Genomic DNA, 144,179 nt, shown 5'->3' with positions numbered 1-144,179 from the left:
AAGGGACAGATCACTAGCAAAACTCTCTCCAATACCACCAATCACAAAATGGCCATATTGGAAAGCGTTGGGCTAGTAAGATCTGCCAAAAAAAACGTCACAGATCGCTGTCATTGGCCAGTCTGTGTTGTCTGGCCAATGGCGACGATCGACGTCACAGGACCAATCAAATTGGTCCTATGATGTCATCAGAGGGGTGTCAGCTGGCGATGCCGACACCTCCCACCGAGGTGTCACCCTGTCTCGCAACGTCCAAAATGCAAGTGGCGCTTGCATCCGATATATCCGAGATATCAGATGCGGAGCGTGAACAGGTTAATTTTTTTTGTGTGTACATGTTTTAACTTTAGATGTCCCCGATGAGGTCATAAAAGACCCCTGGGGGACATTGCACTTTTTTTTTTTTATTATTATTATTATTATTTTTGTTTTCTATTACAAGTTTTCCCCTGTAACTGAGGCATCTATAAGAGCCTCAGTTACAGGGGAAATAACCACCTGTCACTGGGGACAGGTGATCAGAGCTGTACTGGGTCTAATTTGACCCAGCAGCTCTGATTAACCCCTTTAGACCCGGCGGTCACGTGCAGAGAAGGGAGAAGGCAGGAGCAGAGAAGGCAGGAGCAGAGAAGGGAGCGTTAACGAACCGCATCTCCCTTCACCCTAGAGCAGTGGTGGCGAACCTATGGCACTGGTGCCAGAAGCGGCACTCGGAGCCCTTTTTGTGGGCACCCGGGTCATCGCCCCAGTACATCAGCCGAGACTCAAAGAATCTTCCTGCAGTTCCAAGCAACTTAAAAGTTGCTGCTTTTAGTCATATTTTGATACCGACTTCAATACTTTGGAGCTGTAGGAAGAGGAAGAATTAGACAGGGTCGAATTATTTTTGGAGGACCTCCTGCTAGCCCCAGTATTCTCTGTTTACAGAGGGAAACTGTAAAGTAGGCCAATATTATTGAAAGTTGTTGACCCGGGAGCAATAAGTTACTGCTTTAATTTTTGGTTGGCACCTCGCGATAAATAAGCAGGTTTTTGGGTTGCAGTTTGGGCACTCGGCCTCTAAAAGGTTCGCCATCACTGCCCTAGAGTCTCCGGGTTTCTCTGACACCCGGAGACCGGGTCCTGCTCCCACAATTAGCGCGGGAGCAGCAGAAAACTACAGCGACGTCTAAAGTCAGCGGGCGGTCTGAGAGGAGTTAAGGCAGGCCTGCAATGTGTTTTGTAGCCAAATATTGACTTTGCAATTAATTGCTGTTAAGCTGATCACTTTTTATAACATTCTGGAGTATATGCAAATTGCCATTATACAACCTAATGCTGTAGACTTTGTAAAAATTTACATTTTCATCATTCTCAAAACTTTTGGCCGTGACTTTAGAGCCTCTGGTTCAGAAATGGCTTTTGCCTCGTCAGCCAGACATTCCTGTGCATAGAATCGCTACAGATAGAGAGTGATTTTACCCTAACTGTCCATGACCAATCTACCTTCCAGGAACTTATGATTACATTCATGAATACTAACTTAAAGGGGTTTTCCGTCGCCATGGTAGCGTCGGGTCTCACGAAGACCCGAAGCTACTTCGGCTTAACCCATGCATTACAATGTGCTATCAGCACATTGTAATGTATGAGGAGTAAAATCCCCATATACTGCCATACTGTAGTATGGCAGTATATGATAAGATCGTACGGACACCCTAGGGTTAAAGTACCCTAGGGAGTCTGAAAAATAGTAAAAATTAAAAAAAAAAGTTTAAAAAATTTTTTAAAATAAAAAAACCCTAAAAATTCAAATCACCCCCCCTTCCCTAGAACTGATATTAATACAAATAAACAGTAAAAATCATAAACACATTATCGCCGAAAATGCCCGATCTATCAAAATATGATAACGGTTTTTCACTGCGTTTAACCCCATAACCGAAAATCGCGCCCATACGAAAATGGCACTTTTTTGCCTTTAAAAAAAAAATAAAAAATTCTATAAAAAGTGATCAAAAGGTTGCACAGTCCTAAAAATGCTAACATTGTAAACGTCATCAAAATCCGCAAAAATCTTCACCACCCACAGCTCCATACACCAAAGTATAAAAAAGTTATTAGCCCAAGAAGATGGCAAAATCCCCCAAAAAATTTTTGTACAGGAGGTTTTAATTTTTTAAATGTATGAAAACATTATAAAACCTATATAAATTTGTTATCCCCGTAATCGTACCGACCCAAAGAATAAAGTAGACATGTCATTTGGGGCGTACAGTGAAATCCGTAAAATCCAAGCCCACAAGAATACGGCACAAATGCGTTTGAATTTTTTTTCCCGCTTTCCAGTACACGGCATGGAATATGAAATACCACCATTTTGAAGTGTAATTTGTTACGCAGAAAACAAGCTGTCACACAGCCCTGTACATGAAAAAATAAAAAAGGTACAGATTTTTGAATGTGGGGAGTGAAAAATGAAAACGCAAAAACAAAAAAGGGCTGCGGCGGGAAGGGGTTAAGGTCCTTGAAGGTAGAATGGTCATGGACAGCCACATGACCCTTCATCTACTGCCATTTTATGTACAGGAATGACTGATTTATTAGGTAAAAGACAGGACCAGGGGGCTTTACTTTACAAGAAAGCGGTGCCAAACTTTTAATAGATGTATTTTTTCGCACTCATCTTTACCAATTTGAGAACTCTACAACCTTATTTATACAAATAGCAAAAAAAGTGTTGATTAACTAATGCATAAATATTGATTCCAATTGTTCAAGGTAAATAAATCATGCTCCAGGAGACGCAGCAAAACAAATCTTAGGTTTCATATACCTTAACCCATTGCCAGCCTTTTTGTCTTTTTCTTCCTCCATTAAAAAATATATAACATTTTTATTTTTCCATGTACAGAGCTGTATAAGGTCAGTATTTTATATGGTGAGAAAAGGGCAGTGATCCAGCTTGCTGTTCAAAAGCGTTCATTCTATATAACTGCACACAGCAAGAAATACAAAAAGTTTACACGTTTCAAGTACCATTCCTGCCATTATTCACAACTGATTTTCTCACTGTGGTTTAATTACAGATGCTACAGAATTAGCTAATTTCAAGTAAAATTTTAGGTACTGCAGAATTTGTCAATGTAAAGTCAGATTTCAGGTGGTGCAAAATTTGACAATTTCAAGTCAAATTTCAAGCACTACCTAATGGGGCAGATTCATCAAGCTGTCTAAAAGTCAGAATATTCTTAGTTGCCCATGGAAAACAATCACAGCTGCCCTTTAAAATATTAATGAGCAGTGGTAAAATGAAAGCTGAGCTGTAATGGGTTGCCATGGGCAACTAAGAATATTCTGACTTTTAGACAGCTTGATAAATCTGCCCCAATATGTAAATTTCCAGGTTAAATTCCAGGGGTACAGAATCTGCCAATTCAAAGCTTACATTCCAGTAATGCAGAATTTGTCAAATTCAATTTATTTTAAATTCCGTTGATGCAGAATTTGTGAATTCCAAGTTAAATTTCAGGTGCTGGAACAGCCAAGTCGGATCCCTGCCTGGTTCATCTTAAGGAACGCAAGGATGTTGGCTGTAGATAGCCGATTCCTCTTGCCATTGATGATCCCACTCTTTTTTGAAGGTGGGTGAGGACACTTTCAACAGAGGTTGAAGGTGAAGAATATAATCCCATGGAAGTTGAAGTACTGTCTGCCATATAATTGACCAATGCCTCAACTTCATGTGGTCTATTAGAGCTTACAGTATACGTTGCACACCCTGGCGCTTTCGTACACCAGAGGGAACTGGGAAATCCTGGGGGAACGTCTTCAATACGATCTCGAGACAAATCCAGGCAATATGGAAAAAAACAGAGGACAAGCGCTCCAGACTCAAGGAGTAACTAACATATAGTTAGGTAAAAAGCTAATATATGTATTCTGCTCACCTTGTTTTAAGATGGTATAGGCTTTGAGTATAAATGGTATGCTGCTAGCCGTCGGCTCCGTCCTCAGAGCAGATAGGCAGATCCCGCTGCTATTGCTCAGGGAGAAGTAGTGTATAAGCAGGTAATTCTTAAAACAATATATTTTTTATTTCTATAGTGCTGTATACAAATAAAAAATACATTGTTTTAAGAATTACCTGAAGCGGATGCAGCGCCTTCATTTTCCAGTCTCCAATCATCTCCCAGCATTCGAAACAGAACAGGATCACTCTCTGCAGCACCAGAACGGTTACGCCCCTGTCCCTTAATTTCTGCTTTCTTCCTCATTTTAACCACTTAGCGCTCCGTGCCGTACTAGTTCGACGCTGGCTCCTGCAATTAGCGCTCAGTGCAGTACTAGTACGGCGTAAGGGCACCTGGGCTCTTCTGTGCCACCACGTCACGTGACATGGTAACATCGCAGTGGGACGCACACGATGGAGGCAGGAGAACCTCCTACTGACATCACCCAACCAATCGGATCGGTCCCGCCCACCGATCACTGCAATTGGCCAGTCAATCCTGATTGGAGTGTTTATAGGCTGAAAACTTGTTTTTAGCTCCCTCCTCTTCCTTCAGCAGCTCTATTTTGGTTTGGTAGAACGTGTTGAAGGCATTCAGCAAGTGGGGATGATTTCCTCTTTAACTTTTCATCATCCTCTTGCTCATCATCCGGTGACCCCCGAGAAGGAGCTGTAGAGTTCCTGTGCCTGGGACTTCTGCGATTGAATTGCCTGGGACTTCTGCTATTGAAGTGCCTGGGACTTCTACTGATCCCACATGGGTAGCCCCTGATAATTAAACCCCTCAGGTCCCGACTTTGTGGGCCAACCTGGAATTAAATTTGACACGGCAGGGCACAGAGCTGTTGACTTTTTACATTTTTTTATGAGGAGCTGTTGAATTTAATTGTAGTCCAGACCAATCTCTACGCTGCACAGCATATTGCCCAAAACCCCTTTTCATTTTATGCACAACCCTACAGGTGGACCCCTGTCAATGGAGCAGAGGTGGAGAAGTATTGAGGCATAATACTTCTTATGGGGATTGTAACGAAGCCTGCAATCAGGGACTACCGGAGCACAGACATTCTCTACCACACCCTTTTAAAGCCATCCATAAGTTTATGCACTACACCGACAACACACAGTGCCCACCCAGAGATGACCCCAGTTATGATCATTTAAGGTCAGTCCCATATTAGATCATTTTAGTGCCAAGTTTGCCCAGGCATATATCCCCACCACACATGTGAGCATAGATGAGTCCCTGATACTTAAATTAGATGAGTCCCAGGAGACTTCAATTCCGCCAGTACCTGCCCAATAAGAGGGCAAGGTATGGCATGAAGATGTATAAGCTGTTTGAAAGTACATCAGGGTATACCTACAAGTTCAGGCTATATGAAAGGAAGTGCCCCACTCCCCTCCTGGGTGTTACAAGGAAGATTGTGTGGGATTTGGTGCATCCACTGCTGGACCAGGGCTACCACCTCTACCTGGTCAATTTCTACACAAGCACTACCCTGTTCAAGTACGGCATGCGGCACTGTCACAGAAGTCGCTGCTTGGGCAAAAACTTAAAAGGCACAATAGCAGGGCACTATGCAGCAACTGTATTGTGTGTTAAGGACAAGGACAAGAGAGAAGTCCCTGTATTAACCACAATACATGGGCACACCACCACCCCTGTCCCAGTATAAGGTACCAGTACAGAAACCGCCAAGCCACACTGTATTTTAGATTATAACAAGTACATGGGAGGGTAGGATTTGTTGGACCAGGTTCTTTAGCCATACAATGCCATGCAAAGTCGAGCGTGTGGCACAAGAAGCTGGTCATGCACATCATGCAGATAGCACTATATAATGCTTATGTGCTACATCGATGAGCAGGCCAGAGGGGAACTTTCCTGGAATTTCAAGAGGTAGTAATAAAGTACTTTCCTTTTGGAGACCAGGAAGGGGGAAGCACTTGTGGAAGTGAGGCCACATAACGCATGTATCAGGGCAGCACTTTCCAGGAGAAGTTCCCCAAACTGCCAAGAAGGGAAGGACACGGAAGAGGTGCAGGGTGTGGTCCCAAAAAGGCATTCAGTAGGACACTATTTATCATTGTGAGACATGCCCAGAAAAAAACAGGATTTTTAGATTACCATGTTGTTACCCTGATGTACTATGCACAGCTTATACATCATGCTCCACCTTCCCTTCTAAGCCCTGCCATGTGCCCAACCTGTATATTACTGCCCCATAAGAGGTATTGCTGTACCTGGGAAAACACTGTGACAGGAGCTGGGCACAAGATGACATAATGGATATTTTTTTACCATGTACTATCCATTATGCATTTTCTGTGGGCCCACCTGTGGGGGTTAAAATTTGTAGTTTACAAAATAGGGTCAGTTCTTAGGGGTTTCTACTGTACTGGCCCCTATTGGCATCTACAAATGCTTCATGATGCCAAAAAGAAAAAAAAATAGTACAATGCCTGTGATCCAAATGCAAGTTATTCCCTTTTGAGCCCTGTTGTGTCTCCAACCTACATGTTATTGCCGCTTATGGGGTATTGCCCTAAACAGGGTAACCCGTAGAATGATTTTTGATGTGTTTTCCCCAGTGGCATGAGTTGGGGAAAATGCTTTTGTCACTACAATGGCATATTTCATAAATTGCAATACAATTTTTACTCTGAACTACTCACTTTGTATTACATTTGAGCCTGTATCTTAGGAGTTAAATGCTCATACAACCCTACATACATTCTTTGAGGGGTGCCTTTTCCAAAATGGGGACACTAATTGATGGTTTCTATTGTACTGGTACCTCAGGGGCATCCCCAACACCAATCTAGTGAAAACGGAGCACCAAAACCTAAACTTTGCTCCTTTCCTCCTGAGCCCTTGCGTCTCTCCATCCTGCAGATTATTGCCGCCTATGAGATTTGCCCTAACCGGGGTAACCCACAGAAGTTGCTACTAAAACTTGAAACCTTTTCACATCCTTAGACAAAAAAAAGGAAACGTAAAATTATGGAAATAAAAAGAAGACCAATGGCAAAAGGTTGCTACAAAAGAAAATGTGGTTTGTCTTTTTGTCAGAAATTATTGAATTTTTGCCCCCCCAAAAAAGAAACTGATCACCAAAATGACATTACTAACATAAACTACAATGTCTCACGAGAAAACAGTTTCAAAATCACAATCACTGGTCAAATTTTAAAAAAGTAATAACACAGACATAATAACAATAGCAAACTACAAACTAGCGCCTTTCAGTTTCTGATGCACTGGCAAACTATACGGAAAGCATTTAGACTCTTTAAATTTATCACTTTTTTGCAGCCAATTAATAAGATCAAAAAAGTTCTGCATCCCATTTTGACCGAAAAAAACCCCAAGAAATGTAGATGATGCTAATTTATTAAACAAGAAAAACTGAAATATCACATGCTCATAGGTATTCAAACCATTTGCTCAGTATTGAGTAGATGCACCTTTTGAGCTAGTACAGCCATGAGTCTTCTAGGGAATGATGCACCAAGTTTTCACACCTGGATTTGGGGATTCCCTGCCATTCTTCCTTGTAGCTCCTCACCAGTTCCCTCAGGTTGGACAACCATTTTCAAGTCTCTCCAGAGATGGTCTATTGGGTTTAGGTCAGGGCTCTGGGTCAAGAATGGTCACCATGCTTTGTTATTTTAGCTGTGTGTTTAGGGTCATTGTCTTGTTGGAAGGTCCAGGTTGAGGTCCTGAGCACTCTGAAAGGTTTTCATCAGGGATATGTCTGTCACATTCATCTTCCCTTCAATTTCAACCAGTCGTCCTGTCCCTGCACCTGAAAAATACCCCCATAGCATGATGCTGCCACCATATTTTATTGTTGTATTTGGCAGGTGATGAGCAGTGCCTGGTTCTCTACTCACATATCGCTTAGAATTAACACCAAAAAGTTCAATCTTCATCTCATCAAACCAGAGAATCTTATTTCTCATTGTCTAGGAGTCCTTTCTGTGTTTTTTTTTTTGCAAACTGTATGCAGACTTTCATATCTCTTGCACTGAGAAGAGGCTTCTGTCGGCACACTCTGCCATAAAGCCCTTTCTTGTGGAGGGCCGCAGTGATAGTTTGTGAATCTTTCCCCCACTCCCTACTGCATCTTGTGATCTCAGCCACAGTGATCTTGGGGTTCTTCTTTGCCTCTCTCACCAATGCTCTTCTCCCAAGATTGTTTAGCTTGGCTAGATGGCAAGGTTAACCCCTTCCCGACATTTGACGTAATAGTACTGCATGGCGGGAGGTGACTTCCCACAAAATGCAGTACTATTACGTCAAGCTTCTGGCGCCGGCTCCTGAACGGAGCCGGCGCCAGAAGCTGCGGGTGTCGGCTATATATTATAGCTGACACCCGCCTCTAACACCCGCGATCGGAGATTTCTCCGATCGCGGGTGTTAACCCCTAACACGCCGCGGTCGCGCTGACCGCAGCGCGTTAGAGGCATTTAAATTCAATTACATGTCAATCGGACCCCCCCCGCGGCGCTTACCGGGGGGGTCCGCAGCTCCGATCGCAGCCCCGGGACTGCCGGTGCCCGGGGCTGCGCGATCTTCATCCGGAAGCCGGGTCCCTGCCTTCTGGCAGGACCCGGCTGTAAGACACTGAGCATGCGCAGCATGCTCAGTGTCTTACATTACACAGTGCAATACATCTGTATTGCACTGTGTAAGCTGTAAAAGAGCTTGAACAAGTGATCAGAAGATCACTTGTTCAAGCTAAGATGTTAGTAACTGTAAAAAAAATAAATAAAGCTTTTTTTTAAATAAAAAGAAATAATAAAAGAAAGTGAAAGTCCCCCCAAACACCACATTTCCCTTTACACAAGTAATAAACTATAAAAACACTAAATCACAAAAAAAACCCACTTATTTGGTATCGCTGCATCCGTAACAATCTGTACAATAAATCCTAATCATAATTGGACCCGCTCGGTGAACGTGGTAAAAAAAAAAACCCAAAAACTTGCCAAAAATTAAAACTTTTTATCAAATTGCTTTACAAAAAATGTTCTAAAAAGTGATCCGAAAAAGTTACAATCACAAAAATTATACCAATGAAAAGAACATCTTGTCACGTAAAAAATAAGCTTATAACCAGCTCCGTCAACCAAAAAATACTATAGTTATGCCGGTATAAAAATGGCAATACTAAAACAAATGCAATTTTTTCTATTCTAGTTTTCCTTCAATAAAATTGGACAAATATAAAATAAACTATATAAATGAGGTATCACCGTAATCGTAGTGATCCGTAGAATAAAGATAATATATTATTGTTATGCTACAGTGAACACCCCCCCAAAAAAATGCTAAAAATCCAAAACAAGAATTGATGATTTTATTTTCCTCCACACGTAAAAAGTTAATAAAATTGCTTCAATAAGCTAAATACCCACTAAAATGATGTTTTTTACAGTGCATCTCATCTCGCAAAAAATAAGCCCTTATTTGTCTAAATTGCTTAAAGGGGTTATCCGGGTTTAATTTTTTTTTTATGGCCGGGCTGGGGAGGGATAGTTAAACATAATAAACATGGACTTACCTCCTCCGGCGCCGCCGATGTCCCGCGCCGCGGTCACTTCGTTCACTTCGGTCCGCGTTGTGGACGGCTCCTCCCATCCGTCCCTATCTCTCAGCGTTGTAAGCGTTGTGGGCCGGCCGGAAGCTCCCTGTGCGCACTGTTAGTGAAGCTGGCGCACGGAGAAGACGGGCCGCGGCGCGGGACATCGGCAGCACCGGGTGAGGTAAGTACATGTTTATTATGTTTAAATAGCCCTCCCCAGCCCGGCCATAAAAAAAAAATTAAACCCGGATAACCCCTTTAAAAAATAAAGATTTGTATAGCCTATTCCCAACGTGCGTTGTTATAGAACGGTGCGGCGGGTAGTGACTTGCCAACACGGTTCAGACACAGCGATCGGGGCAAGATGGCGGCTGTTCCTGACGGCCATCCATCCTGCCCCATGGAACAGAAGGGTTACGTCCCACCCACATGATCGCTGCTATTGGCTCATCAATTCAGACCAGCCAATAGCAGCGAATTTACTTATGACGTCAGTAATACCGATCACCATGTCTGTAGACACGGTGATCGGGGCAGGGTGGCGGCTGTTCCTGACAGCCACCAATTGTGCTTTGCGGTCCAGAGGGGTTTTGTTTCCCCCCTCTGTCCATGTTTGCCGCTATTGGCTGGTCGATTTGGTCCAGCCAAAAGCAGCAATATTCGTCACAATGGGCATCGCTAGGGTGAATAAGAGCAACACTTGGCGATAATTTCCCTTCGAAAAACGAAGATTTGGTACAAAAGCGCTGGCCGTACACATTGTAGAGATGATGCTGTACAACTCTTACGAGCTGTTCCAATGTGCAGGTCCTGCCGTATCATTTCTCCGTTTTCAAGAGGAAGATATTAGGAAACTAATATTGGGACAAGAAGGACGGGGCCCCAGTATCTCTGGTTTAGATGTTCCTGTGTTTTGCCAGGACAGAATTTTCCCGGTGAATTCTGCTGCTTCTAATGGTAGGACTCACTAAAGAGTCTGTTCCAAAAGAGGAGTTAGGATGGACACTACATACTACTAATAGACCTGCGACACCTCCAGAGTGACAAAAGTTTAGTTGGTCCCCTGGTATATTCTACCTCCTTATACGCAACACATTCACAATTCACGCCCAACCTGTTGTGAATTAATTTTCGGTAAAATTAATAATTGTAACAACTGGTAGGTCACGTTGCTCCCTATACCCCTCCATTATTTCATAAGGGGCGCCACATAACGGGCACTGAACTCTCCAGAAATAATTGCAATTTCCATCTTGGACTGCATTGCACATCATATTTGGAAACCACCTATATGTTCAAAATGCTCATTTCACCACGTGTATTACCCTACACCACATATTACACCTTGCTAAATTCCCCAAGGGGTGTACATTCAACAATTAGGGTCACTTTTTGGGTTTTCCTCTGTTTTGGTACCACTACGGCTCTCCAAATGTATCCTGACACATGTGAAGGATTTTTGTCAAATTTGGCCTCTAAAAGACAAACATCCCTCTTTTCCTCTACTGTGCGCCCATAAAGCATTTTATATGCACATGTGGGGTACTTCTACACTCGGGAGAAATAGTTTTACACCTTTTTTGGGGTTATTTAATATATTATCCCTTGTGGCTTACAAAAATTAGGGGTAAAGTGACATTTATAGGAAAATTTTCACCTTTTTAATGTTTAGGGCCTAATTGGATCATTTACCTGTACGGGCAAATACATATATAACACATTGCAAAATTCTCTAAGGGGTGTACATTCAAAAATTAGGGACACTTTTTCGGATTCTTATCCGTTTTATACCACTAGGGTTCTCCAAATGCATGTCAAACATTTGTCAAATTTGGCTTCTAAAAGGCAAACATCCCCCTTTCCTTTTACTGTGCGCCCATACAACATTTTATATACACATGTGGGGTACTTCTACACTCGAGAGAAATAGGTTTACACATTTTGGGGGGTTATTATATTTTTTTATCCCTTGTGGCTTACAAAAATTAGGGGTAAAATGACCTTTATAGGAAAATTTTTACCTTTTTCCTATTTAAGTCCTAATGAAATTAAACACCTTTACGGACAAATACACATATTACACCTTGCTAAATTCTCTAAGGGGTGTGCCTTCCAAAATGGTGACACTTGTTGGGGTTCCGCTCTGTTTTGGTACCACTACAGCTCTCTAAATGCATCCTGACACATGTAAAGGATGTATGTCAAATTTGGCTTCTAAAAGGCCAACGCCCCTCTTTCCCTTCTGAGCTTCACTGCGTACCCATACAACATTTTATTTGCATGTGTGGGGCAATTTTATACTCGGGAGAAATGCTAGTACACATTTTTGGGGGTTGTTTCATCTTTAATGCCTTATGGGATACAAAAATTAGCCGTAAAAGTGACTTTTTTGGGAAAATGTTCATCTTTTTCCTTTTAGGGACCTAATTGAAACAAACACCTGTAGGGGAAAATACACATATTACACCTTGCTAAATTCTCCAAAGGGTGCACTTTCCAAAATGGTGACACTTGTTGGGGTTCCCCTCTGTTTTGGTACCACTAGGGCTTTCCAAATGCCTCCTGACACATGTAAAGGATGATTGTCAAATCTGGCTTCTAAAAGGCCAAAGCCCCTCTTTCCCTTCTGAGCTTCACTGTGTACCCATACAACACTTTATATGCAAAAGTGGTGCAGTTCTGTGATTAGGAGAAATAGTTTTACACATTTATGGGGGTTGTTTCATCTTTTATCCCTTGTGGCTTACAAAAATTTGAGGTAAAAGTGACTTTTTTGAGAAAATTTTCACCTTTTTTCCCTTTTGGGGCCTAATTGAATCAAACATCTGTTGGGGGAAATACACAAATTACACCTTGCTAAACTCTCCAAGGGGTGTACTTTCCAAAATGGTGTCTCTTGTTGGGGCTTTCCTCTGTTTTGGTACCATTATGGCTCTCCAAATGCATCCTGTCACATGAAAACTTTTTCAGCCATATTTGCCCTCCAAAAACGAAACAACGCTCTTTCCATTCCAAGTGCCCCCCTGTGTCCGTACAGCAGGGTACAGTGACAAAATGGGTATTGGCATGCTCAGGAGGAATTGCCCTAAACATTGTAAAATGCATTTTCCTTTTTAACCCATTGTGAAGGTGCAAATTTTAGTGTTCAATGAATCTATAGTAAGATAAAATTACATTTCTGTAATTTCACTTTCATTTATCTTCCACCCTCATGAAACGCTCATAGGGTTAACAAAATTCCCAAAGGTTGTTTTGAATATTTTGAGGGGTGTAGTTTCTAAAATGGTGTCATTTGTGGGGGTTTCTTGTCATGTGGGCCTTATAAAGTCACTTCTAACTAAATTGACCCTCCAAAAGTAGGTTTTGATGATTTTCGTGAAAATCTGAAAAATTGCACCTAAAGTTATAAGCCTCCTAACATCCTAAAAAAAAGAAAAGATTTTTGAAAAATGATGCCAAGTTAAAGCAGACATATGGAAAATGTTAGTTATCAAGTTATTTTAGTGATATGACCAACTTTCCAAAAAGTAGAAAATTTTGAATTTGGAAAACATTGTTTTTTTCAAAATTTTTGCCAAATTTCCATTTATTTCATTAATAAATACTAAACATATTGATTAAATTTCTCAACCAACATGAAGTACAATGTGTCACGAAAAAACAATCTCAAAATCAACTGGATATGTTAAAGTGTTCCAAAGTTATAACCACTTAAATAGACACATGTCAGATTTTAAAAAATGGGCCGTGTCAGGAAGGTGAAAAGTGGCTTCAGCGTTAAGGGGTTAAGGAAGAGTTGTGGTCATCCCAAACTTCTTTCATTTAATGATTACATAGGCCACTGTGAACCTTGTTTGCTGCTGAAATTCTTTTGTAACCTTGGCCAGATCTCACAATTCTGTCTCTGAGCTCCTTGGGCAGTTCCTTAGACATCATGATTCTCATGTGCTCTGACGTGCTGTGCGCTGTAAAGTCTTATATAGACAGGTATGTGCCTTTATGAATCAAGTTAAATCAGTTTAATTAAACAGCTGAAATCCAATTAAGGAGTAGAACCATCTCAAGTAGGATCAGAAGGAAAAGGACAACATCTGAGTCAATATGAGCAACACAGCAAAGGTTCTAAATACTTATGACCATGTGATATTTCAGTTTTCCTTTTTTAATAAATTTACATTTTACTTTTTTTCTGACAAGATGGGGTGGAGAGTGTACATTAATGAGCATAAAACAAAGAGTGAAAAATTTTAAGGGATCTGAATACTTTCTGTACCCACTGAACAACAACAGAGCCATTCAGATTTTTATGGACTGGCAAACTACACAGCAACAGTGCCTTTTAGATTTGAATGGAAAAATGCCATTAAACTTTCTACACAACTTTCAACAGTACAGTGGATTTGATCTGGTTCTAATAATATCCGGTTATCATTTCCGGATATCAGAAATCCATTCTCTAACATCTACACTATACAATTGACAATGAAAATTCAGTTTCAGTGTTATGTATACAATATTTGGAATGTACACATAGTCAAATTTGCAAATTAAGAAAACGGCAGAGTTCTTTAGTGTGACCAGTATTAAAACAATGAAGATTTATTCCATCCCTTAAAAAAAGAAAAACCTGTTGTGCACAGGTATAAAGAATTGACGCATCTCCGATGGAATTCCATCTTTAATGGTAACTTGACAATCTAAATTAATCAATTCAATTTCAATTTGAATACGTTTATACGTTATAGGACATGAAACTAGGAAGGGTTTCTAAATATTTGACCATGGTCAAAACAACAATGCTATCCCTCCAAGAATTCTATGGACATCTGAAATTGGTGCCTAAAAATGTCACCTTGTCTGGGGTCTCGACGAAGATCACCATAGAATACATTTCTCCTTACAAATTTTTCTATCACAATGCTACAAGGCTCTTCTCTAAGCACTAACTGATCTTTCAACTTCTGATCCCTTTGAGCAGCTTCTATATATCATGCAAAACTCTTAACAAAACAGAGGAACTAACTTTCTTGTCTTCGGCAAGTCAACCTTCATCAATTATTCTATTCCTTTTATTGCACTCTTTCTTTCTATCTGCTCAACTATTTATTTCTGGTCCAGGTTTCTTACCAGCTAAAAGTGTCTACTACCTGTTACAGTTCCTGTAAGTGTACCTTACTCTCTGGCCACAGTTAAAAATAAGTTGAGAGCTCTCTTTAAATAAGTGGACATAGGGGATCTATCTATGACACTCATAAACAGTCCAATATAATAGCAGAGATCCAAATATAGCAATATGAATAAGAATCCTAACATAAAAGTAGGATGTTCAAAACGGTGTCCTTTTTAACACATAAAGAAACAATAACAAAAATAGAAAGCAGATACTTATATTGACTAAAGTTCATAGACTGGCATGTGTACATAGTTTCCTTTATATACCCTGTTTATCCCTTGTCTGGAACCAGAGGGTAGTGGACCCACTGGACGATGACGTAAGCCGACACCTGGGACCGGAGTCTAAGCGGTACCCGTTTTTCATCAGAGCCCACCGCAAAGCAGGTTGGACTTGTTGTGGCATGGTAACACCAGGTCATTCCACAGGCGTTATTTTGTCTGCGATGGCGGCCAAGCCGTAGTACAGAATCAGTAGGCAAATTTGTGGTCGGGGACAGGCAGGAGGTAGAGGCATGGAACAAAGCTTTCTCTTAGGCATAGAAGCATAAAGATCCAGCAAGGGTCACAGTATGAGGTTGAGCATGAGGTGGCCAGCACCAATTAGTGTGCTGGCCCCTTAAATTGCAGACGGCCAGCATGTGGGCGCCCAAGGAGACGGGGACGCGTGCGCTGAAGCGACAAGGCTGTTGCTGAAGTGTGGCTAGGTGAGGCTGCTGGTGTGAGGGGGCACACTGAGGCACACGGGTGTACTGCAACCCGGAACAGCACCCAGAGGAGCACCCATGACTGTGCCCCCCCTTCGGGCCTCCCCCTCTCCTTGGTCTGAAGAAACCTCTGCAGAAGGGCACTGTACAGGATGTTGTACTCAGGCTCCCAAGATCTCTCCTCCGGCCCGAACCCCTTCCAGTCAACGAGAAAGTACAGTCTTCCTCTAACCAACTTGATGTCCGGGACCTCTTTGACTTCATAGACATTGGTGTAATCGGCCACAGGAGCATGCGGAGCTATTTGCCGGCAGAAACTATTTAGGATGACCAGTTTCAGGAGGTAGACATGGAAGGAGTTCGGGATGCGCATGGTGGAAGGAAGACGAAGTTTGTATGCCACGGGATTGACGCACCTTAGTACCTCAAATGGGCCCAGAAAACGAGGACCGAGTTTGTAGCCGGGGATCTTCAGACGGACATATCTGGAGGGCAGCCAGACTTTATATCCAGGAGAGAAGACTGGAGGAGGCATACGTTTTCGGACGGTCTGCGTTTTGGTGTGGACGGATGCCCGAAGTAGAGAATGATGAGTTTGCTCCCAGATGGACTTAAGATCTTGTACTAGTTCTTCTACAACAGGAACATTAGAAGGAGTCTAGAGAATTATAAGAAAATTCTGCCTAAGTTAAAAGGAAAAACCATAGATAGCAGCCTAGAGTCTGGTTGACTCTCTCCACCTGCCCGTTAGACTGAGGATGCTATGCAGAGGAGAAGTCAAGCTTAACCTGCAGTTGATTGCAGAGGGAAAGCCAGAACCTGGAAACAAACTGGACCGGTCTGAGACAATATGCAGGGAAGGACCATGTAGCCGGAAGATATGGATAAAGAATAGGCTGGCAAGATGAGATGAGGAGATGACGGCAGACCTAGCTGAGGCACAAAGTTGAACATCTTGAAGAACCGATCTGTTACCACCTAAATGACTGTATTACTGGAAGAAGGGAGATCCGTAACAAAGTCCATGGATATGCGAGTCCTCGGGCAACTGGATATCGGCAACGGCAGGAGCAGACCTGCTGGCTTGAAACATGACAACTTGTTATGGGAACAAGAAGTGCAGGAACTCACAAAATCTGGAACATCCTTGACCAGACCTGGCCATCAGTAGTAACGAGATGTGAGAGCGGCAGACCTCTGCACCCCAGGATGCCCAGCCACAATGTCCCAAAGTTTGTATCCTCTTCCGAAGAGCAGGTTGGACTTAAGTCTTGCCAGGAGGAAGGTGCCGCAGATCCGCAGGAGCAGTAACAACCTGTCATTCTGAAGGAACAATATGACAAGGAGCCGGTTCTTCCCCAATCACATCAGAGACACAAGAAAGAGCATTTGTATCATAAAATTGAAATGGCAGAAGAAGAGGAACCAACAAGCCTGTCGAGCATTGAGAAGCTGGCCTGTCTGGAGGTATAGGAGATTCTTGTGTAGTTACAGACCGGATGATGAGCTCCTTCCAGCAGATAATGCCACTCTTTTAATGCAAGTATTACAGCCAGAAGCTCCCGATCAGCAATGGAGTAGTTCCTCTCTGCTGCAGAAAAAGTCTTTGACAAGAAACTACAGGTGAGCATTGGGCCATTGGGCCCTTTCTGGGCAAGGATGGCTCCAGCTCCTACAGAGGAAGCGTCAACCTCACGCTGGAACGATTTCTCTGTATCAGGCCGCGTGAGTACAGTCATTGCCAAAAGTTTTGATTATGATACAAATGTTAATTTTTACAAAGTCTACTGCATCAGGTTGTATAATGGCAATTTGCATATACTCCAGAATGTTATAAAGAGTGATCAGCTTAACAGCAATTAATTGCAAAGTCAATATTTGCCTAGAAAATGAACTTTTTCCCTCAAAACACATTGCAGGCCTGCCTTAAAAAGAGCAGCTAACATAGTTTCAGTGATTGCTCCAGTAACACAGGTGTGAGTGTTGATGAGGACAGGGCAGGAGATCAATCTGTCATGATTAAGTAAGAATCACACCACTGGACATTTTAAAAGGAGGCTGGTGCTTGGCATCATTGTTTCTCTTCTGTTAACCATGGTTATCTCTAAAAACATGTGCAGTCATCATTGCACAGGTTCCATTGTTGCCAAAAAGGATCCAGGGCGCCCAAGAAGAAGCAGCAAGCGCCAGTACCATCTCTTAAAAGTGTTTCAGTTTTGGGATCGGGCTACCAGCAGTGCAGAGTTTGCTCAGGAATGGCAGCAGGCAGGTGTGAGGCGTAGACTCTAAGAGCAAGGCCTGGTCTCAAGGAGGGCAGCAAAGAAGTCAATTCTCTCCAGAAAAAAAGTAATTTTCTCTGATGAATCCCCTTTCTGATTGTTTGGAACATCTGAGAAGGCAAGGTGAGCGATACCACCAGTCTTGTCTCATGCCAACTGTAAAGCATCCTGCAACCATTCATGTGTGGGGTTGCTTCTCAGCCAAGGGAATCGGCTCTCTCACAGTCTTGCCTAAAAACACATCCATGAATAAAGAATGGTACCAGAATGTCCTCCACGAGCAAACAGTCCAAGAGTAGTTTGGTGATCAACAATGCCTTTTCCAGCATGATGGAGCGCCTTGCCATAAATCAAAAGGTGATAACTAAATGGCTCAGGGAACAAAACATAGAGATTTTGGGTCCATGGCCTGGAAACTCCCCAGATCTTAATCCCTTTGAGAACTTGTGGTCAATCATCAAGATACGGGTTGACAAACAAAAACCAACAAATAATGACAACATGCAAGCATTGATTGTGCAAGAATGGACTGCTATCAGTCAGGATTTGGTCCAGAAGTTGATTGAGAGCATGCCAGCGAGAATTGCAGAGGTCCTGAAGAAGAAGGGTCTAACTGCCAATAAAAGCTTTTGTTACTCATAATATGATTGCACTTGTATTTCTGTATGTGATAAAAAACATCTGACAAACATACATAAAAACCAGAGGGCAACAGATGATGTGAAAATATAATATTTGTGTCATTATTTTGTCCATGACTGTACAGGATCTGAGGCAAAGACAGACTGCAATTTAGAAAATGCTTCGTCAGCCACCAGAGGCGGGAGCTTAGGGTCGTCATTTTTCTTTGTTAACCTCACAATAGGCAACACGAGGGAGGAGAAATGTGGCATGAACTGCCGGTAGTAGTTAGCAAAGCCCAGAAATCTCTGTATAGTTCGTAGTCCTACTGGACAAGGCCAGTGGAGAACAGCAGACAACTTGGTGGGATCCATCTGTAGACCCTTGTCAGAAATTATATACCCGGGGACGGAAGACTCCTCTGGTGGGACTGGCACTTTTTGAGTTTTGTATATAGGCCATTGGCCCTTAGACACCTGAGAACTCGTACGTGGGCCTGATGGGACTTCAGGTCAGTAGAGAACACCAGGATATCGTCCAAACGTCCACAATGTCATTGACAAATTCTTGAAAGACAGCAGGCGCACTGCAGAGTCCAAAGGGCATGACCAGGTACTCGTAGTGCTCATCTCGAGTGTTGTAGGCAGTCTTCCATTCATCCTCTTCACGGATGAGATTAGAGGCCCCCCCGAAGGTCCAACTTAGTGAAGACTTTAGCTCCACAGAGGCGGTCAAAGAGTTCTGTAATCAAGTCTAGTGGGTACCGGTTCTTCACGGTAACTTAATTAAGCCCACTATAGTCTATGCAGAGGCGGAGTGAACCGTCTTTCTTGGCCACAAAAAAACAATCCAGCACTGGCAGGAGATAAATAACCATTTCTGCAGATTGTCCTTGATTTAGGCTGACATAGCCGTGGTCTCGGGTACAGACAATGAGTATACATGACCTTGTGGCGGATACGTGCCCGGCAGCAGCTCTATAGGACAGTCGTAAGGACGGTGTGGAGTCTTAGCTTGTTTCTCCGAGAAGACGTCGGCAAAGTCTGTATAAACAGCGGGAAGATGCAGCAGAGGCTTGGAGGATATTGAAGCAGACATGGTGGACACTGGCTGAAGAACCAAGAGGCAGCGAGACTGGTACTCTAGACCCCAGCGGAAACCCAACAGAACGGCAGAGGTAGATCAGGGACGCACATAAAATGACAGTATCTCCTTGTGCATAGCCCCAACTTGCAGAGGCAGAAGCTTGGTGCAGTAATATACTGGATCGCTGAGGACCTGCCCACTGACGGAGGAGATAGCCAGGAGCTTCTCTAGGCGGACCACAGGAAGATGATACTGGCAGACCAGGGCAGCATCCACGAAATTTCCTGCAGAACCACAATCCAAGAAGGCTGTGGCTTGAAACTGAGTACCTGTCCTGGAGCTGAGTAAAACAGTTAAGTTCAGTTGTGGAGAAGCTTTGCTCTCACCTAGGGACGCTCCTCCTAAGAACCCTAGGTGCGTGCGTTTCTCGGACGTTTGAAGACGGACTGGAAAAGACTGAAAAAAAAAGTGTTCCAGGCTGGCACAACAGAGGCAAAGGTTCTCCTGTCTTAGTTGGGAGCGCTCTTGGGGTGTCAAACAAGCTTTATCCACCTGCATGGGTTTCTCAGCAGCAAACACGGAGGGTGGCAGATGTGGCCTCTGATAGACAAGACCCAGGCAGGGCAGACGTCGGATCTTGACCTGCACTTGTTCAAGACGCTGCTCCTCAATGCGCTCAGTAAACCAGATGTCAATCTGAGTGAACAGAGAGATGAGACCACTCAGAGTAGACAGGAGGTCATATGCAGACAGTGCTACTTTAATTTGTCCAGAAAGTCGCTTTTTAAAGGTTGCGGCCAAGGTGGCTTCTTTCCAGACTAGATCAGAAGCCCTGGTACGGAACTGAACCGCATAGTCACCGACAGATGAGTCCCATTGATGCAAGTTCAGCAGGGCAGTCTCAGCAGAAGACACCCAGGTTGGTTCCTCAAAGACGGACCGGATCTTTCCTGTCCCAGAGGGGAGTAGCACATGCCAGGGCCTTCCTGGAGGAGGCTGACAATGAAAGCCACTTTAGACTGTTCTGTGATGAACTGCCTAAGCACGAGTTCAATGTGTATGAGAACTTAGTGATAAAGCCCCTGTACAACTTGGGATCACAACTTGGGATCATATTTAGATGGCATGGAGAGTCTCATCTTAGGTTCTGCAGAAGGCAGACAACCCGGAGTAGCAGAAGGAACCACCGGAGCTTGACGCTGCTGTTAAGTAGCCATCAATTGCTGCAACATGGCAGTGACTTGTCCGAGTTGCTGACCTTCCACGGCAATCTGCTGGGACTGCTTGGCCACAATGGTTGTAAGATCAGCCAGGCCAGATAGCAGAACCATGGCAGGATCCATGGCCAGATCTTACTGTCAGGAATCCACGGATATTGGACCCACTGGACAACCGCAGATGATGACATAAGCCGACACCTGGGACCGGAGTCTTAGTGGTACCCGGTTTTCACCAGAATCCGCCACAAAGCACTCGTTGCAGTGTGGTACGACCAGGTCATTACAACTTTATCCCCGGTGGCGGCCAAGGAATAGTACAGAATCGTAAGGCAAACCTGTGGTCGGGGACAGGCAGGAGGTTGAGACAGGCAGCACAGGATCAGAGTCGGGGACGTAGCAGTAGGTCAGGACAGGCAGCAAGGAATCAGCGCTTATGTAAAAATAATTTTCTTTGTTGAAGCTTAGGTCTGCACATTTCTTTGCCACTGATTATGCCTTAGTGTGCAACGGCATGGAGAGAAGAAGACAGAAGAGGAGCCACGGGAACTTCGGGGAACTGCTGCAAGCATCAGGGACCACCGGAAGTCGAGTATGGAAGTTTATTTGTTTATGGACTCGGCAATCTGGGGGCTGGCAGGTTATATACTAAAGGGGGCTGGCTGGCTATATACTTCAGGGGGTTGCCTGGTTCTATACTATTGGAGGCTGCCTGGCTGTATACAGGGAGGCGGTGCCCAATGCATTTGCAACCCTCGGCTTATACTCAAGTCAATAGGTTTTCCCAGTTTTGGGTGGAAAATTAGGGGCCTTGGGTTGGGTTATGCTCGAGTATATATGGTATAAATAATCTGCTCATTCTGCTATCTCTAACCTCCTTTCACTCACTTTCTCCTTTGGCCTCTCACAGTGCTCCTCCACAGCCACTCACAAAGAAGGCCATAAGTTTGACTTAAATTTAATCCACCTATGTTCCCTATCAAACCTGTATAACACTACTCTGCTCCTATCTTCCCACAACTTATTCACCATTCTGGCTTCAACCACTTCTGCAGTCCAAAAGCTTATACACCCATGTAAGAATCTCAGGCATCTGCAAACTCTCTAAGACTCTCATACCGAACTCTAGAGCCCTGGACTCCGCAGCCCTAACAATTTCAACAATTAGACAACCCTGACACACCAACCTCACAAATGTCTAAAGAAAAGTCCCAGGTGTGCTGAATGGTGTTGAAAGAAATCCCTCTCTAAGGAAGACCTCCTGTCATACAAGCAGACAATCTTCACCTATAAATTTGCAACAAGATTTCTTAATAAAAAGGGTAGGCCACTTCATGCGTGTGAAAAAGAGCCGGGTATAAGTGATGATTGAATTTGGAGGAAATTAATTTGAATGAGATAAATATGAGTAAAATGGTAAAACAAATATTTCAAATAACAGTGGGTACACAATATTAATATAGCTACAGAGTACAAATAGTAAAGATAGATGTCAGGGTCGATATAAACCGATACCTGGGAGAGGAGTCTAAGTGGCACCCAGAATACAGCAGAGCCCGCTGCAAAGCGGGTTTGACTTGCTGCGGTGGGATACTACCAGGTGGCTCCTCAAGCGCGACTTTGCCTGTGGTGTTTGCCAAAGCAAGGTACAGAATCGGCAGGCAGAATTGAAATTGCGGTCCGGCAGAAAGTAGCAATGGCAATGAGGCACAAAGATCCAGCAGGGGTAACATGAAGAGGCCGGCAATTTATTAGGCAATTAGTGGGACACTGGCCCTTTAAATCTCAGAGCTGGCACACGCACCCAAGGAGCATGTGCCGGACCACGGGAGCCGTTACTGGAGGGTTAAGTTAGCCACCACGAAAAACCAGGGGTAATAGGGGTACATTATTTATTAGCTTTTTTTAAATCATCTAAAACATGAAATGTAGAAAGGCGCACATTAGAATAGTGGAATTCCGGTGGTTTATTAATTCATGAATAATAATAAAAAAATAATATGAAGATATAAAAGTAAAACATTAATTAAGTTAATTACTGAACCCATATAAAAATGAGAATTGTAATGGTAAAATAACAGTAATACATGAATTTGTAAGACCATCTGTGATTTCACAACCCTCTGGGTCAAAATAACACCTCCACCGTGTCGTTAAGGCCATACGTGGGTTGTGGATAACCTGTAAATCCAAAGGGACTCCTGCTGTCTCAGTCTTTGGAATCTATTTGGTATTGTTGCTTGGATCTGTTCAATAGGTGTATTGGAGATTTTACTGAAATCTTTCTTATGATACAGCAGAAAATGGAATTATACACTCTTGTTATATTTGATCTGTGGTTGTTTATACGGCAGTGGGGTTCCTGGGTAGTTCGTCCAATGTATTGTAGTTTGCAGGGACATTGTAAGAGATAAATTACCATATATACTCGAGTATAAGCCGACCCGAGTATAAGCCGAGACCCCTAATTTTACTACCAAAAACTGGAAAAACCTATTGACTCGAGTATAAGCCGAGGGTGTAGTATACAGCCAGCCTGCCCCCTGTAGTATACAGCCAGCCTGCCCCCTGTAGTATACAGCCAGCCTGCCCCAAGTAGTATACATCCAGCCCCATGTAGTATACAGCCAGCCCCCATGTAGTATACAGCCAGCCCCCATGTAGTATACAGCCTGCCCCCATGTAGTATACAGCCTGCCCCCATGTAGTATACAGCCTGCCCCCATGTAGTATACAGCCTGCCCCCATGTAGTATACAGCCTGCCCCCATGTAGTATACAGCCTGCCCCCATGTAGTATACAGCCTGCCCCCATGTAGTATACAGCCTGCCCCCATGTAGTATACAGCCTGCCCCCATGTAGTATACAGCCTGCCCCCATGTAGTATACAGCCTGCCCCCATGTAGTATACAGCCTGCCCCCAAGTAGTATACAGCCTGCCCCCATGTAGTATACAGCCTGCATCCATGTAGTATACAGCTAGCCCCCAGTATGCCAAGCGAATAAAAAAAACAAACTTAATACTCACCCTCCGACGATACTCACCTTTGATGCTCGGCATGGCTCCCGGTCCTCGACGGTGGCTCCCGGTCCTGGCAGTGGCTTCCGAAACTCGGCAGCAGCTCCTCTTTCTTTCTTCACTGGCGGCTCCCGGTCTCTTTGCTTACTCCGCTAGCCGGCAGTTGCGTCCATGCGATCTGCCGGCGGGCGCACACTATGATGCGGCAGTGTCGCCGCCGATGATGTCATCAGCGGCGACATCGTTGCATCATAGTGTGCGCCCGTCAGCAGATCGCATGGACGCGACTGCCGGATAGCGAAGTAAGCAAAGAGACCGGGAGCCGCCAGTGAAGAAAGAAGAGAGGAGCGGAGCCGCTGCCGAGAATCGGGAGCTGCCGCCGAGGATCCGGACACCGGAGGGTGAGTATTATTTTTTTTTTTAGTTGACTCGTGTTTAAGCCGAGGTGAGGTTTTTCAGCACATTTTTTGTGCTGAATATTTCGGCTTATACACGAGTATATACGGTATATAAATTATATAAAGTCAGATGTACAGTTAAAAAAAGTTTTAATATCAAAGGATTCATGTGTTATGCTAGATTCAACAGAAGGAAGAAATTTGAATCTAGCAAAACACATCACGGTACCTGGATCTATGAGTAAGTGCCCCTGGTTTGTCATGCTTGATATTTATGGTAGATTTCCTTTAAAATATTAACAATGGCTAACAAAGCTGTGCATAACCTGTCTCCTCCATATTTCTCCTAAATAATCAGCCAATACCGTCCCACAAGTAATCTCCGTTCCTCAAAAGTCCTTCTTCTTCTTCACTCTATTACCATCCACTCTTCTCACAACCAACTCCAGGACTTCTCCTGTGCTATGTGATAAACTTATAGAGCAAAGGGGGTATTTGCTGTATAGGTCTTTCCACGTATATCAGTGCATCATATAGAAAAACCTCATCTTATGGAAAGCTGTAAAACCCCAGGTGATCAAGCCACACATGAAGACCTTGTGGCACCACATTCTTCATAAAGTTCCCTCCAAAACTTCAAAAGGGTATTTGGTCAATAACTCTAGATACTGGTTATGGAATTTTTGGTCAAACCAGCCAGATACCAGCTACATTTCTAGGATTGGGGAAGTTGGGTGAATGTGCATGTGGGTTTTAGTCGATTCTGCTGGCCTTGGAAGAAGAGATATGCAGAAAGTTCAATGGGGGCAAATTAAGTGGGTCATGTTCAGTCTCCAAAGAAACTGGAGGTCCAGAGGAGTCTGATGCCATTCGAACTGTAGTCCTGACCTCCCAATGAGAAGTTAGAATTCATCCGAGGTTCTGGAAACTGCTTAGGGCCAAGGTGACGTGTCTACACCACCCTTAAAAGGAAATGAGTTCCCTGGAGGCGCTGGCCTCCCCCCCCCCATTGGTGCAGCAAACAGTGATACTTTCATTTGACTGCTTATACTTGTACTCCACTTGTAACGTTTACTCAGTCAATTGTACATATATTCACCTGTGTGACTGTATTTCTAGTGTGCCCTTTAGGAAATTAAATGTATAAATTTAACTTGGATTGTTCTCAAGCCACGAATGCCCAAGAATTGTTGGTTAATTATATGCCACCTGAGTTAAATTGTAGTCCTATTTGTTGGGCAGCACGGTGGCTTAGTGGTTAGCATTACAGCCTTGCAGCTCTGGGGACCTGGGTTTATGTCCCAGGGTCAACATCTACAAAGAATTTGTATGGGTTTCCTCCGGGTCCTCCCACAATCCAAAACATACCAGTAGGTTGACTAGATTGTGAGCCCCATGGGGACAGGGACCGATTTGGCAAGCTCTGTGTAACCTGTGTGATCTGTGCTGAGTAGGACACGCCCCCATTGATGCCAGGTTATATAAGATAAAAGGATTTTATGTGGATATAAGCAAAACAATTTAGTTAAAACAATGGTGTCAGTTAATATGGCACTATAGGAACCTGTCACTGGCTGTATATGTGAAAATGAGGTGACGGGTTCCCATTAAGAGGTCTGTAACGTGTCTTAAAGTAATACTTTTTTGGTAACAAAGACTAGCCGTCGTTTTGACAAGTTCATACTACTGGCGATCTGCCACTGGGGAGGGATTGGATTTTCATCCCACCTCATGAAAAAAGTGGCCCTGGGTGTAACAAGACACGAATGGGCCACAAGGCATCACACTTTTGATTGGGGCCCCATATGCCTAAACCATCTACCGTCCCATCACACACATTACATTTACACGCATATACACAGAACCGTACATTAAAGAAAGGTACAGTAGCCTCCGCTGATTCATGAAATGTCCAGCAGTTGCTTCTGCTACATGAAGTGTTCATCAGCCTCCCATCATTAATGAGATGTCATGTTCAGCAGCCTCCCCTCAATCGTGAACTGTCCAGCAGCCTCTCATCACTAACGAAATGTGCAGCACTCTCACTAGTTAAATGTCGAACAACTGGAAAAAGCAGGCCACCCTGCCATAAGTAGGCTAAAGTAAAAGGGGTAATAGGCAAATGTCACAAATTTGACGAAAATCAGGCGAGACACTTGTGAGACGTTTCTATGTCGGAAAACTTACGTGACTACAAATAATCCTCCCCGGGTTTATACTGCAAAGTTTCAAATTGCTGCCACCTGGGAGAAGGTTCATGATATTTTGAAGGTCTCATAGGCTTGATTGCCAATAGCATTAACTCCTTAACCCCTTAAGGACGCAGGGTTTTCCAACTTCAAAAATCCATAACTTTTTCATTTTTACGTGTACAGAACTGTGTGAGGGCTTATTTTGTGCGTAACAAATTTTACTTTCCCGTGATGTTATTTATTTTAACATGCCGTGTACTGCGAAGCTGAAAAAAAATTCCAAATGTGGAAAAATTGAAAAAAAAACGCACGTGTCACCGCACGTCACGTTCTTGTGGGCTCAGTTTTTACGACTTTCACTCTTCGCTCCAAATAACACGCCTACTTTATTCTTTGGTTCGGTGCGATCGCGGTGATACCAAATTTATATAGGTTTTATTGTGTTTTAATACATTTTCAAAAATTAAACGAATGTGTACAAAAAGAAAAAAAAAATTTTGCCATCTTCTGACGCTAATAACTTTTTCATACTTTGGCGCACGGAGATGTGTGAGGGGTCATTTTTTGCGAAATGAGGCAACGTTTTCATTGCTACCCTTTTGAGGTCTGTGCGACATTTTGATCATTTTTTATTTCATTTTTTATGTTATGTAAAAAGGTGTAAAAGTCGCATTTCGGACATTTGGGCACCATTTCCCGCCTCGGAGGTCACCGCCGCCCGTAACAGTTTTTATATTTTGATAGATCGGGCATTTTGGGACGCGGCAATACCTAATATGTTTGTGAATTTTACTGTTTATTATGTTTTATATCCGTTCTAGGGAAAGGGGGTGATTTGAACTTTTAATATTTTATTATTTTTTAAACTTTTTTTTTTCACTATTTTTTAGACCATCTAGGGTACATTAACCCTAGATGGTCAGATCGCTCCTACCATATACTGCAATACTACAGTATTGCAATATATGGCATTTTTGCAGGTCATACATTACAATGAGCCACTGGCTCATTGTAACGAACCTGCATAAGCCATGTAGCCTCGTGTCAAAAGAAGACCCGAGGCTACCATGGTAACCGATCGCCGCCCCCCGGTGACGTTCAGGGGCGCGGCGATCGGAAAAAAGATGGCGGCGCGCGCTGCCGTCTTTTAAACGCCGCCGGCAAAACCGACCGCGGTTATTTGCGGTGGGGGTTTTGTGCAAAATGCAAAAACCCCCACCTCTGTATGAAGAGGACTCAGCCCGTGAGCCCTCTTCATACATCCCTTATACCTCTGCGCCGTAGAGCTACGGCGCAGAGCGTTAAGGGGTTAATGCTCACTGACGTATATATTTATCAGGGAGCTGGTAATGACGCATAAAGAGGGCTCACGGGGTGGTACATTGTAATGTATCCTATACAAAAACACTATATACTGCAATACAGTAGCATTGCAGCACAGGCAGTCCCCGGGTTACATACAAGATAGGTGCCATAGGTTTGTTCTTAAGTCGAATCTGTATATTTTATCATTGTAGATCCAGACAAAAACTCTTTTTCGACTCAGTGACAATTGAAGTTTCAACATTTTTTTCTGTAATTGGACCAAGGATTTAATAAATTTTACAGCTGACCATTGCAGCCTGGGAAGTAAAGCATCACCAGAGGTCACAGAGGGCAGTAGGGGACAGCCTGTATATGGTCGGAACAATCAGACCGTCTAGCTTTAAAGTACCCCAGAGGATCTAAAAAAATATTTAAAGAAAAATTCTAATCCCCCCCTTTCTCTAGAACTGATATAAACCTAAATAAAAAAGTAAAAATCACAAACATGTTAGGTATTGCTGCGTCCCAAAATGCAGATCTATCAAAATATTTAAAAAATGGTTATTGCCGCCGGTGAACCCCATAACAGAAAATGGCACCCAAAATGTCTGGAACGCAACTTTTACACCACTTTACATTGCATAAAAATTTTATTAAAACAAGATCAAAAGGTTGCACAGTCCTCAAAATAATAGCAGTAAAAATGTCAGCTCATCTCGAAAAAAAATTATGTCTTACACAGCGCCATTCACCTAAGATGGCAAAACTAAATTTTTTACAAAGTGTTTTAATTTTTGAAAATGAATTAAGAAAACTAAATCTATATAAATTTGGTATTACCTCGATCGTACCGAAAAAATTATTTTATTTGGATCACACAGTGAAAGTCATAAAGACTAAGCCCATAAGAAAGTGACGCAAATCAGTTTTTTCGCACGGCATGGAATAATAGTCACTGAAAAGAAAAATTTGTTATGCAGAAAATAAGCCCTCACGCAGCTCTGTACACAAATAAATTAAAATGGTATAGCTTTTTGAAGATGGGGAGAAAAAAACGAAAAAACGCTGCAAGGTGAAGGTGTTAATCTCACATAATTTTGACCGTTGATGTTATTTCCAACCTCTTTCCGTTTTGAACTAGGAAGTGCTGTGCTCTATCAATCTGTAATCAATCCTTCTGCTGCCTGCGTGTGGCGCGCATTCTAGTTTTGTTTATAGCGATCATGCCGCCTGGCAGATGACATCCGCTGTTATCTCACTGTTATCCAATCATATGAAACGTCCCTCTAGGTCTGCTGCCAGGTCCTCCCAGCAAGCGTCTGATGATCTCAAGCTCACTACGTCATCAAAGGTCCTTCCGCTCACTAAAGCCTCGAAGCGTTCTACAGCAACCAACAGACAGGTAAGGACCCTGAATACATAAAGACGGTTTCAAGGGCCGGAGTATGTGTCTGTATTATATACTGTGCCGTCTAGAAGTCGTTCATACTGGGGAGAAGAGCAGACCTCAGGCGGATGTGCTGACCCGGGATCGGAGCACCCCCCGCATTTACGGTCGTATCTAGAATGGAAATTCTCCTTGTAGGCATGATGTCACAGGAAGGGGCGGGGCATCTCGGAAAAGGGTTGTAGCTTTCTGCGGTGTCACATGACAGTGCAGGTCCAGGAAGCTAACTTCAGGTGGGGGAGAGGGGGAGAACAGGACTAATATCTGATTACATCTGTGTATACGGAGGTGAGGGTGTACTGGACAGGACTGGTGGAACTAATAAAATGGTAAAAAAAAAAAAGTTGTTAAGTTAACAAAAATGCCCATAATCCCCATCAGTACATAAAATGTAAGATAAAGGCAAAATCATTACACAATCCCCATATCACCGTGTCTGTATCAACGCATAGAATAAAAATAAATAATTATTGAATCTGCATGATGAACACCGTAAAAAAAAAAATTCTTAAAAACCTGTCACAAATTGGGATTTTTACCTATTTCACCCCACAAAAAATGCACTAAAAAGTGATCAAAAAACATATCTACTCCAGAATGATACTGGTGCAAAGTACTACATGTCCCAAAAACAAGCCATCAACCAGCTCCGTAGTAAAAAAAAAATTATAAAAGTGTTATGCCACTTGGAAGACGGCCATTCAAAAACGCTAGATTTTTTTTCCCCATATTAGGTCCTATTTTAAGAAATTTAGTAAAACGTGAGAAAAAATTTCTCTTACAATAGCCTTTCAACTTGCCGAGATATTCTGATGGCGGTCCACAATGGCGCCAGGCCCCAGGTGGGGGGAAGATTATTATTCTTCTTCACCCCTAGAAACAGATCTTAGCAAGTGGATTCTAAACTCCATTCTGAGAGATATAACTTTGGACTTTGTTTCTCCTCCTCCACCAAGATTCAAAATAACGAAGATTCCACAAGGAGTTGATCAATTTCCCTTACTTGCAGAGATTTCAACACTCATCAGCAAGAAGGTTTTATGCCATGTTCTCGTAAACAAGGAAGGCCAAGGGTTTTACTTGACTTTTTGGGGGTAAAGAATTGGGTCTCTAAGAACTATCGTAAATTTACAATCCCTGATCAAACCTCTCCTTGTAAAAAAGGGTGTACCTGTCAGGTCAGACAACACTACCTCCATTGCGTACGTAAACAATCAGGAGGGCTGGAGATCATGCTAATCGCTTCCCACATTTTTCATCTACCAGAAAAACACTTCTGCTCCTTAACAACAGTTCACATAAAAGGTGCAAAAAACATAGAAGCGGACTTCTATGTCAACAAACCCTACATCAGGGAGAGTGGTCTCTCCACAAATTCATATTCCTCATGATATCCAAACTCATCCTCTAGCATAGATGCCTCAATCCTGCGGTCATCACCTGGTATGCTTTCCCGGACTTGATCCTCATTCCAAGAAATTTAAGAGAAGAAAAATAGGACAAGGCGAAGGTCATTCTCATTGCTCCCTTGTGGCCACACCGTGCCTGGTTTTCAACTCTCGAAGACCTATCCATAGTATATCCCAGGGTACCTCCGGAAGTAAAAAACTTAATATCCCTATTTATTATCCAGCATGGCTAAAAGGTTAAATTATTGATCCAAAGGGCCTTTTTTCTAGGGTTATTTCCACAGAGTAGTAGATTTTTATAAGTGATGGGTTTTCTGTCTACATATTTTGAAGTCCTTTTTATCCTTTGTAGGTGTAAATTCTGTAGACGTGTATCATCCAATTACTAATGTCATTTAGTCCCAGAAAAGGCCTGGAAAAAAGGGGGTTAAAACCAGCCTCTTTAAGAATTCAAATTTCAGCACTGGCAGCCTTCTTTGACCAAGACATAGCCAGTCACCCCTGGATCACTAGGTTTATAAAAGCAGCAGGAAGACTTTGTCCCTCAATAAGATTCAGATTTCCACCCTGGGATCTATCTCTTGTATTAAAGAATACAAAAGTGAGAAAAAGGAAAGAGCCAGATGGGTGCGCTTGTAACCAAAATGAAATCCTCATAGGTAACGGAATTCACAGTATTTATTATTTATAACGATAAAAATCCAATGGTAACGCGTTTCGGGGAAACCCCTTCATCAGACCAAAACTAATAAAATAAATACATGAAATAAAATAAACAATTATGGATATAAACACATATAAATGAATAAAGACACATATAAATAAATTAATAAATATGAAATTACAATTACAGAGAGAGTGAATACAAATATAAATGGTGCATAATTTATGGGGCAGTGTATAACCACGTAGTAGATAGTCAGTAATACAAAGAGTATGTAATTGGATCCTGAGAGACAGTGAATTGAGGGTAAATATTAGAGCGTTTGAGTAAAATACAAATAAGAGAACCGGAATACAGTCAAAGCTGAGAAGGAGGTGGTGGTGGTATACATGATTAAAATCTAATAGGGAATGTTGGGTAGTAAACAAAGGATAAATACATATGTATAGGAAAATTAAAATAATTAAAAGGCTATAATAAGTTAAATTGTAGGTAAACATGGGTAATTGTGAGTAGTTGTCTAAAATATGTAATATAAAAGTTAAAAAATTAATGGGTAGATGAAGATAATAGTGAGAGATGGAGTGATTAGAAAAAATATATATACAACTCCAAAATTGTAGCTCAAATATTAGAGTAAGATGCACCAAAGGAGGATAAATCCATAGACACTTACATGGAAGCGCTGCGCTGCTCAGGCGGTCAGCTGCTGATGCGGGCGCGTGGGGAATCAGGCAATTAAATACACGAGAATGCCTGCGTGTATGGCAGCGAGAGCTGGCGCATGCGCACTGTGGCAGGGACTGTCAGCGCGCGTCGTGAGAGGAGATAAATGAGATTGCGCCGAATGAGGGATGCGCTGGCTGGCAGCCGATGGTTGTATGTTAGAAGTAGAAAGGAGAAGGAAAAGAAAAGTAGCCAATATAGGTAAAGGACATATGATGGACACAGTTTAGGGGGGAATAAGAAGTAAAGGTGCATGGATAAAAATCAAATATATCACACAACCACAAATAAATAAATTAGGTAGATGACAGTAGATAGTTAAAATTACATATAGGTATATGGATACATGATTGTGCACAGATTATTGCGTTGCAGTACCTCATAATGATCATATATAAAATAAATATGAATATAAATAAATATACCCTCACCGGCCACTTTATTAGGTACACCTGTCCAACTGCTCGTTAACACTTAATTTCTAATCAGCCAATCACATGGCGGCAACTCAGTGCATTTAGGCATGTAGACATGGTCAAGACAATCTCCTGCAGTTCAAACCGAGCATCAGTATGGGGAAGAAAGGTGATTTGAGTGCCTTTGAACGTGGCATGGTTGTTGGTGCCAGAAGGGCTGGTCTGAGCATTTCAGAAACTGCTGATCTACTGGGATTTTCACGCACAACCATCTCTAGGGTTTACAGAGAATGGTCCGAAAAAGAAAAAACATCCAGTGAGCGGCAGTTCTGTGGGCGGAAATGCCTTGTTGATGCCAGAGGTCAGAGGAGAATGGGCAGACTGGTTCGAACTGATAGAAAGGCAACAGTGACTCAAATCGCCACCTGTTACAACCAAGGTTGTAACAGGTGAAACTGCCTAAAACTCTTGGAAAAAATGATAAGTCTGGATTGGTTTTTTTGGAGGTACATAGCCGGCTTGGTGCCAAGATGTTTTTTAGTGTTAGTGATCGTCTGAAAGAGATGGTGGGGTTGGATGAAATACTGTTTTTAAGTTATGGATCATGGAACAATAGATTCTAGTTCTTCTTGAGGATGTGCTTGATTTTACTACCATCATTAGAGTAGGTGGTAATGAAATTAGCTTCGTTGAAATATTCACCCGTCTTCCTTATGCTTGGTTTTAGACAATCCTCTTGACTTAGAGTACCTGCCTTGGCGCAAGCAGATGAAATAAGGGGAGGTGGGTAGTCTTTGTCTTTGTCTCGTAGAACTTTACTCTGCATATTGTAGTCGTCGTTGGTGGTGCAGTTGCGCCTTATTCTCTTGAACTGGCAAAAGGGTATGTTGGTTTTCCATTGTTTGAAATGGTTACTTGTGAAGTCTAAGTAACTGTTGCTATCAACAGATTTAAAGTAAGTTTAAGTATGGATTTTCTGGTCAACATGAAAGACAGTAACATCAAGGAATTTGGCAAAATTAGGTACGATATTGGATGTAAATTCCAGACCCCACTCATTGGTGTTTAGATCGTTAATGAAGTCTAAAGCCTCCTTCTCAGTCCCTTTCCAGATTATAAAAATATAAACGCATTTATCGTAAAATGAATGTGTAAAAATGTTCAGTTCTGCGAAGAGGCCCACATAGAAATTCGCGTAACTGGGGGCAAATGTACTCCCCATCGGTGTACCTCTTTTTTGAATAAAAATCTGGTCACAAAAGGAGAAGTAATTGTGATTAAGAATAAATGAAATGGCCCTCAGGATGAAGTTGCTCTGCTTACTAGACATATTGGAGTCTCGGGCGAGGAATTGAGAGGTGGCATGTATACCAAGGTCATGGGGAATAACAGTGTATAGGGAGGAAATGTCCATGGTGATAAAGAGATAGGAGTCTATCCAGGGGACTGGAAGGATGTGTCTAATCAAATCCGAAGTATCCAGAGTAAAGGACACTAAATTCTTGAAGTATTTTTGTAAAAACAAATATACGTAGTGGGACAGGTTAGCCGTGAGGGAGTTAATCCCAGAGATGATTGGGCGTCCGGGTGGATTACTGGCATTTTTATGAACCTTAGGCAAATAATAGAAAGTTGTCGCTGCTGGTTCTTCTATTTTGAGATACTGAAGCTCCTTTTTGGAAAGGACCCCTAGTTTGAAGCCCTCATCCAGAAGTGTGTATAGTTTTGACTTGAACTGGTGTGTGGGGTTCTTTTCTAGCTTTGAATAGAAGGCAGTGTCGGACAGGAGAGAAGAGACTCTTTGATGTAGTCAGATTTGTTTAGGAGAACGATCCCACCCCCCTTATCAGCAGGTTTGAAAATGATCTCATTGTTGGAGGATAGATCCTTAAGAGCCTTCCTTTCTTTGATTGTTAGATTATTTCTGAAATTATTTTGATTCTGAGTGCTAGACTTAAGGTCCTTAAAGTCAGAGGAAATTATCATATAAAATGTTTCTATGTAGTTACCTTTATGGTGTGTGGGGTAGAAGGTGGATCTAGGTTTCAAATCTGTATGAATAATAGATGTGTGGTTGGGTATGGGTGGTTCGGTAGTGGTAGTGTGATCCTCAGTAGTGTCTTGGTTGGGATTTACCATATTGAAGTGTCTTTTTAAAGTTAATTTCCGAATAAATCTATTTAAATCCACGAAAAGTTCAAAATCATCTGAGGTGGACGAGGGACAAAAAGAGAGGCCCTTCTCTAGAGTTTTAATCTCAATTTGTTCAGTACATAATAGGAGAGATTGAAGATTTTTACTAGGTTCACAGAACTGGCTTTCTCAATGTCAAAACTGATAAGTTTTGCATTTATTTTCCCCAAAAAATTGATGAACTGATTTTTAAAAATTTGCCATTTTTAAAATTCGAAATCACCTTGTTTTCAGGCAGTTTTACCACCTGAATAAGTTGCTGAATAACATTTCCCATATGCCTACTTTACATTTTCATAATTTCTAAAATGTCTGGAAAATTTATTTTGATGTCACGTGGCTTACAAATCGAATATCAGTTTTCTGTATTTTCAAGGAGATTGCAGAATTGACTTTTTATTGTTTTTAATGAAATTTGAAATATATAGTATTAAAAAACCCCTATACATATATCAACCCATATATCAAACTATCAGAAACAGCCTTTTGGAAGATTGTTAACCCCTTCAGATCTTCATAGTAAATTAAATTAAAATGGAGGTGAAATTTAAAATGGTCTAATTTTGTCTAAAATGGTCTAAAATTTACACATTTCCAAAAGATAAAAAGAGAAAACTCAACCTAAAATTTCTCCTGAGTACGAAGACACCCCACATGTGAATGGTACATAATGTAGGGGTGCCCTGCAGCTGCCAGTTTTGTCCAACAGTCATTAGCGCCCTTTTGTAGGCTTTAAAATTTTAGTGGGGTCATATGTGGGCAATTTTTTTTGCGGGATGAGATGTTTTTTCCAGTGATGCCATTTTGGGGTTGGTATCCCCTATTATTGAAAACATTTTTTGGGCATAGAGTAGTAGAAAAGCATCATCTATATGATTGATTTTTTACTGTATTTGTTTCTGTATTCACCAAATAGCCTAATAAACATCTCATCTTTATTCTATGGGTCAATACGATTACGGGCATACCATACTTAGATATTTTTTCTTAGGTTTTATTTTGGAAAATGTAGTAAAACGTAATATGGGGAGTAATCTATAATTTTTGCATCGCCGTATTCCAAGTGGCATAACACCTTTTATTTTTTATTACTACGGAGCTGGTTGATGGCTTGTCTTTTTATGGGACATGTAGCACTTTGCACCAGTATCATTCTGGAGTAAATATCTGATTCCTTGCTGATTGCTGATACATTACAGGGTATTATTAGCTCAGTCAGTGTATGCACATGCATAGGCTAACACTGGACCTGAGGACAGCCCTGGAGCCCGGATCCGACCTCAGGGCTGCCATTACAGCGAACTGCGCCCCCCAGGAGACGGCAGAGGGGGGGGGGGATCGTGGAGGAGAGAGCCCTAGAAGGCAGTTTAAATGTCCCGGTCACGCTGACTGCGGCAGTTAACTAGTTAAACACCCTTGATCGGAGCTTACTCTAACCACGGGTGTTAAACTGAGGTGCCGGCTGTTAAATCACCTGGTGTCAGTTGTAATTATGATGGCTCCAATTAAGAGCTGAGCCTGCGTCAGATATGTTGGACGCTGGGCATTAAAGGCACCCAATTTACAGACAGACCTCTCTGCCCATTGTGACCTCTTGTGAAGCTCTCTGGATGCTTTTAGTCCCAGGCTGCAATGATCAACTGTAGGGTCTCTGTAATGAAGCTTTATGGAAAACCCTGTTTATAATAAGCACAAAATTTTGAAATTCTAGTTGTCAAAGGGACAAAAACAAATATTCTCTGAAGCTACAATTATAAATTATACCTGTTCCAACTTAATTACACATTCAACTTAAGTACAAACCTAAAGAACCTATATTTTACTTAACCGGGAGAATGCCTGTAAGATATGGTAGGTAGCTGGATTTCCTTGGATGGTAGGTAGATGGATTAAGTATCAAGTTAGTTCCATATGTAGCAACTCCTTGCCTCCAGTGGGAATGTTCCCGAAGGTGGATGAAGAGGCGATGTGATATACTAAGGAGTACAATGACAAATTAATAAGGATGTGGGGAGAATAGAGCAGTCTTTCTTTGTATCCATTAATGCATTAATGCGTCATTAATGCGCTGTTGAAAGATGAATTGCTTATTGCAATTGTACTTATGACAAAATTAATCTATGTTTTGATTGTTTGCTGTCAGGCTCCAGGGGTAGTGTACCCACTGGACCACCACAGACGATGACTTAACCCGACACCTGGGACCGGATTCTAAGTGGGACCCAGTTTTAACCAGAGCCCTCCACAAAGCAGGTTGGAGTTGTGGCGGCGTGGTACCACCAGGTCATTCCACAGGTGTGACTTTATCTGTGTCGGCAGCCAAGGCGAGGTACACAGACGTTGAGCAGAATCATAGTCGGGGACAGGCAGTAGGTCAGGACGGGTAGCACGGGATCAGAGTCGAGGACGTAGCGAAAGGTCAAGGCAGCAGAGGAGCGTAGTCATGAACGGAACCGGGGTCACAATGGGAAATCACAATAACAGCGCAGGGCATAGGAACAAGCTTTGTCTAGGGCACAAGGCACAAAGATTCGGTAGGATGTGCAGGGAGAAGCTGGTTTATATGGAATTCTGGGAAATGGGCAGCGCCAATTAACGATACACTGGCCCTTTAAATCTCCCAAAGCCTGCGCTCGTTCACCCGAGGAGACTGAGATGCACGCACAGCTGGAGGAACAGGGACAGGTAAGAGGCGCGGGTGCCGCTCTGGCAGGCAGATAGGGGCTTGGGTGGGCCTGCGACCCGCGATATGGGTCACGGGAGCACCCGAGACACCTGCTCTGATCAACAAAGACAAATTTTCTTTTATATATTTACCAGCATGTTCAATTTTGTTGTCTTGCTAGGTGATGGGCTACAACACTTTAGCAAATTATCAAAAATAGTGAGGTGGATGGGGGGTGGTAAGGGCTGTACAAAAAAATAAACGTGTACTTGCCTCCTTTTGTTGCTCTCATTGTTCTGAGCTGTGGTCCCTAAGCATTAGGTTGTGCATGCCAGGCGACCACTTTGCTATTTTTGCTTCATCTTGGACAACCTGTTTAATTAGAATTTCAGGAAATGGGTTTTATAATTTAAATATCAATTTAAAGTATGACTTCATAATATTCTGTACATATTTTATTTTTTATTATTTCCTCTCTTTAAAACTTGCCTTCATTTTAGTGCCTGGAAAGTTGGCAATGTCTAATGACATGTTTCAAAGTGAGCAAAAAGTCCCATATCGCCGCCTTGAAGCTGCTGCGCAGAAGTTTGCAAAGGTGGTTATTCCAACAGATTTGGAAAGATTGAAGAATCACCAAATTAATATTGAAAAGGTTGGTATTATTGATTGTTTTAAGTGCCTTAAAGCGTACATCTGGTAATTTATTTTATTGTTTTAGATATCAATAGCTCTTGTCATATTGGAAAACTTTGCTTATTAAATTTCATTACCAATAGGTAGATGTTCCTTTGTTATCCACCTGACTGCAACCGTGAGAGCACCAGACTGTGTTTTTATTTCTTCACTCTCTGCATGTAGTTTTTGAATAAAAGACTGATGAACAGTATTTAGCTCCACATCATTAATACATGACAACCAGGTAAAGAAAAAATAAACAGTTGTCACATACACTGGATATTCTTGAAACAGCAGCATCAATATGATAACCCTAATTGAGTCCAGGTCTTTTCAAATTTCTCAGTAGTACGACGAAGCATGGCAGTGATTTGTTCCATCGATCTGAGATCTCTGGGGCGCATGTATAGTTCGAATAATGGTGGAAGAACAGTGCGCCTCCAATGCAGAGATATCAAGCACTTCACCACGATTGCTATATGTAGGAACAGCCTGGCAATCGGAACCTGGAGAGAACTTGGATAAAGATTAAAAATGTATATTTTGGAGTCCAAAGGGGCTCGTACGTTAAGGACCCCCTCAAAGAGGGGACCTACCCTCCAGCAAAAAATGCAGCGAGGCTGGACAGCTCCAAAAAATATGGAAGAAGAGTGAAGAAATCAGGCGATACCTTTTGGAGGCTAACTGAGTATATTTTATAGTGGAGCTTTCTAGAATACCAGTTCTCTTTGTCATACATGATGTTGTGCATGAAACAGAAAATTCACAGCATTTTATACACACTAGGCAGTGATCATCAAAGGATATTAAAAAAAAAAATTAAAACAGATTGATAAATACAGGGACATCTCATTTACGACAGTACCGCAATAAAAACAGTAAAAAACTGTGAGGCGAGACAAGAGAGCCCTGGCTCTTATCTGCTTGTGGCGTCCAGGTCAGAGATAGGAGGTCATGAAGTTGGCATGAATGTTAAGACCACTTTGTAAGGTGTTGAATCTCCTCATTAATGTATACACCCATTCTTTCCTTTCCCTCTGTGTCTTAAAATATAAATCTGCACATAAAGGCATGTGGTTGGATACTGTTGACACATAATAAGGTTTACCACATTAGAAGACCTGCAGGAAAACATCCCTTTGATCTTACGTACAGGCCAGACTATATGCTACAACCGTATCTGTTCTGACAAGACAGATCTTGAAAAACACCTCCTGGAGCTCAGATCTGAATTTTTTTAGTTGGGCTACAGACCAAAAGTCACTGATAACCAAATAAGAAAAGCAGCAGCCATCAACAGATACCATTTACTCACATATAAGGAGACCCAACAGGAGGCCAGAGGAACTCCAAACAATTTAGCATAAGATACAAGACTAAAAGAAATATTCCCAGTCCCTCCTCCCCTGTCCTTCTGGCAACCACCAAACCTGAAACAACTAGTTGTCCAGAGTGCCCTGAGATCTCCATCAGAAAATGGTACCTCACCCTGCCCAAAAAGCAGGTGTAAAATTGTCTCATGCCAACTGCACAGCATCCTGCAACCATTCATGTGTGAGGTTGCTTCTCAAGCAATGGAATCGGCTCTCTCACAGTCTTGCCTAAAAACACAATGAATGAAACATGAAACATGAATAAAGAATGGTACCAGAATGTCCTCTTCTCCCAACCATCCAAGAGCAGTTTGGTGATCAACAATGCCTTTTCCAGCATGATGTAAATCAAAATCTTTATTATAATTGCAATCAACAGTATATTACAGCAAATACGTAAATATTTGCTGTAATATACTGTCGATTGGAATTATAATAAAGATTTTGATTTATTTATCGATTGAGGCATATTTGTGCTTTTCTATGGAAGCTTGATAGGAGTTATTTTGATGTTTTTGGGGCCTTCCTACTCTTGAGCGGAGCTATTTGATTAGATAGTGATTTATTCCTGCAGTTAAAGATTTTTCGGTTGTCATGCCAGGGAGAACTGCAGAGGTCTTGAAGAAGAAGGGTCAACACTGCAAATATTGACTTGCTACATTAACTCATTCTGTCAATAAAATTTTTAATTTTTTAAATTTTGAGGTCGGAATTCAAGAGAGATATAGGATAATCAAGGGGATCCTTTCCCGGTATCAGGATCACCGTTATAAAAGAGCATTAGATGACAATTCAGGAAGATTACAGCCTCTGAGGTATTGTTCTAGGGTTACCATTTTGGTCTGCGAATTCAGAGAACATTTGGCAGGGAGGTTATAAAGATTATGATAATATATTTCAAATATTTGTGTTATCCTCTCTGGGTAATAGTGGGTGGTCTCTGCATTGTCCCTGAGGCTATGAGGATTGTGGCTGTTCGGTCTTGAAGTTGTCTTGCTAACAGGGTGTGTATTCTATTGCCGTATTCATAGAAACGTTGGAATTCCATAATAGGTCTTTAATCCATGATAACGAGTGGTGGGAACACCCTCCAGGAGCTGATGGTTCTGTAACCAAAGTTGTTAAATGTACAAACTTACCCTTTCAGGACGCATCACAGTTAACCAACCCTATGGAACGCAAGTACGATGCCCTTCTTAAAAAAGCTTGGGATTCCTCAATGACAAATCTTAAATCAAATGTGATAGCCACTTCAGTAGCCCGTAGCAGTACACTATTGGTTAGGGGAACTGGAAACTCACCTTAAAGAAAAGACCCCTAGGTAAACTAACCTTCAGTCCCTTCCTCTTTTAAAATTACCCTCAGTCTTTTTGGTGGATGCTTCCGCTGAAAGCATAAGATTTTTAGCCAAAGAGAGCGTGGTTTTAAATTCTTTGCACAGAGCTCCCTGGTTGAAACATTAGGGAGTGGATTTTAAATAACAAAAAATAAACTTTGTGGCCTTCCCATCCAGGGTAAGTTACTCTTTGGTCCAGACCTATATTCCATCTTAGAGAAAGCTTCAGATAGGAAAAAGGAATTTCCAGAAAGAAGGCCCACAAAAAAGCAGCCTTTTTTTTTTACCTCTTTTAAGATAGTAAGGACTTTCCCAAATCCAGGGATAGGGTAGGCCACTTGAATTCTCCAAGGGGAAAAGGCTTCCTCATTACCCAAAACATAAAAGTGATGCTAGGTGGGGGGCAGACTCATAAAGGAGATCACCCAAAATCCTTGGGTATTTCAGTTACTAAAACAGGCTACAAAAATCCCCCTAACTCAAGTTCCTTATTTCCTCCCAACCCACACAAAAAAATCTCCTATGGACCAACATCCAGGATCTATTGATGCTGGATGTGATTGTTCCAGTCCCGCAAGAAAAATGAGTGGAATGCCCTTTATTCCTTTTAAAAAAACAAACGGGTCGTTTCGGTTGATCATAAATTTAAAAAACTTAAATAACTGGATTTTATACCACAGGTTCACAGTGGAATCTGTAAAATTGGCCTTTTCTCTGATAGTAAGGGGGTTCTTCATGCCTTCAGTGCTCGTCAACGAGAGGAGGACTTTAGGGAACTGGTACACCCACTGGAGGCTTACTTTGCCCCACAGGTAGATATCGAAAGAATATTATATAGGGTTTATAATATTCTACAAAAAAGGGAAATACACCCCCCTGCCAAGGACTGTTTTGAAAGGTGGAAAAAAGATGTGGCAAATTTAACGGTGGAAAAGTGGGTAGATTCATTACATATGATAAAAAAACTACCAAAAATATGTCTTATATCGTAACTCAGATATATATAGTACATAGAGCCCATATAACACCGAAACGTTTAAACTTCTTTCGGAAAAAGGAGGAAAAATGCCCTAGATGTAACCTAATAGACGCTGACGCTATCTTTCTAGGTAGTAGAAAGATTAGGATCAGTATTTAAATCTAATATTCTAGGCACGAAACTGGGTATAGTGGGAGTGCTAAAAAATGTGTTGTATATATCAAGAGGCCTTTTAGTAGCCAGGAAAGTAATCCTATATCACTGAAAAGATAAGGAGTCACCTAATGTGAGGGAATGGGAGGCAAGGTTTGATCTTTTATGCCATGCTGATAGACAGGAGGCCTCGGATAGAGAAAATATAAGAGAGAAAGTCTGGGAAGTGTGGTTAAATAGATCACGCTAGTGGGAAGATAAGATAGAGGTTCTTAGGAACATAGTATAGTGGGGTGCTGTAATAATAAAAGTTACTTAGGATAGCCGTCTACCGCCGGAGGGAGGATGGGAGGGTCAGGGGATAAAAACCAAAAAAAATAAAAATGATCTATCTTTCTATTGACTAGATGGCTAATAGATGAAAATATTAGGAATTGTATAAAAGTTTGTTTATGTTTTTTTTATTTCCTACTTCATGCACACTACAAACAGGAACAAAATACTTTTATATCCGTTATTTTAAATATTTTATGTCTTTTATGGTTGTATACATTTTTTCATTCTGAATTTATTTATTGTAGCATTAATCTGTTATTAATATAGTTATTAATAAAGGAGCCACACGCTGATTGTAAAAATTACAGACAACGTCAACGACCCGCTTCAACTATTTTTATCTGCTTGTTTTTATTTGCTTGTTAACAAGGGGCATAAAGCTGACGGAATTAAAAAAAAAAAACTTAATTCTGCCAAACAATTATGTAAATAGGCTGCATGCTCAAACCACACTACATGCTTTATGTAAATTTTGAAGAGCCCGGATCGGGCTCGGAACGTGTTTTACTGAGCAAACCAATAAAGAAGTTTGATTGATACGAAGTTGCTACTTTGAATGATTCACGCCAAGAACATCCTGGGAACCCCCATTCACATTTACAGCTAGTGACAGGTTCCTGTCACAGGTTCCTGTAGAGCAATATTAAGTGACACCCTTCCTTTAGCTAAAAATAGTTACACTTACAACCACATAAATCGCCTTTTATCTTATATTACCTGGCATCAGATGGGGCATGTCATGCTCGGCTGGCCCCTCCAATCTACTCCTTCTCATGCCTTATGATTCCTTACTATTTAGCATTTAAGGGTGACATAATCTCTTTAGCCTCTTGAAGTCACAGCAGCCTCTATGGACTTCTACTCCTCCTCATCCTCCATGTCACATGTTTTTAATGTAATGCAAGGCACCGTGTAAAAAAATCGACACAATATTTCCTATAAGTACATAGAGCTATATACAGGGTGAACAGGTAATGAGAAAGTGCTCCAGGATAGCACAGTAAAGGCAAAGGTTTTCTTCATTGTCTGGAGCGTTCTTGGGGTGTGGGAAGAGCTTTGCCCAACAGCATGGCCTCCTCTACGACAAGCAAGAAGGGCGGCTGTGGTGGTCTTTGGAAGAAAGGAGCCAAGTGAAGCAGAAGACTTTGCAAAAGAGGGGATACCACCAGTTCGCTCCATAGGCACGACTCGCTTGCGGTGGTTGCCAAGGAGGGGTACAGAGATGACAGACCGAGTCGGAGTTGGCAGGAGGTCAGGACCGGCACAGTATCTGAGTTAGCCCCCGAAGGTCATGGTAGGCGGCAGAGAATCAAGGTCAGGAAACGAAGCAGGGGTCACAACGGATAAATCACAAGAGTATCAATAAAAATGCTTTCTCTATGGCAACTGGGCACAAAGATCCGGCAGGAGTCATAGGAAGAGATGGGCTACATGGACAGATGGAAGCCTGCAGCCGGTGTGAGGAGGTACACAGGGATACCCGTAACACCTCCCCATTTTCAAAAGTGCATCCCTCAAAGTACTAGAAACTGCTTTTAGGAAGATTTTTAACCCTTTGAGTTAAAAAAATTAAAACAAAATCAAGTTGAAATTTAGAATGGTCTAATTTTTTCAGTAATGCATTAATTTATCCCTAAAAATTACACATTTCTAAAAGAAAAAAAGAGAAAACCCATCATAATATTTGTTATGCAGTTTCTTCCGAGTACAGAGATATGCCACATGTGGACGTTACATGTTCTTGGCCGCACAACGAGGTGCAGAAGGGAAGGAGTGCCATGCAACTGCCTGTTTTGTCCTGTAGTGGATTTTAGTTTCCTCATTGGCAGCCTTTTGTAGCCTATAAAATGTTAGTTTTTCGGTGGGGTCATGGGACAGCATTTTTTTTCGCATGATGCATTTTCCATTACCATTTAGGGGTTGTTATACCCTATTTTTTGAAAATGTATTAACTTATTTTTCGGCACAGAGAAGTAGAAAAGCATCAATTCTGTAATGGATTTTTAAATTTTTTTGTTTTTCACCGTATAGCCTAAGCATGTTATCTTTTATTCCATGGCCATAGCCTGACGAGCCTTTATGGTGAAACATTGCATGTCCGGATTTTATGTTCAATGCCTTGCACAATTTATAACCCTATCAAAGCACCTACGGGAGTTAGATAGGTCTCTTCTAGGGACTCCTATTTAGGGAAATGTTCCAGTCTGGTAGGCAGCTGGTCAGGGCTGCGGTCCCGATTTGAGGCCTTAGTGTTTTTCCCAGTACGGGATAGGGTGTACCAAGTACAGCTAGTCCCGGTCCCCCTTTAGGTTTTGGTTGTCATTGATCAACACCTATTCCCTTTATGTTTGTATGTCTATAATATCTCTTTGTTATGTGAAACTACTGTTCATCCATGACTATAGCGTGTTAAACCAGATTCCACATTGGCTCACAAAGCATCTAAGATGGTTAGAAGCATTTTACATTTATCATGTATATAGTAGTCATGGAGTACTTTTACAGTGAAATGGATGGTTAGATGATCAGGGCTGGCTGTGAAGGTGCAAGGTCAGGGCCGCGTCCGGGGTCACAACAGGAGATCAGAATGCAAGGAACGCATATAGGAATCTCAAAGGCTAGGAGCTCTAAGATCCAGCGGGAAATGCTGGGAACAGCCAGCTTTTAAGGAATCCTGGAAGTGGGCAGCACAAATCAGTGGCGCGCTGGCCCTTTAAATCTGCGAGTACCAGCGCACACAACCTAGGGAGCGTGGACGCGCACACTGGCCAGCTGGGATGGGAGCAGGAAAGCAGAGAGGTGACTGCGCTCGGGACAGGGTGCCGCCACGGATAGGGCATGGGAGTGCCTGCGATCCGATACGTGATTCGCAGGAGCACCCGTGACAGTAGCCCCCCTCCTTTCGCCTCCTTTTTTTCTTGGTCCGGAGAAACCTCTGGAGGATGCTACAGTCCAGAATATTTTCAGTAGGGAGACAAGGAGTTTGGGATGTGAAACATTGGAGGAAGGCGGAGCTTATACTCCACAGGATTTATGCACTTAATCATTTCAAAAGGACAGATAAAACAGGGACCTAGCTTGTAGGTATCTTCAGCAGGACGTATCTGGAAGATAACCACAACTTGCCACCCGGAGAGAAGACAGGAGGAGTCCTACGTTTCTTATCAGCCTGGGTCTTGGTGCGGCTAATGGCCCAGAGGAGAGACTGACGGGTCTGTTCCCAAATAGATTTGAGGTCCCCTCTACCGCAGGGACATCCAAGGGATTGGACAGAGGATGAGGAGGGCAAGGAATTCATCCGTAGACAACAAAGAAAGGAGCTGCCCCAGCAGACCGAGATTCCAGGGAGTTATAGGAGAACTCATGGTAGCAGGTAGGACCAGTCATCTTGACAGACAGAGACAAAGTGACGGAGATAACAGCCCAAAGTCTGATTCACCCTTCTACTTTACCATTTGACTGACGGTGGTAAGCAGAAGAAAAGTCCAGATTTATTTGCAGCTGGGAACAAACTGACAAGACGTGGAGCAGACAGTAGACCTGGAAGGGAAACAAAATCGGACATCTTGGAAAACCGGTCAGTCACCACCCAGATGATGGTATTGCCAGAAGAAGATGGAAGATCTGTGACAAAGTACACCTCAGACCACGGGCGACTGGGTATCGGCAACGGAAGCAACAGGCCAGCTGGTTTGAGGTGTGAAAGCTTATTACAGGCAAAGGAAGTGCAGGACCCCATGAAATCCCAAACATCTTTGACCAGGTCAGGCCACCAGTAGTAGCAGGAGATAAGGGGCATGGTTCGTTGCAGTCCAGGGTGCCGAGCCAGATGCAGTCCCCAAGACAAAATCCTCTTCTGGAGTGCAGGTTTGACATATGTCTTGCTGGGGGGGAAGCTGCCGAAGATCCACTGAGGTGGCAACAACCAGTTGTTCAGGAGAGATAATATACTGAGGGACCAGCTCCTCTCCATTGACTTCGGAGGCACAAGCTTTGATATTCTTTTCTGCAGGAGGGAAATGGATCAGCAGGTTGAACCGTGAAAAGAAGAGCGGGTTCTCTTTAATATACTCCAACATAGCAGCAGTCTCTCCTGAAAGAGTATACACATGACCCCTGGGAGGAGAAGAGCCAGGCAAAAGATCCATAGGGGAGTCATAGAGGCGGTGGCAAAGTCTCTTCTTGTTTCTTGGAAAAAAACATTGGCAAAGTTCTGGTAACACACAGGTAGACCCTCCAAGGACTTGGGAGTCACGGAGGAAGTCAAAACAGGTAGAGGCGCCACCTTGCAGTGAGACTGACACTCTGGTCCCCAATGAAGGATCTCTCCCGTCTTCCAGTTAGGGACGGGAGCATGGAGTTGCAGCCACGGGAGACCCAGGAGGATAGAGGTGGTGAAGCGTGGCAGCACAGTCTTTCCTTGTGAAGAGCTCCTACTTGCAGAGAGATGGGCTCAATGCGGCACCAGACCGGATCAGAGGGAATTTGTCCACTGACTGAGGCGGTTACAAGAGGCTGCTTTAGAGGAACCACCGGAATGTGATGCTGGGAGACAAAAGCAGAATCCACAAAGTTCCCCACAGAACCAGAGTCCAAGAAAGCTGAAACCTGAAATGGAGTGCGGGTGCTGAAGCTGAGGAGCTCAAGAATAGTCAAATGTGGAGAAGCTTTGTTTACACCTAAAGACTCTTCTCCAAAGAACCCTAGGTGCTGGTGTTTCCCGGAGTGGACAAGCAACAGTGAAGTGCTTTGGATCGGCTCAATACATGCAAAGATTCTCCTGACACTATCTGGAACGTTCCTGTAGAGAGAGTCGTGCTCTGTCCACCTGCATAGGTTCCTCTGCAGAGCGTGCGTCTGGAGGCTGGAGCGGCTTTTGGAAGGCAGGTGCCAGTCAAGGTAGACGTCAAGCCGTGGTCGAGGATAATCGTGACATAACTCTTCAGCGCGCTCCATGAACCGCACGTCAATCTGAGAGGCCAGTGTGATGAGACCACTGAGAGAATGCACGAGTGGCCAATGCATCCTTAAATTGAGATGAAAGTCCCTTTTTGAAGGTTGCAGATAGGACTGCATTGTTCCAGGTGAGTTCAGAGGTCAGGGTGCAGAACTGAACTGCATACTCTCCCACAGACGAGTCCCCTTGGCGCAGGTTAAGCAGCGGAGTGTCAGCTGAGGAGGCTCGTGCGGGTTCTCCAAACACAGGTGGAATTCCGCCAGAAATGCAATGTAAGTTGCCATGAGCTGATTGCCTCTGTCCCATAGAGGGGTAACCCAGGCCAGGGCTTCGACATAAACCTAAATGCAGCCAAAGCGTAAATGTAACACAAAGCCCATCTACACATACATGCCACTTAAGCTTAGATGCGACACAAATGTGATGCAGATGCAATGTATGCCTAAACGCAACGAAAACTCTTTGTAAGTATAAACGCAACGCAAACGCCTTTTAAGCGTGAATGCCACGCAAATGCTGCGTTAGCATAAAAACGTTGCAAAAGTCATGTAAGCGTAAACTCCATGTTAGTGGAAAAGCATCACAAACGCCACATAAGTGTTACCGTGACACAAATGCAGCATAAACGTTAACACACCACAAACGTCATGTAAGCGGAATGTGTGTGAACATTGCCTTTAGATGAACATCACAAAAATCACAGCTCACTATTGTTCATAGTAACTTCTCCGACATTGCCTGCCACTGATTTGACAGTATGAGAGAAGATTAGCATAACACACATCTCCAGCCCCAGCTCCTAACTAAGCATAGATTATAATGGTCAGATACTGGGAATTATATCTCCACAACCGCAGGGCCAGAAAGAAAATTCAAAGTGCCTCTGAATCTGTGTAGCAGCCCCTACAGGATGGTATGCTAATCTCCACATGTGTGAGGTAGTGAAAGGTTCTCTTTAAAAAGAATTGGGATAGTCGGCAGCCTTCTCTGGTACCTTTTTTTTAAGTTGAAGGGGATCAACATTTCTCCTGATATTGTAACTAGGGTTTCTGCTTCTTAGTACAGATTTCTTACAAAATTGGTGAACTAAAACCCATTCTAGAAAGAACCCTGAAGAGCCATTCCAATTCTAGCCTTTTCGGTATCAATTGACAGACTGCATCCTTCATGAGGATGGATTGGTCAGTGCCCAGTCTAGCACTGTTTAGTAATCTTCAGATTACCGTATATACTTGTGTATACACAAGTCACAAGTCACTTAAAAACTACTTAAAAAATACTTAACTTATATACTCACCCTCCGGTGGCCCCGATCTGCAGCGCTGCTCCCCCAATGTCCGTGCGGGTCCTCTTTTGGCTTCCACGCCCATCTTCTGCCTTCTGTACATCGCGCTGGGCGCCACCATTGCTCTCTCCCAGGTGCCGCTGAGCAATGGCAGCGCCAAGTGCGATGAGCGGAAGCCAGAAGACGAGCCGCGCGGACATCGGGGGAGCAGCGCTGCAGATCAGGGCCACCGGAGGGCGAGTATATAAGTTTATTATTTTTTTTTAATGCTGGGCTGGGCTGTATACTACTGGGGGCAGGCTGGGCAGTGCTGTATACTACTGGGGGCAGGCTGGGCAGTGCTGTATACTACTGGGGGCAGGCTGGGCAGTGCTGTATACTACTGGGGGCAGGCTGGGCAGTTCTGTATACTACTGGGGGCAGGCTGGGCAGTGCTGTATACTACTGGGGGCAGGCTGGGCAGTGCTGTATACTACTGGGGGCAGGCTGGGCAGTGCTGTATACTACTGGGGGCAGGCTGGGCAGTGCTGTATACTACTGGGGGCAGTGCTGTATACTACTGGGGGCAGGCTGGGATGGCTGTATACTATAGGGGGCTGGCTGGCTATATACTGGGGGGGCCTGTGACCAATCCATTTCCCACTCTCGGCTTATACTCGAGTCAATAGGTTTTCCCAGTTTTTTTGGTGGTAAAATTAGGGGTCTCGGCTTATACTCGGATTGGCTTATACTCGAGTATATACGGTATTAGTCTATCCATTTCTATCCATATCCAGGCAAAATTATTATAGTTGGAGCGATTTCCGCAAGCTGATGAGCCAAGATTTTAGTCAGGTATTTAATAACCCGGTTTATCATGAATAATGGTCTGTAAGAAGAGGGCAAAAGGGGTCTCTGCCAATTTTTAATAATGTTTTTAACAATGCTGTCTTTCCTGAGGCAGTATATTGCCATTGAAGAGCATCTTATTAAATAAACCTTTTTAACTGTATTTAACAAGTTTCTAAAAATGTGTTAACCATTCATACTCATAGTAATTAGTTTTTCTATTTCAGAATCTGTGATTGGGGAGTTTGTTGTAAGAATTTGTACTTGGCTTATTTTTGGAATTGATATTTCATCTAAAAACTTGTCTCCTTTTACAATAAGTTTTTAACAAATTATACAATTTCTTGTAGTATTTGGAAAATACTGCAAGAATTGATTTGGGGTCTTTAAAGGTGTTACTGCCGTTTTCTTTTTTGGCACTGATACCATAGGGTTTTTTTTTTTTTTGGTTTGGTAAGTGCAGAATATGGGGAACATTTACTTACCTGTCGCGATGTCCGACAAGGATGAAGTCCGGCGCAATTCACCAAGATTGTGCACCCGAGATCGTGCTTGTGTCGCTTCCCCGCTGAGGTCCGCCAGAGTTCACCTTCTTCTTCCTAGTGTATGTAAGTGCATGTCTTGCGACACAAGTTGACATGTTAAATCCTGCGCATTGTCCAAATCCGTCTGATCGTCTGAAGGCCCACTTCCCCACCTGATTTGTGTCGCGTGAAAGCCGGCACCGAAATCCGATTGGGGCTACACAATCCCAAGTGCGATCCCCGAAACCGTCAGACAACCTGATGGAAACTGGCCGCAGGACCTTAGTAAATCAGCCCTAATATCTTGCCTCCTTTTATTACCATATATGTGCCAGTTTATCACACTGTTCTTTCTTGTAAAGTTTAACGTAGTAATTATCTCACATTTTTTAGCTTCTATCATACTCTTTGTTTTCTTTTGTTGGGTTATTTATGTAATTTTTATGTTTGTTTTACTGCAGTGTACCTTTCAAGTGTTTTTCGTTTTGGGATATATAGTTTATGCTATAAACTCATAATACATTTCCCTGCCTCACAAAAAAGACTGGGTCCTTTACGTGAGTTTCGTGCACTGGGTCCTTTTCATATTTGGACCACCAAATATGAAGTCCCACAAAATTCTCATCATTAGTCAGAAAATTGTGGAAATACCACAGGCTGTGTTTCTGATGGGTTTTGCTTAGCTATATTGTCAGTTGGACTGGAGCATGGTCTGATAGTACCATATTGCAGTTTCCCACCTTTCTGACTGAGGCAAACAGTACCCTGGTTATGAAGTGGTAGTCCAATCTTGACATACATCCATGGGTGTGGAAGAAGAAAGTATATTCTTGTTTGACAGGGTTCATGTACCTCCAGATGTTTATTATGTTATTTATATCCATAAAATTGTCTATAAGGATTTGAGAGGGTTGATCGGTCTACCTCATTGTCTACTGCCAAATTAAAGTCCCCAGAGAGTATGATTTTTCTCTTATTGTCGGCTGTTATTACGAGGATGAATATATCCTGAAAAGTTTTTTGGTTCTTATTAGGTGCATAGATGCAGATTGTTCTCAGTTCTGTTGTGTCTAGGTCTAAGTCTATGCTGCACCATCTGTCTGTCACGGGTGGTCCCACGACCCATATCGTGGGTCGCAGGCTCACCCGTGCTCCTCTGCCCCCACCAGCGCACCGCCAGCGCACCTCACCTGTCCCGGCTCCTGGATCGCTCTCCTCGGCTGTGAGCGTGCGTCCGCTTCTCCAGATTTGGCGCTGCCCAAATTGCCTAATTCTACATAAGCCTGCTTCTTCCTGCAAGCCCTGCCGGATCTTTGAGCCTGAGAGAAAGCTTCCTGGTGATTATTCTTGCATTCCTGTGTATTCCTGCGTTCCTGTGTGTTACCCAAGTTCCTCCGTGTTGCTGTGTTATCCGAGTTCCTCCATGTTGCTGTGTCCCATGTGCCTGTGTTCCCGTTCCCAGCTGCCTGGACCTCCCGTTGCTGACCCCGGATTTGGACTTGACCTTGCATCTCTGCTGTCTGCCCTGACCCTGAGCCTGGACTTGACCACGAGAGGTCGAGGTACCTCGACCTCGGCTGCCGACGCACCTGTGGAACGACCTGGTGGTAACCTGCCGCAGCAAGTCCAACCCGCTTTGCGGCGGGCTCTGGTGAAAACCAGGTGCCACTTAGACTTCGGTCCCAGGTGTCGGCTAGTTCCATCTCCTGCGGTGGTCCAGAGGATCCACTTATCCTGACACTGTCCTTATTATCATTTATAAAGTTTGTCACCTTTAAGGGTAGATTTTTAATGATCAAAATTGCTACCCTGTTTTCAATATAGAGGGTGAGCCAAAAGCAAGGCTAAATGTGTTTTTTAAATTTTCTGAGTGGCAAAGAATTTTTTCTCTTTCAGCTGGGGTGCCAATTCCCATTACGTTCCACTACACAAATTTAATAGCTTCAGCTATGTGTAGCATGTTTTAGAATGCAAAATTTTATTGTGTACATTGCAGTCCCGGTCCCCTATTCTTTTCAACTTTCTTCCCATCCTGAAGCTCGTCCGTCCCTAATCTCAGTTTCCCTGCATCTTTCCTTAAAATACATTGTTAGTATCAACATATTGATACCGTATTCATATATATTTGTGTGGTTGACCGGGGCAAGGAGGATTGCTGTTGAGAGAGCAGGGTTTTTTTTGTCTCCTCTACCTATGCCCCATCTCACCCTGTCACTCCCCCCATCGCCTTAGCCTCCATCATTTATTGCTAAAGTTTCTTTCTACATATAGCTGCGCCTCTTCAGTATCAAAAAAGAAATCGGTGGGCCGTTGATAGGCATAGTCTTCCTTTTGCTTGATGTCTCTAAAGAATAGTCCTGGAAGAGTAGGAGTTTTGCGCCGTCTATAGTCAGGGGTTTTTTTTTGCTCATATATGTCCTCATGATAGCAACTTTGTCTTGATAGTCTGGCTTTCCTGTCCTTGGCGAAGTGGTCCGATACGGTGGGCTCTCTTTACGCATAATGGTGACTTAAAAATAATAATAATTCCTTTATTTATAAAGCAAACATAGATTACACAGCTCTGTACAGAGCTTGCCAAATCAGACTACAGCTCATGTGATTCTGGGATTTTGATGCAGAATTCTGTACTGATTCTGGTACACCACCTATTTGTATATTTTTTCGTCTTGACTTGTTTTCCAGGTCCTAATTTTTTGCCATTAAGTTTTTGTTGCTGTTTCATATCTCTGCCTGGCCTACATGTAGGTGCTATATCTCTTCTTCCTGGGACAAAACACATCATTCCAGTTAGTCCAAACTGGTTTGTTTTTCATTTAGTTCAAGCAGATGGTGCCTCATTGATTTCCTCAAGTTGCTTAGTTTCTGAGCTAATTCTCTAGCAACTGCCTTAGCTACATGTGTCCAAACTTGCTACGACTAAGAATCTTCACAATTCGAAACGTGACAGACTTTTTTTCATGGATCCCTGATGTTTTTACTATTTTTTTCAGTAAAGGTGTTTTTAACTTTATAAAAGATTTCTCCATGGAATTTTCTTTGCTGGGTCGATTTTTCATTTGTTTGGCTTCATACAGACTCGGACTCAGCTTTCTCTGGTTCATGCAAAGAATGTCTTCAGCTTTGACTACTTTTGGGTGAGCTGATTTTCCTTTTTTTCCCTCTTTTTCATGTATCTCCCCAACACACACCCTTAAGTTAAATTCTAAGAAAAATTTTTGTTGAAGACATTTTATATTTATATTTGTTTTTAAATTTTTTCCCAAATTACATATCTTTTTATTATAATGACTACTCCAAAAATACCAGAAACAGGTAATACCGGACAAACTTTTCCTATCTTTCTCAATGCCGGACATATGAACAGAGCCCAACACATTTTTTCTACTTCTAATTTTACTACACATACAAACACTCCCTTAAAAGGACTAATGCGAGAACTAGAAAAAGCTATGTCAAGTCAAATACGTATATGTTGGGATTATACCACCCTGACTAGATAGTGATCAAAATGATACCCTATGGCCTACGTTTTTATAAAGCACCCACTATAGTCTATGATAACAATTTTAATAGTAAATAGTAATTAAATTTCTTATCATCTAACAACATGGACCTTTACAATACCATCTTAGATGTGAACAAATTCATAAGGACTTTTAAAAAGACACTTTTTTGTACAAAACAATACCGAATCGAATATGGTTTCTAGTCCATTGACAACTACCATGTATAGTGAGCGGGGTCAGTTTACTTTTCTGTGGATACCACTTTTTCGGAAAACAAGTAACTACCCAACAATTACTGGACTTACAACATATCTCTAAAACCCCAGATGTTCCTTTTTTGAACACCTCTCACTTAGTGAAAACAAAAAATCTTTTTTTTCGATCTAGTCGACTCCAGAGTTGATCATGTATCATTTCCAGAAACAAGTAAAGAATTAACTTACGGATTTGTATCGTAATCTCACCAGACAAGAATCTCTGGCACTGACAGAATTAAAACAAAATCCATACATCCTTATTAAAGCATCTGATAAAGAAGGTTCCATTTGATATTAGACAGAGACTTATATCACAAACAAGTTATCCTGTTATTAAATGACACAATCACTAACTGTAAATTATCCTTTGATCCCACCCCTCAAATTACATTATGCATGTCTAATTTACTAAACGATGGAGTTCTTTTAGGCATTTTTTCCAAAGAAATAGCAGATTTTCTATTACCGTTACCACACCCATAAATCTGATAAGAATGTCTAGCTCCCCCCCCTTAAGAACCATTGTAGCAGGAGTGAACTCCTTACTAGACCATTTGTCCAGTTGGTTAAAAAACATCCTACAGCCCTTTGTTGTTCGGACCCTGGGATATGTGAAGGACAGTTTCGAGGTGATGCAAAAAAAAATGCATGCAAAATGTGAAATGGCAAGATGACTTCATGTGGCTTACCTGTGACGCAGTGCTGTCAAAGCATTGGAACACCATCTAACAAAATACAGCAATTTTGCATGAACTTTAGTTGATTATGTTTAGGAGGTCCTCCATAGTGCCAAGGCTGCTCTATGGGCTCAAAATTTTCCCTTCTCTGGCCAAGCTATATGTAGCATGGTATGAAGAAACCAATATTTTTCATTTAAACAATCCCTTTCAACATAATATACACTCATACTATAGATACATAGACGATTGTCTACTGATTTGGTGTGGGTCCACTGCAGATATAGCCCTGTTCACACAATACCGTAATACTTATAATCATACTCTACAATTCATACTTTCCATTTTTGGATCTGAAGTTAATAGGAGTCTCCACCAGTAAATGTATTCAGCCAAATGTATGTCATCCTCCCCATGTTAAAAAATTTACCTAAAGGGGAATTTATTAGACCCAAAAGGATTTGCTCTACTAAAGAATCGTTTACAATCCGATTTCTACACGATTGCAGCATAGAGGTTAGAAACGACATAATATTAGATGGGTAAGAGATAATTCGATACATCATTATTGAACATCTTTACTTCATAAAAAAAATGTCACACCCCCTCTACAGAAAACAAATCCACACCAATATTTGTTACCGCCTATATCCTACAATATGAAAAGAGAAAGAAAATCATTATGAAGCATCTGCTCTTTCTGTATCAAGAACCTATTTTAGCACGGGTTTTGAGTCAAGGATGTAGTTTCTAGAAATTCCCAATCTCTGGGTAAAATATTGGCCTCGAATCAATTTGTTAGGGAATCTGTGGGGACCAATTGGTTAACCATAGGAGGCCGTTTTAAATGTGGAGGCACATGTTGCAATATATGCCAATGCATTTTGAAAACCCTGGCGTACACCTCTTTCAATACTAATGTCACATATAAAATCAATAACTTTATAAACTGTGACACTGATCACGTTATTTATTTAATATCATGCACTCTATGCAATGTCCAATATATTGGCAGTACCATTTGCAAATGAAAACACAGAATAGCAGAGCACATTACAGGTGCGACATCAAACTCTTTGCCCACATTACAGAAAAATCTTTCGGGAGTCTCCAAACACTTCAGAGAATGTCATCAAGGTATACTTCATAGCATGTAAGTTATCCCCATTGAGAAAGTAAAACGCCCCAAAATGGGAGGAGACTGGCTTCACAAGGTTAGGAACAGGGAGGCATATTGGATACTTAGCCTTAAATACATGTTATGCATCGGGTATAAATTACTTTATGTATATATGCTACTAGTTTCTCCTAAACCTTGCAGCGCTACCTTAATACTTTACCTTACCCATGTGACACATAGAGGCGTGTCACCGATTTGGATACCTGTGTTTTCAGTCTTTGAGTTCTATTTAAACATGTGTCTAATTTACCTATGGGCTACGACTAAGAATCTTCACTATTCAGAACACGTCAGACTTTTTTCATGGATTCCTGATGTTTTTACTTTTTTTTCAATAAAGGAAGATTTCTCCCTAGAATTTTCTTTGCAGGATCGATTTTCTCATTAATTTAGCTTTACACTGCCCTGAATCAGCTTTCTCTGGTTCATGCAAAGAATGTCTTCAGCTGTGACTACTTTTGGGTGAGCTGACTTTCCTTTTTTTCTCTTTTTCATGGGACTGCCTTAGCTAGCACCTTAAAATCCTTGGTTGACCTGTTCAAGTTGGATTCCTCATTATCCCAATCGTCAAAGCAAGAATGTCCATGTGGGTCCATGTGGACCCTTGAATCACTATGTTTTGTTTCTTTTGGAGTTTCTCTTGTGTCTTTGCCATTCTTGTGACTTGATCTACAATCGCTTTAGTTTTTTTGATTAGGCATTTTCTTTTCTTCCTTTTCACATTACTGCATCAGTTTCATGAAAAAAACTGTACTTTCCTAGATGTCTAGTTTTGCATCTAGTTTTGTGCTGGCCTTTGTTAGTACGTTCCGTTTTCCTAGGGTTAGTTATTTAGTCTGGGTACCGCCTTTTAATATTCAGTCAGCGTAGTTCTTAAGTTCAGTTACTGTGGTTTAGATGTTTAGTCCAAATACATTACTTTCAGATTCGGTTAGTAGATCCTTGCTAATGGTAGTTGCTAATAGTAATAAATTGGTACAGAGGGTTTTTGTACAATCAATAAGGAGATTCACATACATTACATTAAGACAAAAACAGGTGCAAATACAAAATACAAAACTACAGTTACCAAGTAGGAGGACCACCCTGCCCATGAGGGCATCAGAATCTATATTGGGGAAGAGGGGGGATGCGAGGTTAGGGAGCAGTGCAGTTAGTGTGCGTTGTAAGCAAACCTGAACAGGTGGGTTTTCAGGTTACATTTGAAGGTTTAGAAAGTGGGGGACAGTCTGACACATTTTGGTAGAGCGTTCCAGAGTATGGGAGATGCACGGGAAAAGTCCTGGATGCGGTTGTGAGAAGGGCGGATGATAATAGAGTGAAGCTGTAGGTCGTGTGGGGGGTTATTGCCTTTCGAATTCAGAGATATATGGAGGGGAAAAGTTGTGGATGGCTTTGTAGGTCATGATTAGTATTAAATTGAATTCTCTGTGCAATGGGTAACCCGTGGAGAAACTGGCAGAGAGGCAAGGCTGAGGAGAATCGAGGAAATAGATGGATTAGCTGGGCAGCAGAGTTTAGGATGGATTGGAGAGGCGTTAGAGAGCTAGCCGGGAGACCGCAGAGAAGAATGTTGCAGAAGTCCAAGCGAGAGATGACAAGGGCATGGACTAGTAATTTGTTAGACTCTGGATTGAGGAAGGGTCGAATGCGAGATATGTTCTTGAGGCTTAAACGATTAGGCAGAGTCAAAGACAGCTCCAAGGCAGCGGACTTTAGGGACTGAGGAGAGTGTGGAGCCATGAATTGTGACTGTGAGTTCTGTTTTGTCCATGTTAAGTTTTAGAAAACGGGAAGAGAAAAAGTAGGATATGGCTGTTAGACGCTCTGGAATTCTGGCTAGAAGAGAGAAGATCTGTGTGTCATCTGCATAGGAATGCTATAGGACTTAATTAGGTGTCCAGGCCAGAGGTGTAGAGGGTGAAGAGCAGGGGTCCCAGAACAGATCGCTGAGGGATGCCAACAGAGAGGGGGCGAGGGGAAGAAGCCTGATGTAATACAGAGGTAAATACCATTTTCAGACAGTAGATGACAGCAAAGGATAACTATCAGAGAAATTGTAGAGTTAGAGATCTTACTTTCGTAATGACCCATCTTGCGGGACATTACATATACACCTATATTTTATCCACTCTCCCTCCTTCCCCCACAAATCAGCTTGAAGTAGTGCATAAAAACCGCACATATATTGTGCAGTTTCACACATGGTTTTCCACGTGTCATTTTGACTCATGTACATATACCATTATGGTAAATAAAAACAGTCGTAGTTGGACGGAATAAAGCAGCAGCTATAAATAATTTAAAATGCAGAATGCTGTGAAGAAATTGTGTTTCCTCACTTAAAAAACCTTTTATAAAAGATAGCAAATAACAAAAACAAATTATTTATTCAGCAAAAAAAAAAAACACGCCTTCACCTTACATCAATGTAAACAGAGTGTGGAAACAGTTAAAGGAAATCTAGCATCAAAATCAAGCTTGACAAACCTGGACCACTTACTCTTACTAGATCTAGGCTCCTTGACTGTGATATACTTATGTTTGTTATAGAGGCAGTCCCCGGGTTACATACAAGATAGGGTCTGTAGGTTTGTTCTTAAGTTAAATTTGTATGTAAGTCAGAACTGTATATTTTATCATTGTACTCCCAGCCAGAACTTTTTTGGCCTCTGTGACAATTGGATTTTAAAAATGTTGGATTGTCATAAGAACCAGGATTAACAATAAATCTTCATTACAGAAACCTTTGATAACTGTTATAGCTGATTATTGTAGCCTAGGACTAAAGTACAATAAATTACCAATATCCAGAGGTCCCTAGGTAACTAGGGGTCGTATGTAAGTCGAGTGTTCTTAAGCAGGGGACCGCCTGTACATGTTCCCCTTTCTTTTTACAAACAACTTTTAAAACTATGCTAATGAGCCAGGAGGTGTATGTGGACCAGACTCCCTTTGTCTTGTAGCTTCACAGGGTATTACAGTATGCAGGAGCACTTCACCCTACCACTGTGTGAGAATACAGCAGGGGGGGGGAGAAAAAGTGTAACAGTCTGTGAAGCTGATTTTAGAAGGAAGAATATAAGAAGATTACATAATCACAATCACAGTGCCTGGATCTATGACTAAGTGTCCCCTGTTTCCCATGCTTGATTTTGATGTTAGACCTTCTTTATTACATTTTATACTGATTATTTGCAGTGTTATCAATTTGTTATGATGCTTTGGTAAGTTTTCCTTTTTTTTCTTTCCTTATTTTAGTATCGAAGGTGTAGGTCATGGGAACTGTTGCACAAGGAGCATATCAATGCTGGACGCACAGTGCAGGTAAGTAATTCACAGCTATATTAATATTTGTCTACCTTTACATATATTTATTTAAAAGCAATATATTAGGGGGCGTTGTTGAACTGAGTGTATGAGTGGATGCGCATGGCATTGCCTCCTGTTCTACATCCTGCATTATATCGACCGGAACGGCAATTAATATTTTACATGATAAGTTGGCGGCCTGATGGGTGCCGCGATTTCTCACGGTGGACAACAAGCGGATGCGGCTGTTAACTTCAAATTGTTTGGAGCAATTTAAGTGAGATCCGAAGGAGTTATTGCATCGAGTTGTCACCGTTGATGAAACCTGGATTCATCATTACACACCAGATACTAAGCAACAATCAGAACAATGCATTTCTCCCAGTAAATCTGCTCCAAAGAAGCTGAAGACGATCACTGGATAATACAACAGTGAGTTATTGGACCGCTTCGACAAAGGAGATGCAGCCATATTTGCCGAAAATGAAGGTGCTGTTTCACCACAACCAGCACAAACCAGCACATTCTTCCGGAGTTGTCGCCACCATGTATTGCGTTATGAATTGCTGCCGCACCCCCCGTATTCACCAGATCTGGCTCCCTGCAGCTTTTTATTGTTCCCTAACAAATTTTTAGCTGAAACGAGGAAATTTGACAAATCCTATTTTTGGAAGGGTTAAAAAAAGGGCCGGAACTTTGGGAGAAGTGTATCTTTCTAAAAGGGGACTATGTTGAAAAATTTAAAAAAAACGCCCTTGTATATGTCGATTTTCCACCTCAGTCGTTAAAATGTGCAAATCCCACATTGTAATGAATGGGTTTAAACGAGACGGCAACCTGTGTTGGCAACCGATCACTGCTCCCCGATGACGTCACGGAAAGCAGCGCCCATGCTAGCTTTGCTGGTGGTGATCGGCGGGATAACACCAGCATATTGCAGCAAAAACTTACCGGCTATGGAGAGGGCTCAGCCCATGAATACCTAACTAGATCTATGTCTGACCACTCTCCTTTAATCACTACACTTATAATCTACAATTACCCTAGGGAACAGAATAGAGTATGGAGACTTAACCGATTTTGTTTAGCGACACCTGCAGTGGCAACTGGGGTGGAACAGGCAGTGGCACGCTTTAACGAGGAAAACAGGGACACTGCTGCCACTTCCAGTGTATGGGAGGTGACAAAGGGGTGTATAAGAAGTTTCGGGGCAGTGTAAGACCGCCTTACTCTCTTCTCTCAGACACCCCAAATTATTTGAGCATGCGTGCACATTTTGATAAGAAAAGACAGAAGACTGAAGTTCTGTTTTATCCTAAGTTCATGCTCCTAACTTGCCGTACAGAAAAGAGAAATGAACTGTGTCTTTATTTCCTGATACATAGCTTCTTATACCCATACAAAAAAGGTGTGGTTACATACATTAAAATCATTATAATTGGTTATAGCTAAGCATATATGTCTGGCCCCCAACCCCTGCTGATTGGTCCTCAAAACTAGGCCTTGGTTGCTATGCCAGGGGAATTTCCAGTCACCGTTGTCTACAGTAAATCGACCGCTAGTCTGGATGCTGATGCTATTCTTAACAAACATCTGCTTTTTGATCATAAGACTTGAGTTTCGCTGACAGCTGCATGTCTGGTTAAAACTGATGTAAGGGAAAAGCTCTGTATTTCATAACGAACAGTGTACAAAAATGTAGGGCAAAGGGCACATGTATACAATCATAAAGCATATAATTATTATGGACACATAATCATTACTTTGACCCTCACAGAAGAAAAGCGTACAATCTTATAAGCACCACTAAAAGCAAGTGCATAGAAATAGACCAGACGTTGCATTTGGAAATGAGGCAAGTAAAGAAGGCATTTATTAGTAATCCTACTCCACTGACCCAGGACCGTATGCACAAACCCCAAAATAACTTGAACTTACACTTGTTAGAGGTGGCGGATAAGAAGAGAGCAATTTCTAAAAGACATTACTTTGAGGGGGGGAGGGAAGTCGGACACTTGCTGTCAGTAATTACTAATGCCCAGCAGGGGACTTCACATATTTCAGTGCTAAAAGATAGAAGTGGGCAACCGAGGCACGAAACAGGAGGCATACTGAATGTTGCAATAGCTGGACAGATTTGGGAATTTCTTGGGAATCTGCTTACAGGAGACCCATCTACAGCACACTTGCTGAACAGGGCTTGGATTCGGACATCTTAACACTGGTTTCATAGTACACACTCCCTGGCGTTAGGGTTCATAAAGATGCATCATTCCAATGTACCCGGACTTGGAAAATATGTTTGTCTTGCAGGATCTATTTCCTATATCCCATTTTGCTCACCATATAATGCAACTGTTGTTAAAAGGATACTTTCGTTCCTTATTGAGGAGCCACAGTCTCCTTGTTTGCAAATTGGAGACTTTAATTACTGGTTACAGCCATATCTAGTCAAATTCTATACAGGCACTATCGCTAGCAACAGTCCCTCTTCTGGCCTTGCCTTGCTTTTTTGCTTCACACACGTGACTCTCTCTAGAATTGTCTTAGCCATTGGCAATAACAGGGTGATACCAATGGTCACGAGATTGGACCATCTCACCAGGTCCCTAACTAATCACACTCCTGTACAGGTGACGCTAAATTTTGGGAATCAGTCCAAGGCAGGGGTCCTTGGAAATTAAACCCATACTAATAATCAATTTTTAATAATACTCCTGTCATGGCCTCTGTCATCGAGGAGTTGTCCGCTACTATGGGGGCAGTGTGGGAAGTAGCTGAAGGGCATACAATGGACTCATATTGTAGGGAGGTCAATAGGGTGAATCATAGAAGCGCTGCATTAAAACGCAGGTTGGATGAGACAGAGGGCAGTTTATCAACTTCCCATCAGAAGCCACTAAAGCTGATTGGTTGCAGCATGCCACTAATAAATGGTTCTTTCTAAAGTAAGTTTACTTTATTGAGGGGAAAATGCTGGCCATATGCTAGCTACTATTGTCAATGCACAGAAATATTAGTCGCCTGCAAACCACGCAAAATGCTGCAGATAGGCAGTCTAGAGCAGGGGTCAGGAATCTTTTTGGCTGAGAGAGCCATGAACGCCACATATTTTAAAATGTTATTCCGTAAGAGCCGTACCATATGCACATGCCCCCCAGTAGATAGGTAGTCCCAGTGTCACGGGTGCCCCTGTGATCTAGGTCTCCGATTGGAGGCACACCCGTGCCCCTCTCTGTGGTGGTGCCCCTTTCTGAGCTCAACTAACCACTTTCTTGCTCCCGTCCCAGGTGGCCAGTGCGCCGGCACTTGCGGATTTAAAGGGCTAGTACGCCACTGATTTGCGCTGCCCACTTCCCCGGTTCCTATAAAGACCGGCGGCTCCCAGCATTCCTCGACCTTGGAAGTCGAGCCTGTGGAATGACCTGGTTATACCACGCTGTAACAAGACCATCCTGCTTTGCGGCCGACTCTGGTGAAGACCGGGTGCCACTAAGATTCCGGTACCCCCAGTATATAGGTAGCCACAGCACATGCTTCCCAGGAGATAGATTGTCATAGCACATGCCTCCCAGTATATAGGTTGCCCCAGCACATACTCCCAGTAGATAGGTAGCCACAGCACATGCCCCCAAGTAGATAGGTAGCCACAGCATACACCCCAGTATATAGGTAGCCACAGCACATACTCCCATTAGATAGGTAGCCCCAGCACATACTCCCAGTAGATAGGTAGTCTGGGTTGTACAAAGGACGTTGGCAGCAGTAACATTGCTGCCTGTGTCCAGTGATCAGTCTAAGAGACACACAGCACTATTTATTAAAGATCTGTATTAAAGAGCCATATCTGGCTCTCGAGCCATAGGTTCCCTACCCCTGGTCTAGAGGAATATACCTATTGATATCAATATGATTTCTACGAACAGCCAGGAGATGGCAGAATATTTAGATATGATTCAGTTGCCAATTCTTACAGCTAGTCAGAGAGAAGTATTGGAGGCTTCATCACTCTATAGTAATTGGAGGAGGCGCTTGACATGTTCGAGAATAACAAAGCCCCGGGATGTGAAGGCCTGCCGGCAGAGTTGTTCATAGAATAAAAGAGTGTTCTTCTGCCATGTCTACTAAAAGTATTTCAGTCTGCCTTTGAACTGGGATCTCTGTCTTACATCATGAGAAAGGCAGCCATTGCGGTACTGCTGAAGCCAGGAAAGGATGGAAGATTGGTTGAATCCTGCAGGCCAATATCTCTTTTACCGGTGGATGTAAAACTCTTAGCAAACACCATAGCTAGGAGATTGATGTATGTTGTCACTCATTTAGTCTGTGAGGACCAATCTGGCTTTATGCCTGCCAGATCCACTGCTATAAATATTTTAATGTTCCTAGGGGACATTCAACTACTTAGGGGTTCAGATGTCAGCTGATGTGAAGTCATATCTATCTCTCAATATACTTCCCCTGCTTACCAAATTCTCTACGAAGATCAATGTGTAGTGTAAATTTTCAATCTCGGTAATTGGAAAGATGAACCTTACCATAATGATTCTAATGCCCCGGCTGTTGCACATTATTCACAATTCTCCAATTTGGTTCTCAATAAAATACTTTTATAAATTTCAAGCTGTATTTGGGAGCTACTGTGGAAAAAAGGGTTACCCCTAGGGCATTAAGTATGAAATGCTTCATTTGAGACGATTCTGGCAGCAAACCTACAGATTTCCACTTCCACTATATCTAATCCATAGAGTGTATAGGACCCCTTTTACGTAAGATGCTGACAGTCCTAGATGTCACTTGGGACCGGATGACCATATCATATGTTCTGGAAATGTGGGTCATGTAGGTATGTATTGGATATTCTCCGTTCTATTTTTGAAATATCTGTACCTGCCCTCCCGATACACTGTGTTCTGGGGTATGTACAAGAGTTTCCAGGTGATGAACATGCTAAAATCAGAACCCACTACTCTGAGAATTCCTGGACAAAATGGCTATGCTAATTAAAATGGAAATGGGAGTATACTTAAAACGTAAGGCTTTGTCTACATATGACAAGATGTGGGGAGAGTGGCCCAGAGTGATATCAAGGCTGTAAATAACTTTTACTAGTGTGGGAAACAGAACTCTGTATAGGTGGGATGTGAAAGGTCATTCTCGAAGGTATAATGTTCCCTGTGCCTGATTTGGTATTTTGTAATGTACATCTTTATTTGGAACCGGAGGGGAGGAGGGGGAGGGAGTGGGTTTAATGTTCTGTTTGTCGTGGGAAACAAAAAAGTCTGTAAAAATATTTTATAAAATGGCCACTCCCATGGGACTAGAGACACAGCTCTGCATACAGAAAGGTAAACTTTTAGGCTACATTTACACAATTGTATGGGGGACGTATATACAGCCGACGTATGTATAGCCGATATACGTCCCCCATACAATTCTATGGGCTCACGGCCCTGTACGGGAGCGGTACGGTGCAGCACAAGTGCGGCACCCTACTGCTCCGTAGCCCGGGAAAAGATAGGACAAGTCCTATCTTTTCCCGTGATACGGCGCCGTGCGCTGTATCTTCCTATGGAGAGGGGCGGGGGTGAGCAGCGCTCATCCCCTGCTACTCTCCGCAGCGCCGATGTATGCCCGCCGTACTACGGTACGGTTGGCATACATCGTGTGAATGTAGCCTTATCTAACTTATCTTTTTTTCAGAAAAAGCCAGTTTTAATAAAACTCTTTGGCAATGTGCATACCATTCTCTGTGGGGACATGGGGAAACCAGAAAAAGGGCTCCTGGCAACAGGTTCTCTTTAAGGCACTTGTTGCAACATTCCCAAGAAGTGCTTCCACTCAATACTGAGCAAAGGGTCTAAATAAATGAAACATGTGATATTTCTGTTTTTCTTGTTTAATAAATTGACCAAAATATTTACATCTACATATCAACCCCAAGATAGGGTGCAAAATGTACATTAATAAAAATAAAAAGTATGAACAATATATGCAGGAGCAGAACTATTTTCCCAAGTGCAATTCTATCAGCAAAGGAAAGCCGAATCTTTTCCCATCCATGTATTCTATTTCTTACCAAACTTATGAGACGTTTCAAATTTAACCTATCGTATTCCATAATATCTGCTGAGACAGTTACACCTAAATACTCAAATGTGCTTTTACATAACGGGATTTCGCTTTCCATTAAATCTTTATCATCGTATCCACCAATTGGCAAGATTTTTTTCCAGTTCATTTTGAGTCCTGCAAAATGACCAAATTCACCAATTAACTCCATCACCATTGGAACAGAGGTTGGTGAATCCGCCAAACAGAGAAGAATATTGTCTGCGTGCATACTTAATTTATCCCTATTACCTCCTTTCCCCTCTCCTTATATCCTCCCTAGATCTAATCATAATAGCCAGAGGTTCAACAAAAATTGGAGAGGGGGCACTCCTGTCTTGTCCCCCTAGAGAGTCTAAAGCTCTCTGAGCCATCCCCATTTACCACAACCCTTGCTCTAGGTTCATTACACAGACACTTGATCCAATTAATAAAATGCTACCCAAAGCCAAATTCTTCTAGTACTTCCCATAAGAACCTGCACCCGACCCTATCAAATGCCTATTAGTAACTAATTTAAGTAGTAAGATTATGGGGGTCATTTACTAAGGGCCCGATTCACTTTTTCTCGACGTGTTACCCGAATATTTCCGATTCGTGCCAATTTTCCCTGAATTGCCCCGGGATTTTGGCGCACGCGATCGGTTTGTGGCACATCGGCGCTGGCATGCACGCAACGGAAATCGGGGGGCGTGGCTGAACGATAACCCGACGGATTGGGAAAAACCGCCGCATTTTTTAAAAAAATTTGGTCGCACGGGCCATACTCACATGCACCACGATGAAGATGATGAACTCCGGTGGACTTCGGCGCAGCAGCGCCACCTGGTGGACATCGGGCGCAGGACCTTCATGAATCGCCGGAAGACCCGAACGCTCGTCAGAGAAGCCGCCGCTGGAACGCGAATGGACCGGGTAAGTAAATGTGCTCCTATGTGTTTTTGGCAAAAATTTGGAAACATGTTTGGTTTTTCAAATTCCCCTTTTTTCATTTAAAAAACATAGAAACCAAAATTTCCCACTAACTTGAGGTACAAATTGTCACGAATAAAAATGGAATTACACAACAGACATGTGCCATATAGTATAAAACAACACCTTTATTTATAACTAAAATTAAAAAGGTTTAAACACAAAATGTAACCCAAACAGATGGAAAGATATAAGCATATCGGTATAAGTGATAACAAATAAATAAAAAGCAGGAGTCTCCAGAATAGATACTCACATGTAGCAGTCTAAAACCAGGAAAATGACTACTCATTCCTTATATACAAAACAGTTGCTATACATAATACAAGCGTGTCAACCCGTGACACAGTATGTATAACCTGCCAAAGAGAAATTGCCATAGATCATAGCACGGTGGCTCAGTAGTTAGAACTACAGCCTTGCAGCGCTGGGGTCCTGGGTTCAAGTCCCATCCAGGTCAACATCTGCAGATAGTTTGTATGTTCTCTCCGTGTTTGCATGGGTTTCCTCCGGGTCCTCCGGTTTCCTGCCAGGTTAATTAGATTGTGAGCCCCATGGGGACAGGGACTGACCCTGCAAGCTCTGTGCAGCGCTGCGTAATCTGTGTGTTCTTAATAAATAAAGGAATTATTATTATAAGTTGTCACGAATAAGCAATCTCAAAACCAAACGGGTATGTTAGAGAGTGATAATGTTCTTCCCGGGTAAAGTGACACAGTTTTGAAAAAAAGGGCTTGGCCATGAAGGTGCAAATGCACTTGGTCACTAAGGTTTAAAGAAAAGAAAGCGAAAAAACAAAGCATTGGAAAATTTAGGTAAGCAACATAGCGGTTGTAAGGGTAGGTCTAAGTTGAGAACATTGTAGATAAGATAATGGACCTCCACAAAATAGCTATATTTGAGGGCAAGTCCAAAATATATGGAAACAAAAAAGAGAGAATTATTTAAAGTAAACCTCTCATTTATAACTGGTTTTATGCTGATTTCGGACTCTACTCCATGCCAAGCCAACCTGTCACCAGGGACCTAATTTTCACTAAAGACATGTTGCAAAAGTCCATTACAGCTGCATTGCTTATATGCATTGCTGCATTTTGTAAGCATTTGTATTGCAATATAATTCTGTGTTATAACTTACCTTACACCCTGACAGAATCATCTGTGTAGTTCCAGGTGTTGCTTTGGTTTGGATGCCTTTCAAAACCAGGTGACTTGTCTGTGCTACAAACTCCTCAGCTCTTAGCCCCCACCTTTGTGCTCCTGTACAACTCCACCCTTGTGACTAATTTGCATAATTTAGATTTTCTAAGGAAAGTGGCTATGGATAACAAATGTAAGAAGAATACCACAGTCATGGTGTCTGGATTTATGAAGGAGTGTCCCTGGTTTATAATGCTTGATTTTGATGGTACATTACCTTTCATTTTTGAGCAGTATGAATCTTTCAGAATGAGGGATACAGGAGCATGATCTCACCACGAGATAGGTACTATATCTGTGTGGTGCACCAATTGCAGTGCCCAAATATTACCAAACATGTAAATGATTCTGGGGTGCTTATGGGGGTCTGAATAGAATAAATAAAAGCAGTCAATGGGGTTGTATTTGCAATATGTCGTATACTACAGAATATGGGGATTTTCCTCCTCATTACAATGTGCTGATAGCGTATTGTAATGAAAGGGTTAAACGAGACCCGAGGCTGTCATGGTGACGGCCCATGCGCCGCCATCTCTTTGAAGCCGCTGGCAGCTTTGTCGGCGGCAATGTGTGGGTTACCACCCACGATCGGTACTAGGGTGTTACCGGTAAGTCTTTGCTGCGATATGCAGAAAAGACCTATCGGCTATGGAGAGGGCTCAGCCCGTGAGCCCTCTCCATGCACCCGCAGTTGACCCGCAGTCGTGAAAGGGTTAAAAGGAGGGTTTTGCTCATTAATAAATTTAGAGCTGTTACAAAATTTTCTTCTGTGCAAGTTGTATTTGTATTTTACATTTTTGCGCACCACAATGGTTTTAAACAAGGTTCAGTCAAATTGTAGTGTCTGCATTCATTAAACAGCCCTGGCACCTAATTACCGTATTACATGTATTCCGTGCTTGCCGTCAGCTCTTTCAATGTTTACTATTGGACTTAAGTTCTATTTGTTTACAAAGAAAACAGATTAATTATTGTGATACGAAATTTTCTTCTATGTACACTTTTCTTTTAAATGAGACGCTTGTAAATGCATTAGAAAGCTTTGAGTCAATATTTATTTGAAGCATTCAGCTGAAGGTTTAAGGCAAATATGTGCACTACCTCTAATCAGTGATTGTATAATTAGTCATTATCATTTCTTTTTATTTACGCAACCTAATTTCCCATATTTGTTATCTACTAAGCATGTTAAAATATAATTAAAATGTTTTAGATATTAAACTGCAGGAAATTTGTATGTGCTCAATCCTTTTTTGTAAGAATTTGTTATGAGTAAATTACTGTGTTTTCCAGACCTGTGAAGGACCTTCACATGAACGTGCTCTGCCCATGGAAAGGGTCCCTGCACTGGTCAAATCCCACAGATTGAGCACAGTGTATAGTGAAGGGAGTCTTTGTCTGCTGCCCTACTTCTGCAGTTTGGCCAGGTGGCAGATATTCCTTGCACAGGATTGAAGACCAACTTAAAGAGAATGTATCACCAATTTTCTTTTTGCATCGGTACAGTTGCATAGCAAAATATATCAGTACAATAGAGAAATGAAAACTTTAAAACCTCAATTAACCCCTTAACGCCGAAGCCACTTTTCACCTTCCTGACACGGCCCATTTTTTCAAATCTGCCCTCTGACACTATAAATGGTTATAACTTTGGAACGCTTTAACATATCCAAGTGATTTTGAAATTGTTTTCTCGTGACACATTGTACTTCATGTTAGTTAAAAAATGTTGGTGGTATGTTTTGCATTTATTTATGAGAAAATCAGATATTTGGTGAAAATTTGGAAAAATTAGCTTTTTTCGAAATTCTAAAATTTCTACTTTTTCCACACGAGTCATAACACCAAAAAACTTAATAACTAACATTCACCAAATGTCTACTTTATGTGGACATGGTTTTTTATGCATACTCTTATTTTTGTAGGATGCCATGGGGCTTTGAACATCAGGTGCAATTTTTCACATTTTCATAAAAAAAGCAAAATCCTGCTATTGAGAGACCTCTTCAGGTTTCAAGTCACTTTGAGAGGCCTAAATAAAGTAAAACCCCATAAATTACTCCATAATAGAAACTACACCCCTCAACGTACGTAAAACAACTTTTATGAAGTTTGTTAACCCTTTAATTGGTTTACAGGGGTTAAAACAAAATCGGATGCAATTTCGAAATTACATTTTTTTTTGGCTAAATGAATGTGTTTTTCATAAAATGTACAAATTCTCAGTGGATAAAATACCAAAACGCTCCACAACATTTGATACCCAATCTCTCCCAATCTCTCCATATGTGGTGGTAACCTGCTGTATGGGCACACGCCAGGGCATCGAAGGGAAGCTGCGCCATTCAGAGCAGATTATGCATTGTCACTTTACAATGGCTATACAATCTTTATTTTTTTGGCAATTTGGACATATAAGGGCTTATTTTTTGAGACATGAGATGTCATTTAAGTAGGTCTGTAGCTTTTCGATGAGATTTTATTAACTCTTTAATGTATGGAGGAAAAGAAAATTGTCAATTTGGGGTTAGTTTTTTTTTGTATATTTTGGGGGTCGTACACCATACACTAAAAATACTATAATATTTTCATTCTATAGATCACTACGATTACGGTGATACCTCATTTATATAGTTTTTCATATTTTTTTTCACAATTTTACTGGAGAAAAACTATTATAGAGGAAATCTCATTTGTTTCTGCATCGCCATCTTTTCGGAGACGTAACCTTAATATTTTTTGGTTGACAGAGCTAGTTTAGGGCTTATTTTTTATGTGTTGAGTTGTCCTTTCAATTGGTACCATTTTGGGGCACATAACTTTTTTTGATCACTTTTTAGAACATTTTTGTGAAGGGATTTTATGAAAATTTATATTTTTGGCAAGTTTTTCGGGTTTTGTTTTTATGGCGTTCACCATACGGGTCCAATAATGTTTCTGACTTATTGTACAGATTGTTACGGACGCGGCGATACCAAATATGTGGGGAGTTTTGGTGATTTTCAGGTATTTTTACTTTATTAGATGTGTATAGGGAATGTTTGTGTTAATTAGTTTTATGAAAAAGTGTGTTTATTTTGTGTTTTTAACTTTTTTTTTTCTTTACTTTTACAGGTTAGCTTGAACAAGTGATCCACTGATCGCTTGTTCAAGCTATTCTTCACCTAATACAGTGTAATACAGATGTATTACACTGTATTATGTGACACACTGAGCATGCTGCGCAGTCTCGGGGCTTCGATCGGAGCAGTCAAATGCCCCTAGCACATCGCGGTCAGCGCGACCGCGGCGTGTTAGGGGTTAACACCCGCGATCGGAGAAATCTCAGATCGCGGGTGTTAGAGGAGGGTGTCGCCTATAATAAATGCGGGAACGCACCTCCCGCCATGCAGTAATAGTACGTCAAATGTCGGGAAGGGGTTAAAGACCACAAATGTTCATAGGTTCAGGTGTGCCAGGGGCCATGCACAGTAGTGGAAGCTTAATTTGGTCCCAAGGTGTAATAGGATGCTAAAAACAATGGGAGAAACAAGTGCCAATAGTCCAAAAATTTGTTAAAAACAGAAAAAAGCTTTAAGTCATGTTAAACATCTGTGATCACATACAAAAAGATTTGTGACGCGTTCAGACTTGCAGGACGCCAGGTGAAAACAGTTTTGGCTATAAACACGTGGTAATAAGTTAAATGATCACAAGGCCGAGATAGCAAAGATGCCCAAATTAGCCTATTAATACACATATAATGAATAACTTTTAAAATGTCATCCTTTAGGGTATTGTGTTTCCAAAGCTATAATCCAAAAAGCTTCCCTTAAATGTAGTTAAAAGTGAACAGGTCACCACAGTGCTATTTTTTATCAGGGAACATGAATGAAGTACTGTATATGCCAAATATGTTTTAAAAAATGTCTGTTATATGTTGTTTGAAATAAATTGTGAAACTTTTACGTGACTCACAACCCCTGATGATGTCTAAGCTCACTGCAAACAACCTCTCCCTCCGTGCAAGCAAAGGATGTGGGAGGGAGGACGATTCATGGAGGGAGAGATGGTCTGCAGTGAGCTGACACGTCATCCAGGGGAGGGCCAGGAGCCTGGAGTGATGGAGCAGAGCAGTGAATATCTTATACAGGAGACAGAAGTTGACAAAATTTCTCACTGGCAGAGAGACAGGTAAAGTTTCACATACTTTATTTCAAACTTCTTATAACACAGACATTTTTAAAAAAACATATTTGGCATATACTAGGGACGTTGAGCCTTTTAGAGACCAAGTGACCAAACTGCAAACCAAAGTCCATGTAATTATCGCATCGTGCCTAAAATTACTGACAATACCACTCTATAAGGGACATATAACCATTATGACCATTACCAGTACACAAAGAAGTAATTACACTGATAATAAACAGACCACTATAGGAAGAGCAACATCACCAATAATATCACTAGGCAGGAGCAAATACAGTGAGAAATATTACCACTAAACTGTGAGGAATACTACCGTCATACATTGGGAAATACTACTGTCATACAGCGAGGAGTACTACCACCATACATTGAGGAACACTTCTACCATACATTGCGTGCCATAGGTTCACCACCACTGGCATAAACAGTGCTTTGTCTATAGCAACCTGTCCCAAGATAAAAACTTTGGTGACAGGATCCCTTTAACCACTTCACATATAAAGTGTTACAGTTCTAAACTTTTTGCTATCTCACAATTTTTTTTACCCTTGTTATATTTTTTTTTATTTGCAGATAATGGTGGAATTATGAGTTCCTGTTTTTCCCCATCTTTAGCAAATGTATACATGGCTGCTTGGGAGGAATGTTTTCTTAACGTAGATGATCCATTTGCCTCATGTGATAAAGCAGGTATATCAACGACTTTCTCCAGGTGTGGTGTGGACTCCGGGAGACAGTCATTGATTTTATTGCATACCTTGACAGCAATAATTTTAATTTATTTTTTTTACATATGATCACCAGTACTATGTCAATGTTCTTCTATTGTATTTTTGAGAAAGGTAGAATCCCTACTAAACTATAAAGGAAATCTACATCTGGCAACACATTGTTAAGGGCGGATATGTTCTACTCCAAATGCATTTTGCAATGAATGTGCTACTATTTCTGATTGCCTCTCTGATAGAGAATACAAGTCTTCTCTTGCTGATAGCAAGAGACACTCCATTACTTATGGAGAGACCAGTTAGAAAGTTAGAAAACCTACTTTCAGCACAAAATATAGTGTTCATTTTGATCAGATTACGGCAATAATCAGAAAATACCCATTTTAACATGCAATACCACTTTGAATAAAAGTCTATCCAATGAAAGACTGTGTTTCAAACAAGGTAAACAATTTGGGTTTTTATATTGATGCTTAAAAATTTTCTGACAATATTACCCACTTGGCTAACTTTCAATGGGAGCTACTGTTTTGGGAAAACAGGTGTAATATCTATAACACATTTGCAAGGCTACTGTAAATAGCCAGGTGTCCAATTCGGGGCTTGTACCAACCTCTAAATATATAACATTCACAGACTTCCCTTGTTCCATCCTAGAACTTTTCCTCCTCGTAGAAGATGAGTCTGGCAGGACTGATCTTTTATGAAGCCGTTCTGATTTGCATTGAGATACTGGGGAAAAGCATTTCTAAGGAATCCTTAATATATTTTACCCACAACCATTGTAGATGGGGAACTTAGAATATAAACTGCATGTTCAGAAGTCTCACAAGATGGAGGAGCTGAATTGCTTAAAGTGTAACTCCAAAGTAACCTGGCCAAAAAAAGTTTTAACACTATAGGCAGTCCCCGGGTTACATATAAGATAGGGTCTGTAAGTCAGAACTGTATATTTTATCATTGTAATCCCAGCCAGAACTTTTTTGGTCTCTGTGACAATTGGATTTCAAAAATGTTGGGTTGTCATAATAATCAGGTTTAACACTAAAGCTTCATTGCAGACACCTTTGATAACTGTTACAGCTGATCATTGTAGCCTAGAACTAAAGCACAATAAATGACCAATATCCAGAGGTCCGTTTGTAACTAGGGGTCGTATGTAAGTCGAGTGTCCTTAAGTAGGGGACCGCCTGTATTGTTATCCATGGGTTCCTTCCTTCTAAAATCAATTTTTAAATTATGCTTTTGAGCCTGAAAGGCTGCTGGGGTGGTTCCCAGAGCCCCTCTATGCTGCAGATTCACAGGCTGTTGGACTGCTCCTGCTCGGCACACCCTCTCCATTAGCCTGATGTAATCTTACTGCTGCACACGAAGTTTCAGCACACAGTGTAAGGGATACTCTTTGAACACTGCAACAGCCTGTGAATCTGCAGCAATGATGAACTCTGGGAACCACCCTAGCAGCCTTTAAATGCTCATTATCAGCTGCGTAACTAGGAGTGGCAGGGCCCCATAGCAGGCTTTGGGCTTCGGCATGGGGCCCCCCTTCCCACTTGAAAATTATACATATATAATACATATACATGTATACCCAGACATGCAAGTTACAATCACACATTTGTACATATAGTACAAATGAGCACATATGCTCATATAGAGCTTATACACACACATACAGTGACCTTTACAAACACACAGCATATATACACACATATAGTATATGCAGACTCCATATACCGTATACATATACAAAATATACACATCACAGATGCAGCATATATACATCACATATATGTTATATACAGGCAGTCCCCAGGTTACGTACAAAATAGGTGCCATAGGTTTGTTCTTAAGTTGAATTTGTATGTAAGTTGGAACTGTATATTTTATTATATAGATCATGACAAAAAAAATGTTTGCCCCACTGAGAACTGAAATTTCAAAATTATTTGCTGTAATGGGACCAAGGATTATCAATAAAGCTTCATTTCAGACACCTTACAGCGGATCATTGCAGTCTGGGACTAAAGTAAAGCATCAAAAGAGCTTCACCAGAGGTCACAGTGGGCAGAGGGGTCCGTCTGTAACTAGAGGTCATCTGTAAGTCGGGTGTCCTTAAGTAGGGGACCGCCTGTACATACTTTGATGTACAAAGTGCAGCATAATATGGATATAATGATGCATATCCTCCACTCTTTAGTGTGTCTGGTCGGATGCTGAGGCCCCCTGACATTGAGGCCCCCAGGGTGGTTGCTATGGCTGCTACCACTGTAGTTACGCCCCTGCTCATTATAATAATTGTAAAAGGTGAATTTAGAAGGGAGGGGGCCAAGGATATCCAATATAAAATATTACCACAGTCACGGTGTCTGAATTTAAGAATAAGTGTACCTGGTTTATCCATGTGTGATTTTGATGGTAGCTACACTTGTACAGAGCAAGACATTGTAGATGGGGAACTATGAAGAATTATGATAAATGGGAGAGGAAGGAGGCTGGGGTAAGATCAGCAAATAAGAATGGTAGGGAAATGCATATAAAGAGCCTTGCAAACAAAATGGAGCACTTGGAACTCTTAAAGGGGTTGTCCACTTTCACCAATAATTGATATAGTTTATGTAATGAAAAGTTATACAATTTTCCAATATACTTTCCCCCTCACACCCAGAGTGATATACCAGAAGGAAAGCCTCAGAACTGGCTGGGATGAGGCATTTTACATGCCATCTTCATCAGATAAAAGGTGTAGAAGGCATAGTAAATGACACTCCCCCCAATGTATATCTTCAGTTATAGCAGAGCCTGCACTCTAATGCCTAACTGAGGCCAATGAGCACTAACATTACTGATGATAGTGCTCATTGGTGAAGTAAGTAATGGTGTGTACATCTGACAAGTACTCACCGCTTCCCAGTCCTTTCCTGCTGCTAAAGTTCTGATGATTGTTGTGTGTGCCCATCACAGCTGTCAAGTTCACACTGCTCCCATATGCTTTTATGCTTCTGTCTTCTGACACAGAAAATAGAAAAAGCTGCACAGAGAGAAGCTTGGAGAGGTGCCCAGTTATTATTTTATTTTCTGTCTGCTTTGAGGTCTCCCATACTAGTATTTTGGTCTTGGGCTTCCAATATAACTAGGCTGCTCTTAAGTCTTAAGTATAAGCAGTCTTCTCCCCCCGGCCGAAAATGGGTTGCGAACCTGGCCCGGTTTGTGGCCTTTTTATTTTTTTGTAACTGCAATAAAATACCATACAAGAGTATTTGAACAGTTCGTACAATGTGACATCTATAGAACAAATGACACATGCGTTATCTCAAAACATAGAGCTTATCCTAGATCAGTGATGGCGAACCTTTTAGAGACCGAGTGCCCAAACTACAACCAAGACCACTTATTTATCGCAAAGTGCCAACACAGAAATTTAATTTGTGATTTATACTCCCTTTTTTGTCACAGCTTTCATTGATACCAGCACCTGAGGACACCAATAAAGCAGAAAATAGTCCCAGGTAGCACTGTCACTTTAAAATAGCTCTGTGCACAGCAAGTCCTGGGCTGTCTGGGACTGCAGGAAGATACCTGGAGTCATCTCTGGTGATGTCCTGAGTGCCCACAGAAAGGGCTTCGAGTGCCACCTCTGGCACCAGTGCCATAGGTTAGCCATCACTGTCCTAGATCATAATTATATCTCTCTAATGTGACAAAAATAATAGAGAGACAAACCTACTTGCAATGGATTAATAAAAAGTGCTCAATATTTGCAAATTCAATAGTGCAGGTTGTATCTCCTAAGTGCACCATAAAACTTCCCTTAGCATTTAACACTGGTATTCAATAATGTCAACACACACTTAGGGAATAAAATGCAAGGAAAGGGCAGGCAAGGGAGGAGGAAAATGGGTATCTACCAGAAACCATCAAATGCAGCGGAGGCCACCCCAGTCGGAGCCATCCAATCAGGGCCTCTTAGAATAAGGAATCCAAGGATAAAAGGTGGCATTGAATAGGGTCATTTTATTCAAAACTGCTGACAAGTTGTCATTAACCATTATCCAAGACAATTTAGCTGTAAAGGAATTAAAACCAGAAACCATCAAATGCAGCGGAGACCACCCCAGTCGGAGCCATCCAATCAGGGCCTCTTAGAATAAGGAATCCAAGGATCACAGGTGGCATTGAATAGGGTCATTTTATTCAAAACTGCTGACAAGTTGTCATTAACCATTATCCAAGACAATTTAGCTGTAAAGGAATTAAAACTAATATGCAAAGATATCCAGTGACAAGCTATCATAACTTTAGTAACCAGAAAAAATTTACATAATAAGCCTTGTAAAATGTTTGGGGGCCTGGAAAGATAAAATATGTAACAAAGTTTGTTCTGTTGTGCACATTTTATGTAGTCAGGGAAAAAATAAATTGATGAACCCTTAGAACAGTCCCACCAGATATGCATAGCTGATCCTTCCATAGGACACCCTCTAAAACAATTAGAGGATGTTTGTGGTTACATCTTAAGTATAAGTTGGGGTACCAGATACCAGCGTAGAAGAGTCTTAAATCCCACAATTAACATTAAAAGAGACCTTAGCAAAATGAGCAAAAACCCCTTACATATCCTATCCAAGAGCTCCAAAGAGTGTGATAGGGCCAGAAATAATATTGCCACGCGTTCATTAGCAAGCTTCCACAAAATCAAATGTAGAGACAATGCTGTTCAAGCCATTTGCTCAATACCAACCCACATGGGGGCCAAAGGACTCGCATGAAATGGGACTAAAAGAGCTACCTGAGATGCCCTGTAATATTTTAACAAGCATGGAACTCCCAAACCCCCTTAGTTCCTTGGAGTTCGTCCTGGGCACATAGGTCACCGGGTTCCCCATATAAAGCTAAATAGCTAAATAACTTAGATTGAAATGAGTCCAAAATTCATTTGGGCACTGCAATTGGCAAAAGTAATATAATAATTTAGGTAACGGGGTCATTTTTAGCAAAGTGGCGCGTCCAAACCAAGGGGGTCCCGCTCCACAGATTTCAGGATAGGAGGATAATTTACTTCATATATCTTATCAATTGATGGGGCAAGCTGAATGCCCAAGTATGTCAGACTTTCTTGGCGTCACTGGAACTCAAAATTTAAAGCTAAAAGTTTCATGGTTGCATCAGCTAAAGATATTTTAAGAGCCTCCAACTTGACATGATTAAGTCAAAGTCCCGAAATTGCTGAGAATAAGTCTTAGGTTCTGTACAGGTCAAGTAGCAAAACCATAGGTGTTGTTAAGGATATCAATATATCACTTGCAAATAAGGAACATTTATGTTTCGTGTTTCCCACTTTAACCCCTTTAATGTCCCCATTATGCCAAATTGCCAGGGCCAAAGGCTCAATAGTCAATAAGAACAATAGCAGGGACAAATGGCACCCCTGTTTGGTGCCCCTCTTTAAATCATATTATCTGGGGGCTCAAAGCCCCTGACCGGTACAGAACCTACTGGGGAAGCATACAAACTCTTCTAAATTGTGAGAAAATTATTCCCACAACCCCACTTCTCAAGCATATAAAATAAATACTCCCAAGTGACTGAATCAAAAGCTTTATGTAAGTCTAAGGACAAAAGACGACCCGGGCAACCGTCCACCCCCATCCCAATTGGAACACATGATTGAGATAAGATCAAAAGCTGATAAACGGTATAACTTAATTAGATCTTAAGATCCTCCGGATATTTCCTGAGGCATATAGCCACCATGCCTTAAGCAACTGAAACAGAGGTGTAGCCAGGATATCGGCAAATTTCTTGTAATGTAGATAAGGAAATCCATCCGGACCAGGGTCTGAGGAAGTTTTCACTATCTTAAAGGCCAACATAATCTCCTAGCATGTTCTTGGGAAAAGGCCTGCAACAGAAACTGAGAAAATAGTAGTTAATTTCAGTAGCATATAATTTTGGGGGATCTGTATAAAGAGAAAGATAGTAGCGATGGAATTCCCTCATGACTGCCTGTGGAGATTGAGATAGATGGCCATTAGATAATCTGAGTTTAGGAAGAGCTCACTTACAGTCCCTCTCTTCTCAGATCCAGAGATGGGTTTTGTTTTTGACAAACCAGGGCTGCCTTAAGTGAAGTGTGTTTTTGAGCTAGATGAGCCTTCCTAGCCTTATTCAATCGAGATCTGATCTCAATAAAGCACCCCCGCATCGATGACTTGTGCATAATCCAGTTGAGTTAAGTGGTAGTGTCGTCTGGTGCTCTATCCCTAAAAAGACTACTCAATTCAGATTCTATTTCTTTGCATATTACAGGGTCCAGAGGAGACACATTCATCCTCCGTCTAAACCCTCCTGATTTATGCCACATGCTATCAAAAAGAACCAAAATCTAATCATGGTCCGGCCGTACCATGGAAGAGGAACTTGGCCATTTGGGTGCTGGCCCTAACTGGGTGATGCATCATACCGAGATCTGTTGATATGTCTAATGTATCTTCGAGTGCTCCAGCCCATAAAATCAAGCCCTCAACGCGAGGGAGCAGGGTTTTGTACATTTGAAATAAAAAAAAACATGTTGATTACAATTAGGGGCATAATAAGATATTACTATAATGACTGTATCCTGAGTTTTGCCTGAGACCAATGCTTAACGCCCATTATCATCCTGTGTCACCCAGAAATTGATCTCTTGTAGGCATATAATGCTTACGCCTAGGGATTTATAGTGTTGAAAAGCTTTTCATCTTTTGGTGGGAGAACTAAAGCCTTGTACATTGTGGGTCAGCAATCTACATAAGGCTGGAGACTGCATCAGCAAATCAGCCATTGTTAGCAGATATTCTATTATCAAAATTTGGCAAACCAGTACACATAAAGGCCATAATAGCAGGCTTGCAACACAGGAGGGGAAAAGGGGGTAAAGGGAAGACATATCCGCCATAAAATCATCCATTTGAGATCCTGGTTGGCTTTCCTTTCCAAACAAGTAGACCAAAGGGCTGTGTGAGGTTTGATACCATTGTAACGTCTCCTCACCTGGGCCCGAGTAGTCCGCTGCCTCCACATGTTTGGATAAGCTCATCTGAGGAGGAGAAGCATATGATGATCCCCAATGGATTTTATAGCGAGCAGCCATCAACAGGAGGTCCGGTAGCCGCTGCAGTAGCTCACTCCACAACAGGACATGTTTTGGCGGTAAGATCGCTAGCTCAGTGCAGAGCTCTGGCCTTACATGTCCAACATTGAGCTCTTGTGCACACCCTTGTGGCCCATTTTAGCATATGGATGTGTGTGTGAGGGCACCCTGGATAAGTAGTCTGGTATGGGGTTTTCAATTATAAGTATTCTGGGCAGGGGACTCCAATACAAATAGTTTTATCTGGGGGTCACAAGTATTTGTAAACTGTTATGGAGGTGTCCAATATTAGTGGACTGGTCTGGCGGACTCCAGTATTAGTCGTCTGATCAGGTCTTGTAATTATGACCCCTCAGTAAACCCCCACAACCAAAAAAAAAACGTATTAAATGCCTGCCACACTAAATACTGGTTTCTAAACTTACTACAATTCTTGGTGGCTCATCTCCATTAATGCCCCTTAATGTGTCTTAATAAATTCCCAATTTGGCCCTACACTACTTGGTCCCATTTATGTGCGCCCACACTTTGTAAAAATTTTAAAATGACCTTTATACCCTTCAGATGTCTTCTTGGGATGCAGGACATGTGCAGTAATGTTACTACATCACATCTCCAGATGCAGTCTGCTTTATTGAACTGGTTGGTGCAGCAGGTGCTAAGCAGTTATATCATTCACCTCCTATAGAATTCACTGTATAGTTACTCAAAAGACGCCACCCACCAGAGATAATGGGCCGTTTTGTGCAAGTGTGCACTTTCTCAAGCCTCTGATGTAACCAACCCTGGCTAGATATAAATGCCTATCGGGGGTAGCTTTGTTATAGTAAGCAAACCAAACACATGTCGAGATACTTCATAGTACTTGTGAAAAACAAACTGTGCATTGAAAAAGCCATAGTATACTTACAACACATAATTAAAAACAACATATAGACCTATGCTTGCAAAAGCACTGGATACTACAAACATTATCTCATAGCATCAGGCTAAATATAGAGAAATAGGAAATCAGTGAAGGGACATCTTTAAAGAAAGACAAATCATTATAATCATTCAGACCCATACTTCCTAAAGAGTCATATTTGATTTATTTCGCTTTCTGTCACAAAATTGACAGGGTCAATGAGCGATCTCCTCCACCTGGAGACATTTCAACTTTTTCTAAATCTCAAAATCGTAACATCTCAGGGCTGCTATCATGGCATTCTCTAACATGGGAATTAGTTTAGGAAAGCCACTCCCAGTGAAAATAGAATGAAAATGTTCCCTAATCCTGGTGAACAAGCATCTAATAGTTTTGCCTTTATAGTATTTTCCACAGGGGCAGATCATAGCATAGACCACAAAAGTGATCCTACATTTAATAAATGACCTGACCCTGTGGAAAGACCCTCAGATGTGGATGTTCCTATGAAAGTTAAATTTACAGAAACTGCAACGGCCACATTTGAAATTGAATAAATGTATTCCTGAAGGTAACCAATTAGTATTGGCTACTGTTTACCTGCTGCTCACCAATTGATTCCTTGTTGTACTGTTGTACTTCATCTAAAAGAGATGAGAGGTTTTTTCAATACCGCATCACTCAGAGGCCTCTTCACATAAGATCATCCATTTTTTGTGAAAGGTGGTCCTAATGGCTCTTTCATTTAGACTAAATGTGAATGTGAAAGAAAATCTTTTCTCAATTGCGTCCACATTTCTTCTACGGTCTCTCTTAAAACCACTGACCTTCAACTCTATAGCTTGTTTTAAGGCTCTATCAATAGAAAAATCAATACAATTTTAAATGGCGCAAAAATGCCAGAGTAGAACATTTAGATTGTGGTTAGACTTCGCCGGTGGAGGAAGGGGTAGCCCACACTATTCCTTCAAATAAGTAGAGTGAATAAAAATATAGAATACACCTGCGCTGTCCTAGTAATATAAATGCTAGATAACGAGGTACCTCTGATGCAGCATGAAAACTTCCAGATGGTAATTGTATCCAGTCCGAATTCCTGTTATTCACCTAAATGGTCCAAAGAGGTTTCTGCATCCAAGAAATTGGTATATAGATAAGGTTCTACAAGTGGTGCGCCTTGTATAAGTCAGCAATAATGCGGAGCAGCCCCGGCCGGTGGCTGCAAACCCTTTAAACAGTTCCGTTGGAGTGACGTCACTCAATCTACGGGTCATCCAAAGGAACACTTCTCCTCAATGTGTTTTCGAAAGTCACGGCTTTCTTCGTCAGGAATGAGAGGTATGTGTGCCACACCACGACGATCCATCGTGTACCTCAGGGAGACTCCCTGAGCAAAAACTCATCTGATGCCTCCAACATTATAAAAAGTGTGTATTTATCTAAATGTACATCCTAATGTAGATGAAAAAAGTATGTAATAAATAAAAATCTTTTTATTGATACAATTAAAAATATATGAAGAATATGTATAAAATATGTATGTATATATGTACACCTTCTTTGAAAGAATATGTCTTAAAACATAAATAAGTGTTAAAAAGCAAATAGCTCTATTTCATGATTAAGTCCATTAGGGGCCAGTGTTTCTAAATTAAAAATCCATTGGCTTTCAGTGCGTGACATTTGGTGGATAAAATCTCCTCCTCTCTAATTCTTTTTTCATTTTTTCCAAACCAATTGCTATTGAACCAGTAAATTTATTCTGATGCTTCACTAGTGTCTAGAGAGAGGGTGTCCTTCAAACCCTCTCTCAATATTGTAAAAATGTTCTTACAAACATTGCATAAAATACCGTATAGTTCTTCTTATTTATAATTTGCCACATGGACATTGAATACAGCATATAATACTCTTTGTGTGGCAATTTATATGTTGTTCAGTGGGTTTGCTATAAATCTTTGTTTTTAGCAGATTGTCCTCCACATAAATGGTAAGATCTAGGAAATCTACTGTAGTTGAACAGAAATTTGGAGTGAATTCTAGTAAAAAATTGTTCTGGTTTAAGTTGGATAAAACTTATCCAAATAAAGACCACATCGTCAATAAATCTGCGCCAGAGGACCAGGTCCGCCACCAGTGAGTCGCCAACAAAAATGTATTGGGATTCCCAATATTCTACATATAAATTGGCATAACTGGGTGCAAAACTGGTCCCCATGGCTGTTCCCCATGTTTGGACATAAAATATGTTATCAAACACAAAGTAATTCTGGTGAAGAGTATGCATTCTAGTAAGTACTCTAGTAAGTACTCTATTTGGGTTTTGGATATTTCTCCTGCTTGCTTCAAAAATTGGTGAACTGCTTCACACCCCTTGTTATTCTCTATTACTGTGTATAGAGAAGGGACATCAAGTGTCCCCATAATGAAATGTGGCTCCCATCCTACCTCTTCTAGTAAATGCAAAATATGCTTAGTATCCTTCAGGTAAGTGGGTAATTCCTGTACATATTTTTGAAGTTGATATTCAGAAAGGTTTCTGTAAAAACAGAAATAGCTAATATTCCTATAAGTTAATTACTAAAAAATACAGATCCAGAAGAAGGAAGAATTAACCCCTGCTGGACAGGAAAAAATATAGATGGGAAAATTAAAGCCATGAAAATGCCATTTATTGTACAATATACAAATGATGGGGGAGCTTTTAAACAAATTATATATAAATATTGTCATATTTTGACCGAAGACAAGATAATTGGTGATCTTATCCCAAGAAAAAACAAAATTCATTAGAAGAGCACAGAACCTTGGGAACTTAGTGGCCTCCACAATACACGGAAATAGAGTAACTGATGCACAGGTGAATAAGAATTTTCGACATCATCCAGGCTTATTTCCATGTCGTATTTGTGAGGTTTGCAAAAACACAAAATTAAAATAACCTTTTAGATTTTAGTAAGGAAGGTTTGACAGGATCACAGTATAAAATTAAACAACATATAAATTGCCACACAAAGAGTATTACTGTATATACTGTATTCAATGTCCATGTGGCAAATTATATATAGCAAGAACTATACAGTCTTTTATAAAACGTTTGAAAGAACATATTTACAATATTGAGAGAGGGTTTGAAGGACACCCTCTCTCTAGACACTATAAAGTGAAGCATCAGAATAAATTTACTGGTTCAACAGCAGTTGGTTTAGAAAAAATTAAAAAAGAATTGGAGAGGAGGAGATTTTATCCACCAAATGTCGCGCACTGAAAACCAATGGATTTTTAATTTAGAAACACTGGCCCCTAATGGACTTAATCATGAAATAGAGCTATTTGCTTTTTAACACTTATTTATGTTTTAAAGGAAACCTACCACTTGAAATGGCAGGTTTAAGAAGAAAACACCGAGCACCAGCTCAGAGTGAGCTGGTGCCGGAGCTTATTTTTGTTAGTATTTTAAACTGCGGTATCGCGGTTTAAAACACTTTTAAACTTTGTAGCCGGCGCAGGGAGGTACGCGCTCGGCGCTTACCATGCGCTCGACCGTGCGCGCGGCTACATAGGAAGTGAAGGAGAGCCGCGCCCATGGTAAGCGCCGAGCGCGTACCTCCCAGCACCGGCTATAAAGTTTAAAAAGTGTTTTAAACCGCGATACAGCGTTTTAAAACACTAACAAAAATAAGCTGGTGCTCGGTGTTTTCTTCTTAAACCTGCCACTTCAAGTGGTAGGTTTCCTTTAAGACATATTCTTTCAAAGAAGGTGTACATATATACATACATATTTTATACATATTCTTCATATATTTTTAATTGTATCAATAAAAAGATTTTTATTTATTACATACTTTTTTCATCTACATTAGGATGTACATTTAGATAAATACACACTTTTTATAATGTTGGAGGCATCAGATGAGTTTTTGCTCAGGGAGTCTCCCTGAGGTACACGATGGATCGTCGTGGTGTGGCACACATACCTCTCATTCCTGACGAAGAAAGCCGTGACTTTCGAAAACACATTGAGGAGAAGTGTTCCTTTGGATGACCCGTAGATTGAGTGACGTCACTCCAACGGAACTGTTTAAAGGGTTTGCAGCCACCGGCCGGGGCTGCTCCGCATTATTGCTGACTTATACAAAGCGCACCACTTGTAGAACCTTATCTATATACCAATTTCTCGGTATATATGTACATTAGGATGTACATTTAAATAAATACACACTTTTTATATTTTTGGGGGCATCAGATGAGTTTTTGCTCAGGGAGTCTCCCTGAGGTACACGATGGATACCAGCAATGTTTGCAGTTACCAAATCCATAAAGAGGATTGTCATGGTGTGGCACACATACAGTTAGGGCCAGAAATATTTGGACAGTGATGCAAGTTTTGTTATTTTAGCTGTTTACAAAAACATGTTCAGAAATACAATTATATATATAATATGGGCTGAAAGTGCACACTCCCAGCTGCAATATGAGAGTTTCCACATCCAAATCGTAGAAAGGGTTTAGGAATCATAGCTCTGTAATGCATAGCCTCCTCTTTTTCAAGGGACCAAAAGTAATGGGACCATGGACTCTAAGGGCTGCAATTAACTCTTAAGGCGTCTCCCTCGTTAACCTGTAATCAATGAAGTAGTTAAAAGGTCTGGGGTTGATTCCAGGTGTGTGGTTTTGCATTTGGAAGCTGTTGCTGTGACCAGACAACACGCGGTCAAAGGAACTCTCAATTGAGGTGAAGCAGAACATCCTGAGGCTGAAAAAAAAGAAAAAATCCATCAGAGAGATGGCAGACATGCTTGGAGTAGCAAAATCAACAGTCGGGTACATTCTGAGAAAAAAGGAATTGACTGGTGAGCTTGGGAACTCAAAAAGGCCTGGGCGTCCACGGATGACAACAGTGGTGGATGATCGCCGCATACTTTCTTTGGTGAAGAAGAACCCGTTCACAACATCAACTGAAGTCCAGAACACTCTCAGTGAAGTAGGTGTATCTGTCTCTAAGTCAACAGTAAAGAGAAGACTCCATGAAAGTAAATACAAAGAGTTCACATCAAGATGCAAACCATTCATCAATTCCAAAAATAGACAGGCCAGAGTTGAATTTTCTGAAAAACACCTCAAGACGCCAGCTCAGTTCTGGAAAAGTATTATATGGTCAGATGAGACAAAGATCAACCTGTACCAGAATGATGGGAAGAAAAAGTTTGGAGAAGAAAGGGAATGGCACATGATCCACGGCACACCACATCCTCTGTAAAACATGGTGGAGGCAACATGATGGCATGGGCATGCATGGCTTTCAATGGCACTGGGTCACTTGTGTTTATTGATGACATAACATGTATATATTGTATTTGTATTGATATAGGCTTCTTTTCCCTAGGCTTTTAGCAGCTAGTTTAGCCGCTTCATCTGCTCTAGCATTACCTCTGGCCTCAAAAGTATCACTTCTAGTGTGGGCCTTGACTTTTTACTTTACCTAGCTCTTTGGGTAACATCAATGCCTCCATAAGCTGTTTAACGCTCTCAGCGTTGGCTTACCGTTTGAGGTCAGGAATGCTCTAGCTCAGTGGTGGCGAACCTATGGCACGGATGCCAGAGGCGGCACTCAGAGCCTTTTCTGTTGGCACCCAGGCCATCGCCCCAGCATGCCAGACAGGACTCAAAGAATCTTCCTGCAGTTCCAAGCAACTTAAAAAATGCTGCTTTCAGTCATATTTTGATACTTACTACTTGGGACTGTAGGAAGTGGGAAAATGAGTAGACAGGGCTGAATTATCTATGGAGGACCTCCTACCGGCCCCACGAATCTCTGTGTAGAGAAGGTAACTGCAAGGAAGCTGAAATTGTGACATTTTTCCATCTTTCTACTGTGTTGCTGTCCTCAAGAGGCCAATATGATTGTAAGTTGTTGAACAGGGAGCAATAAGTTACTGCTTCAATTTTTGGTTGGCACCTCGGTGGACACTTGGCCGCTAAAAGGTTTGCCATCACTGCTCTAGCTCTCCAAATTGGGCCGTAGTCATTAGCCATTCCAAAAGCATACCTAGAGTTGGTATAAATATTAGCCGTCTTACCCTCTGCTGCTTTACACGCTTCCGTCAGTGCCTTCAACTCCGCCTCCTGTACAGACAGGTGGCTCGGGAGTGGTTCTGCTTTTATTACCTCATATTGTGTGACCACTACATATCTGGTGTAGAATCGGCCTCCATCCTGATATCTCGAGGCATCTACAAAAAACTCAAAATGTGTATTAACTATCGGTTTATCTTTTACATGTTAAAAACCCACAGTTTCTTGTGCCATTAAGGCAATACAATCATGTGGTAATAAAACAGCATCTTTTTCTTCAGAGGGCAACAATTTTAGATACAAGTTATTCTCATCATTCCCCCCTTTTGAATCTAGCGGAAGTAATATAGCTGGATCCAAGGTAGTACAACGTTTCAAAGTGACATTTGGGGTATAAGGAGGGCACATTGCAACCACAGTTTTCTAGCCATGGAGATGTGCTTAGGTTGTACTTGGGCTAAAATACCATGCACATCATGTGGAGTGTAGATGGTTACAGGGTAATCCAGAACAATTTCAGAAGCTTTGTCCAGAAGTAGTTGAACTGAAGCCACAAGGAACCTACACAGGAAGGTGCTCCACGGGCAACTGGATCAAGCGTAGCAGAATAATATGCCACTGGTCGCTGCTGAGGGCCATGTAACTGGGTGAGAACTGCAGTGGCATGTCCCTTCATTTTAGTACAATACAGAGAGAATAGTTTGTTGTAATTTGGGGTCCCAAGGGCTGGGGCAGAGACAGTAGCTAGTTTTTATGAATGGAAACTATCAATGGCTTCATCAGTGAGGCAAATGGTTTAGATGTCAGGCAATCATACAAAGGCTTCATTGTCTGGAAGGCAGATCTGATCCATGGACGACAATAGGATACAAGACCTAAGCTGGGACAGATTACGGGGGACCTGTAGGAAACTTATAGCCTTCTTTCTCTCCTCAGTAAGATTTCTGTTTTTCTAGGCCATTGTATTTCAGCAGGAGCCAACCTTTTGTTGACCAAACTGTAATTTGGACTTAGAAGCCTTGCATCCATTTTCTGCTAGAAAACAAAGGAGGGACACTGCTGCTTCCAGGCACATCTCTAGGGATGGAGAACACAAAAGAAGATCATCAACATACTGCAACAACACAGTTTGTGAGTCTGGAGGTGACCAATTCTGTAGTATAGAAGACATAGCTGCAGTATACAAGGTTGGTGAATTTTGCGCACCTTGTGGTAAAACCAACCAAGTATACTGTTTCCCTTTGATCCCAAGTATACTGATCCGGAGTTTTCGTCCAGCAAGACCGGAGGAAAGCTGAGTGAGAGCGTGGAATACTAGCACACCTTTTTCCATCAAGAAAGGTACTGTCTAATCTAACTTCACTCTTGGCGCTTGATGTGCGCTAATAAAGAGCGGGCAAGGACGTTGATGCGGTGAACAATATACTTCTTTCTTCTGTTGAATCTTTAGGTGTTTTTGGACTTTCTCACCTGTGTTCCCCTGCGCCGTCCCCCCCCCCCCCCTATCGAATGTTTTTTCTTTTACATAATAGGTTAAGGTTTGAGATTTTGTGACATTTTTGTTTTTTGTTTCCCTTTGAAAGTGAAAGCAAATAAAAATCAGGGCGCAAAGGACAGAAAATAAGGCATTGCTTAAATCAATGACAATAAAATAGGTGGCTGTTGGAGGCACTTGTGCAAGCAAGGTAAGAAGGTTGGGAACAATTGGCGTTATGGCTTCAGTGAATGCATTTATTGCTCTCAAATCATGAACCATCCTGTAAGTGACAGGCTGGCCTTTTTCTTTTTTTTCTTGATAGGATACAGTGGGGTATTACAGGGGGATACAGTAGGTTTTATAGCCCCTGCTTTTAAGAGTTCCTGAATAGTCACTTCAATTGCAGCCTCTTGTGCAGGACTGATGGGACATTGTGGGATCCTAGGTAGATTTACTCCTGGTTTCACATTAACAGTTACCAGAGGCACAGCCAATTTTCCAATATCTGTTTTGTTCTGGGGCCACAGCGTTGATGGTACTCTTTCTAAATATTGCAAATGTAGGTCAATATTTAACTCAGGAGGTGTTTCAACCTTATACAAAAACACAAAGGCTCCTAATCTACATACATGATCATCATCCACTCCTGGAGTTAAAGATACAGTACCATCTGGCTCAAAATGAATATGAGCTTGCAGGGCCTCTAAAACATCAGCACCTAAGAGATTAACAGGAGAAGTTTCACTAACCAAGAATTGTGTAATTATTTCATGTGTGGGTGTAATGGACACTAGAAGGGGGGTGGACAATGGGGTGTCAACAGGGCGGCCATCCACTCCCACACATGAAACAAAATCATCAGTCACTTCATAAGGAAAGATGTTCTCTGCGTGCACAACAGACTTGGCTGCCCCAGTATAAATTAAAAAGTCAAGTTCCCTCCCTTCTGGTAAAGTCAATTTTACCATGGGTGCAGGTCCAAGTTTGGGTGGAACTACAACAGCTTGCACGCCTACTACTGGGTTGCCAAATTCCTATTGGGCAGTTGCCCAACCCTGGGTGGAGTCTGTTTGATAAGGTGGCTCAGGACAAAATTTCCTTACATGGCCTGGTTTTCCACAGTTAAAACAAACCATATTCTTCCTGGTTCTTTGTCCTCTGCCTCGTGTTCCATAGGCACACCCCTGAAAGACGTACACACCCCTTGGTATTCTACTACAACGGCTCTCTACTCCTTTTGCCACCTGAAGCAAATCTTTAGGATCTAAGCTCCTCCATTCGGGACAGGCAGTTACAAGCCCATCCCTCAAAGGTTTTTGCATACCATCCACAAAAGCACTTCCTAACAGTCTAACATCCAACATTTGAAGGGGAGAGTACCCCATATCTGAGCATCTCATCTGCATTCCGGCAGACTTTTCAACACTTTCACCTTTCTCCTGTTTGTTATCATTTAAATTAACAGATTGTTCTGCCAACCTTTCCTGGGCCGAATTATGTATCATTGCACAGTACTCTATTCCTGAAGGTCTAGTTTGCAACCATCTCCAACCATCTGTGCTCAGTCTAGCATTTTTATGCGTCTGTTTGCTGCTCTAATATGTATGCAAGCGGGGAGTCAGCTTTTACTTTCACCAGGTCTTCTAAATCCTGCCATGTACAATCATAAGAGGACTGTATATATTTTAATAGTTTGGCAAATTGTGACTTTTCATAAGAATAGTTTTAACATAGCCAGTTGATCTCCTGGCTTCCAAGGACGGTATTCAGTCACTTGAACTGTTTGTGATACTTGTTGTCCTTGCTGTGGCTGGACTGGAAACAGCACACAAGGTACTGGCAGCATAGGACCAGTTGGGGTGGCGTGTGGTGGGATGTGATAATGTCTACCAGTCTGGTTACTATCTGTGCCATCATCCTCATTCCACTGGTTTACTAATGCATCAATGCATGTGGCGTCCCTGGAGTTCCTACTACTTCTGTTCATGACCGGATATATTCCAGTGTGGGGTTGGGCCTAAGCGCCCCACAAACAGCACATGTCCGCCTCCAGTCTGGGTCTTTGTTTCCACAAACTCTGCAAGTCCATCCCCCAGGGCCATTATAGGGTGGGGGTTTAACTTTTCCCTTTTGTCTTTGTCTTTTGTCTGTCCAGCGATAGGTCCTTTTCTGTCATTGCCATAACACTCATACAACACACAATTTCCTATAGCTGTTTCTTTATAACCTCCTCTGGTCACTTCCTCTGCAATTTTCTCCCATCTCCTTGCAATTTCCATCATTATCATTATCATACAACCAGCCTCTTTGTTCTTTTAAGAACATTTTCCATTTACTAACATCCAAACTACCATCTTTTGGCATACCTGCCCTTTTCAACATTCTCTGACATACTTTTACAGCCTCTTTTCCCTCTCTCTCTTTCACTATCTGTACTTCTGGTTTTCCCTTCGAATTGCCTCTCATTCTACCTAGCAAATTTCTCATAATTTTCTATATATATCTCTAGTGCCGGCACAAACGCAGTCTATCTTCCCTAGGACAGCTTCACAACTTCATTACCTCTTACTGCCTGTCCAGACTAACTGCTTCCTAGTCTCACCTTCCCTCAAGCAGATTGGGATCTACCACAAAAAATTTTAAAGTCTGACTGTCTAAACTCAGTCTCCTTTTCCTCAAGAGATTTACGATCTGCCAACTGGCTGACTCTTTAGGTAGGGGGCTATTCTAGGATGCTACTTTCGTAAACCAGTACAGTACAGTATCAAAATAAAGCGCTATCAAACACACATGTTCAAACTCATACAATACCCATATACACTACCACACATCACATGGAGTTTTAAAATAAAATAACAAGATTCTTTGGACTGGGCAATATAGGCATGCAACTCACCGAAAGTGGGAATAAGGATAAGCTTCTTATCTTTATTTGTGCAGCTGCATGGTCTGTCTGTCCTGAAAGGATAATCCTAAAAGTGTCCGGTAAGCTTCAAGCAGTGGTGCAGTCATCCGGGTTTAACGGCACCAAGTTGTTAGAGAAATATCTCTAGCTCTGATGTGATGTGGGTCCAAATTGTTGTATAGTACGAGCTGCTTGGAGAATCAATCACACCCTCACATGTGTTTGAGACAATTCCAATTTTATTTAGGTAGCAGAGAGTTCTTATTGATCTTTGTAACAAAGAAACTTTACTGGGCATGCGTAACATTCCTTTCCCCTGGACAGGATGTAAGATGATCTGTGTGCGCAGGGGATGGTACTATGCACAGATGTGTTTTCTAACAATAGAGGCATAGAAAAAGGAAAATGGAGAACACATAACAAAATGGATTCTGTTCCCTCACATGGTCTTGTGGTATCCTGGTATACAGACTGGCCACATCTATAGACACCAGGCTATAACCCTCCCTCCACTCAAACCCTTGAATGGCGAAGAGGAAAATGCCCTCTGTCTTTCAAATATGACGGAATACCGGAAAGTAATAGGCGTAATAGTCAGTCCAGATACTGGGATAGGAGCTAAATAAGCCCATCCCAAGCAAAATTGCACGACCTGGAAGGACCTATGCACCTTTGGTAAAGAATACCAGCATGGATACTTACAATGAAGAGGATAAAGCTTAGTAGCGGTCTTTTTTGCTATAATGCCTTCTTTCCATTTTAATCCTCAGAAAAAAATTGAGGCGAGATTGAAACTTATAGGTGGGGTTGGCTGACAAGGGGGAGTAGGTGGGGCTTTCACTAAGCTGTCGTGTAGCCTCTGCAACATAGTATTCACCATCAACACCACATTTCCCCCCTTGTCAGCTGGCTTAATAATAATCTAATTCTGAGAGCATAACCACTTCAGTGGATCACCAATGGGTCCAAGGAAGAGGGGGACCCTGCAGAACCCTGTGACGCCCCAGCCTCAGGTCTCTACCAGGGGAATTGCCTGCTTCCTGGCCCTGACTCCTGCAGCAGTGGCTCTCACTGGAGGGAAGATGGCGGCACCCGGTGCGGCCTGCCGCAAGTCGGAGTTCCCCCTGGGCCGTCCAACAGACAAGTCCCCGGTGAGTACCCTCAGTCACCCCAGGCACTCCGTTCAGGTGGCGGCAGAGATTCACCAGGCCCACTCCCCATTGGGCTCCATGGCCTTGATGGAGAAAGCCCCATGCCTGTCTCCAACATGCACCCCAAGGATGGAGCAGCAGGAGGGGATAGTCTCTGGAGACCCGCCCCTGCCTATACTGATCCCCTCCACTGGATCTGACAAGGCCCAGGATAGAGCCTCCATCCTGGACATGGGCTCCATGTCCGTTACCACACCACAGTCCATCCCACATGCATGGGACAACATGCAAGCTGGTAATGCCCTGGAGCTGAAACCTATGACACAGGTTTTTGTGGCCACCCAAAAACTAGCCTTTAGTTCTGAGGGCCCAAGATCCTCTCCCAAGGGGGTCAAGGGGGCCCGAATACTTTCGCAAGGCACTGTATGCTAGCAGCAATGTTATTAGGGAAATCCCTTCTCCTCAGCTGTTGTTATGAGTTTCAAAACAAAATGTAAATGCTACGTGTGAACGCAGCCTCTGAACTTATTGTGGTGCATTTACACATTTAGCAGCTTATGTTTCCGAAAAACAATCTTGAATTCATACACTGCTTGAAATAGCATGAAAGAGTTAGAGTGCATCAATAATAAATATAATCTTCCATATATTAAAATGTAACAACAAAAATTGGTGTTTCTCTGTTTTTCTATCACCAGCAACTTCGGGCCAATATGCAGGACATGGAAACACTTTTTCTAAAGGTTAAGAATGAAGATATCCCAGCCTTGACAAAAGTGCTGCAACCAGTAAAAGATATGGCTTTAGCATCAATCGGTGATTTCTTGGAGATTCATTCAAAATCCGTTGACGAGCTACGTGAAGAATCTTTCTTTCATGTTCCCAACAGTGTAACAGAAAAAGGTAATCTTTTATTGTTGTTTGCTAAAGAAAAACTTGACACTATTCTATTATTTGTTAATGTAAGCATATGTAGAAATAAAAGGTCAGGTTGGCACAGTTCAATTCTAAGATAATATTCTTCAGTGTTTTTAAATTGCCTGATTCAGGAGCCACGTATTCTAGGTTATCCAGTAGCCGGAAATATTTTGGGTCTACTGTATTTTTTTTCTTCGCCTCCTTTTTATTAGTGAGCATAATGCATAATTTATGAACTGTTGTAAAATTAGCTAATGAATCTTTCATGCAACACAAATTGGGGGGAGGGCCGTCGGACAATCCGACGGATTCTGACAAAGCGCGGGAGGGATTTAACTTAAAAATTGTGTCGCAAGCCAAGCATTTACATGCACCAGGAAGAAGGTGAACTCCGGCAGACCTGAGCGGGGAAGCGACACATGCAGAATATCGGGTGCACGCTGGTAGTGAATCGCGGCACAGTGCATGTTCATCGGACATTCCGGATCGCGGATTGCGACGTGGACAGGTAAGTAAACGTGCCCCATTGTGACTCCACTGCATGCAACTTTCTGGCCTCACGCTTAGTCATGCTTCTGACCTTTCCTTGGAGTAAAGCAGTGAGCTGGTACACATTGTCTTTGTGCATATACTACTTAGTGGGGAAGGGGGAATTTGGTGTGTGATTTTTAAGAAAGTTGCCAGAAATGTAACAATATCACATGAATCAAGGAGTTTGCATAAAAAGTAAACTGCAATCCTAGGACAGGCTAAATTATGAAGTGTTTCTTTCTGCCCATCTTAAAATAAATTCAGTCCATGGCAAAACTGACTTCAAATGTCCCATGTTAATAAATCCCCCCACTAAGTATACTGTAGTTTTGCAATATTATGAGATTATTTGTGCAAGGTTGCTTGGTTCACATCATTTTTTTGCTGAATCCTAAATAAATGATTGTATTGAAGACATTGTTGCTTATTTACTAACGGTGCGCGGATCACATTTCCGTCAGACTTCCCGACGTTTTCGGATTTGCGCCACTTTGACAGGTATTTAGAAGGGGATTTTGTCGTACGCGATTGGATTTCATGCAACAGAAATGGGGGGCCGGACGACCCACTCATTCAGACTAAGCGCAGGATTTAAGTTTCAAATTTTGTCGCATCCAATGCACTTACATGCACCAAGAAGAAGATGGTGAACTCCGGCGGACCTGAGCAGAGAAGCGACACATGCAGGAAATCGGGCGCACGGTCTTAGTGAATAGCGGCACAGTGCATTCCAGTCGGACAATGCACATCGGGGAACGTGCCAGGGACGAGTAAGTAAATGTGCCCCAGTTCTGTTTGATTGACAAAATGAGGCTAGGCATTTATAAAATTATGAATATATGTATATACAAGTATGCAACAAATATTGTTTCATTAATCCAATCTGTTACTGTTAATCCAATCATTTTATTATTTGTCTCTTCAAATCATGTTTAGAGGCTTCTTATAAGAGTAATTCTGAAATCCAGATTGACACACCATTTACTGAAGATGTGAATACATCTGAATCATGGAATACTCTAGAAAAGGTATATATCATCTTACTGTTTATTTGCATTTCTTGTAGGTTATTGAGCCCACTTAGGTACAAACCCCATGACCTACACCTAAGCCAATTTCATCCATTTCAATTATTAACCCCTTCTCACAAACCAATGATCACCAGCAGTGTCAGCGCCAGAAGCTGCGGGTGTCAGCAGTATGTTACAATTGACACCCTCCTCTAACACCCAAGATAACTCCAAACAAGGGTGTCAACCCCTTACATGCCACGGTCAAGCATGATCAAGGCATGTAAGGGTACCCCTTTGAATTGGACCACTGAGCTGCTTATCAGGGGGATCCAATTTTTTCCATGGCAGTCCAAGGGTCTGATGAGTGCCTCAGGGCTACCAGATGCCAGGTCCCACCAGATCCTGCCTCTGGCAGGATCTAACTGTAACTGTCAGTGCATTAGTCCACATGCTTAAACTATTGCACTGAATCAATTTAATATATCAACGTAAACGTCCTTATAGAATAATTAATGATGTGTTACTGATTTGATAAAGGTCACCAAAATGTAACTTTTATTAGTCTGTGTACAAAATGTATTTTTGACTCACACAAATGCTTAGGCCCTCTAACATATGAGCCATCAATGACTTTACTGTTCTAGTAACTGACCCTGACCCTGACCCTAAGCGTTTCAGCAAGTGTCACTTCCTGAACAGTTTTGCAAGGTCTGTTTGTTTAGCCTTGTTACTCAGCTTGTTATTCAAACCTTGCAGCAATGTCCTTTTTGGGTACACAAAAAAATTCCTACAAAAATTCTTTTATTACATGTACTTAACACATACTGCAAATAATGTCATAAAGGTGGGATTGCACTGTTATGTGCTAAATCCCACTAGGACTTTGTTTATTGTACACAAGCTCACATCTCCTATTCAGCAGTTCATGATTCTTATGCTCTTAAGGCTACACAATATATTGAAAAAGAGCTGGTGCCAAAAAACCACTGCAGTATTTGAAATATAAAAACCAAGTTTTTATTGATATACTCTAAATCACACTTAAAAAAACACACCCAATGTGTTAAAAAACACACTTGGGTGTGTTTTTTAAGTGTGTTTTAGAGTATATCAATAAAAACATGGTTTTTATATTTCAAATACTGCAGTGGTTTTTTGACACCAGCTCTGTTTCAATATACTGTGATTACATGTATACTGGTGTTGGCCCATATATATGGGATTAGTCGATGGACTCACTAATATAGCTCTTAAGGCTACATTCACACAATGTATGCCCGCCGTACCGTAGTACATCGGAGCTGCGGAAAGAAGCAGGGGATGAGCGCAGCTCACCCCTGCCCCTCTCCATTGGAAATATTCTGCCGCACGGCGCTGTATTATGTAGTAAGACTGGACGAGTTCTTATCTTTTTAGGGGCTACGGAGCGGTACGGTGCCATGAGCCCATAGAAGTGTATGGCCGTATATACGTTCCCCCATACATTCGTGTGAATGTAGCCTTATCTTGTAAGAACAGCTGTTATTTCCATAATCATACCCTTTGACCGATAATGCTATCTTCCCAAGCTTCTCAAATAGCGGCTACTATAACAGTCTCATATCATAACACTAACACCACAGTCATGACATATCCTGGCACAATCTATTACTTCTATCTGGACTTATATGCTTCACACTTCACTGACAGTCTGGTATTTAGATGCTATTTCAACATTTGTTGCATCTAGAAAGCAATACTCATTGGGGCACATTTACTTACCCGGTCCAGTCGCGATCCAGCGGCGCATTCTCTGCTCTGGATTCGGGTCCGGCCGGGATTTATGAATGTAGTTCTTCCGCCGTCCACCAGGTGGCGCTGCTGCGCTGAAAGTCATCTCATCGCGCCGGAATGCACCACCTCGGACCAGGTGAAGGTAAGCGCTCCCCAAGCGACACTTTTTCGGTTTTTAAATGCGGCGGTTTTTCCGAATACGTCGGGTTTTCGTTCGGCCACGCCCCCCGATTTCCGTCGCGCGCATGCCGGCGCCGATGCGCCACAATCCGATCGCGTGCGCCACAATCCCGGGGCAATTCAGGTACAATCGGCGCAAATCGGAAATATTCGGGTAACACGTCGGGAAAACGCGAATCGGGCCCTTAGTAAATGACCCCCATTGTATCTACCTAGACTGTGCTGTAACTGCCTACTCAGGAGATCACTGCAGACATTCAACCTAACATGTGGCAGATATTATGCCAGGCCGCCATGCTAAGTGTGCTGCTCTTTATAAAGGGTCTAAGCATAGACCTGCCCCCCTCATTGCTCCAATCAGGAGCTAGGTCCCAACCCACTCCTATTAGCCAATCATGTCCTGATATGCAACTGACTCCCCACCCCTAACATGCATCATAGCTCCCATCAGCTGGGGTAAGTGCCATCACTGACACTCCCCCTGCTGGGTCACATGACCACATGTTGCTCTGAGGGAGCAGCCCCTGGTTACATCATCAGGGAAGGGAGGAGTGATCCATCCTTCCCTAAATTCAATTGGCAGAGTGAGTTTCTCTGGTAGAACCTCATTGGAGAGAGCAATTGTTTACATGGGACATCTTACAATGATGTGCTCAGTCTGCACACATCATACAGCCTGATTTGTTAATTATCGTAAAGGTTAATTAGAGTTGTATAACAGTCCTCTGGGTCATTTGGATCAAGTGTGTGTAGGAGTGACTTTAACATGTTCCAAGGATATCTTTAAATTTCTGGGACCACGGAATGTTATCCATGGTTGCCACAGCTTTATAAATTTTTCAGAAGTGCTTGTGATGTCTGCCATGGCCTCCTCCATTCGGAAAATGTGGGTGGTGTGGTCGATCGGCATCTGCGAGGAATAACTGAATAGGGCGCTATAAGGAAAATCTTTTAATAGAACCTGACAGTAAGGCAACTTCTGAGCACTGACAGTAAGGCAGCTTCTGGTGTTTTGGGAGCTACAATCCCTGTAAATTCTGATGTCTCCTCAAGTACCTGGCTCCAGAAAGTAGAGATTCCATGACACGTCCACCATATGTGTAGCATGTCTCCTCTCTCTGTGCTGCATCTCCAATAGAATGAATAGAACGAATGTACCACCTGGAGAGAATTTTGTAGTTCCTGTGAGGAACAGGCCACTGAGAGTTTTTGTGTGAACGAGAAGACCTTGTCCCAATCCTTGGGGACAAAGGTATACTTAAATCTCAATCCCGTCAAGCGTGATGGGGCAAATTTGAAGAGTCAGATTCCTTTATTAAGAAGCCCTAAATTTGGGAGATGTAGTGTTCTGGAGGGGATGCTCAGCGAAATAAGGCCTCAAAAGGACTGAGTGGAGAATTAAATTCAGCTGCAGGCCCTGCTTGCCTAAGAAAGGAACCAAATTGTGTCATTTATAACCATGAGAGGTTTGAGAATGCTGACACCCTTAATAACTTATCCATAGGGGGATCTCTGCTTCTCCAACCATATCGTGCATACGGATGTCTTCATGTTTTGAACGACCAAAGAACAAACTTCTGGTGAAGGCTGGTGGGAAGTCAGGGTTATGAAACAAAGGTGTAAGTGGACTGAATGATCTGGAGACGATCCTGCGCTGAATGTGGGATCTCTATAATTTTAAAGTGTGGGCAAGGAACAACATCTGGGATTCGATTTCTATGTGTTGGGATGACACCCATGGGAGTACATCTATCGGTATTAGAGAGCTATACTGCTTCAGTTGTACCCATTGTTTGTCAGGTAAATGAAATTGCCAATCAGTTGAATTAAGATGGATGCTAAGTGGTAGAGCTTGAAATCAGGTAGCCCCGTGCCTCCTGCTAATTTTGGCCTAATCAGAAACCGCCAACCAATCCGGGGCGAGCTGTACCCCAGATAAAGCGTAAGAGTGTTGATTTAAGGGAATTAAAAAACGAGGATAGGGGCATTATTGGGGCTCCCTGAAAGATATAGAGGAAGCGAGGTATTATGTCCATCTTAACCACATTGATTCGACCAAACCCAGACAATTGCTTCCTATTATACATGGTTAAGTCCCTCAGCATGCGATCTAGCAATGGCAAATAATTAAGTGCGTACAGTTTTTTTTATCGAATTCTGGCACCAGCAGAAGGGGAAATGTTCCTTGATGAATTGACTATCCTCTGATGGTAATGAGATGTTCATTGCCTCAGATATGCTAAGGTTAATCTTAAAGTTACTTACCATATATACTAGGGTGGGAAATGCATTGGTCACAACCTCCCAGTATATAGCTGCCAGCCCCCTTCAGTATATAGCCTGCCAGCCCCTTTATGTATATAGTCCACCAGCCACTTTAAGTATATAGCATGCCAGCCCCTTTATGTATATAGCCTGCCAGCCCCTTTATGTATATAGCCTGCCAGCCCCTTTATCTATATAGCCTGCCAGCCCCTTTATCTATATGGCCTGCCAGCCCCTTTATCTACATAACCTGCCAGCCCCTTTATCTACATAACTTGCCAGCCCCTTTATCTATATAGCCTGCCAGCCTCCTGTTGCCCGTAAAAAAATAATAAACTTACTATTCACCATTCTGACGGCCTGGACAGCTCCTCTTCATCTTCATGCCGCACGTCCGTGGCAGCTCCGTGGCTGCGCCTCTTCTGTCTTCTTCGAACCTGCGGCATGAAGATGAAGAGGAGCTGTCCGGGCCGTTGGAATGGTGAGTAGTAAGTTTATTTTTTTTGTATACCTGAGTATAAGCCGAGTGTTGAATTTTTAGCACAAAAGTAAATGACCGTATATCTCAAATTCCTTGAGGGATGGTAGGGAGATTCTGGGCTGGGATATGTAGAACAGAAGATAATCTGCAAATAGTGCTGTTTTATATTGGTGCTGGCCTACTTGAATACTGTGTATGCTGGAGTTGTGCCTGATTGTAGTAGCTAGGTGTTCCATTACAATCACATAGAGGAGTGGGGAGAGGGGGCAGCCTTGTCGGGTCCAATAGTTAATGTGTATAGGATTTGAAAAGAATCCCTTGGCCCTAACCCTGGCAGTAGGGTAATTGTATAGGGCCATGACCCTTCCCAGGAACCTTGGGCCCAGCCCCAGTTGGGATAGGGCTGCGGACATAAAACCCCAGTGTACTCTGTCAAAGGCCTTTTCTCCGTCAATAGATAGGACGGAGGAGAGGATTGATCTTTTCTGCGCATGGGCCATTAGGAGAAATGTTTTGTTCAGATTATCCCTACCCCTCACTAATCCCACTTGATCAGTACTGATTATTTTTGGGAGATATTGGGCCAGTCAATCTGCCAGAATTTTAGAATGTAGCTTCAGGTCCACATTCAAATGGGAAATAGGCCTTGCTGGTGTTAGGGGATTCTTGTCCGGTTTTATAAGGACACTAATAGTGGCCTCCAGGGATTTAGGGTGGAAAGCAGCCGGTTGAGAAACAAAATTAAACACCTTCGCCATAAGTTCGCCATAAGTTGCATAAATGTTTCTCTGAATCTATAAAAGGCCGGGGAGAAGCCATCTGGGCCAGCGCTCTTTCCTGCAGGGTTTTTTTTGATAACTTCGTTTACCTCCCCCTCACTAAAGTCCAATTCCAGCGCCTCAATCTCTTCCTCTTCAAGTGTGGGTAGGGCATGTCTCTAATGTAGGTGTCAATTTTATCTGATATTAAAGCAGGGTCTGGGTCTGCATATTGGCTCCTAATATTGTAACGCTGTGCATAGTATGCCCCAAATTCCAGGCTGATGCTAATTGGGTTGTGTGTGTCTTTACACTCCACAGTTTTAATATGGGGGATGTGTGCCGTTCCAGATCGTGGGTGTATGAAGTGCGCTAGAGCGGGTCCACATTTATTTGAGTGTTCATATAGGTGGTTTATGAACCACATACGCTGAGTTAGTGATTTTCGGTCAAGTAGGGGGCGTATCTTGTCTCTGATTCGTATCATGTCTTCGGGGACAATACAGACGATGTAGTAAGGAAGCGAGTTTAGCTGAATTCTCCTTCTTTAATCTAACCCCGTTATCCCTGAATTTACTACGGAGCTTGCATTTGAGGGCTTCCCATTTGATTGGCAAGGCCTCTGGACGTAGTTTGGGGGAGAATGAAAAAGATTTGATGGTTTGTCTGATTTCCTGTACGCTTAGGGAATCTTCAAGTAAGTGGTCGTTAAGGTGCCATGTCCACTGTTTTATGTTTGACCATGAAAAAGTCTATACAGCTGTATGAGTCATGTGATGGGGAGTAGTAGTACGTAGTCTGTCATTGGGGTGGAGAATCCGCCAGACATTTACCAGCTGAAGGCTATGTGTATATATATATACACACACACATATTACACCTATATATAAACCTATTTCGTGTTATACCTGTATATATACAGATTACACCTATATCTATACCTTTTACATTTATACCTATATATACACACATTACACCTATATCTACACCCTTTACATGGTATACCTGTATATACACATATATATTACACCTATATATATATATATATATATATATATATATATATATACATGTATTGCATGTAAAACCTGTATATGCACAAACATGACACCTACAGTATATATACACCTATTACATGTTATATCTCTATATACACACACATAACACCTATATACACACCTATTACATGTTATACCTCTATATACACACACATCACACCTATATATACACACCTAATACCTGTTATACTTCTATACACGCATATATCACACATTACACCTATATATGCACCTATTACATGTTATACCTCAATATACACACATTACGCCTATATATACAGTACACATCTATTACATGTTATACATGTATTGCATGTAAAACCTGTATATGCACATACATGACACCTACAGTATATATACACCTATTACATGTTAGACCTCTGTATACACACATTACACCTATATACACACCTATTACATGTTATACCTCTATATACACACACATCACACCTATATATACACACCTAATACCTGTTATACTTCTATACACGCATATATCACACATTACACCTATATATACACCTATTACATGTTATACCTCTATATACACATATATATCACACATTACACCTATATATACACCTATTACATGTCATACCTCTATATACACACACATTACACCTATATATACACCTATTACATGTTATACCTCTATATACACACATATATCACACATTACACCTATATATACACCTATTACATGTCATACCTCTATATACACACATTACACCTATATATAAACCTATTACATGTCATACCTCTATATACACACACATTACACCTATATATACAACTATTACATGTCATACCTCTATATAAACACATACTGTATATCACATATTACACCTATATATACACCTATTACATGTCATACCTCTATATACACACATATATCACACATTACACCTATATATACACCTATTACATGTCATACCTCTATATACACACATATTACACCTATATATACACCTATTAAATGTCAAACCTCTATATACACACACATTACACCTATATATATAGCTATTATATGCTATACCTCTATATACACACACATTACACCTATGTATACACCTAATAAATGTTATACCTTTATATACACACACATTACACCTATATATACAGCTATTACATGTTATACCTCTATACCCACACAAAACATGTTGTACACACATATATACATGCCAAAAACACATATACACAGGGAAGACACATACATATACACATTACAGTTACCTGATATCCAGCAGGAGGTCTAGGACAGATTGGAAATCCATCAGGGAGGCTGATGGAGCTGTCATCCTTTCTGCAGCTGGCCCGGGCTGCACGTCTTGCACGTTTCACAGGCGCCGCACATGCACGGCGCTGTCAGCAATAGTACTTACATCTGAATGATGTAAGTACTACTGTTAGTAGTAGCGGAGCAGTCCGCACAAAACTGCCCCCTCCTCCAGCAGGGGACACGGTTTATGGACACGCCCTTGGATGCATCATGATTAGAGCTATGAAACCAGGTGCTGAGGTGCCACTCTCTAATTGTTGGAAAATGACCATTTTGGAAGTGTGTCTCCTGTAGGAATAAGATTTTTCCACCCTGCTTGTGCATGCCATGGAGGATTTGCATTCTTTTCTGGGGGAGGTTCAACGCCCGGGCATTCAGGGATCCTATTTTCAAAGTCTCCATAGGAGGTATTTGGCTATAATATAGTGCAATAGGGGATTAGAGTAGATTCAGTTAGAGGGAAAGAAAGGGGGGGGGGGTTGGGGTAGAAAAGAAGGTAAGAGGAGGGGTGCTAGAAGAAGGGGTAAGAGGCAGACAACCCCACACACTGTGGGGTGAATACAACCAAAAGAACTAACAATAGAGCCTAGCAAGCAGTTCAAAATGGACCTATGGGAAGTTTACATCACCACCCAACAGGTTCAATAACAAGAAGTATAGAAAGTAAAAAGAAAAAAGGGGGAAAAAACACATGCACAGACTGGCTGTGGGTAAATTCCCTAGTGGAAGGTTGTCTAACTACAAAGGAGGCTCCCCCCCAAGGCCACCGTGTTTGACAAATGAGAAAGATTAGATGGAGTATTGCCATTGTTATAACAACAACATAAAACAAGTATGTAAATGTGCAGCACAAAACTAGAATTCAATAAGTCTGAAAAGAATACTCAGAGAGGCTAGTCAGAGCTCATTCTAGCAAAAGAGCCCACAGTTACACATGTGGATCCTCCTGCAGTCTGTGAGTCTCCTCACAGATCCCCCTAGGCACCCCTGGAGGGTGCCGGGGCTCTTGCACTGCGTCTGAAGGTGTCGGGAGAGAAGGCCAATCTGGCATGGGCAGGGCAGGAATGTTGAGACCACTGCCACCGCTGGAATATCCATCGGGTTCCTGATATTATAAGTGATCCTAGCCCACCTGATCTCGAGTCGAAATGGGAACCCCCAAGTGTAGCCGAAGGGAGTCCAAAAAAGGCCCAAGGGCTTTCCTTTTAGAAAGCGTCAACCGGGACAAATTGGGTAGGAGCTGTAGACGGCTTCCTTGGTATTGTATCTGTTCGACATCTCTCGCTTTGGTAATGATCAAGTCCTTTAGCTGATATTTATGAACCCTACAGATGACATCTCTGGGGTTTTCTTTAGCCTTCGGGCGGGCCTGAAGAGCACTGTGAGCCAGATCCAGCTCCACCTGGAAGTCTCCCAGGCAGGCCCAGGACAGAGTTAAACACAGTCCGCAGAACCTCATGCAGATGGGAGGATTAAACAGATTCAGGAAGGCCCCATACCCAAATGTTATTTCTTCTCCCTCTGTTTTCAGCATCATCAAGCTGATCAGCTACATATTGGAGCTGGTAGGTATGAGTAGAGAGCCTGGATGCCTGAGAATCCACCTGAGTTGTCAGGGTAGTATGAGCAGCTTCTGCCGCAGCGACTCGGTTGGTGACCTGCTGGACCTCAGTACTGTGACCTCAGCGATATAAGATTGCTCCACTCCATATCATATCTTCCTTAGTAGGGATCGCCATCAGGTGAGCTTTAAGGGTACATAGTTCAGACAGTCCCTCCAGGGCTTGGGAGAGTAGTGTTGGTTGGTGAGAAACATACAAAGCAGATGGGAGCAGGTCACAATGTGGAGACCCATCAGGACTGAAGGCTGCCAGTGTAGAAGAATCAGCCTGAGCCGGTGTTTGTGTGGGAGGAAGAACCAGGGAATGGATGTCAGGCAATGGGGAGGCTGAGGCAGATGACTTGCTTTGCCAGGGACCTCTCTCATCAGGCCAGACAGTGTAGGGAGTATGTGGAGAGTGTGCTTTGATCGTGGCCATTGGGGACATCGCAGTCACGGAATGACCTCCCAAAGGTGGATTGCAACGGTATCGTGTGCCCCCGCAGACAATTGTGGCTGGGCAAGCTGTATATCCTCTGGAGGCCCTGCTGAGGGGCCTCAATTGCGGCCAGGGCAAGCTCCTGATGGAAACCTGAGCATTGCCCTCCTGGAACCACCCACCGAAAGGTCTGAGGAGGCAGCATCTCCGTTCCATGGGCAGGCAGGGCCTCTGGGCCTGACTCTGAGCTCTGTGTCACACCCCGCCATTTCCGATAGTCACTAATATTGTGTGGAGAGCTTGGCAGGCTAGCTGGAGCCAGAGGAGAGAAGAGATCCACCCCAGATAACAAGGGCTGCTGGGCTGGCAGGCTTATGGGGCGCATGAGAGGCAGCAAGTCCCGGGGCCGCGAGAGCAGTCTCCTCCTGTACGTCGGCCATCTTGAAGGTGGCTGCATTCCAGTCATCTCCAGGGATCTTCTACAACGGTGCCAGGTGAGGCGGATGGTGAATGTTGGCTCCCACCTTCAGCTTGTGTGCAGAGGCTCACAGAGGTACGGAACCCGAGGGGCTGCAATCGGCCAGGACGCATGGCCATTTCCTGCTCTCTCGGGGAAGACTGGGCCACCGTTGCCAGGGGAGAAAGGTATTTACCTATTTCTCGGGTAACTGTTTTGTAAGTCGTTTTGACCATCTTCCTCTGTTTGGGTCACATGTGCTAGGCTTCAAAACCGCTGGCTATTAGGGTTTGGAGCAGGAGCTGGTTCTACACATGTCCTGTCTCCTCCATAGCCAGGCCACGCCCCAACATACATCACAAATCTCTGATCTCAAGTTGTTTGCCATTGCTCACACTTTCAAAGGAGTTGCCAAATGCTCCCAAATGTTTATATTTTGTCGAACCAAGTCCCTTCTTCTTGCATATCCATAAAGTGGCTATGAACCAGATGGTCCCTTAGGTCCCTCTAAGAATCCCTCTTCTGAATGTTACAGATGGGTGCTCCGAAATTAGTGAGGCCGTATTCTCATCCAATTTCAAAATTCCCCAGTAGTTGTTTATTATTTCTTTTATCTCCATGTGACAATCATCATAAGTCCCTATGATACGTGAACCTCCATTATGGCATTCTTTTTGTCTTGGTATAAGCAAAGACCCTCTGTTGGTAGTCAGCGCTTGTGGATAGGCTTCTTTGAGAATATACGGGGGAAAACCCCTCTCTCTGAATCTGTTAGTCAGATCTCTTGCTTTATGATGGAAATGTGCTACAATTCCGTCTCATTCTGAGAAGTTATTTTATTGTATATAGTTTTCTGTAAGTTGCCACTCTTGTCTGTGAGTGACCTTTTTTATCTGTAAGTCCAGAAATGTGATTTCCTTGTCTTTAATCTCTGATGTGTAAGTAAGCCCCAGATTGTTAACATTCAGGGGCTTGACAAAGGAATCAAATGATTCAAGAGACAATGTCCAGATCAACTGGACATCATCTATGAAACAAAGCCATAATGGAACATTCTGTGCATATTCCATCATTGTTTCACCGAAGACAATGATATCCTCCCAGTAACAGAGCAGATTTGCAGGGTGTGCAGGTACTACCCATCTCTGTACCTCGGCTCTGGAGGAAAAGGGTGTCTCCAAACAAGAAAAAATTGTGAGATGAATTCAAGCTATTTCAGCACAAATTGATTATGGAGATTATATTGTGTCCCTCTAGATGAGAGGATTTCACTGCCTCCAAACGTTTATTATGGGGTATGTTGGAGTACAGCACTTCCACGTCCAGGAGCGCCAATTAGTGTTCTGGTTCTGTAAACAATCCAATTTCAATAAGACTTCCATTGTATCCCTCACATAGGATTGAGGGGGGTAGCCCTTATGAGTCTTAGGTATAGCATAGAACGTAGCTAATCTGGGGTTCCTAGGGCATAAGACGTCATACTCCGTCTTGGATATAAGTTTCTTATCCAGAGCTTTTCTTTAATTTTTCATAACAGTCTTTTATATATATTTAATATATGGGGACACGTTTCCTTATTCACGGCAACATCCATGACTACAGTGTTGCTGCCTTCAGACTGTTTAATGACTATGGAAGGGTCAGATTTTAACTCCTTGCCTATATGGCCGACCTTAGATTGGACTGACTGTCTAAGTTGGGAGCATTCAAATTCTTAAATTAATATAGTTACCATTTCTACGAACAGATCTATTTCCCTATAATCACCTTGCGACTAATAGGACGTAAATCTGTGAAGGGAGATAGATTGATGCTGCGCCTCTCTGCATACACAGATGCCATAGACGTTCCAGCGGTAGCTCTATAATTCGGGTGAGAAGTTCGGACAGCTGCCCGAATCGCCCGCTTCCTTTGGGCTTTGTCATCTGCCGCCTGAGGCAAGATTTTCATCCCGCCTCATGGCTGAGGCGGCCCTGGAGCCACAAGAACATACTACTTCCTTTTCTGAGAAAACTTCCCTTGCTTCTTCCAACCACTTCTCTTTACTAACCTGTGATGATAACCATCTAGCCATTCCCACTGATGATAGTTAATAACTTTTCTTCACTAAAACTATTGCATTTAATCAATTTGATATATCACGTAAAAGTCCTTTTATAATAATGATGTCACTGATTTGATAAAGGTCGGTAAAATGTAGCTTTTATTAGTCTGCGTATAAAATGTACTTATGACTCGCACAAATGCTTAGGCCCTATAACACTGATGGCAAACCTTTTGGTGATTGAGTGCCAAAACTACAAGCAAAAGCCACATATTTTTCACAAAGTGCCAAATGCCAATTTAAAGTGACTAAAATAGCTCACAGGTTTCAAACGTATTGGTGTCCTGAGGACATTAATACAGTAGAAAGAAGAAGAAATTTGGATTATTATTGTAGTTTCCCTCTAAGGTCCCTTAACAGGATCAATCACAGGTCCGGAGAAGGGTCTACAATCATAATACAGCTCTGTCAGCACCTCTGTCAGCACATCTTTGCTCCTCCTTGCTGCACTTCTAGTCACTTTAAAATAGCGCTGAACGTGGCATGTACTAGTCACTGCCTGTTACTACAGGACAAGGTATTGAGTCCTAAATGGGACCTGGGTGATGGCCTGGGTGCCCACAGAGAGGGCACTGAGTGTCACCACTGCCCTATAACATGCTTAGACAGACACTCTTTACTGCAATTCTGTACTATTGAACAAGCAATAAGGGAATCATTTGATCAACTCCAAATGTAAAAAAAATGTTATAAAAAGTTAAAAATCTTGAACTCAGCCAGGCTCCCCTCCCTCTGTCTGATAAAATCCACTCCTCAGCACTGCCCCCACACTAAGCGGCTCAACTCCAGCTGACTCGCGCAATGTATCGGCATGCACTTTTATTGTGTCTGGTGCCGTCTGTGAGCTCACAATAGTCTGTGCTCCAACATGTATGTGCACAGCTAGCTCTTACTCACAGCAGGCTTCGTGTACAATTCTTGCCTGCACAGAAATAGTTACTTGGAACTGGGGCAGTGTAGAAGGGTGTTTTTTCCCATACAGAGTGACTGTGAGGAAGTGGGCGTGAGTCTTGGCAATTTTCAAGAATTAAAAAATTCCTCCAAAAGCCTTCTAACATCCTAGAAAAATGAGAGGATACATAAAAAACAATGTCAACATAAAGTAGACATTCTGGAAATTTTAGTTATCAAGTTACTTTGGTGATTTAGTTATCTGCCTGGAAAACAGAACATTTTTAATTTTAGGGGAGATTTTTTTACACATTTTAGCGAAATTTCACAAAGAATATCACCCAAATTTAGTAAAGAATTGCTAGTGTTGTTACTTTATGTGCTGTCTGTTCTTCTATACACATGAGAGAGACACAGACATCAGCTACAAAAGTACCTGTCATGCTCTGTTCTCCCATACACATGAGAGAGACACAGACATCAGCTACACAAGTACCTGACATGCTCTCTCCTCCTATACACATGTGAGAGATACAGACATCAGCTACACAAGTACCTGACATGCTCTGTCCTCCCATACACATATGAGAGATACAGACATCAGCTACACAAGTACCTGACATGCTCTGTTCTCCTATACACATGTGAGAGAGACAGAAATCAGCTATACAAGTATCTGACATGCTCTGTCCTCCCATACACATGAGAGAGACACAGACATCAGCTACACAAGTATCTGACATGTTCTGTCCTCCCATACACATGAGAGAGACACAGTCATCAGCTACACAAGTACCTGTTATGCTCTGTTCTCCTATACACATGTGAGAGACACAGACATCAGCTACACAAGTACCTGACATGCTCTCTCCTCCTATCATATGTGCTGCATCTTGCAGCAGTTGTATCTCTCATACTAGTGATGGGTCATTTGCGAACAAGCCGGAAAGAAGAGCCGTGAATGACTGGAGTTCACTAAACCTGCCTATGAATCGGCTAACCAAGCTCCCTTTAACCCGATAAAAACAACTGCAGTTGATTGTGGACACTCACCAAGGGGCTACCTTCCCTTTAATGCAGGACTACTATGTGATAAGTTATTATGTCTTCTGATGGGATCAGTAGTCCACTGAAAGGCAAAGACTCCTAGCATTAAGACTAACATCCCGTTACTTAAAGGGTTTTTCCCACCATACACTTTAGGCCTTATCCACAGGATAGGGTCTAACTTGTTGATCAATGGGGGGGGGGTATCAGTGAAGAGACCCCCACAGATCTCAAGAATGTGGGTATAATGTACCCCCATCAGACCCCTTGTTGCTCCCCGAGATGAGCGAAGCAGCCGGTGGTGCATGGTCAGGCTGCTCTTTAATCTCTATGTAGCTGATGGAGATTGCCAAGTATGAGGCTCGGCAATCTTTGTCTGCTCCATAGAGATGAACAGGGCAGCCCAGCCATGTGCGACCGGCTGCTCCGCTTGAGAGCGACAAGAGGTCAGATGGGGGTACATCGGACCCCCATTCTCATGATCTGTGGGTGTCTCTTCACTGATACCCCCCCATTGATCAGCAAGTTAGACCCTATCCTGGGGAGGACCAGAAGGACCCCAAAGCCCCCGAGCAGCTGGGAGACCCGCCCCACAGCATTTTCTGCTTACGGGGGGAAAACCACATGGAGAAGAACAGGAAACAGGAGTAAAGTAAAGTCTGTGTAGTTTTTGGGCAAGGTGAGAGTGTTTGTGTGTTGTCAGGATTGGAGAGGGGAGTGAGTGTTGTCAGTAGGAGGGGGGGGGTGTCTGTCACAGTAAAGAATTAGCCGAGTTATTTTACAAATTGTGCTGAAAACCCCAACTCGACTTATACTCAAGCCTATAAAAAAAATTAACACTGCACTCACCTCCTTTCTGACGCCCCCCCTCCTGCAGGTCCCCTTCTTGCTTCGGGTGGGCCGGCTCTGTCTTAGTGTCCTACCACTACTCTTCGGGTCCCTACTTGGCAGGCTATATACTGTGGGGCAGGGGCTGGCAGGCTATGATCTGGGGGGGTAGGAGCTGTCAGGCTATATACTGAGGGGCAGGGGCTGGCAGGCTATATACGTTTGTAGTATGTAGAGACTAGTCCCTTGTCCCCTGGGCATGACTAGAGAAGAGCGGTTCCCTACCACCCTAGGGAAACCACTCTGTCATTTGTCCATTTCAAATATAAAAAAAAACATCCCCTCTCCTGCATTGCTACAGCCCCATCGCTTCCCTCCTGCAGACGTCATACATACAATGCCCGCCCATCGTCTCCCCTTCTCGTCAGGCAATTCTTGAGCCTGTGCTGGTCTGCATCTGTCATAATCTGCGTCTGGACAAGTGCAGATGGGAGACACATTTTTTTTATTGTAAAAGGAGTTTCCTGGGGGTGGCGGGGGGGGGGGGGGACTCTCCAGCCACACCCAAGGGACAAGGGACTAGTCTCTGCATATAGTACAGGTAAAGTTTGATCCAAGGTGGCATATCAGTGCGAGCTGTGGCAAGAAGGTTAGATCTGCTTATCAGTGTCCAGAGCATGGAGAAGATACCTGGCAGATGTGAGGAGATATGGAGGGGGCCGTAGGTTGGCTAAACCACCAGCAAAGAGGAACTGGAAGAGCAGTGCCAGAACCTTGCAAAATTACCTCCAGGAAACTAAAATCAATGTGTCTGCTCAGATACAGACTCCATGATGGTGATTATGAGGACCCAATGTCCACAAATCTGTGTTGTGCTTACAGCCCAATACTGTGCAGGACCATTGGCATTGCCAGAGAACATTAAGATTGGCAGATACGACATTGGCACTCTTTGCTCTTCACAAATGCGAGCAGGTTCACTCTGAGCACATGTGACAGATATCACAGGGTCTGCAGATGCAGCAGAAAACATCCTCCAGCATGTTCGGTTTTGCTTTGGGTCAAAAGTTTGTGGAACAATTTCTTTGGAGAATATGTGCTAGCCAAAGGTACCTTTATGGTCGTTAGGTACCAAGATTCAGGTACAGCGGTCCTTGGGTTCCTGCATAATAAAAGCATTAATGCCATGGCCTGGCCGCCCCGTTCCCCACACCTGAATCCAATCAAGCACATGTGGGACATCATGTTTTTTCCATTCAACAATGCCACGTTGCAGTACAAACTGTCCAGGAGTTGACTGATGCTTTAATCCAAGTCTCTGAGATGATTCATGAGAACATACAGAACTTTATCAGGAGCATGTCCAGGCGTTGTAGGGTAGGTCAAACAGGCATGTGGAGGCCACACAAACTACTGGGCCTCATTTCCTTTTCTTGAGGCATTTCCACTGAAGTTGGATGAAATTTTCAACAGAGCATAATTTCAAATGCAGAACTCTATGAGATATTAATTTTGATTTTCATTGATCATTTTATGTTTTATTAACACATTCCACTATGTAATAAATAAATAAATAATTGCAACTGGAATATTTCATTTATTCAGATCTAGCATGTGATATTTTAGTGTTCCATTTATTTTTATGAGAAGTGTTCTTTATAACCTAAATACATTCTTCAAAATAGTAATTTTGTTTCTAAATGCTTTAATCAGTATTATAGAAAGGCGGAGAAGGGGAGATCAGATAGCGCTCATAGAGTAGTACTCTACTGGTAGGTTGATTAAATTGTGAGCCCCATTGGGGACAAGGACCGATTTGGCAAGCTCTGTGCAGCACTGCGTAATCTGTGTGTGCTATATAAATAAAGGAATTATTATTATAACTTTGTAGTAACCAGTAGGGTGCTTGTAGTTTTGCTAGATAAGGCACAAATCTATTTTTGGTGTTTTAATGCTGGTATACACGCCGCCAGGTGCTGCCTTTGGACACGGGTCCTCGAAACACAGTTTAGATTAAAACACATTTTATTTAGTATCTCAGGAACACAACTTGTTTTGTAATCAACTATGACTCCTTTATCAAGTAAAAAAAGACTGCAGCGTCGGTTGAAGGGTTAACTACTTGAGGGTAGTTACCAAATAAAATGTTTTTTAATCTAATCTAATCCAGATCATGTGAATACCCATGTGCGCCAATCGTGACAACCCCTCCTGCAATTATTCAGTTTTATAAGTTTTTTTTTTTTTTTTAACTATACTGGCCTTTAAAGTGTAAAACAAGTATGGTATTAATGGTTTATCATGAGTTTTCAAAATCTTTTTTTGTGTTAAGTGAAAAGTTTTTTTGATACATTTTGAGATAAATACCATTATTTATTTTTCACCCTTCCAGGATTTATTGGACTTGAATGATATTATAAATGAATTTTCGCATCTGGTACATGTAAGTATATTTTTCACATCTTAATGTCTATGCTTTGGAGTAATTAATTCATTTCTAAATTGTTGATTCTCGTCTGGCATTGGGGCAGATTTATCACTAGTCAGGAATGTACCACCGTTTTTAAAGTGACTAAGTAGCTCTTTAGATGTCTTTTACACATGAGATAATATGGCTTAGACAGTTTGACAAATGTACCATCTGAGGTGCTAATGTCTGCAGTGGATATGCAACTTTAAAAAAGTCAAACAAACATCTCAAATTTGGCACATCTAGTTTCTGACTTTTTCCTTTGCCAGACTGGAGTGGATCTGCACCTAAATATGCCACTAAAGAGAAAATTGGGTTGACAAAAATGTACTAAACAAATAACTAATTTGGAGCAAATCGTCAGATGTGACAATTGTGAAACATTTCAAGAATAGAAATTTTGTAGATTTTATCTACAAATCTAAAAGAAAAAATTCTGTGCTGCAAACACTGATGTTTTGGATAGCATACTCTAACCTGTGTGCCACTTGGAATGTAGTGATAAGAAAAATACAATATAATACAGGCACATGAAAATCACACAGACTCACTGGGGAGATGTTTAATTCTACTCTGCACTGGTCTGAAAACCGACACATTAATACAATTGTCTGCTGCACTTGATTATTTATTTGTAATGGTGCAATACAATAAAGCACCAAGATCCATTTTAGTAGAGTGTATTGTAAACTAAAAACTTTTTTTTATCAGATGCCGTTTAATGGATCACTTAAAAAAACAGATACATTGCTCTTTGTGCCTCTGGCACATGACTCCTCCGAGGCAAGACACTGACCAGATGCTGTCAGTGCCCCATGCCCCTCTATGGGGGCTGTGATACTGTTACAAATTGTGTGGCTGTATCAGGGGCCCCCATACGGTCATTTGCGTGAGGCCTTAAAACTCCTAGTTAATACGATTGAAAAAAGACATCTAGGCCCTTATTGAAGCTCTTTGCCAATGCTACTATAACCAGCTCCTGAGTCAGGCTATTTCACAGATTTACAGAAAAAGTCTTGTCACCACTGAAGATCAAATCAAAAGAGAGGGAGGCACTGTCTCCATTTTGAGAAAAAAAAAACTTCAATTTGATTTAACCTGGAACCGCTTTCCACCATATTTTTGTATGGACATTTATAAATTTATATACATTTTTCATGTCTACTAATTCATCTAAAATGTATGGATTCATTTATGTTGCAAACTGATACAAATTAAGACCATCCAAATCAATTGGGATAAACTGATCTATTAGTCATCCATTACAGAATGTTAAAACTGAAAGTGCTAAACGGTAGCCTAAATGCAGACGTGAACTGGCTTCAGGTAGGTTACCTTACATTATTAGTAGCGAAAAAAAAAAAACAGATGCTAGCTGTTGGACTATTTTTTCTACTACTTGTTAACAGAAGGGGGAAATGAATCTGCTGGTGTTAAAAATAGGACATAAATAATTCTTCCATTAGCCTTCTGTTCTTCAGGCAAAAAAAATTACTTTTATTTAGACGATGCAGTCAATTGTAACTGTGGCACCTAAAGAGTTTCAGAGGGAGGAGACCCCTTCTTTCAGGCAACACCTCTGCTAATTAAAGATTTACCTATAGTATATTACTATTACTCATCCACAACTAACAGAGTGCATGTCATTTTGAAGGCTAATGTGCTAGCTGTTCATTTAGCAGCTACCACATGTCCCCATTCTATGAGCTCATGCCTGGCCGTCAATTAAGAAGTCAGATGTTACTGCTGTAAAAGACGTAACACAGTTCCATTGCCAAAAATAATTTAGTTATAAAAATTTCTGAAATTTATAGTGAAAATAGATTTATAATATGATTTAGGCCACACAATGAATAGCACAAAATTGCTCAAATGTAATTGGCCATGCTTCAATCCAATAATATTTTCCCTCTTTCACGAAATGTGACATTTCTGTACGTCACATGTCTGTTAAGGATGTATTAAGCAGGCTCACAGAGTCCGCTCCATACACAGCGGGTGTTGGCTGCATTATGCAGCTAACACCTCGACTCTGGCACTGATCGCAGGTGTTGACCCCTAAAGTGCCGGAATCAAACGTGATGGTGGCACTTAAATGATGGTGCCAATGTCTTCAGTGGGGGTCGACTGGTTGCTATGACAGCCAAGGCCCTAATGGAGGGATCCATGGCTGTCGTAGGATCTGTAAAGGAGCCTGCTGTCACAGTCATTAGTTAGGTGATTATGGCTGTGGGAAGAGCCAGGGGTTAAGTGACTTTCTTGGGGGGTCACAATGTTAACTTGCTTTTAGTATACCAGCTTTCTAGTGCATGGCAAGGAGTATAAAATGCCACCACTTAGAAGCACGATTTATTTTGCTGAAAATAAGTCTTCATGCAGCTCCTTACATGAAACAATCAAAAAGTTCTACATTTTTGAAGGTTGGGAGCGAAGAACAGAAACGGAAAACAGAAAAAGTCCATCATCAGACAGTTCAGATAAATTATAAAATCAAAGATATAGTATTATATATTTAGAGTAATATTATTTATGAGTTGGAGTAAGTGTAGAGTTGCCTAAGCATGTCCGGTTCCACTATTGAGAAAGGTGCAGGTGCTAGAGGTATACTAGAAATGTTCAAGATGAGGACCACTTTTCCATATACATGAAAAGTGCTAAAAGTGTTGATGCTTCTACCACATTATTAAATGTAAGCTCTCTGTGTAACAAAGACAGTTAAGTTATTTTTTTCAGGCTAGAGGTAGAAGGGAGACAGATAACAAATAGTTAATTCTTTAACTTTAATTTCTTTCCCCTTCCAGCACTGTTTATCAGGTGCTATTAGTGAACTGCCATTAACAGCTGTGCAGCTACACAGCGCTACAGATGAAAGCTGCTGCAGGGTCCCTGATTACAAAAATTAAATAGTGTGTATTGGCTTTCTGCTGGTTCCCAGCAGGAAATCTCACTCATAATTCCTTTGCATCCAGACACAGCAGGAGAAGATTGACAGCATTGAAGACCATGTCAACACTGCTGCTGTGAATGTTGAAGAGGGAACCAAAAACCTGGGGAAGGTAGGGATATGCTCCTGCTGTTGAATCGATGGTACTGTGCCTACCAGCAATCTTCTGTATTAACCCAATTGATCTGCCGTCTTTAATGCTGAGGGAAACAGCAATTAAGGAAATAAGAAAGAAATGACACATGGGTAAGAAGGAGGGAGCAGTGAAGAAGAAATCAATCTCTGCTGTGATATGCTATCACATTCATTCTTTAAGCACTAAGAAGTAGCCATCCTGCATTTTGCATTTAGTTGTTTTTAGATTATTTTACAAAGTCAACTATTTAAAGCTAAAAGCACACTGTTGTCTCCAAGTAACCTCAAGATTAATGTCACAATCCTCAAATATATATGTGGCATTTCCATGGGCTGAAATGCAGCTTATCTATGGTTCTTATTTATTTTTACCCTTTAGGGTGAGACCACACGTGGGTTTGTATTGCATTTACACATTGATTCAAGCATGTTTGTAGATGACCTTCAATCTTTACTTATTTCTTTTGATGTGCCAGAACAAACAATATATCCTACTGTTCAGAAATATCATGCATAGTATAGCGGATATCAGTTGGTAAGCAGTAATCATACAGTACTCATGGCCAACCTGTCCTTTTTATGATGAGTTATAGTCAAGGCTGGGCACTGTGTCCTGCTCCATACGTCCCTGTACAAGAGCTAAGCCTTCTGGGTCTCCATATAGGAGATTGTGCACTCAAGTATGGAAACTATGTTTATTTCTTGCTTACTTATGTGTAGAGTTTGGTTACATCTACACATGAGCGAGATATGAAATGATAGTTAGTAGCTTGAATTAATGTGTTATGTTAGAAGTATACACTGTAAAGCACATGGTCTAGTGGATGGACATCATTTTTATATCCAGTGTTTTGTTTTATGCATTTTAGTCTTATACATATGGATCTTTAAAAACATATTTGTGTACTTTTACTTTTAAGATTAGTTTGCTTGGCCTCTGGCTGCGTTCACACGTGGCTTTCTGAAAGGATGAATGCATTTTCATGTTACTGTGCGTTTGTCTGCTTCAAAGCAACCAAACGCATAGTAAAATAAAAATGCATGCGCCAGAATGCCACGTGTGAACGCACCCACATAAGTTATCTATCTGAGGCACTGAAGCCACTGTAAATGTATAAAACTTCACATCTCCTAATTGTAATAGAGGAACATGTGTAGATTTCACAGATATCTCATAGTCATAGTCATGTTCACATGCTGTGTATACTCGAGTATAAGCTGACAAAAAAATGTGCTGAAACACTCAAACTCGGCTTATACAAGATAAAAAATAAAGTCAAAACTCACTTTTCCGATGCAGCAGTAATAAAATTCAATCCTTACACGAAGATTCAAAATTTATCATTTAAATATGTACAAATCCAGACTAATTGTATAAAGAAAATGTACTTTCCTAAAAATACTAAGATGTGAGGAGTCCATACTGTACATACCCCACATGCAGAGTCGTAGCTAGGGGTTCAGCTAGGGTAAGGCAAAAACCAACCCAAGTGGGCCCCCAACCCAGGTGTTCCAGTATTCCACCATACAGTGACCATATAGTGGTACATTTCGTTATATACAGCCCTCCTTATTAACAATTATATTATATAACAATGTGGTGACAGGAGACTGCACTAATTTCTGTACTTATACACATTTCGGGGGAGATTTATTATTAGTCCTATGTAGATTCTTGACATATAATTTGTGAGCAAACATTGTTTTTGGTGGGTTTTTTTAGCGAGAGAAAAACACAACTCTAAAGTCACGCAATGGCGGAAAAATGTGAATTTTCAAAAGAACGCAAATTCATCCATTGCTACGGGGGAGATTTATATATATATATATATATATATATATATACACTCACCGGCCACTTTATTAGGTATACCTGTCCAACTGCTCGTTAACACTTAATTTCTAATCAGCCAATCACATGGCAGCAACTCAGTGCATTTAAGCATGTAGACATGGTCAAGACAATCTCCTGCAGTTCAAACCGAGCATCAGTATGGGGAAGAAAGGTGATTTGAGTGCCTTTGAACGTGGCATGGTTGTTGGTGCCAGAAGGGCCGGTCTGAGTATTTCAGAAACTGCTGATCTACTGAGATTTTCACACACAACCATCTCTAGGGTTTACAGAGAATGGTCCGAAAAAGAAAAAACATCCTGTGAGCGGCAGCTCTGTGGGCGGAAATGCCTTGTTGATGCCAGAGGTCAGAGGAGAATGGGCAGACTGGTTCGAGCTGATAGAAAGGCAACAGTGACTCAAATCGCCACCCGTTACAACCAAGGTAGGCAGAAGAGCATGGTAGGGTGGTAGGGTCAGAATTTGGCGTCAACAACATGAATTTGGCGTCAACAACATGAAAGCATGGATCCATCCTGCCTTGTATCAACGGTTCAGGCTGGTGGTGGTGGTGGTGTCATGGTGTGGGGAATATTTTCTTGGCACTCTTTGGGCCCCTTGGTACCAATTGAGCATCGTTGCAACGCCACAGCCTACCTGAGTATTGTTGCTGACCATGTCCATCCCTTTATGACCACAATGTACCCAACATCTGATGGCTACTTTCAGCAGGATAATGCGCCATGTCATAAAGCTGGAATCATCTCAGACTGGTTTCTTGAACATGACAATGAGTTCACTGTACTCAAATGGCCTCCACAGTCACCAGATCTCAATCCAATAAAGCATCTTTGGGATGCAGTGGAACGGGAGATTCGCATCATGGATGTGCAGCCGACAAATCTGCGGCAACTGTGTGATGCCATCATGTCAATATGGACCAAAATCTCTGAGGAATGCTTCCAGCACCTTGTTGAATCTATGCCACGAAGAATTGAGGCAGTTCTGAAGGCAAAAGGGGGTCCAACCCGTTACTAGCATGGTGCATGGTGTACCTAATAAAGTGGCCGGTGAGTGTATATATATATATATATATATATATATATATATATATATATATATATATATATATATTCGCAAAACAATTGTAGCAGCACTCTCTGTAAAGTGAATTAAATTCAGGTGCACATTCCAGAACCCAGAGCAGAGTCCCTCCAAAATTTAAATAAAATGAAAATGGTACCGCTCCGAGATTTAAAAGTAAAGCAAACATACTGATTTATTCCAACATGTGCCAAGCTACGTTTCAGCTCCTAAAGCCTGGGGACCTCTTCAAGCAAAGGTGTATACAAACTGTACAAATTTTTATAATATACAAAGGAAGTGACATCACTACATCGATGTATAAAAATATCTGACCTCATCAATTCATAAAGTAATTCATTTCTTAGTGTTCATATCTCATATTAATGTTATTCAGTATTTACCAAACTGTAACATAAAGTTCACAAGTGCTTATTTATAGAATAACGTTTGCCCACCTAAGAATCAGCTAAGACCGGATCTAACAAAGTCAGCGTGCTGCCTTGGTCATTGCGCATGTCCTTGGTCACATGACTACATTTCAGGTTAGGAATTGTGGGTAAAGGGAGATCACATGACGACTTTGGCGGGCGCGCATGGAATAGTGTCGCCACCGTCACCATATTGGATAAGGGAAGACTGCTATCGGTAAAAATTAGAGATTATATCTCTTGCGCATTTTAACATTAGATATATTTAGGTTTTTATATATCGATGTAATGATGTCACTTCCTTTGTATATTGTATAAATTTGTACACAGTTTGTATACATATTTGCTTGAAGAAGGCTCCAGGCTTCTGCCACATGTTGGAATAAATCGGTATGTTTGCTTCACTTTTAAATCCCGGAGTGCATTGCTGTGCATATATATATATGTACTGATATATATAGTAAGGGATTAGGTCTGGGAACATCTTCTCCTGGGTTAGCACACTGGTAAATTCACTGTCCGCAATGTGCGATTTGGGTACAACTGATTGCATCCAGTTATATTCGGCAGTTAAACAAAATAAACAAAACAGCAAAAATACAGCCTAAGCCTCTCCAGTACTATCTATACATCAAGGCTCCCTACCTCACCAGGTGCCTGGCACCCCAAAAACTTTCAGTGTCACTTCACTGCCACAGCTTCACAGGCTTTTGACGTAGCCTGTCTCTTCCCCAGGGTGGAGCTATTGTGGGAAGTCTATACCAGGTACTTGTGCACGACTTCCAGCTGGCTGCTAATTAAACTTAATCAGACAGACCCAACTCTCCCAAGTCTGCCATCTGCTCAGCTTTTCCAGCAAAATACACCCTTCATACCCAAAATCTGCTTTAGTGGCACCTACCCTGCCACAATATATATACACAGAAATGCACTTCTCCTTTCCTGTGTATATAGACGTTTCGGCTCCAATGACCCAGAGCCTTTCATAAAGGGGTATTCCCATGAAGACAAGTTTCTTAATTGTACTCTGGATAACAAAATAACACATTGTAAGAAATCTTCAGTTTTTTTGCCAATTTGTTGCATGAAATGTCCTTTACTTCTAAAAACAAGAATATATTGTCGAGTTTCATATACAAGTTTTTTTTCTGATCATTGTGAGAGTTTCATTGAACAAACGCGTCAGCCTTGATTACATGCTGAGGTTACATTGCGTTTTAGCAGATGCAGTGGAAACGCAATCATAGCATTTGATCAAGGCTGAAGCCTTTAGAATGCGTCACAAACGCATCAAAAAACGCAATGCAACACATCGTGTGAATGCGCCCTCAGCCTTCTTACACAGTTAGCGAACACAATAGCCCACATTTACTAAGGTCCTTGCACGTTAATTTCATTGCAAACAGCACAGATATTTAAGAAGTGTCTGAGATACACTTCTGGCGCACGCTGCACACAAATTAGGGGGCGTTCTGGAGAATTTTTTTTTTAATTATTATTATATATTTTTTTCACTTTCTTTTTATTTTTACTTTCACTATTTTTGAGACTCCCTAGGGTACTTTAACCCTAGGTTGTCTGTTCGATCCTACCATATACTGCCATACTACAGTATGGCAGTATATGGGAATTTTCAACCTCATTCATTAAAATGTGCAAATTGCACATTGTAATGAATGGGTTAAAACGAGACTTTGGGAGACCTAAGGCTGTCATGGCGACCAATTGCCAGTCCCCGATGGGCGTCTTTTTGGTCCTCTCCATGCACTGGGACCCGAAGCGCGCCATACTATGAAGGCACTCTTCAGGAAGGGGTTAAGATGGTGAAAATGTGTGATGTTTTTGAACCTAAAGCTGAGTAAAATTTTATTTACATCCAGTATGTCAGTGAGGCCCCTTACACACTGTGAACCATACATATTTAATAATGAATATAAAGTTTAGTCTTTTAAGGTATGCCAGTAAAATATTTGTGAATTGAGATATATAATTCACAAGGGTATAGTAACTTCAGAGATTGTCTATAAGTGTAAAATTGTTTTCTTAATTATTTTTTGCAACCTAAAAATAATTTAGAGTGCATTTGGTAATGATGCTTAAATTTTCTTTTTATTTATGATTATTTCACAAGGTGTTACAATACAAGCTGTCACTGCTTCCTGCAGCAGGTGCTCTCATTGGTGGAATAGTTGGGGGCCCTATTGGCCTGATGGCTGGATTTAAAGTGGCTGGCATTGCTACTGCGATTGGTGGTGGACTTCTAGGCTTCACGGGAGGAAAAGTTTTACAGAGAAAAAAGGAAAATGTGGGAACAGAGCAGAGATCCAGTATAGAATACCATCCAAATGAAGAAAAGAAATGCACCTGAAACAATAATGTATTTTAACTTGTAAAGTGTTTGTAAATAAAGATTTGTAAAGGTTTTCAGTATCTTTTGGACAGATGTGTGGTATTAATATGAAAATACATTTTGAGATGCATGTTTTAACATTATTCCTTGTTTTTTTTCAATGTGTTTATTTTTTTTTATATGATACAACAGGGCATTTTATTAGGGTCAACAAAGCAAACCTTAAGTTGAAAGAAAATGGGACTGGATGGAAAGGGAGGGGACCAAGGTCATTTGTACATCATCCTGCAAGAAGTGTTCAACTCAATTAAATCCACTTAGGTCCTTTTGTGCTGTTAGGATCCAGTGCATTTAATGAGGTTATGTTCATTGATGGAATATAGCTTAGTCTTGTAGTGTTTGTGGGGAGAGGTGCATTAGGGGAGTAAAACAAGAAAGGCCTTACAGTAAAATAAAACATAAACAAGTAAAACCAGACAATAAAAAAAAGTCTGGTTGCCTCTTCCTCCAAGCCACACCAACTCATCCCTAGTAGCTGTCTGCACGGGAATCTTCACAGGAGACATCTGGCAGGGAATCATTTGTATAGTTGTGTGGGGTCGGGGAATCAAGTCATTAGGGAAATACCATCATCATTCACCGGTTAATACTACTCATAAAATAATCTTGTGGTAGGAAGTTAAACAGTTGTATGCCAGCCTGGACCACAAAATGATGCCAGCAACTTAGTAGGATGTCCAAGAGCGGTTGCCAGTCAGTCACAGATTGGCACCAGGTGGTCTTTGTTAATGGAAAAGTAGCAATATTCTATAACTCTACAGTACAGAGATCAGAAGTTGGTCACTAATATGGATTTGTTAGAATCCCTAGTAGTAACAAGGTGGTGTCTGGGCATCTTGCTCAAACTTTACTGCTGATTACCACCGTAAGCTCGATCGGATTCTGACCAAAGCTTGATGGTTTGGTTAGTGATGCTGAATACGACTTCCTGAAGGGGAGGCCAATAGTGTCAGGGGTTAACTCCCTATGTCAAAACATAGGCATCTACGTAGCTAAGATCCTTAGACCTTTAGTGGTGTCTCTACCTACATACATTAGGGAAACTACAGATTTATTGAAATGTCTGGAGAGGTGACCCTGGATGAGGGGGTGACTGGCCAGTTTCAGCGACTGACATTGCAGGACCAATCAGCGTTGTGATGTCAGCGGGTGGGTATCACCTTGCGATCCCCATGCGCCCCTAACAATCGGTGATGTCAGAGAAGCAGGAAACACCCGCATCCAAAATATATCATATACTGTTTGTCCCAAGAGGGCCATATACAAATCTACATGTCCATGTGGCATGGAATATGTGGGGACGAAGACCAGAGTTTTGTAGGAGAATCAACGAACATCTGGGCGATATTCAAAAGAACAGAGATAAACCACTGGCCAGACATATGGAGCAGCATCATGGTGGTGAATTTTGGATGTTAAGATTTGTGGGGATTACCAGGATGCCATACCCAGAGAGGGAAGGGGATTGGAACCGTGTAGTCCTACAGAGGCCAGATGGATCCATAGCTTGGGTACCATGGCACCAAATGGCCTAAATGAGCAACTGCAATATGCTTGTTTTATCTAAACCACCTAACATAAACCGTCCATCATATAGATCCATATAGAACCTGAATGGTCTCTACCTTGTTAAATTGAATGTACACTTCAGACACCGGCTCCCCTCTACTGGACTGAGCACTGATTACCCCATGTGCTGCATATCCTGAAACCGACGGTGTAAGCATACACAATGATTAACCTGCCTGCTGTGTGAATCACTATAGCCAGTGATCAGTGGAATTACTTGGTGGTTGCTGAGGCAACCTATTTCATTCATCACCTCGCCGCAATGTACCTGCCCTCCGCTCTCAGGTCATGACAGGAGCTCCACCACGTCATCATCACGCGCTGATCACAAGTTGTGAGTACACTAAGCATGGTGTTTCACAGGTTTAGCAGTAGTTAAGAATCCAGAGGGCATGGCTACTATATTATAAAGCACTGATTACTGACTGCAGATTGCACTTCATACATATTAGGTCCCACACACAGGGGCGCATGGGGGTCCGTCTTGCACTCAAGTGTACTCTCTATACACCCCAGGACATGTCCATACATCTTCCTTTTTTTGTTGCATCCACTCTAATGGCCCTCTGAGGAATCCATTTTATTAGAAGAAACAAGTCACGGCGGGGGGATGCAGGGTGTCATTACGTGGGGGGCCAGGGACATTAAGTTGTTACATCCATGGAATGCTCTTCCCTGGCTTCAGGACTACCCACATCAAACCAGACGTAAGAAGCATACCTGGGGTAAAGCAAAATCTTTTTTTCTCCGTATTTGCTGGCTGGTGGTCACTATTCTAAATCAGACTTATTGCTGATTGGTGGGAGTAATTTACTATTTAGTGTTCTTTTGAGCATTGTGTTTTATGTGGTGTATGTGCACCTTTTATAGGTACTTTTTAATGCATACTTGAAGGGGTTCTTATAGATTTTTATCTGAGGCTCAAACCCCTAATCATTGTAAAGGTGACTTTCAAATTATAGAGTCTTTGTATTCCAGCTTGGAATGGAGTAAACCAGGAAAGACACATTGTCCTTTTCGGAAGATTACCTCAAGACTGTTACTTTATTGTGGGACTGACACATTTATAGAAAACGATAAGGCACTTTACATAAGGCGTGTAAGTAGGAAAGCAGCAACTATAATTGGGTGTTCTCACCCAGGAAATGTAACACTATAGGATGTAAGCACACAAAGGAATGTAGAACCATTGGCTGTCTTCACATAAACCAAATGTCCAGATGTTCACCTGGATACCTTCCACTAGGTGGTGCTAGCGAGCACTAAATCTTTGTGTGCTGAGGGGCACACCCAAACTTTAGTTTTTATTACACAAAGTTATGTGAAATGAATGCTGAGTCTTTAAAATGTCTGACAGTATGTAAGATGGCATTCAAGACCAGTGTAATATCTTTAACATTTCCCCCCTTTTGAGTCTTGCATGGCCTATAACTTTGTCCAGGGTGACCTCCTCAAACTCCAGGTACCCACAGGTAGGCTAAACCCTTACCTGCTGGACTTGTTAACTCTTCACCAGATCCCTTGGAGGCCAGTCACTCGGGGGTTACAGGCCTGCATACTCAAATTACATAATGGTGTTTCCATAGTTTAGGCTGGTTCTTCAACAAGACGGTATCCTCCACACTGGGACTTCTCCTGTCATGGTTCTTACCGCCTGGACAGCCATCTGGGACATGGTGGACTTGACGAGGGGGACCACACAACACGCAATAAATGATGAGAGCAAAATCACAATCCCAGATATCACCCCCACCCAAAGGAAACCCTTCCAATACCCCAACTACAAAGTGAAGGACAAAGTGTCCACCCCAGAGTTTCTCTCGAGTTCCCTGGACAGTCCATCAATCTCTTCAAGTGCATGGGTAATGGATCCATAGGGGGCGATGTCATCCGGGATGTACATGCAACAAGCCACTCCCACCATCTTACAGACTCCTCCCTTCTCAGCAAGGATCATGTCCAAAGCCATGCGGTTCTGGAAAGCATCTCGGATATAATTCACAAATCTTTCCCTCTAGCTTAACAGATGTGGCGCTGGTCAGCAGGATGTGGAAAGGACCGTCGAAGCAAGGCTCCAGACTCTCTCTCTAGTCTCCAGGCTTCAGGTAATGCATCCTGAGATCTCTGTCCGGATCTAAAAAACGAATCAGAAACACTTTTGCGGACCTTTTTCCTGCCATCAGCTATAGGGTCTGTGGGAAGTAGAGGCCTAGTCTGGGTGCACAGCCAAAAAGTACTTCAAAGGGGGACAATCCCATCTTTCTGTTAAGGGTGAATGGTGGGCAGTAGGAAAGCACTCGCGCCATGGTTTCCCTATTACTTTTATGGCCTCCTGGATCTCTAACTTAAGAGTGCCGTTTAGTCTCTCAAACCCACAACTAACTTGGGAAGGGCAAGGGGTGTGCAGGGCCTGTTCTACACCCAGGAGGGACAAGGCTTTAGGTTTTTACCTGTCCAGTGAAGTGGGTTCTGCGACCGGACTCTATGGTCTCCGGAAGTCCAAACCTGCAGAAAAATCTCATTCACCACCTTCTTGGCTGCGGCTCTGGCAGTAGCCTTGGTCATGAGAAAAGCTTCTGGCCACCCTGGAAAGAGATCTATGCACACAGGCACGTACTCCTACATGCCACTTTTGGTAGCTGGATAAAATCCATCTGCAGTCTTTGGAGGGGATACAGCGGCTTGGGTGTCACCTTCTGTGGGGTCTTTACCACCTTACCCGGGTTGTGGCGGGTACAGACTATACAGGCTTTCACTAGTCTAGTGACAGGGGTAGTAATGCCCGGGGCAAACCACTTATGGTTTATGAGCACTAGCATGGCCATTTTGGATGTGTATGTGTAAGGCTACTTACTGTCGGGTGCAGGGCTCTGGGCAGACACATCCTCTCTCCCAGAATCCAGGTCCCATCGGCATCTGGGCTCCAGCTTTCCTCCACACTCCCTTCACTTCTGATGACTCCCGGGCCACCAGGGACTGGAACACCTGTGGATCAAACTTTTAGCTCAGAACTCACCGCTGAGACTTCAGGACAGTCTCTGGGCTCCATCTGTGCAGCCGCCTTCACATCCCGTCAGCCACATACTTGCCCTTGGCTTGTTACCAAATTGTGTGTGCTTTTACTTTTTCTATCCCCACCTCTTGTGGAAGTAAGAGAGCATCCATGAGCTCTTTAATCAGTGTGCCATGCAGAGGTGAGGAAATCTCTAGCCTTCCATAAGGGTTCATAGTCGTGTTTAGACCCCAGAACTACACCTTGAGTATAGATGTTTTCCCTTTTACCTTCCACCAGCTGTAGCACTTCCCTGAGTGCCGTCACTTCACCTCCTGCGCTGACCTGTGTGGAGGGAGTGGTTCTGCTTGTACTACCTCATGTGCGCCACTGACCACTGTATATCCATTGTAGAACCGTCTGTCTTCTCCCGCAGACCTGGAGCCATCTATGAGAAAAAACTCAACATCTGGGTTAATCACCCTTCTCTCCCCCCTCTCTGAATCCTGGCAGACTGGCGATAGAACGAAGGATTCAGAGCTGTGCACCTTATCAGTGTGTCCTGGGGCATCAGGAGTGCACACTGGAGTCTGAGCTGTCTGGCCTTTGCTCAGATGCTTGGGCTGTACTTGGGTGAGGACACTGCAAGGTATGTGGGGTTTGCACTGTAACTGAGTAATCTAGGATCTGGGATCAACTCACTGGCCTTGCTGAGCAGATTGCTGGCTGCAGCTATTGACACATGAGGGGCTCCCCTCACGACTGAGTCTAACCGGGCCTAATAGTGGGCCACTGGGGAGGCCACCACGTTCCTGGACTAGACACATGTGGCGAGGCCTAGATACTCAGTGCAAAATAAAACAAAAGTTTGATCCAGTGGGATGTGCCTAGGGCCGGTGCAGACAGGATTTGCCAGCTTAAGGCTATGAATTGCATCGATTGCCTCCTGACTAAGGGCAAATGGAGAAGAGGCAATTCAATTATCAAGGGGCAACATCAGGCTGGAGGCAGCAGACCTTATCCCAGGCCTGCAGGAGCTGGCCAGTCCTACAAACATGCAAAGGAACTTAGGGCCTCAGGACAGGGGCATATTCTGGACTGCCAGCTTTCTTTCCTCTGTTAGGTATCTGCCTGTGGCTGAGAAGCAGTGGCCTAGGAAGACCACCTTCTCCTGGCAGTACTGGAGCTTGTCTTTGGAAACTTTGCAACCCTTCTGGAACAGAAAACACATAAGGTCAATCAATGCATCCTGGCAAACAAAAACAGTAGGTCCTCCGCATACTGAAAAGGAGAACATCCAGTAAGGGGCTTGTCTGCCAGTCTACTCCCTGTAGGGCCGTGTAGTATAGAGTACTGGCTGGGTGAGTTTTACCCCCCTTGTGGGAATCTGCATCAGATATACGGGAATACTACACTGGTAAAGGCAAATAGGTACTGGTAATCCTCATGTAGGGGCACAGAGAGGAAAACATTTGCCAACAGGGAAGAGTTCTACAATGAAAGGCACTAACTCTATTTGGGGGGGGGGGCTTTATCTCATCTAGACATATAGAATTCTCTCAACCATCTCTAGCTCAGCATTCTGTGCTCTCTATAAAGTTCTGGCCAGACTCCAACGTCTCAAACAGAAGTCAGATACAAATAACAGGAATGAGTCAGCGCAAACACTGGACAATAGGCTGAAGTCGCTGGTAACAAAGGTGGTGACCTGCACCCCAACTTGAGTATAGATCCAACTAGTGGAGCTACTAAAAACAAGATAAAACAAAATGTACCTGCGCCAAGCACTCTAACAAGTGAACAATCCCTACTATATCACCATACACGAACCTCCTACCATGTATATATAAAAGATGTGGTATTTTGGGGTCTAGATGGTAATTTGCTATTAAATATAAATGGATACCTGGTGATGGTGGGAACCGGACCTCCTGGTCTAAAGTGGATACAGTCACTTTTTGTGCTGGAATCCGGAAATATGGTAGAGTCCACGATTATAGTTGTCCAGAAGGGTTTCTTTCCACAGGTAATCCAAACAGGATGTTCATAGACTTGAGGATCGCTAGTGTTTGCACGTGGAGTAGAGCCCCGGCCGGTGGCTACTGCTCCATACACAGTTCTGATTGCAATCCGTGTGGTGACGTCACCCGGTACGGTAAGTCCAGAAAGACAAACTTCTTCCTACGCGTTTCGAAGGCTGCTGACTTCTTTGTCAGGGAATTTGTGTCACTGTGCATATAGTGTGTTTATATAGCGTTCGCCTGTCTATGTAAGTATCCAAAAAAAAAAAAAACTTTATTCAAAACTCTAAAGTTAAAATAGTAATAAAAAAAATTAAAGTTTTGAATAAAGTTTTTTTATTTTTTTTGTTACTATTTTAACTTTAAAGTTTTGAATAAAGTTTGTTTTTTTTTTTGTTACTATTTTAACTTTAAAGTTTTGAATAAAGTTTTTTTAAGTTAAAATAGTAACAAAAAAAAAAACAAACTTTATTCAAAACTTTAAAGTTAAAATAGTAACTAACTTATGCATTAAAAATAACGGTGTTCTATATAGCCGCTACAACGACATATATACGCTGGTACCGTGTATGCTGTATTCAAAGGGCATCATGTATCCAAAGGATTTTAAAGGATTTTAAAATATGTATCAAAGCATTCATTATAGAAAAGCAAACAGTTCTATTTCTTGGTTTAGCCCTTCGGGTGCTAATGAATCCAATGAGAAGATCCATTTGGTTTCTGTCCGTGACATCTGGGCGATGTAATTTCCTCCCCTCCAACTTGGGTTCACCTTTTCTATAGCGAAAAATTTGGAGCCCACAAATTGCTTCTGGTGGAACAATTTGTAGTGTTTCGATAGAGGGTGTTCTTCTGACCCTTTTATAATATTTCGTCTGTGTTCATTGATGCGATTTTTTAATTTCCTCTTGGTTCGACCCACATATAGTTTGTTACAGGGACATTTAATGCAATATATGACCCCTTTGGTAGAGCAATTCATGTGGTTTTTTATCTTATATTTTTCTGGACATGTACTCGGGCCAAAAGATTTAATTATCTCTCTGCTTTTTGAGATTTTGCATGCATTGCAGCGGGTACAAGGAAAAAAACCTTGTGCATGTAAGAAATTCTTTTGTATTCCATTCTTTTCCGATACTTTGTTTTTTACAGTCGGGGCTATTAGAGTCCCTACGTTTCTGGCTTTTTTAAAAATGAATGTGGGTTTTTTTGGTAGTTGTTGTCCAATGATTTTATCCTGGAACAAAATGTTCCAGTGGCGCTGGACAATACGCTTTAAGATTTCCTGATCTTGCGTATATTGAGTTATGATAGGGATTTTTATCAGAGACATGGTTTGGTCCTTCATATCTGGACCTGTCAGTATTTCTCCATCTGCTTCTTCAAGTAGACTTGATCGATGCATCTTTGCTATCATTTGTTCAGTGGTTTTTAATTGGGCCTTCTCATAGCCTTTTTCCTCGAATTTTTTCTGAAGTGTTTGAGCTTCCTCCTCAAATTTTGTTATGTCCGTGCAATTCCTACGGTGACGGAGGTATTGGCTTTTGGGGATTGCATCTAACCATATCGGGAGGTGACAGCTTGTTTTCAATATGAAGCTGTTGCTATCGGTTGGCTTGTTGTACGTCTTAGTTTTGATGTTTCCCTTATCTATATAAATGGTTAGATCCAGGAAGTTTACACTTGTCTGGCTGTATATTGGTGTAAATTCTTAATAATTATTTTTATTTATTTCTTTCAGAAATTGTTGAAGCGAATTCTCTCCTCCGGACCAGATAAATAGCACATCGTCTATAAATCTGTGCCAGAGGACCAGGTTCGCAGCAAGCCCGCCTATGGGGAAGATGTGGTGGTCTTCCCAGCTCCCCACATATAAATTGGCGTAGCTTGGTGCGAACCTGGTCCCCATGGCAGTGCCCCATGTTTGAAGATAAAAGGAGTCATCATATTTAAAATAATTATGGGTCAGGATAAATGAAATACATTCCCCTATGTATTTGATTTGATTGTCTAAGAAAGATCCTGATTTCCTCAAAAAATGTTCCGCAGCACTGCGTCCTTTATTATGTTCAATGATGGTATACAATGATGTGACGTCCAGTGTGCCAATGAGAAAATGTTCTTCCCATTTAATTGTCTCTAAAATTTGCAGAACGTGTTTGGTGTCTTTCAGGTAGGCAGGTAGTTTCTGTACCTGTGGTTGCAGCAAATTATCTATATATTCGGATAAATTGGATGTTAGACATCCAATACCCGATATAATGGGTCTTCCAGGGGGATTGGTTTCTGATTTGTGGATCTGGGGAATATGGTACATAACCGGTATTCTTGGGGTTAAATTATTAATGTATTGCGCCTCTTTTTTATTCAGGACATTTAGTGTCAAGCCATTTTTTACCAAGTCCCCTAACTCCCTTTTAAAATTCTCAGTGGGGTCCGATTTTAATTTCAAATAGGTACGTTCATCTCCCAATAGACGCTTTGCTTCCTTGTGGTAGTCGGAGGTGTTCTGAACCACTATGCTTCCTCCTTTGTCTGCAGGGCGGATGGTTATGTTATTATTTTTCTGTAGTGTAATGATAGCCCTTTGTTCTTTCTGGTTAAGGTTCCCCCTATATCTCACTCTATTTTTATTTTTGTTTGTATTCTTGTCTTCAACCTTTTTAATATCTCTTATGACTAAGTTTTGGAACACTTTGAAGGCCTCCGAATACTCATTTAGGGGGTTAAAATGTGACTTGGGTTTTAGTGTGGTGTGAATGATCTGGTCTGTATTGTTGGATTGACAAGTAATAGGAGGTTTTTTAATAAAATACTTCTTAATGGCCAGATTTCGTAGAAATTTCTTCACCCCAATAAATGCATCGAATCTATCGAATCGTACTGTAGGGGCAAATTTTAGCCCTTTATTTAATAATTTGGTTTCTCCCTCTGTTAATGTATAATTGCTTAAGTTAAATTTTTTTTGTCCAGTATCTACTGTATTATCATTTTTGGATTTAGTTTTTGCCCTTATTTTCTTTTTGGCGAGTTTCCCCGCCCTTTGTCCACGCCTGTGTTTCTTTTTGTTTGCCCGAAAAAATTTTGATTCATTGTTATCTTTTTTGGTTTGTTCTGTTTGTTTGTTGTTTTTGACCTTGTTTCGATTCTTTTAACTGGTGATTCTCTGGGGTAAGTATCTTTCTGATCGTTCTTACTTTTATTGTTATTATGCATTCTTTTTTTACCCTCCTTGTCTAGATTTTGTTTTACCTTATGTGCATAAGTTTCTCTATCTGAGATATCCTCACTGTCCGAGGCTTCGTCTAAGATGTCAAATCTATTGGATGTCGAAACGGGTGTACATATCTCATTTGTAATCAGTGGTCTTTCCTGATTGATAATAACCCTTGGTTCTAATGGTATCTGCTGTTCCGGAATTGGGTCTGTTAATTCCTCTATAAGTGAAACAGACTCTGTATGGGTTGTAATATCAAGGTTAGATAAGTTATGTTCGAGCTCGTCAATTGTGTTATACATGCTTGTAGTGACTTCTTGATTGTTTACTGAACTTTCCATCTGGTTGGTATTGATATTTTCTATATGGGGAACTGAATCCCTTAGAAATTTTCGTTTCTTTTTCTCAACAATTTCTTGTTCTTTTGTTTTAATACATTTCTTTATATTTGACGCTAGATGTAAAATTTCAGGATGGTCTTTGAACGGCTTTATTGTGTCGAATAAATGTAAGATGTGTTGGTTAATTTGACACAATTGGTTACGGCGTTTTGTTATTATAAATTGCACTGTTTGTCTGGAGAAATGGTGGAACATGTCATCCCATTCTTGGGTGATATCTGTGTCTCCCATATCTCCCGAAAGATTTTTGTACACTACTAAGCCTTTTGGAATTGTATCAAACTCGAGGTATTTTTCAAGTGATGCAATTTCCCATAGATGTCTCATCTCCAAGAGTAGGTGTTTTTCCAAGGATTTAAGGGCTACCAATGCTTTGTGATAGCGCTGGTCTTTGTGGATGACTCTTTCAGTTTTTTTGGAGAATCCAATGAAATTTTTAATATTAATTAATCTTTCTCTACGGTCTAACCACAAATTGCTCATTGTTAGCCAGGTGCTGCTAAACTTGTGTGCTGGTACGAAACAAATGAAAAAATAACAGGATTGAGTCAGCGCAAACACTGGACAATAGGCTGAAGTCGCTGGTAACAAAGGTGGTGACCTGCACCCCAACTTGAGTATAGATCCAACTAGTGGAGCTACTAAAAACAAGATAAAACAAAATGTACATAATATCACACAAGGAGATGACCTTACCCAGTCCCTTTCAGCCAGTGAAACAGAACTACAGTCAAGGTAGACAGAAATAGACTTGTCTTACCCCGAAGAGCGCTCATTGTCAATTGTCAATTCTTATAGATTTTTATCTGGGGCTCAAACCCCTAATCATTGTAAAGGTGACTTTCAAATTATAGAGTCTTTGTATTCCAGCTTGGAATGGAGTAAACCAGGAAAGACACATTGTCCTTTTCTGAAGATTACCTCAAGACTGTTACTTTATTGTGGGACTGACACATTTATAGAAAACCATAAGGCACTTTACATAAGGCATGAAAGTAGGAAAGCAGCAAATATAATTGGGTGTTCTCACCCAGGAAATGTAACACTATTGGATGTAAGCACACAAAGGAATGTAGAACCATTGGCTGTCTTCACATAAACCAAATGTCCAGATGTTCACCCGGATACCTTCCACTAGGTGGTGCTAGCGAGCACTAAGTCTTTGTGTGCTGAGGGGCACACCCAAACTTTAGTTTTTATTACACAAAGTTATGTGAAATGAATGCTGAGTCTTTAAAATGTCTGACAGTATGTAAGATGGCATTCAAGACCAGTGTAATATCTTTAACAGGGTATTCCGGGAATATGAACGTCTAATACAAAAACCCATAATGCTATAAATAAATGAATGTAATAGAATGTCATTAGTCACAAAATGAAGCTTAAATAGTTTGATTTTATGATTCACAAAATTTATGGCCTCTCTAAAGTTATCACCAAGATGGAAACTACAAGTCCCAAGATACTTTAGTTCTCAGTAACTCCTCCTACCTTTTATGCTCTGCATCCAGTGATGATCTAACAGGTTGTTTTCTTGCTCTGTTACCATAGCAATGACGTGCAACTGCCATCACCAAAATACAGGCCATACTGGATGCACTGCAACCAACCAACTACAGCCAAACTTAGCGGTGCTCACATGACCTGCCCAGGCAGATGCAGGACATGTGATGTGAACATGTGACCAGCAGCCATCTTCTGTCCTGTGTCTGCTCCGCAACGGACCGCGCGGAGTAAATTAACGGACTGATTTAAGGGCCAGTAGCATTTTAATTCTTCATTACATTGTATGTCAACAGCATATTTCTGCTAAGGGGAGCAAAATTTTAAATAACAACTAATTACACATTAGCTTATATTTTAAGGACCCATTTGTATATGAATTATGCGGATTCCTGGAATACCCCTTTGATAAAGGTCATGTTTTAGCTTTTATATCGTATATTGCTGGTGTTATACCTTTTCTAGTGTAATTAGGGCATTTTTGTATACTAAATTTTGTCCCTCTCTCTCTGAGTACATGTGCTGTTGCAACATCCCCCACCGGGACCTAGCCTTTTCTCGGGGCCTGGAGTCAGCCGGGGCCCGCAGTACCTGAGTGGCTGGCGGTTGCGGCCTAGGCACGCTAGTGTCACGGTGCTTGGTATGGGGGAACCGGAGGGCTGTCCTACAGCCTGGCAGGTCTCCAGCAGGGTGGTGTTGGCAAGAAATGATGAGGGAGAGGCGGCTATAGCGGATCTCCCTGGGGCAACCCTTTGGTGTCTAGAGTATGAGTCTCTGTGTGGTGGACAGGGTGCCTGTGATAGTGACAGCCGTAGTAGCAGGGACCAGGCGGAGGCAGAGGTTGAACAAAAACAACTTACAGTTCTTTATTGGAACCGACAGGAACTTCAGCAACGTGCCTTTAACAGAATGGTGGATTGCTGAGTTGCATTTGGAGGAAGCAACAGGATGTAGATCGCCAGCCTGGATGCAGAGGGCAGGCTGGGAGGTAGCTGTGTCCTAATAGGAAGCTTCAGCTTTATCCTGGATTGCTTCAGGTATCACCCTTGAAGGTAGGATGATACCCCTTTCCTCACTAACTCTTAGCTATTAGCTCCACTCTTCAGGCAGGGGCTAGGCTCACCTGCTCTTGGTCTGGTGTGCTAGCTGCACTGACTCCTCTGAGTCTCTAATCTGGGAGAGTGAACTCTCTCCTCACACTGCACTCTCTTCTGAGAGAGAACTAACTTCTTCTGGAAGTTTCCAGGGATCTTGTTACTCCCCTGGCTACTCCTCCAATTACATCTCAGCTCACAGCGACAAAGTATAACACCTGTGATTGGCTGACACATATGACATCACATAAAGCAATTAACTCCTGCCTTACCAGGCAGGATCTACCACTGCAGAGTTCATCTGTGTTATGTAGTGACATGCTGTGAGGCTAATCAGACCCTACACAGGCTGCAAGCTACATGGTGGGACGTATTTGCAACCACTCCTCTGCCTTGCATTGGCGAGGGTGTTGCACTGTTCTTAACCTTCTTTATACTTACATAATGCAATTAGAGCTACCAACTGGATGCTATTCTCACTAATCGCACAGAAAAGGTGCTTCGGTGGACAAAAGCTACTTACTATAAATGGGCAAAAAAAGCTGGATAGCCTTTTGGCATGTATGTATTGTCATAGACAGAGGATGATTCCTCTTCATTCTATCTAAGCTCGCCCCGGCCTGACTAACTCCCATCCTGTGGATATTTATTCATCAACCATAAATAGGTTCTTCCTATTTTCACAGAAGATAGAAAACTCCTTAATGCAGCTGTGACTGATTAGGAGGTTCAGAGGGTGATTGAAACTGGGTGAGGCCATGGGGCCGGACAGCCTGTCTGCCTTATATTTCAAAAGCTTTGAAAAAATCCTGGTCCCACATATTTCCTTGTATTTTAAAAAATGGAAGGACAACATACCCTATAACCAGTACAAAAGGGTTAGGAAAAATTGCACTGAACAATCTGTCTTTAAAGAACAAGCATTGATCCTCAAAAAACGCTTTTTAGAAAAGGGTTATCCATTCCAAATTTTAAAACAAATGTATCAAAAAACTGTAAACCTTTCACAGTAAGAATGTCTGTCGAAAAATGCAAAGAAAAAGAATGAAGAATATATCCATGAATTTCATCACTAGGTATAGTGACAAATCAAAGGGGATCACTAATATTCTAAAGAAACACTGGTACCTACTAGAAAAAGACCAACTACTAAAAGCCCATATCCCAAAGAAACCAATAATCACACTTAAAAATCTATTGGCCCCCAGTCAGATAAAACGGCACCAGAATAAAATCAACAAATCCCTGACAAAAGACACGATCCCTAGGATCAGGAGATGTGGCCATAAATTGTGTCTCTGCTGTCCCAATATTAACAATAACGCCACTCATATAAAATCAAATATCACACAAGAATCATTCCCAATTAAGAATACAATGACTTGCCGATCCAGCTATGTTGTATATCTAATCGAATGTCCGTGTGGCCTACAGTACGTCGGCAGAACTACACAACAATTACATGACCGTATTTCCGGCCACAGGGGGAATATCAAGAAGGGCTTTTGAAAACATGGCCTTTCGAAATATTTCGCCTTCAAACTCCAAAAAAATCTAAAACAAATACTAATCAGCCCCATAGATCAAATAAATACAAATGTCACCAATCGATACCAAGCCCTATGTCGTAGGGAGATATATTGGATGTAAAAACTACGTACCTCGAGTCCCAAGGGCTTGAACGAAGCATCACAAGCAGTGGTGTAAGCTCAAGCCCGATGCCAGTTCATCTAAGTTTCATGTCCTATTTTGGCCACAATAGTTGATGCGTTGCACTCAACTCCATCCGCTCCAACAGTGTACCACAGCATCACTTCCGCCCACATCTGCGTCAAAATGCATCCCAGTAGCGGTCCACGATTAAGTTAGACAACAATAAGAAGTCTAACCTGTCAAAATATGTCTTTTTTATATAATACGCTGTATGTCCAAGTATGATGAATTGTACCGAATATAAGTGTAATGTATGCCTTTATATGTTTACAAGTGTATGTTCGTCTAAACAATCAAGTTGTTGAGAGAAAAAAAAAAAGCATACAAGTGTATGTTCGTCTAAACAATCAAGTTACCAAAAAAAAATGTTTTTTTTTTTTTTTTGGAAACAATGACCTCACTTCCTGGTATGTATTATAAAACCAAACAAATGCTTACTGTGCAAATAGACCTGCCGAAGCATCCGGTTGTGGCGCGAAACGCATTGTCATTTTTATTCTTCCGATTTTATCTTATGTTTTTTATCTTGATTATAATATTAAATTGAGTCACGATTGAGCTTTACGTATAGCCGTGATTCCTTGGGCTGCGCCAGAAGAAGTCCCTAATTTTTATCTGGTATCCATTGAGGAAATTACACTCCACATTTTTTGGATCCACCTATGCATTTCCTCGTAATTATATATCCCAATGTAAACCAATGCCCTACGAGTTTCTTGAAGCAGCCATAACTCTTATTACCAAACCCCATAAGGATCCCCTCCAAACAGCCAAATACAGACCCATCTCCCTTATAAATCTGGTCACAAAGCTCTTTACATTTATATTGTCATCAAGTTTGAACATGCTTCTGCCAGGATTGGTACATAGAGACCAGGTGGGTTTAATACCTGGGAGGCAGGCATCACATAATATCTGCAAAATTTTGGATCAGGGCCCATGAACCCCTACTAATGCTTTTAGCACTATATATAGAGAAGGCATTTGATCATGATGCTTATCATGGACATAATTGTTTTGAGTTCTTATGCATATGGGTTTCCCTGGCCCCCTCACAAATGCTCTCCACACCCTTTACTCCTCCCCACAAGCCTACTTGAAGTTGCCTCCCAATTATCTCCTGCCATCATTATAAGGCCAACTTATTTGCAGATGATTTGCTGACATCCTTGCTTAATCTTTAAGCAGTGTTGATTCTCTTGACCTTAACCCCTTTCCAATATTTGACGTAATAGTACTGCCTGGCAGGAGGTGCATTCAGCATTTTGCAGTACTATTACATCATGCTTCTGGCACCGACTCCTATGTTACACCTGGCACCCATCTCTAGCACCCGCGATCGGAGGAAGGGTGACCGCGGCATGCAAGGGTCCTGTACATTAAATCGGAACCGCCCCCTACCCTGATACGCTTACTGGGGGAGTACGATCCACCGCTGGCCCCGACTGTTACATAACACAGTGTAATACATCTGTATTACACTGAGGCAGATTTATCAAGCTGTCTGAAAGTCAGAATATTTCACAGCTCCCCTTTAAAATATTCATGAGCACTGGTAAATTAATTGGTTGCCATGGGCAACTAGAAATATTCTGACTTTCAGACAGCTTGATAAATCTGCCCCAATGTGTTAGGTGAAGAAGAGCTTGAACAAATGATCAAAGCATCGCTTGTCCAAGCCAACCAGTAAAAGTAAAGAAAAAAAGTTAAAAATACTAAATAAAAACACTTTTTAATAAAAGGAATTAATTAAAGTTAAAGTTCCCTAAACACAAACATATCTAATAAAGTAAAAAAAAACACAAAATCACCAATAAAACCCACATATTTAGTATCGCCACGTCCATAACAATCTGTACAATAACTTCATTGGACCCACTCGGGGAGCGCGTAAAAACAAAACCCAAAAATCTTGCCAAGAATGTAAATTTTTAATAAAATCCCTTCACAAAAATGTTCTAAAAAGTGATAAAAAAAAAAGTTATGTGCGCCAAAATTGTACCACTGAAAAGGACAACTCAATACGTAAAAAGTAAGCCCTAAACCAGCTCTATCAACCAAAAAATATTAAAGTTATGTCTCTGAAAAGATGATGATAGGAAAATAAATTAGCTGGCTGTATACTACAGGGAGCTGGTTGGCTATATACTGGGGGGGGGCACTGTGACCAATGCATTTCCCACCCTCGGCTTATACTCATGTCAATAGGTTTTGGTACTAAAATTAGGGGTCTCGGCTTATATACGGTAATAAAATCTCATCTATGAGCTAATTACCAACTAAAATGAAGTGTTTGTAAAGTGCATCTAATGTCGCAGAAAATAAGCCCTTATATGTCTAAATTGCCAAAAAAATAAAGTTTGTATAGCCAATAAAAAGGGTCTGCTCTGAATGGTGCAGCTTCCCTTCTATGCCCTGGTGTGTGGCCATACAGCAGGTTACCACCACATATGGTGTATTCTTATACTCAGGAGAAATTGGGTATCAAACTTTGTGGAGCATTTTGGTATTTTATGCACTGAGAATTTGTACATTTTTTGAAAAACACATTCATTTAGCCCAAAAAATTAAATTTCAAAATTGCATTCGATTTTGTTTTATCCCCAGTAAAACAATTAAAGGGTTAACAAACTTCATAAAAGTTGTTTTACATACGTTAAGTGGTGTAATTTCTATAATGGGGTAATTTATGGGGTTTTAGGCCTTTTAAAGTGACTTGAAATCTGAGCAGGTCCCGCAAAAGCATAATTTTGTGTTTTTTATGAAAATGTGAGAAATCGCACCTAAATTTCAAAGCCCCATAACATCTTACAAATATGTGAGAATGCATATAAAACCACTGAGACATATAGCAGATCAGTTACTGTTCATTTCCAAGTTAACATTTTGAATACCAAGTTTTTTCCAAATTTTCACCAAATATCCGTTTTTTTATAAACACAACACATACCAGCAACATTTTTCAACAAACATGAAGTACAAAGTGTCACGAGAATACAATTTCAAAATCACTTTGATATGTTAAAGAGTTCCAAAGTTATAACCACTTCTAGTGACACAGGGCAGTTTTTATAAAATTGGCTGTGTCAGGAAGGTGAAAAGTGGCTTTGGCGTTAAAGTTTTTGATACTAAAAATGACATGATTCTTTATACAATTACTAATAATAAATCCTGGTTACGCCAGCTCTTTAGAAACTTGGGTTCTCTAAGACTACAAGCAGATACCTATTAAGCTTTAATATACAAAAGTACAGTACATATATAAAAAAACATACAGAAGGCAGATAAAAAGGTTAAAAGCTATATACATGGGGGCGTGCAGTAAGACACATGGTGTAGAGCTCCTGCCCCATATCCTGCAAATTGGCAAAAACCAGCATGTTTCTGCACAAAAAAAAGAACATTCTCCCCCAGCTCATACTCACCTGTGAGCTGACCGGAGAGTATCCAAAGGCAGCGAGAGTTGGCTTCCCCGGGCAGAAGGACTTTGGATGGATCAGCCGCCATATTGCTGCAGCGGAAGTCTGGTGGAGCAGGGCGGAAGCAAGGAGGTGAGGCGGCCATCTCCGAACTCGAGTACAGGTCAGCAGCGGGTATCACTCCAGTCCCAAATAGCTGTAGTGATGCGCAGTCTGCACTAGCAGATTCCCCCCAGACACACGGTAAGTCCCTGGCTGTACAGAGAGGACCCAGGACCAAGGCCTGCAAGAGTGGAGACAGAGACTTCCCTACTATACAACCAGGTACGGGGAAAGAGAGCTCTGCGTTGCCATACTGCCCTCATTGCATGGCACCTGAGGCACCTTGGAAAGTCTTCATATTGGCGGGAAGAGCCACCCAGTAGCCTGATTGCTGGACTGCCTGACTCTGCAACAGAGGCAGACATTTTATAATAGCATATTGGATTTATCAGTACCCTACAACTCAGTGGAAGGGTGTCTCTAACTGCAACGGACTAGCTCTCAGCTCCCTATCTGCGGCTGTCTGGTCTACTCTGCCTCCACCCCACTGAAAAGGCCATATAACTAAGCTCCTCATCTACAGTGGACATGTCTCACTCTGGGGCACATAAGAAAGATGGGAAGGAGTGCGGCCCAAGTACCCCAGCAACAAAATAGAGACACTTCTGCTGCGTGGTTCCATGATGTTGCTGCACGATTGGAGTGGTTTGCATGAGAGGGCGTCGGTGGTGGGGTTGGAACTGGCGCTGTCTGACAGTGATATAGAGGAGAGTGTGGATGCACTACCCCAGCGTCTGAAAAGGGTCCCAAGGGACCACTGCAAACTAGCCTTGCTGCAGAACTCGAAGGCTCCTTGCAAGTGCCTGAGGAACCTACTATTAAAGATGTATTCCTGGCTGTGGCTCAGCACTGCTGACCATGAATAATCTAAAAGGAGGCCTAAAGGAGGATGTTAATCTAATTCATCACGACCTAAGAAAAGTAAAGTAAACGAGAGAGTAAATGCGGTGAAGGACAGCCAGTGATATAGAAGACCAATTTTCTCATGTCAACAAAGAACTAAAGCGTTTGTCACACGTGTCTTTGCTTATTTCAAAAGTTTGACAATCTCAAAAACCGGCTATGCCTGAACAATCTGCGGATCATTGGTATCCCTGAGAAGACCGAAGGCAAGGATCCGCTGGCATTTATGGAAACATGGACAAAATGGGACGTTCTCTCCTCGCTGTAGAGAGAGCCTTTTGGCTCCCATTCCGACCACTGCCACCAGGGGCAGCACCGAGGTCACTCATAATGCACGTCCTACACTATAAAGAACCGTGATACGTTTCTAAGAGCTGCAAGAGACCATCCGGATTCTCAGCCAAAGTCCTGAAAAAGAGGGTGAAATTTATGGAAGTGAAGAGGAGGTTGAGAGCTTTGCAGGTTCCATACACCATGCTCTATCCAGCCAGATTGAGAATCGCGGCATTTGAAACAACCTATTTCTTTTACGTAGCAATGGATGCTTCAAAATGGCGGACATGAAAGCTAGCGTCCCGTTATTTGACTTGTGATACGCGCATTTTTAATTGACTCTTGTGAGTATGATGAACTTTAATTATATTGTAGCTGGAAGAAAATATGCAGGCAGATGCTGTGGTACGTTCCAACAAAGTTAAAATTTATTTAAGGAGGATAATGAAAAAGCAATGGTGCTAGTCTGGATGGTGACATACTTTCAGCAGGAGAAACTGAGGATTAGTGCTGTTCATCAATAATATTGGGAGCTCCGGTCATAGTGAAATTATTTTCTCTATTTCTGTGGACTTTTTCTAAGACTGTGTGGACCGGTCTTACACCGTGAGTAGCTCCTTAAGGGGCAAACTGTGCACCGCGAATAACTATGTTTCTGTGCAAAAATTCAGACTTGGTGAGAGTTGCCCCTCTCCCCAATAGGCAGGGCAAACTTAAATCAAAATGGTCCTCATGCAGCAACTTCTGTACATCTTATACAGTTCCCCGGTATGGATCGCACAGACCGATTTCCAAAGAATTCAAGGTCATGTTTTGCAAGCTGATCTGGAAGGGCCAACAGGCACGCATCAGCCTGGAAATGCTGGAGGTGGACCGATAAGTAGGAAACCCAGATTGGTATCAACCCCTTAAGGCCCAAGCCACTTTAGGGCTTCCAGACCATGCACAATTATTTAAATCTGCCCTGTGTTGCTGTAAGTGGTCAAATCAAATTCTTTAAAATATCCAGGCAATTTTGAGACAGTTTTCTCACACAGTTTAGCGGAAATATTTGGATATCTTTTGTGCTTAATTATTAAAAAAAAATAGAAATTTGTCATAAATTTGGAAAAAATTAAAATTTTCAAAGATCTAAATTTGTATATTTTTTTTCACAATACATTAATTTTGTCCCAAAATTAAAAATTCACAATGGGTTAAATGAAAAAAAGCTCCAAAGTTTAATACACAATTTCTCCTGAGTACCCCATATGTCGTGGTAAACTGCTTTAAGGGCACACGGCCAGGCATAGCATGGAACAAGATCAATTCAGACCAGAGTTGCATTGTAACAATTTACAAGCCAAAATGTTTATTTTATTGTAATGTGGACATATGGGGGCTTATTATTTTTGGGATGAGATCCACTTTTGAGTTGAATCATTTAGGGGGTTCAATAGCCAATTAATTAGTTTAATTAACTCTTTCTTGGGGAGAATCAGAATTAATTCTGGTTTAGGGTTTGTAGTTTTTTCTTTGGAGGCTGTTCACTGTATCTTTATTATATAGGTCACCACCAGTACAGAGATACCCCAATTATATAGCTTTTTTTATGGTTACCTTGTTTTGCACAATATAGAAATCATTTGTTGAGAATTGATTTGTTGAGAATCATTTGCTTGTTTTTGCATCGCCATGTTCTAAAAAGGAATAAAAGGTTTATTTTTTGTGGGACAAGCTGTACATTTTATTGGTATTATGTCGGGGTAAATGTTACTTTTTGATCACATGTTAGGGCCTTGTGGGCAATTGAATAGAGCACCGGATGTCCACCACAACTAAGGGATTAATTTCCTTTGATTACGTTGTCCTACCATTAAAAGCAGAGTTAAATGGGAAAGACATAGGACCTATTTCAGATGAGAAAAGGTCAGACTGCCTAGAAATTGTACCTACTTTGTCTCCTAGCGAGGCTCATAAGATGTCCCATAGTCTCATGCTGCACAGGGTCTATAGATCACCAAAGTTATTATTCCAAATAGGGGTTCGAGGAGACTCATACTGTCCTAGATGTGTGTGTGAAGCAGCAGGTATTCTGCATATGATGTGGGATTTTGCGGAACTGGAAAGCCTTTGGAAGGAAGTGCTGGAAATTTTAGGAAAGGTGTTCTCAGTCATAACACCAGAGACACCTCTCTCTTGCCTATTCGGGGTTTTGAACGTAAACAACTTAGGCACATTTGATAAGGCCAAGGGCTCCTTCAGTGAGATAATAATGGTACTCAGCCCCGGAATATGGCTCTTACTTGAAAAGAAATTCTAAGGCCAAATTTGAGAAAATCTGGGGGAAATGGATGGACACACCTGGACTACTACACTACGCTACAAATAAGAATGAGTATGCAACACTAACTCTCCCTAGCTTCTTAGGATTGTATAGAGTCAGGGGGAAACATTGAATAAATAAAACATGATACATTAGGCCAGTGATGGCAAACCTTTTAGAGAGCGTGCCCAAACTAACAGAAATCCACTTATTTACCGTGAAGTGCCCAAATTGCATATTAAGCAGTAACTTATTGCTACCTGTTCTTCAACATCTTTCAATCGCATTGGCCTCCTGAGGCCACCAATACAGTTGAAAAAAGGGCAAATTCAGACTCTTATTGTAGCTTCTCTAAAGGGTCTCTGTACAGTAAAAATTGTGGGTCCAGCAGGATGACCTGCAAAAATAATGCAGTTCTGTCAACACCTTGTCCCTTTTCACGCTGCTCCAAACAGCCAATGAAGTATCGCTTTAAAATAGCACTAAGAGCAGCATCTCTTAAGTTGCCTGGGTCTTCAAAAAGATTCGGTGGATTTGGTTAACCCTATCCTGGGGTCGATGGCCTGAGTGCCCACAGAAAGCCCTACCTTTAGGAGTGGACTCCGGGGAGGGGGGGGGGGGGGAGTTTAGATTACTGTATTCCATTTATTTGATGCCTTTTCGGCAGACATTCTCCTAATGGTTTGTTGTACTTGTACTGGGTCAATGCAGGCAATGAGTGGCAAATCCTGTATTTGTGTCCTCATAAAGTACACACAGATTATATATACATATGACAAATACACAAACAGCTGTAAAATAAAGGTAATATGACGAATAGCTTACTAGTGAAATACTTGTAGCAGATATCCTCCACTGTAAGACCTAGCTAAGAATGCCTTTGGGCAGCCTTCCAGGTGTTATTTGGAGTCTCAAGATGACTGGACAATGACCATTAGCATAGCTTCATAATATATAGATGGTGGGTCTTCCTCCCACCTTCCAGTTTGTGACATCACTGAGAATGGAATGTTCACATGCAAATAAAATACCTTTTTAGGAGAGTTTTTTTTAAAGATAATTCTTTCCAGAAAATTATAATGATCCAACCATCTTCAAGTACCTCATCCTCTATCATCCCGTAACAAACTTAGGCTGGCTAGGCCTAAGGTCAGTGGTGTTATGTTATATGACCCAACTCCCAAGCAACTAGAATTCTGAAATTTACCAGGCTGTTACATTAAAATTAATCAAATCTACCCCACTAGTGGGGCCTAATAACTACAAATTATATCCCAAGTTATTTAATAGAAATTGTTTCCCATTGTCCATGAAGGTCTTTAGGTTTCCTAGACAAGCTGAAGTTAGACATTCATGTTCTAAAAGTAATTAACATTTGCAAACAAAGATTTTGCAATAGAAAGGGTCAGTGCACAAGAGTGTGAAAGGCTTGCTGTCATAAGGAATGAAAATTGAACTTCCCAAGTCCAAAGAACTTGAAACAACTAGTAATGGCCATCTTTCATACATCCCACACCAATCCATTTTGCTTAACCAGGGCAGAAAATAATGCAAATTGGGCAAATACCTTAAAGTGATATTCTCATCTGGGTATTCACATTTAATGTAGTCTGACAGATCCCCCTCATGCCACTGCACCTTCAAGCATCGGGGCACGGAACCTGCGCAGGAATCAAGCAGTGCAACACTTTGGCCCTGCCACAGACATCGGGAAATGAAGATCTACAGCCCCCTGTCCAGCACTGCAAACAAGTACCTATGTAATCATCCATCTGCCGTAGCTCCGACCTCCCTCATGCAGGGAGTACCTCGCAGGGAGGCTTGTGGCCTCCGGTCATCCCCCTCGGTCATGTCCGTCAACCATGTGGAGGAGCATAGAGAAGCTGCGGTTTTGCTGTAGCCTCCACCCCCAGTAGCCACCATGCCGGATCACATAGCACAGACACCTCTCTGACGGCGGAACACTTTCGGCCATCCTCATTCTGGACATTGGCTGGGACCAAACAATCCACCCGGTGGCCTGATTGCACTAGGGCCAAGGCAATGCTAGGCCCAAACGACTGCCACGGCAGCCTCCACTCTGGTTCGCATTCTAGCCAGAACCATCACCAGATAATAGGCTGCCTTGGAGCATGGCAGGCTCGCATTCCAGCATCCCCCTACCTCATCTCCCCCATGCAGGTACCTGTGGGGAATCACCTGCACCAGGCAGCCTGGTCTCCTGGCTGAGCGCAACAGAGCGCCTGTTGTTCCAGGCTGCCATTAGCACCAGTGGCAAAGAGTCACCAGGCTGCCCAAGTGCAGGAAAAACCCACCACAATCAATAACGATGCTTAAGTCCAGCCAGCAGGAGGCTGCACGGCAAAGGCGGCATCAGTGCTAGGCAGCTGAAGCTAGTACGAACTGCCGA

The 144,179-nt window shown here is 41.9% G+C and overlaps 1 protein-coding gene across 5 annotated transcripts; it reads left to right on the top strand.

The window, feature by feature from the left end:
- Nucleotides 1-28,755: 28,755 nt before the first annotated feature.
- On the top strand, nucleotides 28,756-120,337 carry STX17 (syntaxin 17). 5 transcript variants are annotated; one of them, XM_072153058.1, is made up of 8 exons: nucleotides 28,856-28,983; nucleotides 37,602-37,753; nucleotides 58,432-58,497; nucleotides 92,030-92,234; nucleotides 93,717-93,808; nucleotides 111,346-111,396; nucleotides 114,393-114,479; nucleotides 119,979-120,337. In XM_072153058.1, exons 2-8 carry the CDS (start codon nucleotides 37,619-37,621, stop codon nucleotides 120,213-120,215), a joined length of 873 nt encoding a protein of 290 aa, XP_072009159.1. In that variant the 5' UTR covers nucleotides 28,856-28,983; nucleotides 37,602-37,618; the 3' UTR covers nucleotides 120,216-120,337. The 5 variants fall into 5 exon arrangements, with proteins under 5 accessions (XP_072009162.1, XP_072009157.1, XP_072009159.1 ...); XM_072153060.1 differs by lacking the exon at nucleotides 28,856-28,983 and adding an exon at nucleotides 33,006-33,026; XM_072153059.1 differs by lacking the exon at nucleotides 28,856-28,983 and adding an exon at nucleotides 36,580-36,731.
- Nucleotides 120,338-144,179: the final 23,842 nt, after the last annotated feature.

This window comes from Engystomops pustulosus, chromosome 5 (genome assembly GCF_040894005.1).
Source record: "Engystomops pustulosus chromosome 5, aEngPut4.maternal, whole genome shotgun sequence".
NCBI lineage: Eukaryota > Metazoa > Chordata > Amphibia > Anura > Leptodactylidae > Engystomops > Engystomops pustulosus.
The sequence above is the reverse complement of the archived record's forward strand: the minus strand, read 5'-3'. Positions and strand labels throughout refer to the sequence as shown.

Excerpts from the sequence above, each read along its gene's own strand:
- STX17 (XM_072153056.1), top strand. The coding sequence starts at position 28,819 with ATGACATCCGCTGTTATCTCACTGTTATCCAATCATATGAAACGTCCC. Across the intron at positions 93,809-111,345 it reads CATGGAATACTCTAGAAAAG|GATTTATTGGACTTGAATGA; the intron begins GTATATATCATC and ends TCACCCTTCCAG. Across the intron at positions 111,397-114,392 it reads AATTTTCGCATCTGGTACAT|ACACAGCAGGAGAAGATTGA; the intron begins GTAAGTATATTT and ends CTTTGCATCCAG.